The sequence below is a fragment of the Salvia hispanica genome, chromosome 6 (genome assembly GCF_023119035.1).
Source record: "Salvia hispanica cultivar TCC Black 2014 chromosome 6, UniMelb_Shisp_WGS_1.0, whole genome shotgun sequence".
In the NCBI taxonomy this organism is placed as follows: domain Eukaryota; kingdom Viridiplantae; phylum Streptophyta; class Magnoliopsida; order Lamiales; family Lamiaceae; genus Salvia; species Salvia hispanica.
In genome coordinates, this window is record NC_062970.1 from 25,770,025 (window position 1) to 25,914,203 (window position 144,179).

The 144,179-nt window shown below is 37.9% G+C and overlaps 14 protein-coding genes and 1 non-coding gene across 16 annotated transcripts in view; 5 read left to right on the top strand and 10 right to left on the bottom strand.

Annotated features, from left to right (window-relative positions):
* The window catches only part of LOC125192780, a 2,517-nt gene extending 942 nt beyond the window's left edge, over positions 1 to 1,575 (bottom strand). For both annotated transcript variants that reach the window (XR_007171471.1, XM_048090429.1), the window contains exon 1: positions 1 to 1,575. This exon is cut by the window's left edge and continues 108 nt beyond it. Coding sequence is in view for 1 of the 2 variants with exons in the window: in XM_048090429.1 (XP_047946386.1) it covers positions 1 to 1,539 (1,539 nt within the window). In the remaining variant the exon portion in view is untranslated.
* Positions 1,576 to 3,045: 1,470 nt separating this feature from the next.
* Positions 3,046 to 4,401, bottom strand: LOC125195022. The gene has a single exon (XM_048093229.1). The coding sequence runs from the start codon at positions 4,399 to 4,401 to the stop codon at positions 3,046 to 3,048; it is 1,356 nt and encodes a 451-aa protein (XP_047949186.1).
* A 1,037-nt stretch (positions 4,402 to 5,438) lies between these two features.
* Positions 5,439 to 6,458, bottom strand: LOC125195024 (glutathione S-transferase T2-like). Its single transcript, XM_048093230.1, has one exon. The coding sequence runs from the start codon at positions 6,456 to 6,458 to the stop codon at positions 5,439 to 5,441; it is 1,020 nt and encodes a 339-aa protein (XP_047949187.1).
* A 1,472-nt stretch (positions 6,459 to 7,930) lies between these two features.
* LOC125192026 (bidirectional sugar transporter NEC1-like) lies at positions 7,931 to 9,731 on the top strand. Its single transcript, XM_048089478.1, has 6 exons — positions 7,931 to 8,031; positions 8,128 to 8,164; positions 8,252 to 8,462; positions 8,986 to 9,147; positions 9,252 to 9,371; positions 9,445 to 9,731. The coding sequence occupies exons 1-6, from the start codon at positions 7,983 to 7,985 to the stop codon at positions 9,676 to 9,678; spliced, it is 813 nt and encodes a 270-aa protein (XP_047945435.1). The 5' UTR covers positions 7,931 to 7,982; the 3' UTR covers positions 9,679 to 9,731.
* Positions 9,732 to 14,455: 4,724 nt separating this feature from the next.
* On the bottom strand, positions 14,456 to 16,239 carry LOC125197320 (bidirectional sugar transporter NEC1-like). Its single transcript, XM_048096054.1, has 6 exons — positions 16,116 to 16,239; positions 15,750 to 15,786; positions 15,445 to 15,655; positions 15,143 to 15,304; positions 14,940 to 15,059; positions 14,456 to 14,862 (listed from the first exon to the last, which is right to left on the bottom strand). Exons 1-6 carry the CDS (start codon positions 16,162 to 16,164, stop codon positions 14,701 to 14,703), a joined length of 741 nt encoding a protein of 246 aa, XP_047952011.1. The 5' UTR covers positions 16,165 to 16,239; the 3' UTR covers positions 14,456 to 14,700.
* A 25,677-nt stretch (positions 16,240 to 41,916) lies between these two features.
* On the bottom strand, positions 41,917 to 42,774 carry LOC125195025. The gene has a single exon (XM_048093231.1). It carries the CDS (start codon positions 42,772 to 42,774, stop codon positions 41,917 to 41,919), a length of 858 nt encoding a protein of 285 aa, XP_047949188.1.
* Positions 42,775 to 43,837: 1,063 nt separating this feature from the next.
* Positions 43,838 to 44,320, bottom strand: LOC125195026. The gene has a single exon (XM_048093232.1). It carries the CDS (start codon positions 44,318 to 44,320, stop codon positions 43,838 to 43,840), a length of 483 nt encoding a protein of 160 aa, XP_047949189.1.
* A 19,885-nt stretch (positions 44,321 to 64,205) lies between these two features.
* LOC125197389 (apoptosis inhibitor 5-like protein API5) lies at positions 64,206 to 71,094 on the top strand. Its single transcript, XM_048096128.1, has 16 exons — positions 64,206 to 64,415; positions 64,530 to 64,691; positions 65,243 to 65,342; positions 65,441 to 65,506; positions 66,827 to 66,939; positions 67,034 to 67,108; positions 67,283 to 67,432; positions 68,452 to 68,517; positions 68,593 to 68,658; positions 69,145 to 69,255; positions 69,651 to 69,737; positions 69,817 to 69,923; positions 70,032 to 70,146; positions 70,267 to 70,332; positions 70,495 to 70,592; positions 70,669 to 71,094. Exons 1-16 carry the CDS (start codon positions 64,329 to 64,331, stop codon positions 70,850 to 70,852), a joined length of 1,653 nt encoding a protein of 550 aa, XP_047952085.1. The 5' UTR covers positions 64,206 to 64,328; the 3' UTR covers positions 70,853 to 71,094.
* Positions 71,095 to 71,720: 626 nt separating this feature from the next.
* On the bottom strand, positions 71,721 to 73,159 carry LOC125197390. Its single transcript, XM_048096129.1, has one exon. It carries the CDS (start codon positions 73,050 to 73,052, stop codon positions 71,874 to 71,876), a length of 1,179 nt encoding a protein of 392 aa, XP_047952086.1. The 5' UTR covers positions 73,053 to 73,159; the 3' UTR covers positions 71,721 to 71,873.
* A 4,503-nt stretch (positions 73,160 to 77,662) lies between these two features.
* LOC125197388 (sodium/calcium exchanger NCL-like) lies at positions 77,663 to 82,479 on the top strand. The gene is made up of 7 exons (XM_048096127.1): positions 77,663 to 78,121; positions 79,165 to 79,350; positions 79,815 to 79,996; positions 80,566 to 80,711; positions 80,815 to 81,049; positions 81,122 to 81,424; positions 82,067 to 82,479. Exons 1-7 carry the CDS (start codon positions 77,743 to 77,745, stop codon positions 82,313 to 82,315), a joined length of 1,680 nt encoding a protein of 559 aa, XP_047952084.1. The 5' UTR covers positions 77,663 to 77,742; the 3' UTR covers positions 82,316 to 82,479.
* Positions 82,480 to 82,756: 277 nt separating this feature from the next.
* On the bottom strand, positions 82,757 to 84,846 carry LOC125197394 (30S ribosomal protein S6 alpha, chloroplastic-like). The gene is made up of 2 exons (XM_048096133.1): positions 84,412 to 84,846; positions 82,757 to 83,214 (listed from the first exon to the last, which is right to left on the bottom strand). The coding sequence occupies exons 1-2, from the start codon at positions 84,748 to 84,750 to the stop codon at positions 82,975 to 82,977; spliced, it is 579 nt and encodes a 192-aa protein (XP_047952090.1). The 5' UTR covers positions 84,751 to 84,846; the 3' UTR covers positions 82,757 to 82,974.
* An 855-nt stretch (positions 84,847 to 85,701) lies between these two features.
* On the bottom strand, positions 85,702 to 87,389 carry LOC125197391 (protein SPEAR2). The gene is made up of 5 exons (XM_048096130.1): positions 86,683 to 87,389; positions 86,490 to 86,597; positions 86,278 to 86,408; positions 86,096 to 86,198; positions 85,702 to 85,996 (listed from the first exon to the last, which is right to left on the bottom strand). The coding sequence occupies exons 1-5, from the start codon at positions 87,196 to 87,198 to the stop codon at positions 85,877 to 85,879; spliced, it is 978 nt and encodes a 325-aa protein (XP_047952087.1). The 5' UTR covers positions 87,199 to 87,389; the 3' UTR covers positions 85,702 to 85,876.
* A 3,160-nt stretch (positions 87,390 to 90,549) lies between these two features.
* On the top strand, positions 90,550 to 90,623 carry TRNAI-UAU. Its single transcript has one exon. It is a non-coding gene; the product is annotated as a tRNA-Ile (tRNA).
* Positions 90,624 to 90,814: 191 nt separating this feature from the next.
* On the top strand, positions 90,815 to 92,492 carry LOC125197392 (protein IQ-DOMAIN 10-like). The gene is made up of 6 exons (XM_048096131.1): positions 90,815 to 90,921; positions 91,241 to 91,287; positions 91,357 to 91,500; positions 91,565 to 91,795; positions 91,891 to 92,004; positions 92,073 to 92,492. The coding sequence occupies exons 2-6, from the start codon at positions 91,246 to 91,248 to the stop codon at positions 92,301 to 92,303; spliced, it is 762 nt and encodes a 253-aa protein (XP_047952088.1). The 5' UTR covers positions 90,815 to 90,921; positions 91,241 to 91,245; the 3' UTR covers positions 92,304 to 92,492.
* Positions 92,493 to 93,025: 533 nt separating this feature from the next.
* Positions 93,026 to 94,635, bottom strand: LOC125197393 (transcription factor TCP4-like; the record flags this gene model as incomplete). The annotated part of the gene is made up of 2 exons (XM_048096132.1): positions 93,026 to 93,316; positions 93,408 to 94,635. A coding segment is annotated over one exon (1,188 nt), but the record flags the coding sequence as incomplete, so codon positions are not given.
* Between the last annotated feature and the right edge of the window lie 49,544 nt (positions 94,636 to 144,179).

Below are 144,179 nucleotides of genomic sequence, written 5' to 3' on the forward strand. Positions count from 1 at the left end.
TCTATCTCCGGTTGCTTTTCCTCTAGTTGCTGCAGAAATGCAAGGTTCATACTCAAGAAGAACGGGTGGCACATCATTAGCCATCCACGGATCTTCCTCTTTGCGTTTATTTTTCTCTTCCCTTCCTGAGCGAGACAGTCGGTATGGCTTCAGCTGCTGATCATAAGCATCAATCTCCTCATCTCTCCATGATATCCTCATCTGGGAGAGTGTTAAGTTGTCTAATGTCGAGCTCGACTCCCATGAACACACATTTTTCTCGGGAACAGCAGAGCGAGAAGATGAATCCATCCCTGCATACGCGAATCTCTCACATCTAGATAAACTCACTGCATCTAGAGTTTCTGTTATTGAATCAAGCTCCACATTCCACCTTCTAAAAGACTCATACGAGCTACACTCAAAGTCCGGTGTCTGAATCAAATTTCCACTACCCAAAGAACCTAAAGAGACTGCTGAACTATTCCCCTCTCCTAAACCGAAATCATTATTGTTCGAAACTGAATTGGGAGTAGCAGCTAACAAAGGATCACACATGTTATTTCCTGAACTTTTTCGACGAGAAAGCTTAAAAATCTCACTGCTTCTGAAGTCACTGTCATCACATTCTAACTCACACAATGTGGAAGGCGAAGACGATAAATCAAGAGCAAGAGAATCATCACCACAATCTTCTAACTTATTCTCCGAATCACGCCCCTGATCCTCGCCCCCCTCTTTGCAGGGAGACAACAACCAGCGCACCGAAGCCTCGCTAGGCAAAGGAATCAAAGAATCCAGCAATTCATCAGCCACATTCTCATCATCAAAGAGATTGACCTTCTCACAGCCTCCTCGCAAGCTCCCTCTTCGCCTGCACTTCCTTTTATCAGTGACTCCAGAGAGAAGGTGGCCTGCACCGTAGCAAACCGGAGTTACTGAAGATTTCGAAACGAACATCTTGGATTGGATTTGAGGAGACACAGAGACTTCCACCGGAGGCGTAGTAGCGCTGCAATTGCCACATTCAGCTGTTCCCGAATCCAATTTTTCCAATGCGGCATTTCGTCGAACACGTGGGGGAGTTGAACTAAAAAATTGTGGTTCACTCCTCAACTTCTTCCCCTCCAATTCTTCAGAGCCCTTCACTTGATTACCCCTACCGCAATAAAGCTTTGACATTTGAGCTGTTTTAGAAATGGGATTTGTCTTAATTTTGGCAATTCCCCTCCCGTCAACACACAACTGTTGCTTCTTCTTCTTCGGCGCCTTGGAAAAGGGCTTTCTGGGAAGCTCATTCTCTTTAGATCTGAACGATTTAGCAGAGAAATTGCTTTCGAATTTGGGCAAAGATGAGGGCTTTCTCTCCACACGAGCCCTCGAAGAAGAGGAAGGCAATGAAGCATCAGAAGAAGTGTTTGAAGAAAGTAAAAATCTCAAACGGCCATCTCGAGATCCAGCTGAAGCAGCAGAAGAAGATGAGTTTGAGGTGATTTTAGTGTTGGATTGCTCGCACTTCTTCCGCTTCAAGCTCACCAATGCATTTTTCTGGGCCTCCATTTTCAGTTGTCACTCATCAGACAGAGGCACATAGCTCATATTTTGGTGTCTGCAATTTTTTATTTAAACTAAAATTCACATTATTTTGTTAGTGACCGTTGGAAATGAGAACAGTACAAATTAAAAAGGTTGTTTGACATCTCCAATCATTTATAACCTAACTAATTATAGAGTCAAATAATTAATTGCACTAATTAATTGCAGCTGGAATAGTAAATAAGAAAAGTTGGATTCAAAAGTGCTACTTTGTTTTTGAAAATTGGAGTTTGGTTTACTCCATTATTTATATGGATAAAAACACAATTTGTGATGCATTTTCTTAGTTTTGAGCAACCTTGAATGATTACACGTTTTCGTGCAGTGATTTTGGGTGATTTTTGTTTGGTACTTACAATCGAATAGTAGGTTTAAATCATTCATTTAATAAAATGCATAAAGCCAACGATATGTGAAAATTTATGCACTGGATAATATGAATATGATTAGAATTCGTTTGTTTTAGCAAAAAAAGTGAATTTTGAAAAAAAACTGAGCTTTTAAAGAAGTAATGACATTGAGAGTTATATATTTATTTTAGTCATTTAAACCTTAAAATGATTGTCAAATTTATTGTAGCGCTGAAACCCCTTGCCGACTAATGGGGGTCGAGTCGTGAAGTATTCTTCCCACGCCAACCAAGGTGTATGCTACTACACACAAGGATGAAATATTGCATATTCAAAATCAACATTGAGGTACATTTTAATTCGGACTTTAGGAAATCGGTGGAGACTACATATAGTATTCATTGACTGATTGAATCGATGAAAATAAGGTGATTAACACCCTCGTCGTTTGAACATATTGTTGGGGTCATACTTGAGATTCATAATTGTTTCAAAAATTGGAGCAAAATCAATAGAAAATTATGAGATGGAGATAAAGGGTGTGAAATTATAATGCCTTGAAAGAGATATTTATAGGAGGGATAGAATAAAAAAGTTTTAAAATTGAAATTTGTCTGTTACCAAACGGCACAAAGAAACAATTTAGAATTAAAATATATTCCAATAAAATCAGAAATATTTAATCAACATCGACACTCACAACGACCATTAATATTTTACAAGCCCCATGGGCCTTGCAGTATAATGATCATAAGACTATGTTTATCAGCAACCACCCAACCCAACCCAATCAACCACTTTTTCAATATTTAATTCATTTCTATCTCCTCCATATCATCTTCCACATCATCAATATTCATCCAACCCAACCACCCACATTTTCATGGTTTATCAATGACCACCCCAGCCACCCAACCACACTAGTATTTATTTTTATATTATTTTTTAATAATATTATTAATACATGAAATACTTATTATTGTAAATTTATAGAAAAACATAATAAATGACAAACTAAAAATTATAAAAACAAAACAAAAAAAAATATACATTACAATAATTGAAATATGAAATTTAAAATACATAATTGGTGCTCATACATAAGATGAAAACTAGACATTCAATTGCAATTGCCGAATTTTGCCCATATATGCTCAACCAAATCGTCTCGCAGAGCTTTGTGAGCTTCTCTGTTTTGAAGTTGGGCTTTGTTTTTCATGTAAGAAGCTAGACTCGCAATCCTATTCGTAGAATATATGAAATCATTATTCGCATCTCCATCTTCATTCTCACGACTACTTTGTCCAAGTCGATCTTGAATAAATTCTGCTGGATCACAATAGTTCGAATATGTGCTTCTTTCGTCTTTCACTATCATATTGTGCAAGATTATGCAAGCAATCATTATTTTCCCCATAATATCACGATCCCAAATAAGACATGGACATTTGATAAAAGCAAAACGAGCTTGCAAAACACTAAAAGCTCGCTCAACATCTTTTCGCGCAGACTCTTGATGTCGAGCAAACAACTTGTGCCTCATAGTTTGTGGACCTGGTATAGATTTGACAAATGCCGCCCATTGAGGATATATGCCGTCAGTGAGATAATATCCCATATTTTTTTCATGGCCATTTACTATGTAATTGACCTTCGGTGCTCGACCTTCCAAAATATCATCAAAAACAGGAGATTGATCAAGCACATTAATATCATTTCTCGAACCTGGAGTTCCAAAAAAAGCATGCCATATCCACAAATCTTGAGATGCTACTGCTTCCAAGATGATTGTCGGATTCCCGCTTCTTCCGGCATATTGCCCAGCCCATGCAGTGGGACAATTCTTCCATTCCCAATGCATGCAGTCAATACTACCCACCATGCCTGGAAATCCACGTTGTTCTCCAATATGCAGAAGTCTTGTCAAGTCTTCTTCGTTGGGCTTTCGCAAGTACTCATTACCGAAGTTAGAGATTACACCTTCAACGAACTTGATGAGAGATTTGCGAATGAGTTGTGCGCTCATTCTCAAATATTCGTCGTGCAAGTCGGCCGCCGCCCCGTAGGCCAACATCCTCATCGCTGTTGTACATTTCTGAATTGCAGACATACCAAGTCGACCGGTAGCATCACGCTTCTGCACAAAAAAGTTGTCGGTGTCGATGAGCTTGTTCATTATTTTTTCGAACAAAGGTTTTCGCATGCGATACCTTGTTCGAAAAAAATCTGGAGGATAGATTGGATCTTCAGCAAAGTACTGCTCGAAAATAGTATCATGACCCTCTTCGCGTTTCCTTTCAATGTATCTCCTTTTAGCTCTAGCCGTCTGGGTTGTAGGTTGTGAAGGCAAGGTTGTTGGCCAAATAGCTATATCCTCGATTAGTTGATCGAGTTGCTGATTTTGTTCAACAATTTTTTCTTCCCATTCATTGTCTTCAAGAAGATTGAAAGCTTCAAAATTAGAACTTGATGACATTTTTTGGGGAGAGTTGGCTCAATAATCGTAAGAGGATTTGTGTATAATTTTCTTGAAGCATATAAGTAAATATATATAAGTAATTTGTTGAGCATAAGATTCCACTACTATCATTTGTGATCACATGGGATATCCTTGGATTCCACCACCACTTGTGATAGCTTGTTCATTATTTTTTCGAACAAAGGTTTTCGCATGCGATACCTTGTTCGAAAAATATCTGGAGGATAGATTGGATCTTCAGCAAAGTACTGCTCGAAAATAGTATCATGACCCTCTTCGCGTTTCCTTTCAATGTATCTCCTTTTAGCTCTAGCCGTCTGGGTTGTAGGTTGTGAAGGCAAGGTTGTTGGCCAAATAGCTATATCCTCGATTAGTTGATCGAGTTGCTGATTTTGTTCAACAATTTTTTCTTCCCATTCATTGTCTTCAAGAAGATTGAAAGCTTCAAAATTAGAACTTGATGACATTTTTTGGGGAGAGTTGGCTCAATAATCGTAAGAGGATTTGTGTATAATTTTCTTGAAGCATATAAGTAAATATATATAAGTAATTTGTTGAGCATAAGATTCCACTACTATCATTTGTGATCACATGGGATATCCTTGGATTCCACCACCACTTGTGATAGAAAATGACTTGTCATGTAGTCATACTTTGATTTTCGTGATCACATGGGTTGTCATTGGATTCCACCACCACTTGATAGAAAATGACTTGTCATATAGTCATACTTTGATTTTCGTGATCACATGGGTTATCATTGGATTCCACCACCACTTGTGATAGAAATGACTTGTCATGTAATCATACTTTGATTTTCTTGATCACATGGGATGTCATTGGATTCCACTCCCACTTGTGATGTCATGTAGTCATACTTTGATTGAAGGGCTTATCACATAAACTGGAAGTTACATAAGCAACAGAAATTAAAGATTACATACTAAGCAACAGAAATTGAAGATTACACACTAAGCAACAGAAGTTGAAATTTGCATAATAAGAAACATACATTGAAAACAGATAAACTATGATCAATTCCCAAACAATTCTGCTATTAGATTGCGTTTCAACGTTTCTTCTTCTGGAGTTAAGTCCCTCCTAGCCATCAGCGGAGTAAGGATAGCTGCCTTGATGTTCCGTTCCTGAATATCACTAGCTGCTTTGATCTTCCGTTCTTGAATATCACATTCTCTTTCATGTGTGACTCTCATTTCACGCAGTGCTGCAATGAAATCATTAGGGATTGTATATGATGACGTTGTAACTTCTTTGCCTCTTCTTTTAGCCTTACTCTTAGCTTGATCTCTTCCGGTAGGACGTTGCAATGTTGAAGAACAACTCTCAGGAATGGAGTCAATTTGAGGTCCTCCTTCCTCACTAGTCCTCGACCTTTTTGAGCTCCCACGACTTTCTTCAAGACTATCTTCATCTGGCTGGAAACGCGTTGAACCAGTACTATTCAATTTCAGTTCCCACTTAGGATTGTATCTCATCACCTCCTCAAACACCTTATGGTGAGTAAATTTTCTCTTACCATACAGTTGTTGAGCGGTTTTCTCAATGTCCTCTTTAGACTGGCCACTCGTAGCTCGATCATGCGCTTTTTTGTATGCACCAATCCACTTTGTGACATTTGTGTTGAGTCGTTTGTAGCGTTGTCTCAATGACTCTAAACTTCTTTGTTGGCCCATTCCTGGATTTTCTTTTCTTGCTTCCTCATATTGATCAAGAACCTTTTGCCATCGATGGACATTAGTTTGGTTGGTGCCAACAACTGCATCCCTGCTCACGAAACAATAAGCAGACATTAATGACATGTCTTCTTGCTCACTCCAATCATGTGGAGTGTTTGAAGCACTCAAGTTGGTTGGTGATATGACTTGGCTTGAATGTTGGTTTTGAAATGAATTTTGGAATTGATCAGAATTTGGAAAATCATCAAAACTAGGGAAATAATCTTGAGAAGGATTAAAATTTTGGGAAGGGTTGTAGTTTTGGGAAGGATAGAAATTTGGGGAATTGGAGAATATGTTATTCTCATCATCCTCCATAGTTAGCAACAAAGTAAATTAAAAAATATGAAATTTTATCAAACAAGAAGGATTATAGGAGGAGGAAAGAGATATTTTTTTTTGTATGCAAACTATAGCAAATGTGGTCTCTATTTATAGAGGAAGAAAATTATGAATTTTGATATAGTTTTATAATATTTTATATTAAAGATATATTAATTTAAAAGTATATATATATATATATATATCAACCAATGAGATTGTGCCATTTGGCACAATCTCATTGGATGATGGAATGGAGACCGCCTGGTTGGTGTTTGTACGGAGAGAGACCGCGGTCTACTTGAGATTGAGGCAATTTAATTCATTTATTTTTTTTTAAAATGTGGGGTGAGGTGGCGGTCGACCCACCCCACCGATAAACATAGTTTAGGGTCACGTATGATAATTAAATATAGTAATTTTTATAGGGATGCTTAACCAGTTCTTCGGTTCTTGGTTAATCGGAAATCAGATGGGAACTGACTAGTTAATTAAGGAACTGAGAATCGGAAAATCGATTTTTGGGCTGGTACTGAATTTGAGATTTTTGGTAATCGATTTTTGGTTTTAACCAGAACCAACTAGTTCTTAATTACGAACCTGATTAAATTTCAATTTTATACTAATACATTACTAATATTATAATATTTGTTAATATATTAGTACTAGTATAATTAATTTATTAATATACCAAAATATTTATGCCATTAAACGAGCCATAGGCTTTAATGACTATGATTTTTCAATAACTTAAGTGACCAACGATAATTTACTTGACCATAAAATTAATAATCTTTGTTTTGGAAAATTTACAGATTAAATAAAATTTGACAATTGTAACACGATCTTGTTGCAAACATTGAATTAATAAGATTTAGGATGTGGCGTGGAAAAATATTGTAGTAACACGCTTATCTAAAACAATTGCAATCAATCTTACAAACAATGTTGTTTCAAAATTACAATCATCACAAAAATGAAAAAGCTACGTACTTTTGATCCAACTTTCATAAATGCAAATTCAGGTAAATTTGGACCTTTTAGCCTTACTAATTAATCTTTGAGGGCAAAACAATTCTAAAACAACTCATTATAAATTAGTAGTATATCAGTGGTGAAGGAAAAAATTGATTAGATTTTTGTTTGGAGTTAATAAATATGACAGCAGGTGAGATGGATTATTGGTAAGTTTGTATATCACAAAAAAGTATGCCAAATTTTTTGATATTAGGTATGGAATTATTAAAGTTTAGGTTACTGTCAATAAAAAGTACGTGGCAAACCATATGTCTGAATTAATGAATTAATTAGTCGTATATTTCTTCCTTGTTTGGTATATTAACAACGTACAATTATACCGTGATTATAGGCCAAGCATTTAGCATAAATTGCCTATACGCAAATACAATAGTCTCAAGTATAAATAAGTTGTGATAATAATAATAATACTACTCATGTGCCGATTTGTTTTTAGAAAAAAGTGTTCCAATATTGCATCATTTGACAAAATAAAAGAATAAAATGGCATTTTTGAGTGCTGAGAAATTAGCTATCATTTTTGGCCTATTGGGTAAGTTTTACGTTTCACTTTCCTAGTACTATAAAAATGATGTGCATATTTTTTATTTTCTAATTCTAATAAAATATATTTTGTCTCGTTTTGCAGGAAATATAATATCTTTTCTAGTATTCTTGGCGCCACTGTAAGAGCCAAACAACAAAAAGTTTATATATGCATTAATTTGGATTTGTATAGTAATAATTGTGTAATAATGTTTAATTATATGCAGGCCAACATTTTACAGAATTTGTAGGAAGAAATCGTCGGAAGGGTTTCAATCAATACCATATTCAATTTCATTTTTCAGTGCCTCATTGTTGCTTTACTATGCTTACCTTAAAACCAATGCCTATATGATCGTTAGCATTAATGGTATTGGTTGCGTCATTGAAGCACTATACATCTTCCTCTACATACTATACGCTCCAAACAAGATTAAGGTACCACAATTTACTCCATTGCAATTTTCAACTTCATACGAAAACGCACGAAGTGAACCTACTGATTTCGGGCTGGGTTCGAATATTCCATTAAGAAATAATATTATTATCTTAGTTATTTTACAAAAATATATACTTTAGTTTTATTTTTTAAATTTAAATCGTGAAAAAATATTAATCGAGTTATGTTATGTTTTAATTGTGTAGTTTCACACTTAATCGTTTAATATCAAGTTTTAATTGTATAATATCATGTTTGGGTCGTGTCTACTCGAATTGTATCATACTTATCATCGATGGTAGGGTTGAAAAAATTTCGGTATGACACAAACACAAACTAAGTTAATGGGTTTGGGTCATTATTGGGTCAGCCCAACCCAATAAGGACCCGATGATTTTGGTTGGGCTAGGCCTTATTGGGTTTGGTTTAAAGGTTGAGCTGATAACAATCTAACCCGCGCCCTACATGTATATTTATACAGAATACAAGCTTTTATGATTGATAATGTGATTTTTGTTTAAGATTTTCACAATGAGATGGATTCTACTATTCAATGGAGGAGGTTTAGGGGTGATCATGCTAGTTTCTCTACTAGCTGTAAATGGCTCAAAGAGGGTTGCTTTAGTAGGATGGGTTTGTGCCATCATCAATATAGCTGTGTTTGCCGCTCCTCTAAGCGTCATGGTAAATATATTTTTTTCCGTCTTTGTAAGATACTTATAACAACTGCTTGTTGGTGTGAGCATGAAATAAACATAAGTACGTATTTTTACTTAATTTTTTTATAGAGACAAGTCATTAGAACGAGAAGTGTAGAGTTCATGCCATTTGCACTATCATTTTTCCTTTCCCTTTGTGCTGCAAGTTGGTTTTGCCATGGATTCTTCATCAGGGACTACTACATTGCAGTAAGTGTGACAAATGAATTAATTTCTCAATTTATTCATATTTTTGTGATTTGATTTTAATTTTTTTTGACAGTTGCCAAATATTTTGGGACTTCTATTAGGAGTTACCCAAATGATTTTGTACTTCATCTACAAGGACAAAAAGAAACTTGTGCAAACAAATTTTGAGCTCAAGGAGAGTGTCTCAAACTCCGGAAAAGATATTGAAATGAATATGAATTTTGTTGGAAATGAAAAAATAGGCGTGGATACAAATTGTGACCTTGAGGTGGTCACCAAGAATATTCCAACAACAAATGGGAAATGAGGAGATTTTATGGTGGATTTAGATGCAATAAGAGATATACTCGTTTTGGTATATGTATGCATTGTGCTTGTTATCTTGGAATTTCATGTAGATATAAGTTTAGAAAATAGTTAATCCATGTAATCAATTATGTCTCTCTATTATATTGTTTTCTTTGACACACACTTTTGGATATATTGGACTCATCTTATATTTACAATGGTAAAAATTAATGCATACTCACATATGTCCAAATTCAAATGACGAATAATACGGACTTAACTTTTTATTTATTTATTTTTCATATTTAATATTTTAAGATCTACTAATCAATTTAATTTTATAGCTAGCTTTAATTAATTAACTTTTTTTTTTTAATTTAATAGCGGTCGAGTTCAGAGCTATTAATATTTAACCGGATAAGTTATAAACGAGCATGACTTCTTATTATAAAAACTTTTATGGGAACACCTATTAAGTTTAGGTATGCACACAGTTCAAAAATAGCCGATTCCGAACGCCTCTAGAATATATTCAGTTAGGTATGCACACGGTTCACAGTTCATAAAATCGTTGAACCTGAACCGGCCCAACAAGGTTTAGGCGGCTCTGGTTCTGGCGGCGGTTCAAGGCCGGTTCGGCGGTTTGAATTTTATTTTTGGCATTTTAGTGTTTATTCATCTATTAAATGTGCGTAACTAAAATTTAAACAATAATGATGAAAATTGCAATTTTATCGATATAAATTTAAACGAGACTACAAGTTACAACAATCACAATTTACAAAAGACTTGAAGTCGTAAATAATAAATTTAAATGTACCTGCAAATTTCCACAAGACTACAATGAAGCTATTTACAAATTACAAAAAAGACTTGAAGTTTTGAACAATAAATTTATAAGTATATACTCTTGGTCGGCGAAGAAGATGTTTCTATATAACTAAATTGAGGAAACATGTTTTTTCATAATAGGAGTAACATGCTTTTTCATAATTGAAGCGCATCTTGTACACATAGGGTATGTTTGGGAACATGGAATTGGAGCTATGGAATTGGAATTGGAGGCTCCAATTCCAATTCCATTGTTTGGTATCACAAAAATGTATAGAATTAGAATTGAATTATAATTCCAAAATTTTCAATTCCATGATTTGAATTTCATATCAAAAGTAGAAAATTGGAATTCCACATAGTCACTACCCTCTATACACATTTCACACACACTATACAAATTTCACACACTACACACATTTCACACACTACACACTTTACATATTTCAGATATTTCACACATTTCACACATCTCACACACTACACACATTTCACACATTTCACACACTACACATATTTCACACACTACACACACTGCACACATTTTACACACTACACACACTACACACATTTCACATATTTCACACACTACACACACTTCACACTTTTCACATATTTCACTCACTTCACACACTTCACACACTACACACATTACACAAATTTCACACACCCACACACATTTCACATATTTCACACACTACACACACATATTTCACACACTACACACACTTCTAACATTTCACACACTACACACATTTCACATATTTCACTCACTTCACATACTTCACATATTTCACTCACTTTACACACTTCATATATTTCACGCATTTAACATATTTCACACATTACACACTACACAAATTTCACACATTTCACACTATACACACACTACACAAAATACACACGTTACATACATTATGCACTAAATACATATATTACACACATTACACACAAAATACACACACGACATAAATTTTACACAAAATACACACACTACGCACACTATAACCAAAATACACACACTATTCACAAACTAAAATTTCAAATTTGGCTCAATATAAACTTTTGAAAAATTTTAGTTTTTTTTATTCGGATCGAAAAAAAATCTAGAACTGAAAAAAAATTGGATGCTTGAAATGTGTAAAATGTGTGTAAAGTGTGAAGTGTGTGAAATATGTCTAGTGTGTGAAGTGTGTATAGTGTGCGAACTATGTGAAATATGTGAAATGTGTGTAGTGTGTGAAGTGTGTGAAATGTGTGAAGTGTGTGTAGTGTGTGAAATGTGTGAAGTGAGTGAAATATGTTAAATGTGTGAAGTGTGTGTAGTGTGTGAAGTGAGTGAAATATGTGAAATGTGTGAAGTGTGTGTAGTGTGTGAAATATGTGAAATGTGTGTAGTGTGTGAAATATGTGAAGTGTGTGTAGTGTGTGAAATATGTGAAGTGTGTGGAGTGTGTGTAGTGTGTGTAGTGTGTGTAGTGTGTGAAATATTTGAAATGTGTGTAGTGTGTGTAATGTGTGAAATATGTGAAATATGTGAAGTGTGTGTAGTGTGTGCATTGTGTGTATGTTTACCAAACATGTCAATTCAATTCCATATCAATTCTTCATTTTACCGAACATTTGGGATTTGGAATTGAATTGGAATTGGAATTCCAATTCCAATTCAATTCCAATTTCATGTTCCAAATGGAGCCATAAATTCAAAATATGACATGCATATTTGATGAAAATACTTGTCATCGATAACTCGCGGAGAACAAGCCGCAATCAACTCACTAATACTTGTATAATAGAAATTCATTCAACACTTTAACAATTAATGAAGCAATTTCGGGTACAGTGTGGTGTAGGAAATTCTCTAAAACCAATTAAATGCTTGTTCAAAGTCCAACTAGCGTCCAAAAAATGAACAGTTAATGCCCATGTATGAATGTTTATTAAAACAACTCTGAGCAAATGTTCACTTGTTTCCCAAGTTGTGTAAATGCTTCATTGTAGCCCATCTAGTCATAGCTTCAGTCACATGTGAAATATGTGAAGTGTGTGGAGTGTGTGTAGTGTGTGTAGTGTGTGTAGTGTGTGAAATATTTGAAATGTGTGTAGTGTGTGTAATGTGTGAAATATGTGAAATATGTGAAGTGTGTGTAGTGTGTGCATTGTGTGTATGTTTACCAAACATGTCAATTCAATTCCATATCAATTCTTCATTTTACCGAACATTTGGGATTTGGAATTGAATTGGAATTGGAATTCCAATTCCAATTCAATTCCAATTTCATGTTCCAAATGGAGCCATAAATTCAAAATATGACATGCATATTTGATGAAAATACTTGTCATCGATAACTCGCGGAGAACAAGCCGCAATCAACTCACTAATACTTGTATAATAGAAATTCATTCAACACTTTAACAATTAATGAAGCAATTTCGGGTACAGTGTGGTGTAGGAAATTCTCTAAAACCAATTAAATGCTTGTTCAAAGTCCAACTAGCGTCCAAAAAATGAACAGTTAATGCCCATGTATGAATGTTTATTAAAACAACTCTGAGCAAATGTTCACTTGTTTCCCAAGTTGTGTAAATGCTTCATTGTAGCCCATCTAGTCATAGCTTCAGTCACATTTGTAGGATCATATTTAAAAAGAGGCGCACCTGATTGAGACGAACCTGAGCCATCAGGAGGGAAGTTTAGTTGGGTTTGGTTAGCGGTAGTGCCACATTCTACCGAATGCTTTGTCGTTAAATAACGACGGAGAGTGCCATATCTCCCACCACTCTCAAATTTGTAGACTTTGTCACAATAGTTACAATATGCATGAAACGTTGTTGTCTCTTCTTTAGAGAGCGGATCATTAGGACTTGGAACTACCACCGGGTTCTTCTTGTAATGTTTAACAAAAATATCAGATTTTAATGCTTTTTTACCAGGTGGAGGGGGAGTAGGCATGTCCTCATTTCCGCCGGTGCTTGACGGAATACGAGAACGAGATCCAGCACCGATCAGACTGGCAATTGCGCACGAGCGCGAAAGCCCCTGCAGCGTTCGCCGATCGGCGTCTTATTACGAGTGCCCTGACGTTCGCCAACCCAGTGTGCCATCCGTATGCCTTTTGTGGTTTGTGACCTGAAAAGATCCTAACGTTCTTTTACATCCGAAGAGAAAGAAAATTAGTTTAAGCTCAGTCAAGAAGTACACGCCTCTCCCTTAAATCATCTATTTCTCTACAATATGTACCAGAAGAGGTGATTCATCATTCATTGATGTACTCTTCCCTATCAAATTTTATAGAGAGTGTTACAAAGATATTCATTGATGAAGTCAATTGCTAATTCAGCGTACGTATTTTTTTTGGTTTTAACCACATGTATATTGAACGAAACCGAACGAATCCGACTAATCCTGCTTGACCTGGCTTGCGGATTAAGGCCGAAAGTCTCCCAGCGAGTGATGGGGTTTGAACCCGTAACCTCATGGTCACCACAGCTTCACGCTACCAACTGCGCTGCGACCCGTTGGTCAGCGTACGTATTTTAATACCACTAAAAGTACGTATAAAACAAAATATCAAACATAATAATCACGAATATGCACCACTGCCCTGAGGACCCATGATAACTTTAGGATTTGGTTTGATTTATTTCCTTAGGATTTGTAGGATTTGATTTGATTTATTTTGTGTATCACAAATTTTATAATTTATAAATACGTGAATAATATTTGATCAGAAATAAGAACGAAGATTTAAAACATTTATCATTCTCACAATTCTCTGTAAGAGAAACCGATTTTCTTCTTTTTTCTTGCTCTCTTCAAATAATTTCTCTAATATCATTACCTATCATTGGACAATCTAATTTGTGTACTTTCCGGGAAGCTTCCGTATGATACCAACCTAATTAATCAAAATATGCTCCTTCTGATTAATGAATTGATTGAGTATATATATGATCACCAAAACTAGGAAAATGAATAATTATATTCCCAATGCCTTTCTATAGTGAAATATCCAAATATGTAATCAAAATTTACATAGTATAAATATTTCACTAAAGTATGAAGGAGCTAGGAGAAATTCTGAAAAGGATAATTGGCAATGGAATTTATTTAGTACTACGTAGAAACAATATCATGCTGGATTGTTTCTAAATGCTTAGTATAGAATAGATTGCTATTATTGTAATGTCTTTCCTCTTCATCTTCAAATCATTTAGAGACGATTTCAACCTCCTTGGCTTCCTCGAGGTTCATGTTCTTCTCGATATTCTTGGTCGGCTTGAGCTCCCCATCGTCCTTCTTGGCATTTTTGTAGACGAAGTACAAGATCATTTGAACAATCCCGAACAAAAATCCCAAAATATTTGGACCCTAGATTGAAGATCAAAATTAGTTCGAATTAAATGATGGAATACTTTCTTGAATATAATCCAAACATAGCCACTTACTGCAATGTAATAGTCATTGATGAAGAATCCATAGAAAAACCACATTGTAGCACAAAGGGTAAGACAAAATGACAAAGTGAATGGCATGTACTCTACACTTTTCGTCTTGATCACACGCTTCTGCGCAAAGTAACACGTACAAAGATTTAAAATAAAATTATCGTATCGAGTAAATTAAAATAACTAAAATTGAAATAACCTACCATGATGCTAAAAGGGGCAGCAAATACAGCTAGGTTTAAAATACAACATATCCATCCCACCAAAGTAACTCTGCTTGCACCATGGAAAGCTAGTAGAGAGACTAGCATGACCAACCCTAACCCTCCAACGTTGAATATGAGAACGAGAGCCACTGTGAATAACTGAGAGGGGTAAAACGAGTAATTGTGATGAACATGAATGATCTTACTATTATAAATAAAAGAATCGATTTTCCAAAAACACGTGCGAAAAATAAATGTGTCACATGAAATGGGACATAGGGAGTGCAAGGTTTGCGTACCTTGGACTTCTTGGGTGCATATATTATGTAGATCAAGAGGTAAACCGTCTCGATGAAACATCCAATGCCGTTTATAGTAATGATCATAAACTCTCCGGTTTTAAGGAAAGCGTAGTATAACAACAAGGAAGCACTGAAAAATGCTACTGAATATGGCAATGCTTGAAACCCTTCGGATGACTTCCTCTTCCAAATTGTGTAGAAAGTTGGCCTGTTCATATATGTATGTATGTATTCTTAAAATATAACTAACATTTGTGTGTATACATTTAAAAATGAATCAAGATGGGTAGTTAGGTTCTTACATAGGTGCCAAGAATACCAAGAACGATATAACATTCCCTGAAAATTTTGGCAAGAAAAGAATGAAAAATCGAAGATGAAATTTTGTAGTTACATAAATCATTTCATTGCTACAAAGCTAGAAAGCTCACCAATTCTGTCCCATATTACTCACACTTTTCATTTTAGGTCATTAATTTGAGATTGACTTTTTAGTATAATTAAATTAGTATTTAAGTGTAATAAGATATTGTACTTAATAATGGAATACTTAATTAACTCTAATATATTAATTAAATACCATAATTCTTACTTAAAGTATAAATAATGTAAGTAGTTGGAAGCCGAAATAGAAAAATACAAGAAACATGGGTCAAAAGGAGTGTTACCTAGAAGGCCAAATAAGAAAGCCAAGTGTTCAGCAGTGAACAGAGCCATTATTCTCTATTCCTTGTTTTAATTATTTTTGGTGAAGCTCTTTGAATACTTGAAACAAATATTGCAATGAAGCTTGAAATTTAATGTGGGAATTGATGTCTTATTTATTGTAGACAACTAGGTACTAGTTGGGTATAGTGGGAAATGAGTGTGAGTGGTCATAGACTCATACATATCAAATGTATCATGAAGAAGAAATGATGGTACTTGCTAACCCTAGTTTATGATATCAATTTTTTTATTACCATAATTTATCTAACTGATTTTCACTTTCCTTTCGTAGGTCAACAGGCCAAACCACATTTGTCAAAACCTTCTTTCTCTATGTATATATTTGAATTTATGTATGTACATTGCATTTTGTCTTATTATACAAATTGGTTGATTATTTTGTCGTACGATGTTATGAGTATAATATTTTATAGCTTATGTTAATGACTCATTAGTTGTGTGTGAGTAGGTCAAAACAATAAGTACTTGACTTGCAAGATAGTGTGGATTGGCAATATATAGGTCCGGTGCAATGTTTATTACGTAAATCAAATTAACATCGAAACATTCGATACATATTGAGAGAGTTGTGATTAATTTAGAATTACATTAAAGTGAGAATTTGAAAATCAATTAATTTACTTATTTATTAATATTCGTTGTCATCATAATTAAATATATCGGTTGTTGATCTTTAATGTGTAAATAGTAATGCATACATGATAATAATGAAAACTTTTCTTAGGTAAATTTCTGTTAATTGATTTTTACAGTAGTATTATATTCATACTGTTTATGTATTAATACGTTTTGTAAGTCTGACATGATCCATAATATTCTTCTGACTAACACATGAGAAAATGTATTTCTCTTATATCATTAAAAGCAAATCTACTATACTTGCTGTCACATGTAAACATTAAATTGTAGAATATAGAAAGAAGCATCCTCATAATAAATATATATATAAAAAATAATTCATGTAAAAAATTATTCATGATAATCTCAAAGATGGTAACTAACTAGTGAGGTATCACCTCAATCGACTTAAGACAAACCTGCCGGTCCTTACTCAAACATTGGCATATTTAGGGCCAATATAAAACACCCAATTAAGTGAAATCGTGTTAAAACCAATTCCCTAATTAACCTACAACCACTGATTTACCATAAACTTTTGTTTAGCTGAATTAATCTAATCATGTTTAGGTTGGGATTTACACTAATTAACTCTAAACTACTTTTCACCCTTTTTATACAAATGAAATTTCATTGATCTCAATCATGCAAAGTTTCTTCGATGTGATGCATGCACAATTCGAACAGCTAGCATAGAGTTTAGTCAAGTCCTTGACCTAAATAGTTCGAATTGAGAGGTTTGGTAATGGCCATAAGAAATTGATTTCCTATGCATATTAAATTATAAAATGACGAGAAGTTAACATCCCAATTTAAAATGAATGATTTACCATCGAGTTATACCATACAATAAAATATGCTTAGTTAGAGCATCCACAGTGGGGACGAAGGATGCGACGGACGATGCATCCTCTGTCCCTTCCTCCGCCACTGCAGCACCACGGACGATGCACATTTTATCCTCCGCGCCCTAAGCATCGTCCGCGGACTATGACACGGAGGATGCATCCTCCGGGCTATCCTCCGTCCCTTAGTCCGCCATTGCAGGGGGTGCGGATTATAGGGCGGAGGATGCACACATTTTTATTTTTATTTTTTTTTGTATTTTCTTCTAATATATATCACCAATTTTTTTACTTCATTTCACACCTTTCACTCCATTCTCTTTCTCATCTCAATTTCTCTCTAAATTCAATAATGAATTCCGACAATTTTTCATTTTTGCAAGCAAAAAATAAATAAAAAATAAATATTGACAATATGATTTGCCTTTAATTTATAGTGTTTTTATATTTATTCTTGCTAATTGATATGCTTGCAAACATAAAAAATAAATATTGTAGTGTTTAAATATTCAAATAATAAATAAAATACTTAGGACGGGGCTTAGGGCGAGCTATTGTCCGCCCCATTACTGGTGGAAGAAGTAGAGGATAAAATGCTGATATGACAGTGCATATTGTAAGGTTTAGGGCATCGCATCCTCCGCCCCATCATGGATGTCCTTATGTAACAATTATAAACAAAGAATTCAATACATTTGTTCGGCATTATAGTGAGATTCTTGCTGTATAGTACTTCACACCAATGTTTTCTTCTCTAAAATAATAATAAAAAAAAATTATCACCAAATGACCAAAATCAATAGATTTTCGAAGTAAGCATAAATCAAAGTCTACTTCATAAGTTTTACAGAGCCTTAATTTTTATATAATTTGTTAATCCGATGAAAATAAAAAAAAGAGCGAACTCTAAAACTAGTATCAAGAAAACCTTTTTAGTACCTAACATTTATAAAATCACATTTTTAACTAAAAAGTTTCATAAATTCTAAATTCAATTTTGACTTTTACCATTCTACCCTTCAACTCTGGATGGGTGTATTTTTCCATTTAGCTTAATTTGAGGAGTGAGTTAGAGCACCAAACTTGTGGTTTTTTAATGTTTCTGTACTTCTGTTTTATACTCCCTCTATTCCATAGTAATGGAGGCAAAACTTTTTGACACGTAGATTAAGAAAAATTATGTTAGGTGAGTTAAGTAAATGGAGAAAAAAGAGAAAAATGAAAAAAGGTAGAGAGATGAAGAGAGAAAAAAGGAAGAGAGAGTAAGTAGGTGTGAAAAAATATGTTGACTTTTACTAAAAAGGAAAATGACTCTATTATTATGGAACATACCAAAATGGCAAAATGACTCTATTATTATGGAATGGAGGGAGTAATATTTAAAGACTAAAAATCTTTGTGGTATTATTAAATCTTTGTATATTATTTCAAAACAAATTATTTAAATCTTTGTAGTATTAACTAAAAATGAATGATTTAAATCTTTGTAATGTTATTTAGATTATTGCATTACAATCGGAAAATTAATATGTATTTGTAGTATTATTTAGAAAATATTGAATAATTTATTTTTAAAGGATTCATTTTTTAGTTTAGAAAATATTGAATCGGCGAGCTCGTCACGTGCCATGCCGACAATTTGAGCCTAGTTCTTCCGCAAGGCACCGTTGTGCGTGCCATGCCGACGGCATGAGCCTAGTTCTTTCGCAAGGCACCGTTGTGCGTGCTCTTACGTTCGCCTTTCAAAGAAAAGAAAATAAGTTACTGATAAAGCTATTTTTAGTAAAAGAATGCAATGCATCTATCTTACATTCTTACTAGGGTTACGCATTCTACTCTTGAATCTTAACTTACTGCTCTAATAATTTTCCCAAAGATTTACTATGGATCATCAAATAGTCGGGAGTTACTTAATTATTTAAACTGTTTCCAAAGATTTACTTAATTGGAATAATTAAAAATAGAAATTATCTTAATTATTTGTAGAGCTCTAATTATGCTAAAATTCAATTACTTATAACAGATGAGGCCCACCTTAGTAAGTCACTTCCAAGGCCCACTAATAAAGTAAAAACGGTCCACTTAATTAAATTAACACCCATGTATGACATCAAAATTCAAGCCCATGCCACCATTAAATTGAGCCCGACACGTTTTATTTTTCACTTTAGGAGACCAAACCCCTTTTTCAAAACAAGCACCGAACACACCTCTCTCTCTTCTTTTTTTTTTGTTTTTCTCACATCTCAAGTACTCAAATATGGAGGGATGAAATTAAATATAAAAAATTAATACTTCATTTTTAATAGTAAAATTAAATAATATTATTAAGAGTGAACTATACAAATGGTCTCTAATTATGCGTTTTACACGTCAATGGTACTTAAACTTTAAAAATATCGTGAAAAGTCCCTAAACTAAATTATAATCACATTTTGTTATGCTTTTTCACTTTTCAGTCTAATTTTACACCAAAAATACCTCCAAAGCTTGAAGGGCATTTTTATCCATACAAAAAAAATCAGTCAATGTCACACTTTTGCTTTCTAGAATATGCCTGGATGTGATTTGGAGACACACTTATATATTTTTTTTGTCTGATTGTGTGTGGGAATGAACCAAATATGTAATACTCCACATACCAAATTATATAATACTCCCTATGTCCCATTAAATATGAGACATTTATTTTTTCACACATGTTTTAGAAAAATGATACTTCCTACATCCCATCGAATAGGCCCTTTAGGGTTGACACGAGTTTTAATGTGCAATTGGTAAAATAAGAGAGAAGAAGAAAAAAATAGTTGAAATTGTGTAGTGGGTGGTGAGACCATAAATGATAAAGTAAAAGAGAAGAAGAAAAAAGGTTACCATAAATGGATATGGATTATTTGTATGGAACAAACTAAAAAGGAAATATGAAATATTTCTATGAGACAAAGGGAGTAATAAATAATTAAAGTGGAGAAAAAATAAAGTAAAAAAGAAAATAATGTAAAGGGGACTCTCCTCTACATTATTCTCTCTCTTACTTTATTTTTTCACAACTTTAGTTATTTATTACTCCCTTCGTCCACCATTTAAAGAGTCATTTTGACTCGACACGAGTTTTAAGAAATTGTTTGACTTTGTGAAGAAAAGTAAAGATAGAAAGTGAGTGGAATGTGGTACCCATTTAAAGTATTAGTTTTGTATTGGATTGTGAGTGTAAAAAGTTGGTGGAATGTGGAATTCACATACTAAAAGTGGAATAAAGTAAATGGTTTTATACATCGTGGACAAACCAAAATAGCAAAAAGGTTCTTTAAATCATGGACGGAGAGAGTATAATTTTTCCAAAACAAGTGCGCAAAAACAAAAGTTGCATATTTAATGGGACAGAGGGAGTAATATTTAGTTGTGAAATACTCCCTCCGTCGCACATTAGGAGTGCCATTTAGTTATGGCACAAGTTTTAAGAAATTGGTGGAGTGTGTAATAAATGAAGTGAGTTGGTGGAGTGTGTAATAAATGAAGTGAGTTGGTGGAAAGTGAGATGATTTGACTTTTGGGTTTTCTTTTTCTTTTTTTAGTTTATTTTTATGTAGATAATGACATTTAGGTGTATTTTGGGTGGATAATGAGGTAAAATTTTATGTCCAAATATGTAAGATTTTAAATGAGACTCTTAAATTGGGACGGACTTTTATGGCATTACGTGACTCTTAAACTAAGACGGAGAGAGTATTTTCTAACTCCCAAAACCCAAACCCCTTTTGACATCTACATCCCAACTCAATTTCTAATATGGACTTCTCTCTCATCTCACCTACCCTCTCGTCTCTCCCTGAAATTCATCTCTCGTCCCTCCATTCCCACTCCCCTTCTTCCTCCTGAAATGAAGTATAACATTCCGTTTGATTCCTTTCTTGCATCGACAACGATTTTCAGAATCGTTCTTTCGCGACACGAACAATTATCGTATTGAAATTGAGGCCACCTACAACCATTTCCCCCTTCACCCGAGTAATTTACTGACACTGACGACATTGAGGAAAAAAACACGAGAAGAAGAAGAAGAAGAAGAAGAAGAAGAAGTAACACAAACACAAGCTCTATACTTAAAATGAGAGATAGAGGGAAGAGAGAGGGGTACCTAGAATGAAAAAGTGAACATATCAAAAGTATGACATTGACCGATTTTTTTATGGACAAAAATGCCCTCCAAGCTTTTGGAGGTATTTTTGGTGTAAAATTAGACTGAAAAGTGAAAAAGTATAAAAAAAAAATGTGATTATACCTTAATTCAGGGACTGCCTATGATATTTTTTAAATTTAGGTACCATTGGTGTGCAAAACGCATAGTTCAAGGACCATTTGCATAGTTCACTCATATATTAATTACGTATAAAATAAAATACAAAAGTAATACTATTGGTTATAGAGTAAACTACAAAAATAGTCTCTGGACTATGTGTTTATCTCGCAATTGAACCCTGGACTTTAAAAATATCCCCAGACAACCCTGGACTAAGCGTTTATTTCAAAATTGGTCCTTTTTTCACTGTTTCGTGACGAAAATACCCTTTTAGGGGGTTTTGGGGGGCTTTGGGCAATTTGGTCTTTTTACACTTTAAATCTGATATTATTTAAGTGACGTACTAAATCTGATATTATTTCAAAATTATCATTCTTCTTCCCTTTTTCCATCCTTCACTTTGTTTCTTTATTTCAATATTAGATTTAATTTTATAAAATCAAATTTTAAATTTCAATTTTATAAAATTAAATTTTAAATTTCAATTTTTAAATATCAATAAATTTTTATTAACTTTGATATTATTTTGGGGGGTTTGGGCAATTTGGTCTTTTTACACTTTTACATTTTAAATCTGATATTATCTTAGTTATGTACTAACTTTGATATTATTTCAAAATGATCATTCTTCTTCCATTTTGTTATCCTTCACTGAATTTGTTTTTTTTTTTTTTCAATATTAGATTTAATTTTATAAAATTAAATTTAATATTTAGATTTTAAATATCAATAAATTTTTTAATGAAAACTATTAATTCATGGACACTATAAATATTGATTAAAACTATTAATATTTGTTATTTAATATAATATTCAATTGAATTGAAGAAGTACAGAAAAATAATATTATTCATGATGGAAAAATAAGAGTTATTCTATTTAGCCTCCGTTCGGTTGTTATAATTGCTTGTGATTAAATATTATGAAGTTGACTAAAAATTTGATCTTACTAAAAATTTTATATAGGAGTATTTTTGTTGAAATTTTCCAGTAAATTTTGATTGTTTTCAAATTAATAAACGAAAATTATATTAGTCTTACATTAGATGCATATTTATTTCAGAATAAATTGTGTTATATAATCTATTTATAATTAAAGCTATTGTATTAAATATTGATTAAAACTAACGCGTTGTCATACCTTATTGATTACATAGTACTATACACTATCAAATATTGATTATAACTATTAATTTTTGCTATTTAATATTTTTTATAATTAAAAAAATTTATTGATATTTAAAAATTAAAATTTAAAATTTTATAAAATTAAATCTAATATTGAAATAAAGAAACAAAATGAATGAGGACAAAAGGAAAAACGGGTGATAAATTTGAAATAATATCAAAGTTAGTACATAGCTGAAATAATATCAGATTTAAAATGTTAAAAGTGTAAAAACACCAAATTGCCCAAACCCCCCAAAATTATATCAAAGGGTATTTTCGTACCAAAAAAAGCCAAAAGGACCAATTTTGAGATAAACTCTTAGTCCAGGGACTACTGGCGATATTTTTAAAGTCCAGGGACTATGGGCGAGATAAACCCATAGTCCAGGGACCATTTTTGTAGTTCACTCTATATATATAGGGGTGCGCTATGGTCCATAAGTGAAATCCTGTCAAAAATCAAAGTGAATCTCAGCCCTTGGATCCTTAGATTGGATGGTTGTGATCATAATATCCGAGCTACATTATTACGGTATAAGCGTTACATTATTAGCCGAGCTACATTATTAGACTACACAATCTACATTATTAGACTTATGCGCGTTACATTATTAGTCGAGCTACATTATTAGACTACACAATCTACATTATTAGATGACACGTGTCATTAATTTAACGGTTACATCACAAGATCCAATGACTAAGATTTGCTTTGATTTTTGACAGAATTTCAGTTATGGACCTGATCACATCCATATATATATATATATATATATATATATATATATATAGAGGAGTGATCAAGGTCTAACTAATTTTAAGTGTATAACTAGAGAATAAATCTCAGCCACATGTTATCTTAATCCAATGACTAAAATAAGTAAATAACTTTAGTTAATAAAAATTGCATAGGGGTATTTTAGGAAATCAACTTTGTTCTCATATTTTCACATACACACACCATTCACGCTTACACACACAAACACACACTCTCTCCTTCTCTCACGACGGAGGTGGCGGAGCACACTTGCACCTCCTCTCCGGCGACACCCTCCTCCGGCCTGCCTGCCTCTCACGGCTGCCTCCCTATCTGTGGCCCCCTCTTCCGGTCTGCCTCTCGCGGAGTACGACTCACCTCCTCTCGCGGGCACCGGCAATATCTCTACACCTGTGCCCTCGTCGCCTCCTGCTCCCCGACTAATTTGTTGTAATCTCCATTGCACATACTCATGCTCAACAATCACCATCGCCAATTGAAGAATCTTCATCGCAAGAACTGATTTACTCCATCGTCAATTATCGATTTCAGAATCTGCAAATTCGTTATACTCACGCAGATTCTATAGATTTTTATCGCTAATGCTGAGATTTTCCCTATCTCCATCACTCACGTTGATTTGTTGTGATCTCCCTAACCAATTATACAATCTACATAGCTCCGCTCATGTTCAACAATCTCCATCATCAATTGCAGATTCTTCATCGCAAGAACTGATTTCTCTATCGTCAACTGTCAATTTCACGATCTGCAAATTTGTTATTTCACACAAGCCACATGTCTTCAATTGATCAAATGGACTCGGTATCAATTCTATAAGAAGCCTAATTCGAATCTGATTCATCTTCGTATGAAGTGAATATTTCTTATAGTGAAGTAAATCTGACTTACAGTGAAGTATAACGGTTCCTAGGTGTATGGCATATATCAATAACTAAGACATTATGAAGTGAATATTTCTTATAGTGAAGTATAATAGTTAGCTCGTATACTGAGACATTATGAAGTAAATATTTCTTATAGTGAAATAAATAAGACTTATAGTGAAGTACAATGGTGCATAAGTATATGGCTTAAACTGAGACCATTTGAAGTGAATATTTGTTATAGTGAAATAAACATTTCTTATGGTGAAGTGAATATTTCTTATAGTGAAGTGAATATTGTGATGTATATTGTGCATATAGTGAACTAGTATATGCTCACAGTGAAGTATATTGTGCATATAGTGAACTAGTATATGCTTACAGTGAAGTAATTAAGCATATAGTGAACTAGTATATGCTTATAGTGAAGTATATGCTTTCAGTGATGTATATTGAGCATATAGTGATGTATATTGTGAATATAATGAGTTCCATCTGTTGAGGTCCTTGGATATCTGAGATGAGTTCCACGTTAGGTTCGTCCACCTTCTCTTCGCTATGATGGTGCAGCTCTGGCTTGTCGTCGTCTTCATCATCGTCGATAGTTATGATTAATTTTGGTGTCAAGGTGAAAGAGTGGCCTGGAGTCTTCATTGTAGGTTTTATTACTAAAATGAAGTAATAAAATATTATAATGAATTAAATAACTCTAATAATGAAGTAATAATACATTGGGTTTTTGGCTTTTTAAACCAAAACCTTTCCCCGAATTCCGGTTTTTCCCATGAACTATAAGATTTGTTTTTAAAACCACGAACTTTCATTTCGTTAGGATTTTCCCATGGCGGGTCAACGACGAAACCCGAGTTGTCTACATGCCAATTTTAATCCTATTTGTCACTAAATTGATTACTTGGATACTATTTGGCACAATAATACATACAATCACAATTATTACATAACAAATGACAACTTTTGAATAAACAAAACACAACTTTAACATTTTGAATTATGCTATTCGGGTCGGAAATGTGCTATTCGGGTCGGGTTGGGAAAATCCTAACGAAATGAAAGTTCGTGGTTTTAAAAACAAATCTCATAGTTCATGGGAAAACCAGAATTCGGGAAAAGGTTTTGGTTTAAAAAGCCAAAAACCCTAATACATTATAATGATGTAACATCTTTAACTGATGTGTTGTTTGCACATTAAAATGAACTTCATATTCTTTTAATGAAGTAGTAAATTGATAAGATGAAGTAATAAATTATGATATTGAAGTAATATAAATGATCTGTTTATGCAGTAAGGTTTATTATTAAAATGAAGTAATAAAAATGATAATGAAGTAATAGTCTATAAATATGAACTATATGTTTACTGTTTTGTATGAGTTTAGGATTTTCGAATTAAAATTAACTGCGGCATTGTTTGCATATTCAAATGAACTACATATTTTATGTGATGAGGTAATGCCACTGATCTGTTTTCCTATTAACTATAATCTAGTTGTTGTGAAGTATTGAATTCATATAATGAAGTAATAAGTTATGATAATGAAGTAATATAAATGATATGTTTATACAGTAGGTTTTATTACTAAAATAAAGTAATAAAATATTATAATGAAGTAAATGACTCAAAAAATGAAGTAATAATATATTATAATGAAGTAACATCTTTAACTGATGTGTTGTTTGCACATTAAAATGAACTACATATTCTTTTTAATGAAGTAGTAAATTGATAAGATGAAGTAACATCTTTAACTGATGTGTTGTATTGAATTCATATAATGAAGTAATAAGTTATGATAATGAAGTAATAAAAATGATATGTTTATACAGTAGGTTTTATTACTAAAATGAAGTAAAAAACCATTATAATGAAGTAAATGACTCTAAAAATGAAGTAACATCTTTAACTGATGTGTTGTTTGCCCATTAAAATAAACTACATATTCTTTTTTATGAAGTAGTAAATTGATATAATGAAGCTAGTTGTGTCTTTAATGAAGCAACAACGGCAAGGCGCATTTGTCTAAGGGTGACTCGGCAGCAGAAACAAACACGGTGAGCAGAGGTAGCGCGAAGGAGATGAAGATGATGTAGCTTCGAGCGGACATAGGCAGCGGTGGAGTTAGAAAACTCCAAGCGCAAACCGACGGTGGCCACGGCGGCAAATCTGCAACAATGGCACACCGATAGCGGCTCTGGTGAGGTAACGACGCTGAAGGGGTGCGACAGCCGTGAGAGTCTGGCGGCAGCACATGCCGCCTCACGCCGGCCTGTACCACGAAGATGAAGATGCTGAATCGGCGGATTTAGATGATGTATCGATTGATGGAGATGCTGAATCGGCGGATTTAGATGATGAATCGATCGATGGAGATGGTTATCTTCGATTTCAGTTTAATCGATAGGAGATGATGGATGAAGATGAAGAATCATTGCTTTTTCAGAGAGGTTTTGAGAGAAGGAGAGGCGGGGAGGCGGAATGTGAATGAGTTGATTTTTTGTAATCTGTGAACTCTAATTTTTTACCCCAATTATGAAATGACGTAAATACCCCCGTGTTGAAGTAAATTGTGTATGCAATGAACTGCGAAAAATAACCCTTGATTATGTAATCTAGCCCTTGATTTTCTTGATCTTGTGGTATATATACATACTACCTCCGTCCGCGATTAGGAGTCCCGGTCACTTTTGCGTACCCGTTTTATAAAAATAATACTCCCTCCGTCCACCAAAAATAGATCACTTTTGCCATTTTGGGACGTCCACAAAAAAATAGATCACTTTCTAAAAATGGAAAGTTTATCTCTCATACTTTTCCCACTTTTTCTTCCCTCTCTCATACTTTACTCACTTTTTCTCACTATCTCTCTTACTTTACCTACTTTTTCTCCCCATCTCTCTTACTTTACCAATTCTACATTAAAACTCGTGCCGAACAACAGTAGATCTATTGTTTGTGGACGGAGGGAGTAAAAAATAGTTAAAGTGAAGAAATGGTAAAGTAAGAGAGAGAATAATGTTGATGATACGCTCGGATTTTGCACTATTTTAAGGCCATTATTTGGTCCGTTTTTAATGTCAAAGTCACTCTACACGTCCATTATTTGCATATTTTGTCTATTTTGTTATTTTGACGTGTTTTGTGAGAAATGTGCATAATTGAGCCGAAAAAGGGAGCCAAAATGCCAAGTTTGGAAATCTGGAGTCAGACGGCGACCGGCAACCGCCCGCGGATGTGTGCGGCGACCACCGCGCCCGGCAGGCAGATCAATCGCAGCGGCCCGCCTCGAGAAAGGTGGTGAATTCGAGAAGCCCTAGATTTGCGCCCAAATTTACCATATTTTGGAGATCTTTTCCTTCTACAACAAGGAATGGCTTTCCCCTATAAATAAGACCTCAAGCTTCATCAAAAAGAGAGAACTTCTACTTGCAAAATACTTCATAGAGATCAAGACCTAGAGTACTTCATTGGTGCAAGGAGTTGGCGAAGGATTTCAAGAACATCAAGAATGACAAGGATTCAACCTACGGGTTTTATTTGCTTTAGTTTTATGTTCAAATTGTCTTCCCTTTAATCTATGTTTTTAGCTTATTCATTTATGTGTAACTAAACTCATAGGTTCTAGGGATGTGTTAGTAACGACTCTGGTTATACACATTCCTTTTTCTATTTAATATCCGTTTTATTTTTACTTTGTTTCTTCCCTAAGTAATTTTGATGCTTCAGTTAGATCCACTTGCTTCCCTAAGGGGTGTGACAGAGTTCTAGCGAGTTAGATCCACTTACGCTACAGTTAGCTTCCCTTAAAACGGCACTGTTAATTGAGAGTGAGGAGCTTTTTGGAGTTACGTGTTAGGATTGACAACCCTAATCTTGTAATCAACGTTTGTATCGCATGAGCATAAGCTAGGTGACTCGTTCTATCAAAGTAATAACTGTGCTAGGGTATTGTAGTTGGAATTTTGTAAAACCATAACTGTGAACACACATCCCTGGGATTCCCTTATCTCTATTGTCTTTCTCCGTATTTTATTCGCTTTTAGTTGGTCTATGCTTTCTATTGTTTTTAGTTTTCCAAAAGTTTTCAAAACCCACTTGATTTTCCATATAGTATTTGAGTCTTAGTAGAGGGATAAACACTTTGTGTTCGTCTTCCCCGTGTTCGATATCCGGTACTAACCTTTAGTTATGCTATATATACTCTGTATACTTGCAGGTTTATTTAGTGCTAATAAAAAGTGCATCAAGTTTTTGGCGCCGTTGTCGGGGAAGACAATTCACTTTGGAGTGATATCTTCAAACGGACAATTTTACTACTTTGGATTTTAATCGCTTTTATTTTATTCCTCTTATTTCTTTTTTTATTTTTATTTTTATTTTTTTAATTCTGTTATGGATTTTCCTGTAGGGATGGAGGATCCGTATGGATACGAACAACAGTGGGAATTTAGCGATGAATACTATAACTCCGATCATGGGGGATCATACTACGACCCAAACTGCTCTCATTTCTCCTACGATGCACAAGATTACTGCTCTGATAACTCTTCTGAAATATGTGCAGGTATGGAGGATCAACCCCGCTCCACTTGGGAGAATCTGCTGGAAATCTGCATCGCAGAAGTTTTCGAACATAGAAATGTGACGAACCAGCGATTGGAAAATCTAGAAAGAAACACAAGCACCTTGGAAAGAGGGTTGGCAACCCTAGTTGCTCAAGTTGAGATGCTGGAATTTAATCTTGGGATCATAGCCACGACCATAGGAAGCAGGCACACCCCAGGTACACTTCCTAGCCTGCCAGAGGTTAACCCGAAAGGAAAATGCCATGCCGTGCAGCTGCGTAGCGGAACTACATATCAACCTCCGGAGGCAGGAGACTTAGGCAGGGGAAGAAGGGAGGCAGAGAAGCCGCCTGGGAATGCATCTGCCGAAGCAGTGCGGCGGTCCGCCGCACCTCAACACGGCGACCCGCCGCCTATACCTCAACAGATCGAGGAAGGCTTAGGACTGGCCACTGGCGGAAGTCCGGCGAGCGCCACACCTCATCGCGGCGGTCCGCCGGCTGGGCAGCAGACAGACCCACACAGAGCAGTGTTGTCGTCCCATATCCTCAACGGTTGAAGAGCAAGAAGCTTGACGCTCAGTTTGCCAAATTCTTGGAGGTAATGATTAAAGTCCACATCAACATTCCACTAGTAGAAGCCCTGCAACAAATGCCCAATTACGCCAAACAGAGAATTGTAGTGCTATCATCCAGAAGGGATTACCTACTAAACACAAAGATCCAGGGAGTTTTAGTTTATCTTGTGTTTTGGGGAATGATGTAAAGGGTGGGGCGTTATGTGATCTAGGATCTAGTATTAACTTGATGCCTTTATCTTTTTTACAGGAAACTTGATGTTGATAGCATCCATCCCACTTCAATCACGCTGCAAATGGCAGATCGGAGCACGACAACACCAATGGGGATAGTAGAAGATGTCTTGGTAAGAGATGGAGAATTTATTTTTCCAGCTGATTTTGTTGTTCTTGACATGCAGGAGGACAAGAAGGTTCCCTTGACACTTGAAAGACCATTTTTAGCTACTGGGGGAGCCATGATAGATGAACAGAAAGAAGAGCTTACATTAAAGCTACACGACGAGAGCATTACATTCAACATCTACGACGCCCTGAAATTTCATGGAAAAGAAGGGGCAGAAGGCTACCAAGAATGCAGTGTCATCCAAGTTGTCACGATTGTGTTGGAGAAGTGGAAGTCACTTATCACCAAACCCAGGACCCTCTTGAAACTTGTCTTCAAAATTCTTTCACTCCTAATGCTGATTTATCTTCTTGTGATGCTAACGTATGTGCCATCATTGCAAAATTGGAAGTGCTACCAGAGAGAATCCCTCAAATGGGGAATACATTCTTACCATTACGCACTCCCGAAGAATAGGCAGAAAGGAGGAAAACAATGGGAAAGCCACGGGGACCGCCCAAAGTAGAGCTTAAACCTCTGCCCGACCATCTCAGGTACGCTTTCCAAGGCCCAAAAAATAGTTACCCTGTTGTTGTGTCCGCTACATTGAGTGAGAAAGAGTGTGAGAAGCTTTTGTGTGTTTTGAACAAGTATAGGTCTGCCATAGGATGGTCTATTAGTGATCTAAAAGGAATTAGCCCGACCACATGCATGCATAGAATTTTACTTGAGGAAGGGCATAAACCTCGTGTTCAAAACCAACGTCGACTTAACCCTATCATGCAAGATGTAGTTTGAAAAGAGGTGATAAAGTTACTAGATGCAGGGATTATCTATGCAATATCTGATAGTGAATGGGTAAGTCCTACGCAAGTAGTAGCTAAAAAAGGGGGGATGACGGTAGTGCCCGGCCAGGATGGAGAGATGATAGCCACTAGGGTAGCCACAGGTTGGAGAGTATGCATTGATTATAGGATGTTAAATGCAGCCACTAGGAAAGATCATTTCCCTCTACCTTTTATTGATCAAATGCTTGATAGACTAGGTGGATATGATTATTACTGCTTTCTTGATGGCTATTCTGGGTGTAATCAAATTGCAATTGCTCCCGAAGACCAACATAAGTCTACTTTTACATGTCCTTATGGTATTTATGCTTATGGGAAAATGTCTTTTGGTTTGTGTAATGCTCCTGCTACTTTTCAGAGATGTATGATGGCTATATTTCATGATTTGATTGAAAAAGTGATGGAAGTTTTTATGGATGATTTTTTTGTGTTTGGTAAATCTTATGATCATTGTCTTGATAACCTAGCTAAGGTTTTGCAGGGATGCGTAGAAACTAACCTTGTTCTCAATTGGGAAAAATGCCACTTTATGGTGAAAGAAGGTATAGTTCTAGGGCATAAAGTGTCTTCTGCAGTGATAGAGGTCGACAGGGCAAAGATTGCAGTCATTGAGAAACTTCCACCGCCATCCAATGAAAAGGGAGTAAGATGTTTTCTAGGACATGCAGGCTTCTACCGAAGATTCATCAAGGATTTTTCTAAGATCTCTAAACCTTTTTGTAAATTGCTTGAGAAGGATGTGAAATTTAATTTTACTTCCGATTGTTTGCAGGCTTTTGAGACTTTGAAGAAAGCTCTAGTAAGCGCCCCTATCCTCATTACACCTGATTGGAGTCAACCATTTGAGATCATGTGCGACGCAAATGATATTGCAGTTGGCTCAGCTTTGGGGAAGAAGAGGGGCAAGATTTTTAGAGTCATCTACTATGCTAGTAGAACCTTAGATTCTGCCCAATCTAATTACACGACTACTGAAAGGGAGATGCTTGCTATTGTTTATTCTTTTGATAAATTTAGGGCTTATCTTGTTGGAACTAAGACTATTGTTTATACTGACCATGCAGCTATTAGGCATTTGTTTGCCAAGAAGGATGCAAAACCCAGACTTATCCGATGGATCTTGTTACTCCAAAAGTTTGATGTGGAAATCAAGGACAGAAAAGGATGCGAGAATGTGGTAGCGGACCACTTGTCAAGGTTGGAGCATCCGGTGGAAGGAGAAGATTTGTCTCAAGAAATCAACCAGGACTTCCCAGATGAGCATCTGTTTTTCACTCAAGCCACTTTTCCATGGTACGCTGATATTGTCAATTATTTGGCAGCAAAGGTGCATCCTCCAGATCTTACTCCTTACTAGAAAAAGAAATTTTATAGAGATGTACGATCTTACTTTTGGGATGAGCCCTACTTGCTCAAAAGATGTGCAGATATACTTAGGAGATGTGTGCCTCAAGAAGATTGGGTGGCTATAGTTGTAAAGTGCCATTCGTCCCCCACTGGAGGCCACTTTGGTGTGCAAAGAACCGCGATAAAAGTCTTGCAAAGTGGATTCTATTGGCCGACCATTTTCCACGACTCCGCTAGCTTTGTTCTCCAATGCAATGAATGTCAACGGACGGGTGGAATTTCTAAGAAGAAGGAGATGCCTATGAACACCATCATTGAGGTAGAATTGTTTGATGTATGGGGGATAGATTTTATGGGGCCATTCCCAAAATCAGGAGAGTATCAATATATCTTACTTGCAGTAGAATATGTTTCGAGATGGGTGGAAGCAATTCCAACCAAAACTAACGATTCTAAAGTTGTCATTCTTTTTGTTAGAAAGAACATATTTTGCAGATTTGGTACGCCCCGCGCTCTTATTAGTGATGGAGGATCTCACTTCAACAATAGATGGTTGGACAGCGTGTTGGACAAATATGGAGTCAAGCATAGAGTCACTTCGCCCTACCATCCTCAAGCGAATGGGCAAACTGAATTAGCAAACAGAGAAATCAAGTCGGTCCTTCAAATGACGGTGAGCGTGAGCCGCAAGGATTGGGCACTTCGGTTAGATGACGCATTGTGGGCGTATCGTACTGCTTACAAAATCCCCATAGGTATGTCTCCTTATCAACTTGTGTTTGGTAAGTCTTGCCATTTGCCTCTTGAGATGGAATACAGGTCATATTGGGCAATCAAGAAGTTGAACCATGACTTTCGCAAGGCCGGTGAAGAAAGATGTCTTTTTCTTAATGAGATGGACAAATTTAGGATGGAGGCTTACGACAGTTCATCCACTTATAAGGAACGAATGAAGGCTTACCATGACCTCACGCTGGGGGATGTAGTTTTGTTGCACAATTCGAGACTTTTCTATTCCCCGGCAAGTTGAAGTCTAAATGGACCGGTCCTTACATGATCAAGAAGATATATGATAGTGGAACAGTGGAATTGCTAGCTCCGGATGGACAGTTGTTTCAAGCCAATGGTCATCGTGTAAAGAATTATTACAGCTCGGACAAGATAGAGGAGGAGGAGGTTGATCTAGAGGAACCATCCAAGGAGTAAACAATAAAGGGGAGTAACATCGAGCTCATGACTTTAAAAGAGCGCTTGTTGGGAGGCAACCCAACCTTGTTTTTGACAATTTTTGCTTTAAGTTAAGTATTTTTGGTTTTAGTTTAATTTTGTGCATTGAAAATTTTTTCGCAGGCTCTGACCTCTCCGCGGCGACTGCCGCCTGGGCATATTTTTCCAGCGCGATTTTTCCAAAGTTTCTCAACTTTGCCCGGTCAAGCCTCGACGCAAGAATTTTCAAGGTATGGTTTTTTTTTTCAGTAGTTCACTCACGTCCCTACCGACTCTGCAAACTTATTTTACACTTTGTTGTAAATAAGTTTGGGGGGATGAAGTGGTGGACCGTGAGTTTAGGATTTTTCTTTTTGTTTTAAGTTTTTTGTTTTTGTTTTTCAAAACCCCGTAGGTGAATTTTGTGTTCTAAAAATGTTTTCTTGAATCCATGTCGTGAACTTAACATGAAGAACTTAGAAACACGCATGCTTAGGGACACACTTTAGATCGAGTTGCCAATGATATTACATTCCATCTATGTTAAAGTGTGGCTTAACGTTTTGATTTGATGGTTTGGTGAAAAGGTGCATAATTAGTGAATTGCTTGTTCACTTTGAATCATGATTTATACCTTGTGAGGATTTGAGCCTATATTTCATTCTTGTGTGATTTATCTGCATTCATGTTTATGTTTCTAGAACTTGCTCCTAGTCTTGCCTAAGTTTACATAGTGTTTAAGTTGATTTAGGAGGATGATTGGCCATCTTTTCTTAGCCTACTTTTGTCCAAAATATTGACCTTCTCAAAATTTCAAAATTTTTCCCTTTGTAGCCAATTTTGAGCCTTTAAGCCTATTCTTTGGAAGCCAAAATAATGGGGACAATTCCTTGGGTTAGTTAGTTTTTGCTATCTTATTTTGTAAAGGAATTGGAGAGATAAGGAGAAAGTATAAAAAGTGGTGTGCTTAATGTAAAGAAAAGTACAAGTTGTGAAATTGAGAAAAATTCCAAATATGTGCTTGATCTTAGAAAAAAAAAAGAAAGGATGTGTAAGAAAGAAAAAGAAAAAGAAGAAAAAAAAGAAATGTATGAAAGGTTGTGAAAAGAAAAGAAAACAAAGGATTGGAAAGTGAGTTGAAGGAGAAATAAATAAAGTGTAAATAGTGCCTTGGGTTTAGAAAAGTGGAGTTATCTTTACTCTACTTGGGATATTTTTATTTTTAAGTCACTTTTTAGCCAAATATTCCTCACCTACCAAAGAGCCTACATTACAACGAAAGACGGACTTTTGAAGCTTAATCACATTTATAAGTGGAGGGATTAGACTTTGAGCAAGCCTATGGTAAACTTTGCATGATGCATGATTTGAGTGCTTATATACACATTATCCTGATACGCTTTGAGAGTGAGAGAACACTTCCCATCTTTGGAAGTTTGTCACATGCGAGGGCTTGAATTTAAGGTGTTCCATGAGTTAGTAATGAAAGTTCACTAATAAGCCTTGCTTGATTTGATTGCGTTAATGCATGTTTAAACTGTTCTTCCATCTCTTGAGGCAATTATAAAATCTAGTCCTTGTGCATTCCGTGCGTCTATTCTTGTGTCTTTATTGTTTTGTTCGAGGACAAACAAAAATGTAAGTTTGGGGGAGTTGATACGCTCGGATTTTGCACTGTTTTAAGGCCATTATTTGGTCCGTTTTTAATGTCAAAGTCACTCTACACGCCCATTATTTGCATATTTTGTCTATTTTGGTATTTTGACGTGTTTTGTGAGAAATGTGTATAATTGAGCCGAAAAAGGGAGCCAAAACGCCAAGTTTGGAAATCTGGAGTCGACGGCGACCGGCAACCGCCGCGGATGTGTGTTATATTCGCCGGCGCCCGGCGGGAAGATCAATGCAGTGGTCCGCCTCAGAAAAATGTGCTTGGAAGAGAAGTCTCGTCCGGCGACCGCCGGCCAAGGTGCGGCAGCCCGCCGGAGAAAGGCGGAGAATTCGACAAGCCCTTGATTTGCGCCCAGATTTACCATATTTTAGAGATCTTTTCCTTCTACAACAAGGAATGACTTTCCCCTATAAATAAGACCTCAAGCTTCATCAAAAAGAGAGAACTTCTACTTGCAAAATACTTCATAGAGATCAAGACCTAGAGTACTTCATTGGTGCAAGGAGTTGGAGAAGGATTTCAAGAACATCAAGAACGACAAGGATTTAACCTACGGGTTTGATTTGCTTTAGTTTTATGTTCAAATTGTCTTCCCTTCAATCTATGTTTTTAGCTTATTCATTTATGTGTAACTAAACTCATAGGATTCTAGGGATGTGTTAGGTGAGCATGAGCATAAGCATAAGCTAGGTGACTCGTTCTATCAAAGTAAGAACTGTGCTAGGGTATTGTAGTTGGAATTTTGTATAACCATAAGTGTGAACACACATCCCTGGGATTCCCTTATCTCTATTGTTTTTAGTTTTCCGAAAGTTTTCAAAACCCACTTGTTTTTCCAGATATTATTTGAGTCTTAGTAGAGGATAAACACTTTGTGTTCGTCTTCCCCGTGTTCGATATCCGGTACTAACCTTTAGCTATACTATATATACTCTGTATACTTGCAGGTTTATTTAGTGCTAATAAAAAGTGCATCAGTTGACAAGAGTCTTCTCAACATTATTCTATTTTTTACTTTACAATTATTCAACTTTAACTATTTTTTATCATTTTTATAAAATAGGTGCGCAAAAGTAACCGGGACTCCTAATCGCGGACGGAGGGAGTATTTTTTGTGGGGGGGTTTCCTACTGCCTTCAGGGTTTTCTACACACGATCACCCTGCCCTAAACATCATGTGGCAGCCACTCTTCTTTTTTATGATTTTAGTGGAAAGTAGTTCCACTTTAGGCTTCTAACTCACCATTTAAGAGGGCTTTCGTGTCTAACCTAAAGGATGGGTTTTTTCCTTCATACTTGCATCATCTATACTGACTAGGAGCTACTGGGGGGGTGGTTTCTGTTTGCCAGCATGTCTTATCTCCCTCAATTCCCCTCACCGTCAGTTTGAGGCAGTTGAGTTTTAAGCTCATTCATAAAAAAACAACAAAAAACATATATCCTAGACCTAAACAAACCCTAAAAACACTAACATGCAAATGACTCAAATAACACATATATACATGTCATACTGGCCATTTGCTCCCCCTATCTCTTCACAAGTGTCTGCCCCAGATATGGGCTGTGAAGTGAAAAATGGGAATGGCTAGTATGACAGACACACATTTATAACAAACACATACTATATCTAAAACTTCTCACACTTAGACTATGCGATAGGCTAAGTGGGAGAGTTTTAGATACATACATAGACTTAACAAACAAAACAAAATATGACAAAACATGACACATAAACATATAAACTCCTCACACTTAGACTACACAGTAGGCTAAGTGTGAGGTTGCATGCAGATGACAAAAATATATAAACCTAAATACATGCGCCAAATTAGCAAACCCTTTACTTCTCACACTTAGACTATTGGATAGGCTAAGTGTTGTGAATGGGATTTGCACACAAAAACTACACATATAAATCTACCTACACAATAAAAGTAATAATAAAAAAAACAAAAATAAACGAAAAGCTAAAAATTTAAAAAGAAAACTAACTGGTCGGCGGGGTGCCTTGTCGAACATTCCTCCTGCTCCTTCTCGGGGCAGGGCTCTGTGCAGGTGATTCCTTGGGTTCCTCCTCAGCAGGTTCTGTCTGGTTCCCTTCTGACTCCTCCGGTCCATCACTTTCTTCCTCCTCGGGTTCAGTTGGTTTATCATCCTGGCCTCCATGGCCACTCGGTCCAACTCTGATACTGTTTTTTCCTCTTGCTAACTCCTTGAGTACACTTTCCATCAGGCTTGTCAGTCTCACCATCTCTGCCCGCGATTGCCTGTTCTCCTCTGCTACTGCCCTCTCCAGATTTGCTTGCCTCTGTCCTTGCACTTGTTCGTTCTGCTCAACTCGCCCCTCTTGGTCTTGTTGTGCCCTCCCACCAGGGGCTTCTCCCATTGGGTAGAACTAAGGGACTCCTTCCCGGTAGTACACGATGTTGGTGCGGACGAAGAAGGCAATATCGAACAGGTCAGGAGAGTCGACCATATACATCGGAGATAGGTCATCTGCCTCGGTTATGATTATGTTGTTGCACACGAAGGCTCCTGGTATGTTACAGAGGGACAAGTTCCTGGCTGGGTGGGTAGCTATCAGGTGGCATTGGTAGGCTGTCCAGAATCTCAAGTGCAGCTGAAGTCACTTGTTTAGACTGTGTGCACAGTAAGGAATATCAAGCTTACTGAGTCCAACGAATCCACTAGATCACAGGGTCTAGGAACTCACGGATCATTGAAAGATCTCGGTCGTCGGACACACATAATACCTCTTCAAAACCCTCAACCACGTATACTAAAATTAGCACAGGGAAGTAGGGATCGATCCCATAGAGATGAATGAGCAAATAAACATGTTCAAAGACTCGGGAACTATTTTTGTTGGCTGCTGCCACACATTTTTAGGGTTGAGCTTTACTTCCTAGACTTGGTAATAGAAATATGTTACCCTAACAGCTAGATCTAGGCAGAAACAGGAAACATGCATGTAAACTGGAACAAGCGAGACAATTACTAGATCTTAAGAAAACTATTCCCTAAATTACCCAGACCTAAGAAAACAACTGAATGTGGGGACCATTTTCTGAAAATGTAGAGTACGATTGAAAAGCTGCAAAATAACTAACTAAAGGACCAACTAACAGCGACATCATCTTCTTCAACATTTACCAGGAAATAACCAGTTAAGAAACAGAGCAAAAACGTAAATCGACACGAAGCAGACGAAATTAAAAGCAGTAAAACGAAGAACAATTAAAACTAAGGCAGATCTACGGCTACTAGACGAGGTAAAACGAGAATGCAGAATTTAATAAACTAAATGAAACTTCAAACAAACAGATCCAGTCACGGGATGCTTAATCCACTCCGGATCCAAGCCATCCACAACAACCAAACATCATTTCCATCTCAGATTCTCACTGATCTACGTAGATTTTTCCGATCAACAACAAATTTCTCACAAACCAGCTTCAAACTCAGATCAACCAACAAAGATCAGCACATCGATCCCAAAACAACACAACAAGATAAACGAAACATAAACAAAAATATCCATTGCACAATACGAAATATCCAACGATAGAAACAACACAAAAGCCGAGCCTCGAACAGCGAAGACTCGGCGAGTACCAAAAATAGATAGAAAATAAAGGATAATTGTTTCTTCGCCTCCGTAGAGACGGTGATGCACCCAAACTTCCTATGAAACAAGAACCCCCCAGAAAATCTTCCCCAAATGAGTGTGTAGAAAAGTAGAAAACTAAGCTAGGAGCTGGAAAAGGTGACGATCGTGTGTTTTCTCATGTTGGTTGCGTGCTCCTTTTATAGTGGATAGAGCTTCTAGACTGTTCTTGTGATTCCTATTTTGCCCTTCAATCGATGCTCCTCAGTCTAGTGGCTCTTCATCCTTCTGCTTAATTTTCCTTGCCAGCTTCCTTCACCAGGTGATCTCTATCTTCTTCCTGGGGCTGGCATTTTCTCTACACACCTGGCTCAAAAAGGTTTGTTAGACCCAGGAAATCACAGAATTTATCCCTATAACCAATGCATGAAATTAGCCTTATCAAACTACTCACACTTAAACCATACTTGTCCTCAAGTATAAAGACAAGAAAAAGAGAAATATGGCGAATTTTGATGCATGGTTATCCCTGGCCCAAGTAAACTCCTAGACCTAGACACTAATATGAAAGAAAAAGAAACAAAGACACTAACAAATAAAACACATAGGCATGAATTAGTTCAGATTTTTGGGCAGTTGTCCCCACAAGTTTAAGGTCAATCCAATAGTCTACACTCTCCAAATCCTCCCCTTCCCTTCTTCCACCTAGTCGGTTTGTCAGCTCGTCCAGATAGCCATTAGCTTGCTAATTGTTGGATTCGCTCGATCACTCATTCCTCACCAGGGATGTTAGGATCTATCGCTCATAGTTAGTTCCTGCTACTGATGCTTCGGGTTATGAGAATTTCTCCTTCTATCCTCCTTCCTAATGATTTTGCCTGGACTTTGTCCAGCTTATACCTCCTTTTTCCTGGACTTTGTCCAGCTTATACCTCCTCTTTTCTGGACTTCGTCTAGCTTATTCCTCCAAATATATCATTTTTTTTTAATTCTCCTCCTCTGGACTTTGTCCAGCTTATACCTCCGGGTTTGGAATTTTTTTTTTCTTTTTTTTTTCTTCCTAAATACCTCCTTTCTAAATTCTTCTCCCTAAGCATCAGGTAGCAGCCCCTTTTATTATGTCAGCACTCAATGTTTAACGCTTATAACTCACATAAATAGTGGGGCTTCACAATTAGGTCAGCTAAGGCACCTTCTATCGTTCTTGCTTCCTCCAAACCAATTTTAGCTTATTAAGGAAAGAGGCCTCAAAGTTGTAGTGCATTCTATCTTCAATTACTCTCCCTAAGGGAATCTTGCCTTATATCTTTGTTAATTCATGCTTAAACACATAACCTAAAAAGAAAACTAGAGACTCCTAGACCTAAGAACTCCATCACATGCTGAGCACATACTGTACTAACTCTCTCACCCCCTCCCACTTCACTCCAGCTTGTTCTCAAGCTATCCCAGTGAAGGGGGAAAAAGAGGGAGTTGGTGCACACAATCAAAATAAAACACATAAACTTCTCACACTTAGACCAAACAACGGGCTAAGTGGGAGAGAAAAGACAAAGACATAAAACAGAAAACAAACATGCTGCATATATACAAAACTTCTCCCACTTAGACCAAGAATTGGGCTAAGTGGGAGATGAACACCTAATCACAAGAAAGCATGCTTACAAAACATATAAACTTCTCACACTTAGACCAAAGATTGGGCTAAGTGGGAGAACACACTAAAAACAATTAAACATGCTCGGCACAAATAACATGGACAAACAAAAAACAAAAACTAAAATGAAATGACTGTAATGTAAAGTTTACTTGGTCAATGGGGGGGGGATTCAATTCTGAGTCCGGCTCCCTTTGGAGCCAGACTTTGGTGGAACGTTGGGGTGGTTCACTTTCACTTTCTTCTTTGCCGGAGATGTCGGCGCTTCTTCTTCAGTAATCACAGGGGGTCTAGATAGGGGTTTCTTCACAGGGACAGACGTCAAGGCCGGGGACACATGCGGGGCTACCGAAGGCTTGGGGGTGGTGGAAGCTACTGCTGGGAGGAACTGCCGGGGCCGGGTTGCCGCTTCTCTTTCAGTTGGGGAAAAACCTCTCCCAACCATACTGCCATTTTCTGCATTAGCTTGACCGCCTCGGTCATTCGCTCATTCTGGGCAGTTGAGCGTCCAGCTAGGGTGTTCAAACTCCCCTTGATCTCTTGCAGCACCTCCTTGACCTCACCAATACTTCCTCTCACCACAGCCATCTCCTTCCGCAGCTCTACCACGTCCGCATTCACCACATCTTCCACCGGCTCTGGCTCACGCTTCACCTTGTCCACGTTGGCCCCTATGTTGTAGAAACACAATTCCTTCCCTTCCATGTGTAGGAGACCTTTGTTGAAAAAGTACTCCATGCTAAATAACTCCGGGGGCTCACACATTGGAACAATCGGCTCTGCCTTCCCAATCTTCATGACGAAGTTGCACTCGATGTAGGCGCCTAGAAGGTGGCAGGTGTACATGTGGCGAGAGAGGTTAGCAGTCATTTGATGGCAGGCCTGGGCCAACCAATATCCAAGGTGAACCTTGATGCGTTTAGCCATGCACCAAGTGAAGTATAGCTCGGTGGTGGTGATGCTGGAGCTGGCCGTGCCCATCAGATTGTACCCTATGAATACCTGGGCGAAACGGAGAAGATGGTCGGTGAGGTGGATTCCTTTTGATACGCTGGTCTTAAAATTTCTTCTCCTGGCGTGTGTCAAGTACTCCCAAGCAGTCTGTGGTGAGAATCCGGGTGTGTCCTTTGGTGGGCCATATACTCTGTCGTCCCAAATGCCCTCACCATCCTTGGTGTTTCTAAACAACCCCATCCTCAAAGACCACTCCCTCACACTCATGGTATGCTCGATGGTGAAGAGGCGGAAAGAGATGGAGTTCGCATCTGGATCGGTAGTAGCCTTGAACCTGAAGGTAGAGAAGAATTCACGGGCCGCTTCAACTGGCACCTCCTGCTCACTGTGGTTCAGGGGCCACTCAAAGCCATTCCCTTAATGTGGCCAAGGAATTCTTCGTCATACTCTATCTCCTTCAACGCGTTCGCATCGTACCTTTTCCCTGATTTGGCCAATTTCCCAACTGCGCTCCGATCCTTGTACGTCTGAGTCCTCTTCGAGTCATTGAACTTAGACATAGCTCCTAAGAGCTTCTTCGTGATCCATACTTCTTCTCGCTCGAAGTTTGGGACCTCCTCTTCCTCCTCGGTCTCTTCCTCGGTCTCGCTACTCTCATTAACAGGTCCAGGGGCCTTGGGGAGTGGGCGGGGAGCTTTCCCGACGGAGATGAGTCTCTGAGATTTCCTAGGCCGAGGGACGACAGTTGTCTTACCCTTGCTTTTGCGTTCTTTGGCCACTCGACGCTCTTCCTCGGCGTCTACCTCTTCTTCAGAGTCAGGAGTCTCTCCCTCCTGCATGCTTGTCGCCCCCGGGGCCAGGAATCCTGATCCCTTCGTCTGGTCATCCTCATCCACTTCGTCCAGCAAGTTTCGCCGGACCATCCTCCTTGACGCCCGCGGATCAGCGGGTGCGTCCTCTGGTTCCTCCTCTAGATCCACTACCTCCATCGGCCCTTCCTCTTCGGGCCTCTGTCCTTCAACATAAACGGGGACCTCGTCCCCTCCAGAATTTTTAGGGATTTCTCCCTCAACACACATAACTGGGGTTCCCCCCGTAGATTCAAACGGAGTCTCCTCCTCAGAATTTTTAGGGATTTCTCCCTCGGACACAACTGGGGTTTCCCCCTCAACAAGCAAATTCGGGATCGCCCCCTCAAGATTATATGGGGTCCCCCCCTCCACATACACATTCGGGGTTTCCCCCTCCATATTCTCAGAAACTGGGGTTTCCCCCCTCACAAATTCAACCACCGGGGGTTTCCCCCTTCACTAATTGTATGGCAGAAACATTACATTCCCTCGCGAGTACATCCACCGAGTAATCCACCACCATTCTGTCGATTTCGTCTGCAAATCCACTGACACCTTCCTCCTCGAGTTCGCTGTTTGGGTTTGGCTTAATTGCATGCGACTGATCTAGGGTTTTTGGAAACCCCTGGGCTTGAACTCGGTGGTTGCGCCTTTGGTTCCTCAGGAATTGTTGGCGGTTGCTGATGAAACATCGAGAAACGGGAGAACAGTTTCTTGGCCTCTTCTTTACTTCCAAACTTCTCTTCTAGTTCCTTCAGAAATGCTTCCTCATCGAGAGTTTTGACGGTAGAGGAACCTTGCACAGAAGTTGGGTTCCATTCTGAAAGGATATCGAGCGCCGAAAGAGTCGGTTGGAACGGCGGTTGTCCGGACGACTCGCCGAACGGAGGTCTGGTGGTTGGGTCTCCCTTCTTTACGGTGGTTCCATGTACTTTCTTCATTGTCACCAGCAACTCACAATTTCTGGGTAGATAGGGTTAGGGTTTCAAACGATTTTGGGGAAAATTATTTAGAGAGAGAGAGTGGACGATTGATTTTGATTGAGAATCAAATATCTCTAGCCTTTTCAGAGTGGCAGGCGAACGGTTGCCATATGATGCAAGCAACCGTACGTTCCTCGAAAAGCGGAATTCAAATTTCAAAAGGCAATCGCCTTCTCTCTTGTCTGCAAGGCTCTTCCTCCCCCTAGTAATGTAGAACAAAAGAAATGAAACACCAAATTCCTAGGTCGGAGACTATGAGTGACAAAGCAATTTCCCAAAGGAGTTCGGTGCTTCGAGAATATTTTTGGAAGATTGAATTTTTAATTTGTTTGGATTTTCTTGGGTTTTAGAAAGCAACTGAACTATTTACATAGCGAATGAATATCCTCAAGATCCCCTAGGTCAGTGCAAAAATAAATTTTGTTTCCCACTTTACCTGACCTAGGAGTTCATTAAGGATATTCACTTGCCTGACCATCTTAAGAAATAATAGCCGATGCATGTAGTGGCGTCTCTTCCACCACATGCACATCTGTATTATCTCTGTATACCTTCACTCTGTGCCCATTTACCAGGAAAGAAACTGAGTTTGGGGCGCTTCCTTGTATCTCTATAGCTCCATTTGCTCGAAGGCCAACGACCGTGTATGGCCCAATCCACTTGGATTTCAACTTACCATGCATTAGCTTCAGCCGGGATTGAAAAAGGAGTACTTTCTGCCCTACGCGAAGTTCCTTGACTCGGAGATTCTTATCATGCCAGAGCTTTGTTCTTTCTTTATACCACATGGCCGAGTCGAATGCCTCCAGTCTTAGTTCCTCTAATTCTTGTAGTTGCAGTTTCCGTTCCTCTTCACAATCCTGGGCCTTCATATTCATCTCTTTCACAGCCCAGTAGGCCCTATGCTCCACTTCCACGGGCAAATGGCACATCTTCCCGAACACCAATCTGTACGGTGACATCCCGATGGGCGTTTTGTAAGCAGTCTTATATGCCCAGAGAGCATCGTCGAGGTGCTTACTTCAATCTTTCCTTGTGGTGTTCACCGTCTTTTCCATGATGTTTTTGATTTCTCTGTTCGAAATCTCTGCTTGACCATTCGACTGGGGATGATAGGGTGTGGATAATCGATGATGTACACCATACTTTCTCATCAAAGCTTCTATTGTACGATTACAAAAATGCATACCTTGATCTGAGATGATGGCTCGGGGCACTCCATACCTGTTGAAAATATTGGCCCGTAGAAATTTAGCTACCTCCTTTGACTCGCAGGTGGGTGTAGCCTTTGCTTCTATCCATTTGGAGACGTAATCCACAACAACCAAAATGTATGTGTTCCCATATGAAGGTGGAAAAGGGCCCATGAAGTCCATGCCCCAAACATCGAAAATCTCACAAACTATTATCGGATTCTGCGGCATTTCATCTCTCCTGGAAATTCCCCCGGTCAGTTGACATCTTTCACAGACTTGACAAAACTCAAAAGAGTCCTTGTTCAGGGTCGGCCAATAAAATCCACTGTCCAAGACTTTCCTGGCGGTTTTCCTAGGCCCAAAATGTCCTCCACAGGCTAGAGCATGGCAATGGTTCAAGACATCTTTCTGTTCCCACTCCGGAATGCATCGTTGGATAACCTGGTCTGAGCACATTTTCCAGAGGTAGGGATCATCCCAGAAGTAGTATTTGGCGTCACTCTTTAGCTTCATTCTCTGGGCCCGGGAAATTTCATGGGACCCTGGTAGTTCTCCAGTGACTAAGTAATTCGCCAGGTCAGCGAACCATGGCTCTGCATTCATCAGGCGCTTCCCTTTGTCCGATGTTCCTAGACCTGTTGTTGTGAACACTGCTTCCCAGTCAATAGACCCAGCAGACTTCCGTACATAATAAAGATGTTCCTCGGGGAAAGCATCCGGTATGGCTTCATCCGTATTCCCTTGGAAAATTCGGCTCAGATGATCTGCAACCTTGTTCTCCGTTCCTTTTTTGTCTTTTACTTCCCAATCAAATTCTTGCAGCAACAACACCCATCTAATCAACCTTGGCTTAGATTCCCTCTTGGCCAGGAGGTACTTAATCGCAGCGTGATCAGTGTAGACTATCACTTTCGACCCTAGCAGATATGGTCGAAATTTCTCGAATGAGTACACCACTGCCAGCATCTCTTTCTCTGTGGTATCATAGTTCTTCTGAGCCTGGTTAAGGGTCTTCGAGGCATAAAAAATGACATAGCTTTTCCCGTCAATTCTTTGACCCAGGACTGCTCCCACCGCAAAATCACTGGCATCGCACATTACTTCGAAGGGGTAGTTCCAGTCTGGTGCGCGGATTATCGGGGCAGAGACAAGTCTATCCTTCAGCATCTGGAATGCCTTCTTGCATCCTTCATCAAAATCAAATTCCACATCATTGTGCAAGAGATGCGTTAGCGGTTGGGCGATTTTTGCAAAATCCTTGATGAACCGCCTATAGAAACCTGCGTGACCCAGGAACCCTCTAACCTCCTTCTGATTTGTGGGGTAGGGTAGTTTCGAGATGACATCCACCTTAGCCTTGTCCACTTGAATCCCTCTCTCGGAGACTACATGACCAAGGACTATTCCTTCTGGTACCATGAAATGGCATTTTTCAAAGTTCAGGACTAAATTCTTCTCTTGACACCTTCTCAATACCAGATCCAAATTTGCCAAACATGCATCGAAGGAATTCCCATACACCGTGAAATCATCCATAAAAATTTCAATGCATACCTCCAACAGGTCTAAGAAGATGCTCATCATACAACGCTGGAACGTTCCTGGTGCATTGCATAGTCCAAACGGCATTCTTCTGTATGCATAAGTACCAAATGGGTAGGTAAAAGTTGTCTTCTCCAGATCCTCTGGATCCACATATATTTGGAAGTATCCATTGTATCCATCTAGGAAGCAAAAATATTGCTTTCCAGCCAACCTCTCCAACATCTGATCAATGAATGGCAAGGGAAAATGATCCTTCTTAGTGGCTTCATTAAGTTTCCTGTAATCAATGCACATCCTCCATCCAGTTACCAATCTTAGGCACCAATTCATTCTTATCATTCTCCACAACTTGTATTCCTGATTTCTTTGGTACCATATGAACTGGGCTGACCCATTCGCTGTCTGGAATGGAGTAAATGATCCCTAAGGATAGCAACTTCAATACTTCCTTCAGAACTTCTTCCCTCATGTTTGGGTTCAGCTTGCGTTGTGGGTCTCTACGCGCCTTCGCACCTTCTTCCAGTCGGATGTGGTGCATGCAGAGATCAGGGCTGATTCCCACCAGGTCGGAGAGCGTCCACCCTATGGCCTTCTTGTTCCTCCGGATTACTTCCAATAGATCATTCTCATGTTCCGCTGTCAAGTGGCTGTTGATTATCACTGGGAATGTTTCATCTTCTCCAAGGTAGGCATACTTCAGTGTCTCGGGTAGTTTCTTCAACTCCTTCTTTGGTGTGATGGCTTCCTGGGGCAGGGGGTTTTTCTCCAGACTCTTTGTTGTTATCTCTTCCAAATTGGTTCCTTCGTCTGGACCCTTCATTTGAACAGACCCCGTAGACTCGAATGACAGTGGTTGGTGGCAGAATTCCATGATCGCTTCATTTATCTGCTCATCTGTCAGGTTCCGAGTCAAAAGGGTTTCACACCATCCTGCCACCTCCTTATCAACAGACTGGCTCAGCTCCGAATTATCAAACTGTTCCTGCATTAATTCAGTCTCAAGATATTCCTGGACCAGGGGGTTAAGGATATCAACATAATGCAAATTCTCAACATCCAAAGGTTTCTTCATGGCTTCATCGATGTGGAATGTATATTTTTCCCCATGATAATCCAGGCATATTGTTCCATCAAACACATCTATTATAGTCTTAGCGGTGCGTAAGAATGGTCTCCCTAATAGCACTCCGCTAGACTCAGCAGATTCATTATCACTCATTTTTATCACATGAAAATCAGCTGGGTACAGGAAATCATGCACCTTTACTATCACGTTCTCCAGCACCCCTTCGGGTGAAATGCATGTTCTATCGGCTAACTGAATTACCACTTTAGTATCCACCAGACTTACTCCTATCAACTTCTTATATATCAAAAGTGGTAACACATTTATCGAAGCCCCTAGATCACACATAGCATGCTCAATTTTTATGTCACCAAGAGAAATAGGCAAAGTGAACATACTTGGGTCTGTGCACTTTGATGGCATCCTCCTTTTCTGTATCACCGCTGACACATTTTCTCCAATTACTATCTTCCCGTCGGGTTTGGTTTTTCCTACTATGAACTCCTTGATGAACTTACTGAATGTAGGCAGCTTCAAAGCTTGTAGGAAGGGCAGGTTGATCTCCAGCTTGCCGAAAATCTCCATGAAGTCTTCGGTGTCGTCCTTCTTCTTTTTGGCTTCCCCTCGATGAGGGAATGGCTTTGTACGCTTCAACGTCCCTGCCAGACCTGAGACGGATGGCTCACCGACTTCTTTCCTTCCTTCCTCAATCTCCACTTCAGGCTCCGGGTCTAAGAAAAATGGATCGGCCATTCGAGGTAGTGGTTTCTCCAAATCCCCTTTTTGAAGACCGTCCTCCATCCTGACATTGCTCACCTCAGGCCCCTCTAGATCGAGGGTCTTGCCTTCCTTGCCCATTGATGGAGGTGTATTTTCATCCTTTCTCATCGCCGGACCCTCATAGCCCCGTCCTAACCTCAAATTTATCTGACTATATTTTCCCGGTCGGGTGGCTTTACTGAAGCTGGTATCCTTCCTTCATGTCCCCTCATTTCATTCAGCGAAGTGGCCAATTGCGACATTTGCTTGGCTAACATATCCATGGCAGACTTATGCTCCTGTTGAGCATCTTGGATTTTATACACCACATCGTTGTTTGCTTGCATATTATTCTGCATGTGTTGTTGTGAGTTGACTAGGTCATGTACCATCTCATCCAAGTTCCTCGGTGGTTTGTAGTTCGACTGGTTTGGACTTGTCCCCTGATTATGGCTCGGTCCGCTTCCCTGATTTGAGCGATAATTACCCTGACCTCCTTGACTGTTGTTGAACTTGTTCCCTGACCCTTGATTCCCTTGGTGTGCATGCTGAAAATTCTGATTGTTTTCGGTGGCGTTCCTCTGATGTGGCGGCACATAAGAGTTCCCTTGATTACTCTGGTTCCTGTTGTTCCAGCTGGACCGGTCCCCTTGGTTGCGATAACTCCAGTTGTTTGGTCCTTCCTGGTTTTTCCCTGACCAGTTCGAATTATGCTGGGGTCCATCCTGACCTCGGCTAGGCCAGTTCTACAGGGTCTCTGCTGGACCTGGGTACTGTAGCTGGGGCTGTTGATTTCTGTCTGCCCATCTAAAACAAGGGTTGTCTCTCCAGGGTGCCTCCTTGATCTTCCACTGATTCCAGTTTGTATTCTGATTGCCTTGATTCCAATTCCTCCACTGCATTTGCCTGGGCTTGGAACTCTCCATCGGGCGGTGGACCGTAATAGAGTTGGAGTTGATTTTCCTCTGGGCCTGGCGGTTTCTCTTTCTCCTGCGAGGTCTGGGAACTCTTCTTCTCAATCGCACTAAGAAGTGCCTTCTCCAACCGATCTATCCTGTCCCCCACTCCTTCTCCCTCTTGTTCCTTGATCGCGTTTGCCGAACCTCTCCTCATGATACGCGGGTGATCATAGGCCTTCTTTGCGTCGATCAACCTTCCCAAAATTTCTCGTGCTTCACTTGCCTTGTTCTTTGTGAAATTCCCCCCGCTCGAGGAATTCATTAGGTCCTTTGACTCAGGATTAGCTCCTTCATAGAACAAGTAAAAAGTTTCAGCCTCCATCATCCTATGGTTGGGAAAGGCGTCGAGTAGCCCCTTAAATCGAGACCAGTATTGACTCAAGGACTCATCGTAATCCTGTTTGCATTCCTGAATCTCCTTCTTCAGGGCATTTGTTTTGTTGGACGGGAAAAAATAATCCAAGAATTCCAGCTTGAAATCCTTCCATGTGTTGATCGAGTCTGGTGGGAGCCTCAGCAGCCAAGTGTTAGCCTCCCCTTTAGGGCAAACGGGATCGCACGCAAACGGTAGTCCTCCTCGCAGCCTCGTTGGGTCGCTTTTGGATACTGCACAGCTTACTAAACTCGTTTAGAAATTCGTAGGGACATTCATTCCTTCGTCCAGAGAATGTAGGTAAAACACCCAAGCACATTTGTCTTGATATCAATAGACCTCTGGCGCTGGTTCGAAACTATGGCATGGGCGGGCTCACCATCCAAATGCGCGGTTAGTGAACCTATCTCCGGATCGGGATCCTCCAAGTGTGCCATATGTACGTCTTCCTCTGTTTCGGAGTGCTCTGTTTCTGTAGACGACTTCGGGTCCTCTCCTCCCGACGAGTACCACTCCTTCTCACTTTCTGATTCGAATGGGAATGGATCTACTGTCGTAAACCCTGATCTGGTGGTGATGGTGGATGCCGATTCCTTAACCTGCCACCTGACCTGAGCGTCCTTTGATCCAGACGGGTTGCTCCAGTTCCCAAATCGTGAGCCCTTGCTTATAAACTGTCAAGAAAAACAAATAACAGAAATTAAACTGTATGCACCAAATCCTCAAACACGTAAACAATTACGTCATCCATCCCCGGCAGCGGCGCCATTTGAAGTCACTTGTTTAGACTGTGTGCACAGTAAGGAATATCAAGCTTCCTAAGTCCAGCGAATCCACTAGATCACAGGGTCTAGGAACTCACGGATCGTTGAAAGATCTCGGTCGTCGGACACACAGAATACCTCTTCAAAACCCTCAACCAAGTATACTAAAATTAGCACAGGGAAGTAGGGATCGATCCCACAGAGATGAATGCGCAAATAAACATGTTCAAAGACTCGGGAACTATTTTTGTTGGCTGCTGCCACGCATTTTTAGGGTTGAGCTTTACTTCCTAGACTTGGTAATAGAAATATGTTACCCTAACAGCTAGATCTAGGCAGAAACAGGAAACATGCATGTAAACTGGAACAAGCGAGACAATTACTAGATCTAAGAAAACTATTCCCTAAATTACCCAGATCTAAGAAAACAACTGAATGTGGGGACCATTTTCTGAAGAGGTAGAGTACGATTGAAAAGCTGCAAAATAACTAACTAAAGGACCAACTAACATCGACATCATCTTCTTCAACATTTACCAGGAAATAACCAGTTAAGAAACAGAGCAAAAACGTAAATCGACACGAAGCAGACGGAATTAAAAGCAGTAAAAACGAAGAACAATTAAAACTAAGGCAGATCTACGGCTACTAGACGAGGTAAAACGAGAATGCAGAATTTAACCAACTAAATGAAACTTCAAACAAACAGATCCAGTCACGGGACGCTTAATCCACTCTGGATCCAAGCCATCCACAACAACCAAACATCATTTCCACCTTAGATTCTCACTGATCTACGTAGATTTTTCCGATCAACAACAGATTTCTCACAAACTAGCTTCAAACTCAGATCAACCAACAAAGATCAACACATCGATCCCAAAACAACACAACAAGATAAACGAAACATAAACAGAAATATCCATTGCAAAATACGAAATATCCAATGATAGAAACAACACAAAAGCCAAGCCTCGAACAACGAAGACTCAGCGAGTACCAAAAATAGACAGAAAATAAAGGATAATTGTTTCTTCGCCTCCGTAGAGACGGTGTTGCACCCAAACTTCCTATGAAACGAGAACCCCCAGAAAATTTCCCCCAAATGAGTGTGTAGAAAAGTAGAAAACTAAGCTAGGAGCTGGAAAAGGTGACGATCGTGTGTGTTCTCATGTTGGTTGCGTGCTCCTTTTATAGTGGATAGAGCTTCTAGACTGTTCTTGTGATTCCTATTTTGCCCCTTCAATCTATGCTCCTCAGTCTAGTGGCTCTTCATCCTTCTGCTTAATTTTCCTTGCCAGCTTCCTTCACCAGGTGATCTCTATCTTCTTCCTGGGGCTGGCATTTTCTCTACACACCTGGCTCAAAAAGGTTTGTTAGACCCAGGAAATCACAGAATTTATCCCTATAACCAATGCATGAAATTAGCCTTATCAGCAGCCTCCTTCTGCGGTTAGCACACCACACCAGGTACAACTCGGTCATAGATGTCTTGGCGGCTGAATTAGTCTGGCCCAGTAGGTTGTAGCCCAAGTAAAGTTGCACCAGTCGGAGCATGGGGTTGCTGAAATGGGTTGATCTGGATATGGTGAAGGCGAACTGGCCAACAGCCAGGTGGGTCATATCTTCCCTTCCTCAGGGTCAAAGTCTACGTGCCTTCTTGGTATTCCCCTCTCTCGGCTTCTCCTTTCTGGTCCTATAGCCTCCTCCAGGCTACACATCCCCAATCGCACAGTCCACTCGATCAGACTCATGGACAACTCCCCACTGAAAGAAATTGACACCTCGTCTGGGTCCGTTGTGACTTGGAACCTAAATGTAGTGAAAAATTCCTTGGGTAGCCTCACTGATATCTGTGGGTCTCTATTTTCTAATAGTCATTCAAAACCTAATGCTTCCATACTGGCCAGGAAAGAGTCACGCACAGACAACTCAATCAGAGATGGTATGTGGAGTACCTTGTCGCATTTAACTTGCTTGCTACTATCCTCCTTGTCGTCAAAGACGTCTTGAAGCTTCTTGGTGTTGTAGTGCTCCATATCCTCCATTAGCTCATCAGTGAGCTCCACCCGCCACCGTCGGTACACAACCCTCTCCACCGGAGGGTGGACTAGCTCTTGGTGGTTGTCGGGGAGCTGCTGCTCATGGTACTCCTCACCGTCTAGAGAGATGTCACTCTCTGACTCCGACTCTTCGCTGGAAGTGTAGTCACTGTCACTTAACCCCTTTCTCTCTTCTGGCTCTCGGATCACTATGCTGGTGTTGGCTGTGCGTTGTTTCTTTACGGCCTGCTTTTTCTTCACAGGGGCCTTTCTTTTTCGCTTCCTCTCCTAGAGGTACTTGTCTTCATCTTCGTCTGCCTTAGCTTCCTAGTCCGCTAGTGTTGAAGGTTCCACTTGGGCAGTAGGCTCGGCCACCATGCAGGCACTGGTATCGTCATTTATTGCCTCCTCCTGACCTACTGACTTCGATGCAAGGTCCAGACCCTCAGCCACCTTGTCAGCCTCTTCCTCCTGTTCAGTTGGCGTCGGTGAAACCATCCCTGTTGCCGTTGGGGCGTCCTCCTGGATAGTTGTCGAGGGCTCCTCCCCAAGTTTTGTAGGAGTAGTCCCCTCATCTTCACTAGAGATTTTCACTGCGTCTGCTGCCGTGTTTGCTCCTGCTTTGCTGGACGTCCACTTTCCTAAGCATCTCTGTGACACTCTCTTGAGTTCTGCCTTTCTGCCTTGGGGTCGCTTTTCAACACTAGTTTCCTCTTGACTGGCTTTGGTTTTAAAGTTGGCTAGTAGAATCCGCTGTCCAGTACCTTCCTTGCGGTCTTCCTTGGTCCAAAATGTCCTCCACATGCCAAGGAGTGGCAGTGTATTAGTACATCTCATTGCTCCCAGTCAGGAACACACCTCCTTATAACTTGGTTGGCTCCTGCCTTCCACAAGTATGGATCGTCCCAGAAATAATACTTTGCTTCACTCTTGATCTTCATCCTCTGAGCCTTTGTAACGTTTAGCAACCCTGGAAGTTCTCCCGTTACTTGGTAGTTGGCTAGGTCTGCAAACCAGGGTTCCTGCCCTATATTCTCTTTGCCTTTGGTTGTTATATCCTGACCAGTAAGCCTCATTACTTCTTCCCAATCGATCTTCCTTGCGGAGAAAATCACCTCACACAAATGCTCTTCTGGGAATCGATCTTGCACATCCTCACTATTCCCTTCTTGTACTATTTTGCTCAAATGGTCTGCTACCTTGTTTTCGACCCCCTTCTTGTCTTCTACTTCCCAATCAAACTCTTGCAATAGAAGTACCCATCTAAGATACTTAATGGCCGCATGGTCAGTATAGACGATGACCTTGGATCCTAACAAGTACTGCCTGAACTTTTCGTTTGAATAAACAACATCCAACATCTCTTTCTCGGTGGTGTCATAGTTCCGTTGGGCTTGATTCAAGGTCTTAGATGCATAGAATATCACGTACCTCTTCCCATCGATCTTCTGACCCAGTACGGCTCCCACGGCATAGTCACTAGCATCGCACATCACCTCAAAGGGGTGATCCCAGTTAGGAGCTTGGATGATTGGTGCAGATATCAACTTTTCCTTGAGAAGGTAAAAGGCAGCCTTGCAATGCTCGTCGAAAACGAACTCCACCTTATTCTGGAGGAGTCTAGTAAGAGGTTGGGCGATCTTGGCGAAATTCTTGATAAATCTCCGATAAAACCCAACATGCCCCAGAAAACCTCTTATCCCCTTCTGCTCAGTAAGGAAAGGTAGCTTGGATATAACGTCCACCTTGGCTTGATCCACTTGGATCCCTCTTTCTGATACCACGTGCCCCAAGACAATCCCTTCTGTAACCATGAAATGGCATTTTTCGAAGTTCAAAACCAGACTCTTTGCTTGGCATCTTCCTAGCACGACTTCCAAATGTTGTAAGCACGAGTCAAAAGAGTCTCCGTAGACCGTGAAATCATCCATGAAGATCTCTATGCAATCTTCAATCAAATCCGAGAATATGCTCATCATACATCGTTGGTGTTAAGAATATTAGTAGTGTTAAGTATATTATGTATTCTGTCCCACATCGGAGATGTGACATAGCCTAGCTTAGTCTCTTGTACTATATATATGTGGCCTATGTTGACTAATGATATACACCTACACCTACGACTATTCTCTACTATGTCTATATACTTCTCCGCATATATCTATAATTTACTGTTCTATATGGTATCAGAGCGGATTCGAATCCGTCTCTAGAAAATTAGGGTTTAAAGAAATTAGGGTTTCTGCTGCTGCCCGCTCTACTATCCCCACTCTGCTCTTCCGTCATTCTACCCGAATTATTTTTTGTTCTGTTCTACCGCGCTACTCTGCCCAATCTGGGGTTTAGGGTGTTGCTGCTCTACTCTGCCCAAATTTGGGTTTCTACTACTACTCTGCCTTAATGCACAGCTGTTCTACTCTGCCCAATTTGGGTTTCTACTACTACTCTGCCTTATTGCACAGCTGCTCTTCTCTGCCAAAATTAGGGTTTCCGCTACTGCTGCTTTACTTTGTCCAACCGACGCTCTGCCCAAATTAGGGTTACGGCAACTCTGACCGATTAGTTTAGAGTTTGCTCCATGATATTTATCATGTCTACTACTACTGCCCTGCAGCTGCTACCCTGCTACAGCTGTAACTACTACCCTGCATCTGCCACTTCTGCTACAGTTGCTATATATATGTGGCCTATGTTGACTAATGATATACACCTACACCTACAACTATTCTCTACTATGTCTATATATTTCTCCGCATATATCTATAATTTACTGTTCTACAGTTGGAACGTCCCCGGGGCGTTGCATAAATACCGAAGGGCATACGTCTGTACGCATAGGTTCCAAACGGGCAGGTGAACGTGGTCTTATCCTGGTCCTCGGGGTTCACGTAAATTTAGAAGTAGCCACTGTACCCGTCCAAAAGCAGAAGTACTTCCTCCCAGCCAGTCGCTCCAGCATTTGATCGATGAATGGCAGGGGGAAATGGTCCTTCCTGGTTGCTGTGTTCAGCTTTCGGTAGTCTATACACATTCGCCAAACAGTGACTAGTCCGGTGGGCACTAGCTCATTCCTCTCATTCTTAACCACTTGGATCCCTGATTTCTTGGGGACCATATGGATCAGACTGACCCATTCACTATCGGGCACCGAGTATATGATGCCTAGCGAGAGCAACTTCAAGATCTTCTTCAGTATCTCCTCGCGCATATTGGGGTTCACCTTCCTCTGCGAATCTCTATTTGCCTTGGCTCCTTCCTCCAACCTAATATGGTGCATGCAGACATCTGGACTTATCCCCACCAAGTCCGTAAGGCTCCATCCAATAGCCTTCTTGTTTTTACTCAGCACGGTCAGTAGCCTTGCCTCTTGCTCTTCAGTTAGCCCGCTATTGATGATCATAGGGAACGAGTCTTCCTCCCCGAGGTAGGCATACTTAAGGTTTGCTGGCAACTGCTTCAACTCCACTTGTCGGGGTAGTGTGTCTATAGGTAGAGGGTTTTTCGTAGAATTCCCCTCTTGCTCTACTTCACCATCTGAGATTTCTTCCATACTGGCTGGTAATAAAACCCCTGTGGCTCCCGCGACTTCCGATTTCTGACAGAATTCCCTGATTGCTCCTTCTATCTCCTCATCAGTTAACCCCTGGTTACTGATCAGATCACACCATGCAGCTGCTTCCACATCAGCATGTGCATACACATCCAAGGCTTGGAGTTTCTCCTACAATAACTCGGTCTCAAGAAATTCTTGGACTAGGGGGTCAATAACATCAACATAGCATAGGTTATCAGAATCTATCGGTTTTTTCATGGCCTCATTGATGACAAAAACAAATTTTTCACCATTAAAGTTAATGCATATTGTCCCCTCAGCCATATCTACAATTGTCTTAGCTGTTCTTAAAAACGGTCTCCCTAACAATATCTCGCTAGACTTTCTAGCTTCTGGTTCACTCATCTTAATCACATAAAAATTAGCAGGATAAGTAAAATCTTGTATTCTGACCAACACGTTTTCTAACACACCCTCAGGATTTATACATGACCTATCAGCCAGTTGGATCAACACCCTAGTGTTTGACAACTTTACCCCCTTCAACCGATTATAAATGGATAAAGGCATAACATTGATAGATGCTCCCAGATCACACATTGCATGTTCGGTTTTTACATCTCCAATTGTTATGAGCAAAGTAAACATACCTGGGTCGGCTCTCTTGGGTGGTAGCTTCTCCTGCACAATAACCGATGCTATCCCTTCCACCATGATTTTTCCATCCTCCTGGGCTTTCCCTGCTATGAACTCCTTGATAAATTTCCCCAACGGGGATAGTCTCACAATTGGAGGAATGGTATGGTAACATCCAGCTTCCCAAAGATTGACATGAAATCCATAGGGTTTTCTTCTTCTTCGTAACAAACCGATAGGGAAAGGGTTTCTCTCCCTTAGCTTCTTCCACAAGTTTCTTCGGATTTTCCTTGGGTGCCTCCTGGGTTCGAGGCCCCGACGTAGGTATTGTCTCTTCAGGATGCTTATTCCCAGGCGGTGCTTCTTCCGCCTTCCGGTAGGCTCTTCGTCTAGAAAAAACGGATCCTCCATCCGAGGCAGAGGCCTCTTTAGGTCTTCCACTGAGACTTGGTATCTGTTCGACTGTGTGCACAGAAAAGAATAAAAAGATTCCTAGGTCCAGCAAATCCACTAGATCACAAGGTCTAGGAGCTCACTGGTCGTTGGAAAATCTCGGTCGTCGGACACACCGAATACTTCTTCAAAAACCCTCAACCACTTATACTAAAACTTAGCACATAAAAGTAGGGATCGATCCCACATAGAATGCGTAATGAACATGCTCAAGGATTTGGAAATTATTTTTGGGTTGGCTACTGCCACGCATTTTATTGGGTTGAGGAAATTAGACTAAACTTGGAATTGAAATCTGCTACGCTAACAGCTAGATCTAGGCAAAACAGAAATCATGTATGTAAACTGGAATCGAGACAATCACTAGATCTAAGAAACTATTCTAAATTACCTAGACCTGGGAAATAAACTGACGGGGGGACCATGACTGGAAAAGCAGAGTACGGACGAAAAGCTAGAAAGACAACTAACTAAAGTACTAACTAACAGCGACATCATCTTCTCCAATTCAAATTGCACAAAAACTCAGAAGAAACAGGCGTGAAGCGTAATCGGAAAACGAGTAGACTGGAATTAAACAATTTAGCGAAGAACAATTATGAACTAAACAGATCTACGGCTACTAGACGAAGTAAAACAGAAAGGAAATAGAAAACGCAAAATCCATGCACAACTCGACTTCCCCTGTTCAGATCCAACCTCGAATGCTAAATCCACTCCGGATCCAAGCATCCGACACAAACTCCGGCCAAAAACATTCCATAACTACAAAATCACCAAACAACCTCCGATCAATAACAACACCACAGATCTACCGCCAAATTCCCCAGATCAAGCACCAATAGTGACAAAAACAGAGATTAACATGTAACTTGCCGAAATAAAACTTCAAACAACAGGATCAACGTAGATCAACACGAGATAACACAAATATAACAAAAACTAAAGGAATGCATAGATAATCAGTAACAGCAACAACCAAATCGACTTCCAAAAGTGAAGTTCGAACGAAATAAAGTGCAAAAGAACCGAAAGTAAATAGATTGTATCTTCGCCCTCACGCGGACGGTGTTACGACAGACTTCCTCTGAAGATGAGACCCTTAAAACCCTAAACTACCACTGAACTCCTATTTCCCAAGTGTGTGTGTTATGTGTGAGCTAAGAGCGTAAAATCGTATATCGTCTGTGTTGCATGCTCCTTTATTTATAGGCGTTGAAGTGGGGCCCAGCGAGGTATAGATAGTCTTTGTTGCCCTCAGCTATTGACTCCCTTCTTCTAGCCTCCTTTTCCTTCAATTCCGCTCACTTTTCCTTCATTCCTTCGCTAGTCCGTTTCCTCCAGCCTCTCCTGGATCTAGCGATTCTGTCACACACCTGGCTTAAAAACTGTGTTAGACCCAGTAAAATATAGTGCTTTTCACCATATAACCGATGCATGAAATTAGCCTTATCATTCATCCCCTCATAAAAGGTGTGGTGCACCTCTATCTCTTTCATGCGGTGGTTAGGGCATGACTCCAGAAGACTCATGTATTTCTCTCAATACTCGTCAAGGTCTCATCGTACTCTTGCTTTATACATGATATCTTCCTCTTCAATGCGCTTGTCTTTAGAGAAGGGAAAAACTCAGCTAGGAAAGTTGACTTGAAATCGGCCCATGTGTTGATGGAGTCGGCTGGTAGGCGCATGAACCAGGTGTTGGCCTCTCCCTTTAGGACAAACAGCAGGGCTTTCAATATGTAGTCAACCTCGCTTGCTCCTGCTGGTCTCCTCTGTGCCTTACAGATGTTGCAGAACTCATTGAGGAACTCGTAGGGTTCCTCGTAACTCTTCCCACAATACGTTGGCAGAATTGCAATAACGTGGGGTTTTACATCACAGGCTGTTTGGCCTGGGGTGACCACTATGGCTTGTGGGGGATCTCTGTCGGCATGCGCAGTAAGCGTTGCGAGCTCTGGGTCGTCCTCAACTTGGTCGGTCATTCTCACTGGTGCTCTTACTGGTTGGAGTGGAAGCTCCGGGAGTTGGTACTCTACGTCTTCTTTCTCCTCGTCGCTACTCGTGCCTAGGTCAGACAGTGTTGTCGACAGGCCAGAACGAGTGGTTACGAGTATCGTTCCTCGGGGAAGTATCCTTGGTCTCCACTGGCCAGGAACCGAGCTACTTCTCATAAACTAAAATAAAAAGAAAAGGAAAAATTATAAACAATATATACACCAAAATATCACACACAATAACAGATATGAACACCATCCATCCCCGGCAACGGCGCCATTTTGATGCTCAGGTTTCCACGGGTTAGGATTCCGTGTTAATTAAAGAGAGTGCGTCCAACTGATCAGGATGAAAACCCCAACCTATCTGAGTCGTTGGCACGACAACCGGAACCTCACATATCAAACAAATTCCTCAACCCACTTCTACTGGCTAGTATAGTGGAGGTAAAGGTCGAATCCCACAAGGATGGACACGTTCGGATAACTATGGTGATACTCCTGGGTGGTTTTGGTTAGCTACCATGCTTTGGGTTGAGATTCTACCTAGACGGAATTTAAAGATGGTACTCTACTGACTAGTGGGCGTGAAAGTGACCGACATGTGGTTGTGTTTGTGGAAATAAGGGACAAGGTATCTCAGAGACATGTGGAAAGTAGACAGTTACTAAATGAGAAAACTAGAAAGCAGGGTATATTGAGTGGCTGAGTGGCTACTCTGACAGGTCTGGAAAGTACAACTGAAAAGTACAAGACAAAAGCAAAAAGTAACCAAAAAGCAAAAGTGGTCCAAAGCAAAAGTAGATTGTGATGTTTTCTTCTTCAACAAGTATCAACAGAAATTACATGAACTCAAACTCCATGGATGAACTCAGATCAACAAATTTAAACACAAGATCCATCGATTAAAAAGCTTAAACTTAAGATTAACGGCTAAACTGCACATTACTCCTACTAGCTAACATGCAAGGTGGTGACGACAACGTAAAATAGGAAACTCATGCACGAAAACTTAACTGAAACATAACTTCAAACTTCAATCAACAACTCCAGATCTAGAATACTCAACGAGAATATATGCAAACACTTAGAAATTAAAAGCGACAACTAGATCTAACTTTCCTAGGCAGAACGAAGCAACTTCAAACCAAAGAGACATGCGAAATAGAAACTTCATAATTAAAATGTTTGGATCGTAACTAAATACTTCAAAAGGCAACAAGATTTAATGTTTGCAACAGATCCAACGAAGAAAGCAAGTAAACTTTAAACTAGGAAAGCGATTAAAGATTATTTATGCCACTCCGGGCGATGAAACTGCTATACTACGACGACAAACTGGCTGGAACGGTGGGATAATGACTCTCCGGTGAACGGCTGGAACTTCAGGTGATCATGATTGTGGCGAGGAACGAGAAGAACTGGACAATGCTGAAGGAACTGATCTTCTAGAGAGGATTCTAACTAAGTGTAGTGGTTGGACTTTTTGAACTCCGAACTCTTTCTCTCTCTCCAAGTGGCTTCTTTTATAGGGAGGCTCGCCCTTGCTTTTAGGGTAGACTTCCTTTGCGAATTGACCTTTCTGCCCTTGTTTATGATCATCCCAGCTATCCTTCTTCTCCATCTCGAGCCTTTTCTCTGGCATGCATCCTGGTCAGTATTGCACCCTTCTTGCGCTCTTTTCACCTGCGTCGTCCGAACCGTCTCCTACTGACTTGGACCCCTTTATCCTGCACACTTAAGCAACTGTTTTGCAGATAATACATGCAAATCATGACATACTGACCAGTAACCAAGACTTAGAATACGACTTATCACCCACATTCCACTAACTTATTCAACTCAACTTTCATTATATTTCTTAAAATTCGTGTCAAACCAAATAGGATTCCTATTATGCAAGAAAAGACGAGAATAATGATGTGATGGTTTGAAGTGATGGCTTGGGGGATGCTAGAGGGGAACCCATTATGGATGCTCTAAAAGCTTGCCCAAATAATTCTGTCATCAACATTGAACCTAATCGACTATTAAACCCTTCAATTCCTAGTCATTAGATCTAAATGATTTAGTGGTGCCACGTGGAAATTTATTTTATATTAATTAATTCGAATATGGTCTTTTCTGTTAGGATTGGTATACTTAAAAAGCATATTTCGAGCATGTTGCACGGATGGAATTGCTTGTATACAATAAACTCTACAATCCACTTTTAAAGGCGAGAAGAAATAATTTTATCGCATTGGTGTTTACTTATGCATTTATAAGATGTTTCTCAAACATTTAAATGTATAAGAAGCAAACAAGTCTAATTCTTCTGCAATAGTAGACTGGTCGTGAACGACGTTCACAGAAGGTGACGCAGTCGGTTCTTTGTAGAAGAGAAATAGAATTTCACAACCTAGATAGGCTTTGGCTACCAATCGTGAAAGGTTGCAGTGTCAGACTGTATGTTTCCTTACCTTAGGATATAAACGACAATGGTGTGGTAGTTGATACAAGTCTTTCTTGCTATTTACTGAAAGACGAGGTCTCGGTGATTGTTATTTCTTAATCATTGTTGACATAATATTGTGCATACGATATTGATTATGCCCTACTTTGATTTATCAAATGGTGCGGATTTTTTGTAATCCAAGAATCCTGATATCTTGGGTAGTGGTGATCAATGTCTAGAGGTGCTAGTATTGTTATTGCAATGAATCGTGTGCTGGGTGAGTCCAATTTGATAATATCCTCAAGAGGTGTTCGAAAAAGATTTTATTATTCAGAAACCCGGTCGGTTGGAATTTATTCCGGAATAATAAATAAAGATTTTGAACTAGACAACTCTTAGAAAAAGTTATTAATTATTTAAAGTCAAATAGCATACTTAAATTAATTAATGGATATTTATATTTTAAACACGGGAAATAATAAATTAAAGAGGTAAAGCTCGGATTACTCGTCATTTGAGATTAGACGTGTAGTCAATATTATTATACTATAGTGGATGATATAATATTCCTTTTGGATTTAAATTAAATTGGGGCTCAATTTAATTAGTACAAGTCCAATAGGTTTGACCCAAGTCCAACCTCCATGAATCACTAATTTGGTCATCATAACTCTATATAAAGGAGACTAAATAGAATACAAAATAATTTAATTTTATCATAAAATTACCTCAAAATTTCGTGCTCCCCTCTAGGAGTGAACGATATTTTCATTTCTTCCCAGAACTGAAATTCTGTCTTCTTTTCTAGTCCAGTCCTTTCAATTCTGACAACTTTTGCCCACCCAAAGGTCATTATCTGAGTTTGGGATACAGATTAGAAGGTTCGTGGTTGAGTATGAAGAACATCCGTTGGGAAGGCGCAAGCAATCGTCGATTCTTCGGAGAATCAGATTGTTAATTCTAAACCGTTGGAATTCATGAATTAGGGTTTTGATTCCTTATTCGTGAATTATATGTGTTCTAGCATGCAATTGACTGTATAACGTGTGATTAATTGATCCCATAATCGGTCAAATAGATATGTATATCTGATTTATTTGTGTATACATGACTTCCGCTGTGAAGGGGCACCAAACCCCAACATTTCTGTCATTCCTTGCACATGAAACAATGTCAACTAAATGCCTTGAATACGTGAACTATGTGTTGACATGAATTTAGATTTTGAAAATATTAAAAATTCAAATAAAATTATTAAATTTTATCATCAAAACATATATAATTAGGATCTTGCTAATATCATTATAAAATTACCTTAATACCTTTATTTTTATATATATTTCATGACAAAATAGTTAAATTGAAATAGTTATTTGAGGTTTTAAGCTTTGAGATATTTTTAAAAAGTTAGTTATAACTAACAAATTTAGTTTCCATTAATACTCGTGATTGACATTGTCAAACAGTTAGTTGACATCGTGTATACTCTGGTTGACATTATTGTAATAACTAGTTGACATCGCGTGAAAATTGATTTTGACCTTTCACTTTCAGATCAGAGATTTGGTAGTAGTTATCAATTTAAGGTATATTATCAACCTAACATGACCTTAAACCCTAACATATAATTCTTCCGAAACTATCATTTTATGGACGAAACATATTATTTTTGCTAAATGAATTTACATCATCTTGAAACTAATATTTCATGGACAAAATATATCATTTTATACAAATAGAATATCAATTTTATTGATTACTAGCATCATTTTATACATGTAGAAAGAATATCATTTTATTGAGTACAAACATAATTTCATATATGCTAAAAGAGGGGTGTGGTTAATTGTTAACTCACCCCTTAATTGTTAACTACAACTAATTTAAGACCATAAGAATTTTGAGATCCAATAGTTAATAAATTGTCATGTGTAGTTTCATTTTTATTTTTTCATATTAAAAATATAGGAATAACTACCAAATTTAGGGTTTAGGAACATTATGTCAATATTGTATATGCATGAATACATGAAAATGGCAATATAGTTTCATATTTACAGTATCCATGTATTTTATTGGCATATTTTTCAAGTTGGATTTATATAAACTGTTTCACGAATTATATGCAAATTCACGAAAATATTATCAAATTTTGACATCGAAGCATATGCATGTAAGATTTCGTTGGAATCCTTATAAAATTGTCTTTAATATGATATATGTTGTGAAAAATAATATAAATTGTGATAGTTATATGCATTTAAAGTTTTTGGATATTTTTTAAAAATTAGTTATAACTAATTTATTGTTAATTGACATTAATACCCCTATTGACATTTTTTGTACAGTGTATTAATACTCGTAGTTGAATGATTTTGTGCCTTGATTTAATAATCCAATGTCACTCATTTAGTTGTAGTTAGCAATTTAAAGGTAAGTTAACAATATAACACACCCCTGGTAAAAGAAATACTAAGTATGATTTTTATACGGTGATAACCACCCAAACCCCTCTCCATCTCTCAAAATAACGCCATTTTCTCTTTTTTAAAATTTTTCACCATAAATTACACTATTAAATACTATTTCAATTTTTTTTTTCTCACACTTTACCGATTTCACATTAAAAACTTGTAACATTTCAAAAGTTTTTTTTGTTAGGAGACGAAGACAAGACAGAACTTAATAGATAATGATGCTCACATAATTACTATTGGAAATTTATTACTAGTAAAAACAAAAAAATGAAACAATTTTTATAAACACTACTAGAAAAATACGTATGACTATTGGTTGCGAACGAAACTACTGTATTTTAACAAAACAATGTATACTTCTTCGATCTAAAAAAAAATATCGCAATTTACCATTTTATACATCCACAATGTAAAATCTCATTTTTTTTCATTTTAAATAATAAATCTTACAATTCACTAAATCAAACAATCACATTTTATTATAACATTAATATAAATTGAGTTCCACGATATGATAAAAGAGATTTTAAATTGTGAATGATAAACTATTTATTAATGTTATTTTAAATGGGATCGAGTATAGTTTGAAAACCCAGACGGAATTTCTAATCCTCATCAAATCTAAAATCAAATTGAGACGTTCCCTTCCCTCCTTCAACGTCAAAACCCTAATCCGATTTCCTCAACACCACACCCACAAATTCAATCAAAATCATGGCGGAAGCGACCGTAGATGTCGGCGACATCGAGAAGCTCTACGAGTACGGCGAGAGACTGAATGAAGCCAAAGATAAATCCCAGGTTAGTCGGTGCATTTCAAGTTTTCCGTGGTTTCGAGCTTTTGGTCAGTCGTTTTGGAGGTAGGATTGGGGACATTCTCAACTCTTTTTCTGTATGTTTGGATTACGTGAGCAGAATAGGAAGGATTACGAGGGGATACTTGCTGCTGCGAATGGCAGTGTGAAAGCGAAGCAGCTGTCGGCGCAAATGATACCTAAGTTCTTCAAGTATTTCCCTGAGCTTGCCGAGCAAGCTCTGGACCAGCATCTGTATTTGTGCGAGGACGAGGAGCTTGGTGTAAGTTACTTTTACGGTTTTTCTGAAGGAGCTCGCATTTGCATTTGTGGCACATATTGGAATTTGAAGGCCTTGAATTGTATTTTTATGTCGATGTTCGGGCAAACAGTATCACAATGTTGGTGCTTTATGAGTTGTATATATCAAATCCTTTTGCTTTCTCTAGAGGGTTTCATGGGGGAATATCAACATGTAGTAGTTCTTCAAGAGAATCATAAGTAGCCTTTCTGTGCTAAATTTCACCATAAAAGAGGATTCTCGGTGTGGAAATTGATATTAAAAATACTTGAGATTAGAATGGCACCATGCATTTGATTTCTGTCTCTCCTTTTTATTTTCATGGGTGTCTTGCCACTGTCACGTTGAAACATCAATTTTTCATATGAGTAATTGTATTGTGCAGCACAATTTGTGCTTTACACATATTGCGCATGCTGAGTTTGATTAGGCGGATGTTATACATCCTCAAGACATTAGACACACATTTCAGAGATTTTGAGTTACACACATTTAGGTGACTCTGAGGTATTTTCTTTGTTTAATTGCTGAAGGTGCGTGTACAAGCTATTCGTGGGCTTCCTCTATTCTGCAAGGATACTCCTGAACATCTGACAAAAATTGTTGACATCCTCGCCCAACTTCTTATTGCTGGTAATTTAGGTCTTTGATGCATAATTGGGGTTCTTTTGCAGATGTTTTCACCTCTTTAATTTTTAATTTTAATAAAGTGTTTTGTTGGTTATGATTAGGAGATAATGTGGAGCGTGATGCAGTACACAAAGCCATTATGTCCCTGTTGCGACAGGATGTTAAGAGTAAGCCTGATAAGTCACTATTTAGAAATAAATTGTACTTTCAGTTCTTTCATACTTTTTTGGCTGAATCATTGATGACACTGACTTTTATAGGAGGTATTCCCTGGAAAACCTAAATTGTACTTCTAACCATTAGATTGAGTGAACATATTTTGGTTTGGTAGAATTTGAGATTTTGAGTCATAGCAGGAGGTAATTGTCTCTAGGTTGTTAAATGTGACGTTTGGAAGTTAGGTAAAAACGATGAAGTGAAATTGGAGCTTTATACTTGGATGACTAACTGCACTCTGATGCTTAGACGGTGATGTGAAATTGTTTCCATTTTTGTGAAGGAAAGCTACATGCATACCTTGGTGGATATGTTAGTTCTTAGAGCTGCATCTTTTCCTTTTCAGATAATCTCCCTACAGGATTTTAATATAATAGAAAAGACTTAAGTTGTATCTGGATAAATGGATTGGTGGTTTACCCTTGCCATTACAGTTATATAAATTGCTTCTTTCACCTGTTACTCTCATTTCTTGAGTTTAGAAAAACTAGGATGACGTGGAGCTTCTTGGGACATGGACCATTAATAGAATCTGATGAAAATGATATGTTTGTCAGTGGCTGAGTGTCATTTCCAGAAAATTTATAGCTGCTGTGTTACAGTCTCTTATGAAATTTGGTTTTTAAGTCAAATGGGGTTTGCCAGTGGAAAAAGCACCGGAGGAAGTTGAGCACAACTTTGCGAGCCAAGCCTAGTTATTTGGTGGCCAGTGGTAGGAAAATCTTATCAAATTTCTGTAGGTGGCTCGAGACTCCTATGCTTTGCTGAAACTATGTGATCTCAGTTGCTAAATGCTTGTAGTCACTTATTATTCTTATATGGACCTTAAAATGGAGTTTCAGTGAAGAGGAATTTCAAATAGTAAAACGGGTTCATGGGCAAAAGAGATGATGCCGAGATGTGTTCTATGAACATACGTTTCAGATAAGAATCATAATTATAGCTGTCTGTTTGAAACTTCCATCATGCCTTGTGCATCACATTTCAGAATTTTTTTGGTAATGAATTGGAAAGGATTAGGAAAATAGTTTTTAATCTGTCAGAAGGGATATATTGTGTCATCTGTCTTGTGAGGATTCCACTAATCTGCATTGACCTCATGGCTCATATTTACCTTCATCAGCATAAGTCATTTTAAAAATTCCCCTGGTATGCTTCATTGCTTATCTCTTTGTGTGTATTAATAAACTGGACACCTAAATCATGGCTACATGTACACTGTGCATTCAGACTGCAAATTCTGAAACTGTTGTTGATTATGTTTGTTTCAGCATCTTTAACAGCTTTGTTTAAGCACATTGGTAGCACTGATGATCGAAGTGCAGAGGACCTCACTGCTTGTGAGAGCATACGTGAGAAGGTTCTTTGCTTTATTAGGGATAAGGTAAGACATTTCTAAATTTATTAATGAAATAACTTTTCAGCCTAAACATATTATGGATAAGGTGTCCTACATTATAGGAGTGTACATTTTTCAGGTGTTCTCCCTTAAAGAAGAGTTGTTGAAGCCTAAAGATGAAATGGAGAGGCATATAACTAATTTGGTAAAGCAGGTATTACATTCATATCATCAGGCATCTGATCAAAATTATGTTTTTCGAATGTCAAATTTGTCAATAGTGTTGAGACCTTTTTCTTCTTCATGGCGGGTACCTCTATATCTAAAATTCCGTTTATAATACCCGATGCTTCCAGTTGAATATAATTCTGATGTCTTCCTGTTTCAGAATATGCAAGATGTAACAGCTGCTGAATTTAAATTGTTCCTTGACTTCTTGAAAAGCTTGACCTTGTTTGGAAAGGACGCTCCCGTGGAGCATGTTCAAGAACTTGTTGAGATTATTGAAGGCCAGGCTGATCTTGATGCTCAGTTTAATGTATGTTAAAACTTAAAATCTGTTTTTTGTTATTTCTTTTTGCCAATGATATTGGTCTATTTGGTTGAAGAGAATTGGGCCTGGAAATTTTCGGATACAACACACACAATAAAAATAAAAATTAATAGGTTAATGTCAAGCCTTGTCGTGTCAACGTGATAAAGACATGGTAATTCTGTGTAACTCATCGTTAGTATTATTATTTTATTCTTAGTTTACTATTATGGTTTATTTTCGTATTAGTTTTTAAACATAGAGAATTTAGAATTTGTATGGCTATCATGTCGTGTTGTTCGGTCATTATCAGCTTGCTTGTGTGAGAATGAATTAAATTGTGTTGCTATTGTGTTGTGTCCATGTCTGTGTGAGTCACCCTATGCTAGTGCTGATGGTTTCCTTATCGTGTTAGGGTTTGTCCTTATCGTGTCGTGTTGTGTTGCGTTAGCATGTTGTCACGATAACGACCCGACATACACAGTTTGGCTGGCCTAAAGAGTATTCTTTGATGATATTGAGGAGCACGGCTTTGAATGTTGAGTATAATCATAATAAATATAGATTTATGGGTCCAAAAGCATAATGGTTTTAAGCATTTGTTTGTATCTGTCTATCCGATATTGATAGAGCCTAGTCTAGCTTTTGAGCTCCTTTGTTTTGTTTTGATATGAATGTTTAAGGCATGTTTGTAGGTTTTAGTCGACCATGCCATAAAAGGTTATTTTAATTACAAAAATAAAAATAATAGAATTAAATGATAGTGTGACCCGCGCCATGGCCACCACCACCACTCCCTTAAAAGTTCTGACGTTTACTGTTCCACAAGTTCATATAGTATCTCAACTTTTGTATCTAGAATGCCAATCTGGTTACTTGTCAAATTTGTTGCCACTTCCCATACATATACCTTCCTACTTTCTAGTAATTATTGTCTTCATGTAAATGGTGATCCATATTATTGTAGAATTATTACTGGGAAAGTATTCGAATATTTTATTTTGCTTTTCCATGGTTGTCCGCAGGTTTCAGACAGTGATCACATTAATCGATTCATATCCTGCATACAAATGGCCCTTCCGTTTTTTATGGTACTCACAAATCTGATATTTGAAGAACTGTAGATCTATTAGCATATGTTGACATAAGCATATATGTGATTTCAGAGGGGTGCTTCAAGTAGCAAGTTCTTCAATTACTTAACTAAGCAAATCATCCCTGTTTTTGACAAGGTAATACGCTCAAACTAAATTACTATCTACCATTCTTAAAAATGAGTCTCTTAAAACATTTAGCTAGCTGTGCTGATTTTGTCATCTTTTATGTTTCACGATGCATGTCCATGTCCAATCCAAATTTACCTTGGCTTGGGAATCCCTGGTTTTTGTTTTAGATGGAATGCTCTTATTTCCATTTTTTTGCAATTTTTTTTCCACATTCTTGTTTGTGTACTACAAATATCATGATTGCTAAGAAGACTTCTTATTATATGAATGTCTAGATCTTTTGTGCCATCCAATGTCATTCAAACTTTTCTGATGTTTGTTTCAGCTCTGTTTCAACATAGAAATGAAATGTAGTTACTTTACTAACAAGAGGGCGTTGTGACCTGTAGTTACATTTCTTAGTATATTGTTTTTATAATTTCGAATTCCCGACCTTTTGTGTTTGGAATTTGATTGAGGATTTTCTTGTATCTTTATATACATCTCTTTCAGCTTCCTGACGAAAGAAAATTGGACTTGCTAAAGAATCTTGCTGAATGTTCATTATATGCAAGACCACAAGAGGCAAGGCAGCTTCTTCCATCAGTAGTGCAACTTTTAAAGGTATGCTTTCTGTTTGAAGTAGGTAAGAAGATGCGTGCTGCTGTTAAGTTAACTATTTAGCTACTGAGATGGATGCCTTTATCTTTTTCTTTCTGACATGATTCTTGTATTGATTTTCATCCTATTATCTTCACTTTTCATCCCATGGATTGGTGTCTGTTTCATATAGACACCATCTTCTAATAACATTGCATATTAGCAGTCAATCCTGCTTTATAATTGACTATCAGTTTTCCGTATTGATTGTTAAATAAAGTTGGATGGGTGTGAATTAATATTTTCATAAAATGAATGTACTTGTATATCCACTGACAGATTTTGAACCATGGATTTGGCAACTTGATCTATGATCTTCTATTCAGTGATCTTATGGATGCTCTCTATACATGTCACAGAAATACATGGTCCGGAGAAAGATTGAAGAGATTGATTTTACAAGTATTGAGTGCTTGTTGTATGCATTTCACCATTTAGCTCACAAGGTAATAATCATGTGCTTGTTGTTCTGTCTACATATTTGATATCTTAGAACCAGGTACCTTACATATTTCGATTCTGTAGACTCCCAATACCACGAATAGTCTTTGTGGCTACAAGATTGTTACCGGACAACCTTCAGATAGGCTTGGGGAAGATTTCACAGAACAATATAAAGATTTTACTGAGAGGTAATTTATGACTAAAGAATATTGCAATTCAGTACATTGTTCATGTTTATTCAAACCTGGTTTCACTGTGGAATTTCATAAAGTTGACTTGTTCTTTTGGTGAAATAGATTAAGCACTACTGAGGAATTAGCCAAGGCAATGAATAAGAAGCTGACACAGGGCATGGCGGAGCATAATAAAGCAATGGCAGCTGCAAAAACAGAAGAAGAAAAAGAAACAATTGTGCGTTTTTCTAATCCACTTAAATTGTTGTAGTATTTAGCTGCGAGGATGTTATTATCTTTGACGCGTTGGGTTTAGTTGGATTAACTTTGCTCCTTTTTTTATCTGGATATCCTACAGAAGAAACAAAAGCAGAATGCTACAGCTGGGCTCCGTACGTGCAACAATATACTAGCAATGACACAGGTGAGTAATTTTCTCCAACTTGACTTGATTATAGAACTCTCTGAAATCACACGAGTGGATATAATTTCATAGGTAAATAACTAATCTGGGTTTAGTAGACTTGTTTTCTTCTTTCCTATACACTGAGCTATACTAAAACAACATGATTGTGGTTGGATATAGCCTTTGCATTCGAAAGCACCTTCATTTATTGGGGGCCAGAAGATCAGCTTTTCATGGAAAGAAGCTACTAAAGTTGCAACGACTGCTGGTGCTGCAGGGTATAGCGAAATACGTTCATCTTTACTTGTGCTATACTTGATTTTGATGGTTTAAGCTAACCATTTGTCATTGCAGTCAAAAGAGATCTGTTAATGCTGGTAACGGATCTGGCATGAATGCAATGAAGAAGGCCCGAGGAGCTGGAGGTGTGCAAAACCAACTCGTTAACCGAGCTTTCAAGGGTTTAAACGAGGGGAGAGGCGGTGGAAGAGGTAGAGGAGGTTGGAGGGGACGCGGTCGAGGGAGAGGCTATTATTAACAAGCACCACACTGTTGCATACCGTGGAAGTTTACCTAGGACATGTAGTGCTTAATTACTAGCTAGTCTTCTAGTTGTATGGCATTTGTCAGAGCTTTAATATTGTTATGATTAAGATTATGTTGACTTAATTCTTTCAAAAATATCAGTGCCATTAGTGTGATGTAACAGAATGGCTACGACTTCTTGTATTGGAGCCACTGATATGATGATGCTGTTATAAAGTTGAATCCTTTGGAAAAGTCCACCAGGAATCATGTGCTAAGTGCTAACCTAATCTCCCTCATTCTTGTTGCTTGGGAAAGTTTTTTTTGGGTTAAGATTTATGTAAGTTATGTTTAGTAAATTAAATGAAGATAAAATTAAATTATATACTAACAGAGAATAAAGTGAGAAAAATGAGTGAGTGAAATAGGAGAATAGTACTTCCTCTGTCTGCCATTTAAAGAGTCTCTTTACCGTTTTGATTGTCTATGATTTATAAAACCATTTACTTTCCATTTTTAGGATGCAAACATTATATTTCACTAACTTTTAACACTTACGATCATTCTAACACTAATACTCCATCCATATCCATTCTAAGTGAAGTATTTCTTTTCTGCCACGAGATTTTGTGTATTGTTATTTTGTAGCTAAGTAGTTAAAATAAAGTAAGAGAAAAGGAAAAAGTAAAGAATGATGTTTTTATTATTAAAAATGTGTTATTTATAGTAGGATGGATGAAGTATTAAAAGTGGATCCGCATTTCACTCCCTTTCTCCCTTTACTTTTCTTTAGAAAATCAAACAATTTTTTAAAATCCGTGCATAAAATTGTCCTTAACTGGTGGACTAGGGAGTAAGATGTTTATTTTTTTGCCAAGAAATGACTACTAAGCAAGCTTGGATAACCCAATATGAAATAGTACAAGAATGGTGTATGAGTTTGGATGAAATTGCAAAAACATATTGATCTTTTACAACATTGTCTAAAATAAACAAGCCAAAATATGATCAAATCTTGAGTTTCTTCAACACAACTAATAAAGAAAAGGAATCAACTTGTAAGTAACCTTAGACACATACTCAGTATACCTCTCCCCAAACGCCTCCACCATCACCGCCTCCTCGGCCTCCGCCTTCCGCCCATAATACAACAAGCACACCACCACGACCAACAGAGCACTCACCGGAGCCCTCAACGCCGCAAAATAAGTGACAAACAGCAGCATCGTGGACGCGTAAATGGGGTGCCGGACGAGCCTATAAGGCCCAAACTGCACCACCGCAGTCGGCACCACCACCTTCTCCGAATAATTCGCCAAATACAAGGTGGAATGGTATTGCATAAACACAGCCAAACCAATCATCCCCCAAATCGCCACATTGCTCCAACCCCCCGGGACCAAATGCAGCTCCACCCCTTCAAACGCCGCCGCCCAATGCGCCGCCGTCACGCCGCCGCAGAACAGAAGGCGCTGCCACCTCGGCAGCACGATGTCCCATTTCGCATCGTGATCGCGGGCGTAGTAGTCGCCGTAGAGACGCTTGCGCACGCTGACGTGGAGGAAGAAGAAGTAGTGGTAGATGAAGAAGAAGACGAACGGCCAGCCCTCGAGGAATCCGTTGAAATGTGCCGGCGGCACCAGCGTCAGCCACGTGAATGCCGATGTCACGATGCTGAGCTGCTCCACCACCGTGGCTTCGCCCTTCAGGTGTCTTCCCAGGCTGTAGAGGCCGTACGCGCCGATCGCAATTGCCGCCGCCCACGGCCAGAACACCCAGGTCCAACTGAAGTACATCCAGAAAAACGGACTGAGGAGCAGATTCGCCGCCGATTTCGACGCCGCGATCGCGGCGGAGAGCGCCAAGCACCATTTGCACACGTCGAGGGGGGTCAATTGGGCGAGGGATGATTTTAGCGATTCGAAGGATAAATTTTTGAGTGGCTTCAGCCAATCCGAATCTAACGGCGGCGGCGAGGTCGAATAAGAGCATTTGAGCGAGCGGATTTTGTAATTAGAAGTGGATTTGGAGGGCGATAGAGTGGAGGAATTGGGGGGAAATGGAAGAGAGCATCTCAGTGAGGTTTTCAGAGAGAAAATATTGCGCGGAACCTGCTTGCTGAAAGGTCTGAGAGAAATCAAATGAGAATTTTGCGAGAAAGTGGAGGCGAAAGGGGTGACCTTATAACAGAGCACTGAAGCGGCTGACTCCATAGTAGATTTCTGTAATTTCGAGCGGGAATGCTAAAGCCCTAATTCCGTCATTGAAGCAAAACCTTGATAAACGGTATTGGTGATGGTGAGGATGCGGTCTGTAAACACGAGGCTTTACCCCAAATAAATTCATTTTCAAATTTGTTTTTACTATAAATTATTTATATTTTATACTCCATATTATTCTACTTAAAAATATATTTTTAATTAAAATTTCGAAAATCTAACCCCTGCTAGTAATTAATTTTGCATCCGCCCCTCTATAACTTACTGGTATTAATATAAATCTAAATTAATATGAATAATAGTATTGAATTAGTATGCTCCATTATTCATAGATTCATATAATCACTTTATCCAATTTCTTAATTGAGAATAACTGAACTCTAAATATTATCCTAAAATATTGTCGTTTTACAAATTTGGTCAAAATATTACTGTATGTTTAATATCTTTGTGTCATTAACTTATCAACTTACTTTATTTTTTTACCCGATTTTAACAAAACCATTAAAAAAAATGAATGATCATTCCATTTTTACTCAGTTAATATTACCAATTCACCAAATTAGGCACTAAAACAACAATAATTAATTATTTTATTTACAAATTTCAAAATCACATTTTTTTGATAGTCCAATTAATATATAAATTCATGCCTAATATTTAAATATAATTAATAAATTATTTCTATTCTTTTCTCAATCATTTCATACTCTTTTCTTCCAAACCAAGTTTTTATTTATCGAATTAAATTTTTAATAGGAAACTAAGTTTTATTTATAAATCTCAACTGTCCAGAGTTGACCGATTGAAAAATCCAGTGCTTAGCAGCAACAAACAGTGAGTTGTATGAACTGATCATGCTTAATCAAAACATGAATTTGAGAAGGTAAATGAGTGTTGAAGAGAATTTGTGAAGATAAAGAGAATGATCAAAGAACGCTTCACTCTTCGCAAATTTCGACTACAATCCCTCTTGTACCGAATCTCTCGACGATGAGACGGGCGTCGCTTCAACAATGGGAGCATTTTTCTGTTTCTTGGACTTACGCGAAGCTCATATTCACTTGAGGGTTCGAAAAAATGGAAATGTTTTATTGAAAAGATTATTTTGTGAGGCAATCAATTAATCCGTGTGTTCAATTTTTTTCTTTTTGCCCTTTCTATTATGCTTAATTTTAACTTTATTGTGGTATTGGGGTTGGAGATTTTGCCTTTATATTCCAATGTTTTATATTCACTTTGGATTCGGTACGAGTTTTAATATAAAATTGATAAAGTAAGAGCATCCGCAATGGTAAATAGGCCAGCTATAGGCCAGCCATAGGCCAGCCATTCTCTCCTCTGCCACGTCAGCAACACTCAAAAAACCCCCTGCCACATCAGATTTAGGCCAGCCGCAATAAAAATAATTCAAAATACACTACATTTACGGAATTAAAATACGGAATTAAATTTACGACACATATACGGGAAAAATAATCCATTCCATTAAAAAAAAGTACAAATTTTTTTTAAAAAAAAATACATGATTCTTTTAAAAAAAAAAGGTTTGAGGAGTTTTGAAGGGTTTGGGCAATTTGGTCTTTTTACACTTTTAACATTTTAAATATGATATTATTTCAGTTATGTACTAAATCGATATTATTTCAAAATTATTATTCATCTTCCCTTTTGTCATCCTTCACTTTGTTTCTTTATTTCAATATTAGATTTAATTTATAAAATTAAATTTTAAATTTTGGTTTTTAAATATCAATAATTTTTTTTAATTAAAACTATTAATTCATAGACACTATAAATATTGATTAAAACTATTAATTTTTGTTATTTAATATAATATTCAGCTGAATTGAAGAAGTACAGAAAAATAATATTAATTACGATGGAAAAATAAAAGCTATTCTATATAGCCTTCGTTCAGTTGTTATAATTGCTTGTGATTGAATATTATAAAGTTGACTAAAAATTTTATATAGGATTATTTTTGTTGAAATTTTCTAGTCATTTGATTGTTTTCAAATTAATAAACGAAAATTATATTAATCTTGCATTAGATGCATATTTATTTCAGAATAAATCGTGTTATATGATCTATTTATGATTAAAGCTATTAAATATTGATTAAAACTAAGGGGTTGTCATATCTTATTGATTAAATATTAGACACTATCAAATATTGATTATAACTGTTAATTTTTGTTATTTATTAATTTTTATAATTAAAAAATTTATTGATAATTAAAAATTAAAATTTAAAATTTAATTTTATAAAATTAAATCTAATATTGAAATGAAGAAACAAAGTGAAGGATGACAAAAGTGTTAAATCTATAAACTCATAGGGATTACTGGTGATATTTTTAAAGTCCAAAGACCATTTTCGAGATAAACTCATAGTCCATGGACCATTTTTTAAGTTCACTCTATAAAATATACTACTAGTATTCTCTTGAGGTTTAAGATTATTAGTAAAATTTTGCAATTTTTATTATGTAGAAGATTGAATATTTCAAAATAATACATGTAAGAGTGGACGTTCATCTTCTCCCAGTAAACTCAGTCCCTAAGTATAAACAAGCACAATTATAATGTAAACTATATTTTTATTTTGTTTATTTAAGTGTTGAACTAGTTTTATGTATTTTTGTGGAGTAATTGTGATTGTGACGTTTTGTGATATACTCTCCGCTAATGTTTCAAAAAAATATCATTTCTCATTCTTAAAAATATCATTTTATATTCAAATAGGAACTAAATACATTAGTTAATTGTAAAAATTATATGGAACCAAGTGTTAATGAATGAACGCATTGGATTCCGATTCATTTTTATTTACAATACAAAAATTTGGATTCTAAGATTGTAAAAAAAAAAGTTCCATATTTGAGTTCGGAATGAAATTCTGTTTGAAGTGAAAAAAAACAATTCTATTTATTTTTGGTTCAAGTATTCGACTCAATTCTTTAAAATTGTTTCTCATTATAAAAAAGGATAACAGAGATAAAATACGACTTCTTATTTAAATAAAAAATAAAAACAAGAAGAATAAAAATGAGAGTGATAAAGCAAAATCATGAAACTAATGTAGGCCTAATCAATTAATATGAATACGGAAAAATACAAAAAAATATCACGGGGAGAAAACTTCTAATACGACTTAGCTGGCTCTTCCAGAATTGAAAAGCTATAACTTAAACAAAGCAATTTAAAATTATGAATTCCTTCTCTCCAAAATTGAATTTATAATTGGCAAAATTTATTTGTAATATAATATTTATATTTACGGAGATTATGAACTTTCCAGTTTTTCTAAGGTTATTTGGAAGAATTTATAAAGCTCGCTGACAAAAGGAATCATAGCATGTAAAAAGCAAAAATGAAATTATCCACATCAGCATTTCTTTTCTTTATTGAGGATTTAAGTTACTTAGAAAAAAAATTACAACTATACTACTATCAATTTCAGTCGAAACACAATTTGTATTTGAATAAACTAGGCGTAAGTCAAACTTACCTTTTTTGGTAAGTTAAAATATATTCATAGTAATGAATATTTACAAACCAATGGTAACTTTTGTGTATTACAATAGACAAACGACTTATTTATTATTCTTTAATCGATGATCTAAATTTATTTAATCATTATAAGTATACATAATTAATTCAACCACTGTCTTATCAAAATTGAACCGATTCCTCAGCACGTTTAGTTTTATTTTAGTACTCCATTTGAAAAGAAAAGCAGGCAAAGCCTGCCAGCACGTTTAATTTAATTTTCTATTTTTAGATTCTATCTATACCTTTAATTTTCATTACTTTTTAGTAAAATTATACGTTCTCTTTTGTTTTCAAAAAAGGAGTCGGCAGTTGGAAATTTTGCTGCTAACCTCTTGATACATTATGATTATAATTTCAATAGGATAATTCTCTACATATTCAAATAAAATTTAGCAATTACGATAATATATATTGATATAAATTTGATCATTCAAATTTCAATGCCGAGAGAAATGCCAGATTCAAGGATCATAGATTGACAGAAGCCCTAAAAGAAGGACAAGAGGAGAGATCAAGTGGAAGAGGGCGACATTGTAAGTCAGAGGATATCACCCAACTGAGTGACACCACACCAGACAAACCACCCAATCTAGTGGAAGGTTATGGAAGACAGCACACATTACCCAATTGGGTGACCCTATGGTCACCTGTTTTGATAACACGCCAATGGAGACAGGGGGTTTCACTTGACCGGGTAGCTTGGGAACTAAACCTCTACTCTATTGACTGATAAAGACATCCGAAGGCAATGAAATGGTTTGGATGGTGGCACATCATTTTTAGGAAAAAATAGCAGTGTATATTTTGAAATAAAATCAACAATGAAATCGACATTCGTCTTCAAAATGATATTTTAGGTGGGAAGATATTTTATTTTAGTTGCTCAATATTGAAATTTGAGATTTAGTAGATGTATCAAGTAGAGGTATCCCATGCCATGTGGCAGCTGAATTAACTAATTGTGGAATTTTGTTAGATGATTTACGCGCGTCCAAATCTTGAAATTTTTTTAAGTAAACGCCTTTTTATACTAAATTCAACAACACGGCAAAAACGCTTTATCCATCATTCTAATCAGCTCTACCAACACACACACAACACACTCACACACTCCGATCGAACCGCCATGGCTGCTGCTCTCAAGCTCAGGCCTAAACCGAATATCCTCACCACCTCCCTCGCCTTCCTACTCCTCTGCGGCTGCGCCTATGCTCGCCTCATCTCCGATCCATCGGATCTCATCTCCGACGGCGTCTCCTCCACCCCGTTCCTGCGCCTCTACGCCGCCGATGAGGCCTGCGAGCAGACCTACGGCTTCATGCCCTGCACCACCTCCGGGATCGGAAGCTTATTCCTCATTCTCGTCTACGGATACCTCATGTTCCTCGCTGCGACCTATCTCTCCGCCGGCAGTGAGCTCTTGCTCGAGCTGCTCGGACCTGGAATCGTCGGCGGCCTCTTCCTCCCGATTCTCGGAGCGCTTCCAGATGCACTGCTTATTCTCGGTAACTTCAATTTTTTTACTCGAGCTTCAATTTTACAAAGCCGATTCATGAAATTTTGTTTGGTGAGTGTGATTTTTACTGAACTAATCGTAATCGTAATCAACATGCGTTGTGATCGTTATAGATTTAAAATTTAAATTATTTTCTCGAATTTAATGACTCGCCGGCCCACAAATTATGGACCTGTCCTCTTCTGCAAGGTGCGGGGCCGGTTTTCTCTGATGCGAAAACCGCAGCCACTTGTCGCAAAGAAAATCGGAGCAGATCTACTTCGAAATATCACATCTCTATGCTGAATCGACGATGATACATAAATACAAAAACATTATGCACTGTCTGCGTGTCTACTTTTTCTCCGGATGTTTACATCATACCACTAGGGCTCGTGTTCTTATTATCCTATCCTTTTTAACCTTTTTACTTTAATTTAGTACTCTATTATATGTAGCTGTGATAGATATTTTTTGCAAGCGAAGTAGACGAATAATCTTCAGTAGCACAACAAGAATAATAACTCTGAATTCAATTATCAAGACAACAACGAAGACTAATACAATAATTCAAAGGTTCACCACCTGCAGATATGACATTATTTTAGCATTTTGGAGAAGCTTGGATGTGTGGGTAATTTTTCGCTCAAAATTGATGGATATGAAATCATTTGGATGACAGCTGTTCAAGAAAACACAAGGGAAAGTTATTATATGGAGTACTATAAGACTGACTTCGAAAAAACTGAACATGTGAGGGGTGAACTGGTACCAACTTCTAGTATTACCTATTTGAGGAAAAATAACTGAAGAGATAGCACGTGTGTGCAAGTACTGAGTGATTCTATGTGTTTGTTTCCCCTTTGTTTGAGGAACAGGAACTCAGATTTAGCCAGGCTGAAATTGGTATTAAATGATCATCAAATCCTAATTAAGATTGATAAACTTTGTTTGCATACCAGCTTTATGCAGACTTTGCACTTTTACAGATCAGTCATATATGAGTAGTGTGGTTGTATTTTCTGACTACTCATAATACTGTTGCTTATCCAGTCTCTGGGCTTTCTGGAACCCCTGAAGTCGCTCAAAGCCAGGTATCGGTTGGAATGGGATTGCTAGCTGGCTCAACTGTCATGCTTCTTACTCTAGCTTGGGGTACCTGTATAATTGTTGGAAAGTGCGATTTAGAGAATTCTATGGCCATTGACTCCACAGACACGAAAGGCTTCAGCTTAACTGGTTTGTTTCTTTGTCTTTCTTTTGTGGCTCCCATATTTTATAGTAGTGTGCATGCCCTGCCCTGAAATGAAAAACCATAAACTTCAACCGGAAATCAACAATTATGTTCATGCACACACACACACACACACACACTCAAGTGTCTCTTTTCTTCTAATAAGAAAAAACAATCAGGGGATTTTATCTTTTGCGAACCATTCAGGCACTTTGGGATCCACTATCATCGTCAGGACATTCCACCCACCTTCTCAACCAAGAAATACACATGTTTTTTAAACTGAACTGTGAAATATAAGTCAAAGGATAAGAAGAATGTACTTTAACTAGAAAGAGAAAGAACTATACTTTCAATCCAATAAATAAAATATGCTGATCAACACAAAAGTTGTGATATAAGCATTTGTGTCATTTGTGGGCAATTTCGTGAACACATGCATCATACGATGATGTATTGGTCCATACAGGATCTGGTGTTTGCACGGATATATGGACAAGCTACGCAGGGATTATCATGGCTATATCCGTTATCCCCTTTGTAGTTGTCCAACTGCCGCAAGTTTTGAACATTAACTCCGGAAGGCATTTGGTTGTTTTGATTGCCCTTATTGTTTCTGTTGGGCTACTACTTTCCTATTGCCTTTACCAGGTATTTTTCTCATTGCATCTTCATAGCATATCATACTAGTTTCCAATTTGGCAGTCATTGTCGCAAGGGCTTAGTCTGGATTCACGACCATGCTTCAAAATCCTAGGGAAAACTTTTAAAATTGTTGTTCTTTATTTTCATTGAGTTGATTAACCGAATTCTGATTGATGAAACTTCCAAGAACTTATTAAATTTCAGAACCATCATGTTCTATATTTTACTTCAACCCAAATGTGGGATGAATAGGCTTCCTGTGACATCTCACAGTTATTGAAACCATAGCAAAAGATCAGTTGGTGTATTTTCAATTAATAACAGTATTTTGAAGAATGTTTGCCAGAGTTCAATCTAAAAGTTCATTGTGAATTTCTAATCTCTGGATCCCAAAACAACACTATTTTAAGTTCTCTGGGAGCCACTGTATTGTACACATGCTGTGGAGCCTTTAGAGGCTAATGGTGAGCTGAAAACTGCATAACATGGCAACTAACTGTTGAAACTTATAAGGGTTACTGTTGCTAAATGATTAGACTGAATGCTTGTTGAAAATCAGCTAACCTGTTTTGCAGGTATTCCAGCCCTGGATTCAGAAGCGAAAGCTTTCTTATGTAAAGCATAAGCATGTCATGGCAGGAATCCTAAAGCATTTGGATTCGGGTCCTTTGGGAAAGCTATGCAATGCAGATGGAACAGCTAATAAAGTTGTACTGAAGAAGTAAGTTTGGGATCGTCACATGTTGTGCTGGCTATCTCTTTCAGCACTTGTGGTTTAGCATTTTGCTTCTTCCCCTTGATTGATATATGATCTGGTATTGTAGGATCTTCACAAGGATTGACGATGACAATGATGGAATCCTATCACGTGTAGAGCTAAAGGCTCTAATTATTGGAATCCATTTTAATGAGATAACTTTTGATGAGAATGAAGTAGTGGACAGAGTGCTCAAAGATTTTGATACTTCTCTCGACTCAAAAATTGATTTCAACGAGTTCGTCGCTGGAGTTGAGAAATGGCTGCAAGAAGCCAGAAATTCAATAGACGATTTTCACGAAGTATGGTGTCATTTAATCTAGATTCCCGATTTAGTCTGTTGTTATCTCATGGTATGCTTTCATCTTTGGCAGGAAACAAGGAGAGAACATGCTCTTTTGGGAAACCAAGATGACGAGAGTGGTGAGGCCATTGAGAATGCTCGATGGATATCGATCAAAGCTGCACTTCTGTTGCTTCTGGGAACTCTTATTGCAGCTTCATTTGCCGACCCTCTGGTGGACGCTGTAAACAGTTTTTCTGCAGCCACAAGCATCCCAACCTTTTTCATCTCATTTATTGCGCTGCCGTTGGCTACCAACTCAAGTGAGGCAGTGTCTGCAATTATATTTGCTAGCAGAAAGAAGCTAAGATCTGCCTCTTTGACATTCTCAGAGGTATGTTGAGTTCTCATTCTCTGCAGCATTATGTGTTATGTGAGGCGGGTCTTGTTTGATAAATGCGCGATAGATACTTACAATAAGCTAATACTCCCTCAGTCCCAAGATATTAGACCCTTATTCCTCTTTGGGGTGTCCCAACATATTTGAGCCATTTCTATTTATGGTAAAAATTTACTTTACTGCCAACTCCATTTACACCACTTAACAACATCTCCTAAATTCCTGTGCCCAAAAGAAAAGGGCTCTAATATCCTGGGACGGAGGGAGTACCAACTTGTTTGCTTCGAGAATCAATGTCCTTGATAAAGATATCCAGCACCCGTTATGTAAAACTAGTACTCCATGCGTCCCTTAAAAGTAGAACCATTTGAAATGACACAAGTTTTAATGCAAAATTGGTAAAGTAAGGGAGAGATAGAAAGAAAAGTGTGAGTTAGTAGAAAATGGGTCCCACCTCGTTAGAGAGAGAGAGAGATTTCCTAAAAAGGAAAGTTACTATTTTTAGGGGTGGACCAAAAAGGAAAGAATGTTCATTTTTAAGGGACGGAGGGAGTATATGGTAAAAGACACCCTGATCAATGTATCTGCGTACTGTGATTTGTTCCTGACACGGATAGATTGTTGGTTTTGTTCCAGTTGTATGGAGCAGTGACAATGAATAACGTACTGTGCCTGTCGGTGTTCTTGGCCCTGGTTTACGTGAGAGGGTTGGAGTGGAACTTCTCGTCAGAGGTTCTGGTGATCCTGTTGGTGTGCATTGTGATGGGGGTGTTTGCGAGCACCCGCACCACTTTCCCACTGTGGACATCTCTGGTAGCGTTCATGCTCTATCCAATCTCCCTCGCACTTGTATATGTTCTCGACTTCGTCTTCGGGTGGTCGTAGATTATGATGATGCTTCCACCACCATTTTTCCCATATAATTTGCATCCATGTGCAAGGGGACATGTTACACATTTATTTAAAATTCATCTATGGTGGATGTGTAGTAATTGTTGTTTATTAATAAGTTTAGTGCCTGTGGTTTCTCAGGCGCTTGCTGTTGTTAATCTCTGGTCTCTCTCTAGTTATTTTCACCTGAAACCATTCATATTTACTTTCTTTGAGAATCAACTAACTTAAATGTGAAAGTACTAAATCAATATAAGCCATGATAAAATGGTCTTGTATTGGAAGTAACAAAATGAGATTGATGTGCATATTTTGTAAAAAAGATGTATAAATATACAAATTTTATCACTACAACGTCGAGCAATTTATTTTATAAAATTCTACTTTTTTTAATCTTACAATAATCAATTATAGACTGAGTTTATAAAAGTTGCATAGACAATTGAGTTTATCACTATAAAACGAATATTGAGTTTACTTGCACCTTCTAAACATTCTAACATTCAATTCTATATCCAGCCAAACTCAAACTGGTGTGGAGATTCGAGAACAAAATGAATAAACCTTTCACACGACAAACACCAACTATGCTAAATCTAAACGAGTAAAAACGAAGCCTTTCACATGAAAACCTAGCATACTTGACTTGATCCCTAATACTTCCTCTTCCTTATCTTGAAAGTGGATGACCGGATAACATCATCGTCTCTTTGTAGGGTTTCCCCGATAATTGAGACTGAGTCAGGCTTGGTGAAGAAAGTGACAAGAATCTGAATACTGTCCAAGTAAATGTTGGTCTCTCCAGCTTTGTTTTTCTTCTTGATGCTGTAAGCAAGTGGGCGCACCCCTTTGTTCAAAAACTCCACATGCATAGCGCCACCGGCAGAGAGCAACTGCGCGAAAACAGAGTGAGAATCCAATACACAAAATAATTTGATCTAATATCCTTGAGAAATCACAGAGCAATTCAGTCCCCTTCTACCAGATTCTCCGCTTTGATCTGCACATTCAACAAGACCAACTCGCGGGAGTGGAACCACTATTTCATCCCATTTTAAGATAAATTCACTCAGCTGCCTCAACTTGATTGCTGATCACTGGCACACAATTTTCTCTATTTCGTTTACTTTTGGGAGCTGCACCTCGATTTTCTATCCTGTACATTGAGTCATATTGCCCATCGATAGTTCGGATAGATAAAAATAGTATGGGCTAATCTATGGCTGAGTATGGAGGATTAAAGTTTGGAAGAATGTTGGATATGTTGAAACTTACACGGCTTGATTACTGCCTACCACAATCCATCTTTCTTTTATCGGTAAATGAATAGAAACCCGAGACCTTTGGCATCGGACATTACCAATTTACCACTAGCCAACTCACGGACACTGCCTACACCACAATCCCTACACCACAATCCATCTTCTTCCTCACAATACATACAAAGTAGTAGTATTTCATCAATATACAATCTACGGTGTGATTGATAGAGGAATGATATGCTACATACCTTATGTGAGATTTTTATGTGAGCATCACTCTCGTTTGACGCACGTTTAACATTTTTCGTTTCGATTTATATATTTAGTTTAATTCTAATACATTAAAAAATATTATTGAAAATTTTAATTTCACAAAATTCAAAGATTGATTTGCTCATTTCTCTATAATTTCAAATAAATTACTAATAAAATAACAAATCAAGCTTTGATTTTATGAATTTTAAGAAATTAAAAATTTCAATAACATTTTTTAATGTATTAGAATCAAACTAAATATATAAAATCGAACAAAGCTAAATGTACGTCAAACGAGAACGATGCTCACGTAAGGTATGTAGTGCAACATATTATTCCTCGTAATTGATAAACCCTAATTAGGTTGATGAATTTTTTCCATCCACATCTACTTCTACTTCAAAACTAGCTTGTGATCATCAATTCTAAACGATAATAAACAAACAAATAATGCTCAATTTCTCTCCAAAATCCCAACAAGCACGCAATATTCTCAATAATTTAAAAAATATCCAAGCAGCAGCAGCAGCAGAAATACACACATTTTGAGGTGAAGGAAGAAGAAATTGTTACCTGTTGGTACTTGTTAATGAAGGCGAGGCGCTCGTCCTCGGAAATGTTAGGGCGTAAGATAGCCATGGTCTCGTACTGGCGGAGGCCCGGCGGGCACTCTGGCTCCTCCTTGTTGTCCAGATCGGCGAACCCCTCGATTGGCGGCGGTGCGCCTAAATCGGTTGCGAAAAAGGACATGTCGAATTCTGCTCTCACTGCTCGCAGGGGTTTTATCAGAAACGGCATTTTAATAGGGTTTTTGGATTTGAAGGGAAGGAAGGAAGACGAGGAGTGGAGGTGAAAGGTTCGCGATTTGAAGAGAGTGGATGAAGAGGAAGAGATTGAAGCTGATGATGCCATTGTTGGTTTCTCCGACGCGAGCGAGATCGATCGACAAAGAGAGAGAGAGAGAGAGGGAAGATGGGTTTTTGATGGGTTTGTGAATCTCTTGTTTTGTTAAAACGTGGTCAATTTGAAGCGACTTATAAAACTAGAAACTAAAACGCGATACTGACACTTTTTGGATTTACATATCAAATTCTCTTGCGAAATTTAGATTACATTTTATTTATTTATTTATTTATACATTTATGTATGTATAGTCACAAAATTCAACTTTGCACTGACCAATAATTTAGCTCACATAAATTATTCTACAATTAACATAATGAATGAAAAAAAATAAAAATCCCGAAATCCCCACTTTATGATCATTGAATTCTTGGCTGTCTACCTATATGATGACATTTGCAACACCTTTAATTTCAAGGTATTTGTTGTTAATTTTTCTTCCGTTAATGAAAAATAGTAGTATTATTTTGTCATTTTGAGATGTCCACAAAAAATAATTTAATTTTTAAAATTAGAAAGTTTTCCTCTGATACTTTATCCACTTTTTTTTCATATCTCTTATTTTACATACTGATTTTCCTTTTCCCTTATTTTATCAAATTTTTATTAAAATTCGTGACCGTCGTAAATGGGACTAACTAATTTTTTTGGACGGGAAGAGTATATGCTTTCGTAAAATTGCTTATAATAGTTTTTATACATGTTTTTGAAAAGATAATAGTATCAATAAACATTGAAATTTAGAAAATTGGTGGTGCACCAAGCTGGCTAGTCCCAATAAAGTACAATTACTCCTATGATTTTTCTTTTCCCTAGTCTCCAAAGATTTTTCTTTAAATTAGAAATGAAACACTACAGGTGAAGCAAAAGCCTGAAAATATAGCATGAAAAGAGTAGGCAGGCAAATAGTAGGTGGTTGCAACCAAAACAAATAGGCCAAGCAAAGCATCTTGCCTTTTTCCTCATTTCATTTTGGTTTTACAATTAAAGCAGAGACAAATTCAAAACCAGAGACAAATTTCGTGTTTGATAAAACCACAATACAGAGAATTAACAACGAAAAAAAATATGTTCCATAGTAAAGTAAAGTAAAATATATTACACACAATATCAAGAATTGCTGTCCAACCTTCTTCTATAGCTTAAGATTGAGATCAACTGTATGATGATCACCACCCTCTTCTTCTCCATTGCTCTCAAACAGCTTAACCGGGAAGAAGTTAAACGACTCTTTCACCGATCCACTCGACTCAGGCTGCGAAAAACACGAAAACCATGAGTTAAAAAGACTCTACCAAAAGGCAAGAACAACTAGTAAATGAGACGATGAGTTGAGATTGATCGTTGATCGCACCTGGCTGGGATGGGAGGAGGACGGAGGAGCCAACGTTAGGAAATCCCCGTTTAGGGCCTCACCATCTCCGACCACTTCAATTGGCCTACTCCAGTCGCTTCCTCTGAGACGATAAATCAAGAATTAGGACGAGTTTTGACAACATAAAAAAGGACTAATTAATATTAGTATGATTTATGAACCTTATGATGCATTTCTTTCTTGGTTGTGTGTAACCGCTACTATGTAAGACTAAGTCGTGCTGTGGCGCAGGCAAACAAGGAGGCGGGGGGCTTTGTAGAGACAAGGGGTAAGACCTCTTCATTCCAACCATCTACAAACATTATGAATTGGAAACAATGTAACTCAAAATCCAAACATCATTTTCTTGAACCAAAATTAATAGTACTAATACCTTGCCATCCTCTTCCCATTGAGGTGCATAGTTGCTAGGAAGTGAACTTTGGCTTGAAGGGGGCTCCAAATGACAAGTTAGAACTGATGATGGTGAAATGGAATTCACCTGCAATAATTCATAACCACAAAAAAAAAACCATAAACACACACACATTCAACAACAATACATCATGTATGGTAACTTTACTAACCATTGAAGAAGATGGTGGCTGAAAATGGTGTGATCTCTGATGCAAAACCGCGGAAGCGGGGGCCTCATAGGCCACAAAAGGATGATGATGATGGTTGTAGTCACCAGGCCACAACATAGGCCTTAAACCAATCTCCCCATTTGAGACAGAGCAACTATCTTGAAGAATCTCAATGTTGGGGGCAGATTGGGTGTGCCTAAACATTGAATTTGGTGATGGAGGTGGTGGTGAGTTGTGAAAAGGTGCAAGATTTGGCCTTGTAAATTTCTCAACCCCAAAAAAAGCTCCATCACTAAGTGAAGAAGAATTAGCAATCACTTTCTTTTGCTCTTCCTCAATTCTAATCTTTTCAAGCTGAGCCACACCTAATCCTCTCTGAGGCACTTTTTTGGGCTTACTCTTTTTAAACCTACAATTACTCTCACCACCACCACTACCACTACCGCCACCCCGGCCGCCTCCTCCTCCACTGCTGCCACTATAGGTGCACCCAAAAGCATTTTCCTCTTGAGCCATCCTCCCTTGTATCCATGAAAATCAAGAATAAATCTTGGGATTTAAAGGAGTAGTGATGATCATAATTGGCAAGTCATCCTCCATATCCCCTATCAAATTCTTGAGATACCCGAAATCTGTAAAACATAAAATCTGAGGCCTAATTGGAAAGAATTTAAACAACCAAGATTTCCATCCTTTAGATTACACAAAATCTCCGCACTCATGAGGTCAAGATTGCACAACTTTTTCTCATATAGAAACACACCCCTCGCATAATTTCAACAAAGATTGCAACTTTATTATTTCTTCATTTATATATCTCCACACACAACTCAGAAATAAGTAAGTGAGATTTTTGCTCAAAGCTGTCAGATCAGATCACTTATTTCACATAACCGAAACATAAGGAAAACTAAAATTACCTTTAAAACTTTTTTTTTTTTATAATTATTTTTCTTGCTCAAAATTCAAACTTTAAAATGCAAATCTAAGACAATGTTGTGTCTCTCTATCTCAATCAAATTTATCGCCCAAATCCTCGCTCCACTCCTCTTTCCCTTCCTGACCGGATCTCTCTCTTTTTATTTATTTAAATATTTTTTAACTTTTCAACACTTTATTTATAGGAGTTTTGAATTGTGTGACAGTAAAAATGGGATTTTCCCAAACGAGAAAAATGTGTGTGGAGTAAGACAAAGGGCTTGTTTGTAGCTTTTAAGGATATAATTTCTGTCCTTGTCCATGTATTTATGTCAAATGCTTTTTTTTATAAATAAATGAATGAACATATATTTAAAGAAAACTCAAACCCGATACATATGGCTTCAGGCATTTTTCAAAAAATTGGAATCCTACATTTACATTTTTTTTTTTTAAATGCATAATGAAATAAGATCAAATATAAAACAGATAAGACAGAATTTTGATTAAAACTGGGCTACTACTATATTAGCAATTCGAAAAGAAAATTGTTCAACAATAAAACCAAAAAATATTCACCTAATATAGGTATACCGTGGTCCACTAAATTGGGATTATAGCTCAATTTGGCACTGCAACACTACAATTATTTTTATATGTATAAGTCATTTACTCATTTTAATAGATTCTACTACATTTTAAAATCTACTACTGTAAAATCCCAAGTTTTTTTTAAAAAAAATTATAAGTAGTATAGTAAACATTACGCACAGCTGTTGCTAGTTTGAAATTTTGTGTGAAGTATATTACCATTATTGTTCCAAAGTGATATATATGTCTATAAATAATTTAAAAGATCATATGAAGTGAAGAAGATTTAGTACCATAATTAAAAAATTGGGAGGCAGCCGAATTTGATATGTAATGAATTGAAGGTGTGAACCGAATAAAAATAGCAAATAGAATTTGTGTATTAAATTCTGAAATCTTTGGAAATATTGTATGGACCACAGGAAATCGAATTTGTTCGAAAAAAACATTTAAAAGCCAGAAATGGAAAGGTTTGATCCAACTAACACAGACAAAACCGAAAGGCAAAACGAAAAATTAAAAGAGGGGGTGAGAAAAGATTAATTCCTATGAAAATAAAATCTTTCAAATGTTATGGTAATGGATTTGGCTTTCAAGATTGGGTCCACTTTTGCCCTAACTCTCTAACAAACCCCTATCAACACTGCAAGGACGGTGGGCCCACCATGACGCCATCCATATTTTTCACATTTACTATATAGACTATAGTTCATGATGGAGATAAAAAAAATATTACTATTACTACTAAATTATACTCATAAACCCACCTAACTATATCAATTTGTTCAATTCACCACCATTATTCATGTGTAAATTACATATATGTATAGTTAGAGTTAGTATTTTTTCTTGACTATGGAGTCATTTTATTATATATTTTTTTAAAAACAACTAATCTTTTTACCGTATTATTTTCTTTACATTATTGTCTCTTAATTTAATTCATTCAACACAAATACACAATTTTCTTATATATCATGCCAAAAGACATGTCTCTATTACATAATGATGGAGGGAGTAAAATGTTACACTAATCCCATATAGGATTAACAATTTTCGACACGACACGAAAATCCAACACGAATACGCACAAAATTAATGAGTTTGGTTCACTCTAGTCGCATTGGGAGTATTATACTTTAATTTTATTCTCTATGTTCATGTAGATTGAGTTTTTATCATGTGAATTAGGTTAAAAAATTACATTTAATCGTGTACTATTAGATTTTTAATAGGTAAATTATGTATGATCTTGTAATATATATGGTTTTAATTATGTAGAATCAGCTTAGCGTTGCTATCGTGGCGTGTCAACACGTATTATACCGTGTCGTTAACGGGTTCATGTCGAGTATTGGGTCTTATTCAAGTTTGAAGGTATCCAGTCGGGTTTAGAGCATACACAATGGATGCCCCAGTGGTTGCCACATCAGCATGCCCCTTCTTTCTGCAATGGTAGAGCCCTAGTGGTGCCCTATCAATTAAACTCTATTTGCTTTTAATTTTTAATATTATTATTTTTTAATTTTGGTTTTAATTACTAAAATACCAAAATATATTATATTAAACACCACAAACGCTAAAAAAAACTACATTACTTAATTAAAAAAAACTACATTACTAAAATACAAATATATTACTATATTAAACAACACAAATGTCACCGCCTCCGCCGCCAAACATCAGCATATCGTCTCGACACTATAGGGGTTTAGGAATTGACTCGGATCCATTCTTGAAAGTGTGAAAATGAGAAAAGAGAAGAGAAAGTGAGTAGAGTAGAGAGAGTATTGGTGTGTGAAAAATGAATGAGGATTGGACATTTATAGTGGTTTAAATAGGGTTTAAAGAACTTAAAAAATAAAAAATAAATTAAAAACGCAAAAACCGAAGATATCGGGCTCGGGCGCTGGGCTGCAATGGATGCCCGATCAAGCACCCGATGGATCGGGCGCGAGATCGGGATGACCGATCTTTCGGTCATTCCGATCTCGGGTGCCTGCAGTGGATGCCCGAGGACGCCCGAGCCCGATCTCGGGTGATCGGGCGTGAGATCGGGCATTCATTGTGGATGCTCTTATGTTCGAGTTGATAATTTCCTTAACAGATCACATTCGAATTAAACTTTATTGGATTGGATTATAATCAGGTTAACTCGATAATAATGACCCTATCCTCACCGATTTGTCCCTTCATCCCTAATCTCATAGAATATGTGTTTCTATATCCATAAAGATATTGGGAGTGTTATAATTGCATAAGGCTAATGTTGGACTAATATAAAATTTCTAAAGTCATATCTTAATAAACTATTTCTTAAATATAGTCTTTACTATGTGAATTATGATGGGTGGAAAAGGTCCCGTAGCTCAGTTGGTTAGAGCGTTGGTCTTATGAGCCGAAGGTCGCGGCTTCGAGCCCCGCTGGGACCATTATTAAATTCCTATTAGTTTTATTTTTTATTTATCATTTTTTATTTAGCCAAATTGATTTCATTTATAGTTACACGATCACTATTCTTGGGGAATTTAAACCGAAAGAAAGAATTAGCTTAATTATAAAGTTATGATGAGTTGGAGATTGATAGTTGAATCCCATCTTGTGTTTGATGGTTTGATCAAATATCACACTCCCACCACCTCACCTTCTCTTCTGTTGCTTTGTCAATTGCTTATTCACAAATCTCAGATTTGAAGGTTCATGCATTATTCTCTTCCCTAGCTTTATCAGGTAATCAATTTTTTTTCCCATTTTCCTCTGAATTAATTGTGACTATATATTGCAGCCTATGTATATTGGTACTATCAATTGTGATAATGGGCCCTTTTCTCACTGCATATTTATGTTGCTGATTTCATTTACCAAAATAAAAGCTCTTCCAATTTGGTCTCTCTCAAATCTTTTGTTTCTCTACTTGCATTTATTGGGCACTGAAAAAATGAGTCTTGATTGGTTTCTGGGGCTTAATTATTTAGATACTACTAATATTTTCTAGTAATTACACTTTCCACTATATAACATTCATTTTGATTGAATCCTTAAACTGCAGCAGAGATGGGTTGCTTCAAGAACATATTTAGCCTAAACAGGCCAAAGGTAGACTAAATTAACCAAATCTTTGAACATAAATCTTTGGTAATAATCATGCAAAATCTGGTTTTGAAGTTAAATGGGAGGAGAAGCAAGCACTCCATCAGGGAAGGCAGCATTCTCACTAGTGGCGATTCGTGGAAGAAGAAAGGCAACTTCCGGGAGCTAACACGAGACTCTGCAGCTACACGAATTCAGACTGCTTTTCGAGCGTACAAGGTTAGAGTTAGAATCTTGTTCACCGAGATGGAAATTTTCATGGTTGAATCTGGTTTTTGTGTAGGCGAGGAAGGCACTGCGTGGCCTAAAAGGCGTTGATAGATTCAAGGGAGTTGTACGAGGCACTTTTTGTATTGGGAATCAAACAATTTCTGCTCTGAATCACATCCATTTCTGGAGCAGGATTCAGGGGGAGATCCGAGCTCGATGGCTTGGCATGGTGGTTGAGAGCCGGGCGCGTCAGAAAAAGCTCGATAACCAGCTCAAACTAGATGCTAAGCTCCATGAACTAGAGGTATCTGACTAAACAAAGATCCCTATGTTTCTAAAGATATTGAATGTGAAACTGTGAGAGATGTTTAGTTCGGTTTCGTTTGGTTGATTACGCAGGTGGAATGGAGCAGCGGCCCAGAAACCATGGACGATATCCTCAACAGAATACAGCAGAGAGAGGCAGCATCAGCTAAACGAGAACGAACGATGGCTTATGCTTTCTCCCACCAGGCATGTGGATAGATATTTTCAGCTCTTTAAGTCCTTTCTGTTTATTCATTGGGTTTGATTTTTGGCAGTGGAGGGCGAATACGAATCAGTATTTCGGGCAGTCTTACTATGATCTGAGCAAAGAGAGCTGGGGTTGGAGCTGGAAGGAGAGATGGGTGGCTGTCCGGCCATGGGAGAAGCCGTGCCAGACGAGCCCTTCCCCTATCAAGAAAGCCGAGACAAAACAGAAGACAGGTGACGTTAAGGTGGCCCTGCCTCATGCGAGAAAGTCGTCCAAAGTCTCCCAAGAGGAGGCATGAGGGAAGCTAATAATATGATGAAATATTGCTTTTTTGTATAATATTTGAATCTACTGTTGCTTGGATTTATGCAGTTTGTTGGTATACTTTGTATCTATTCTACAGAAAGATCACAATCTCTACTTAATCTGAAAACGAAAGTTTAAATATATAATGAACTCATTTTCTCACTATCTTAACAATAAACAAAACCTACTACTATGAATCAATGTATCTTTTGTCTTTTAGTTGTTGGCTTGGAAGTATTTCAAATGGAATTACCCTAGATTGTAGTTTTGAAATTGATTCAGGGAGAAGTGTTTGAAAAATATGGTGGTAAAAAGGTAGAAATGGTTGAGGTTGAGCCATAAATAAGCAACAACAACCGTGAAGCAGTTGTCAACATCTTGGATTAAATGTTTTGGTGGTGTATTTCCTTTTATTGCATCTGTGGGTTATGTAGAAGAATATTTTCCAGCTAGACTGGGAATTGTTAAGAAGCAGAGGCATTTTGTAGGAGAGGAGAGGGGACCAACATCAAAATTGATGATGCCCAATTTTTGGTAGATCCAAAGGCTATTTCTCCTCCTCCTCCTTCCCTTTCGAATATCGGCTTGGGTTTCGCTTCATCAGTACACGTCATGTGCATAGTGCTCGATGCACTCCACACACCAAAACCGATCCCTACTACTCTACCCGAGCTCTCTAATACACACTATCTAACTAACAATGTGCAAACATCATTAAACAAACATCTTGAATCACATAACAACAGAGAAAGGGATTAAACTAAACAAGGTAGAGTCAGTCAATCCATCAACACAAAGCAAAGGGAGAACAAAACAAAACAAAGCAAAACAATCTGGTGAGGAGCTCAGGTGGCTCATTCAGGCATGGTACATAAAAACAACACACACAATAGTAATAATTCAAGTAGTAGCGAACCGGAAACAACGAGAAACCTGGCTCGTTCTTCGTCTCACGGCCGCGGTTGCCTCGCCATCGAGCCCTCCTCAAACTCCCTCCACCATCACCTACACATATCAATTATCAAATGCCATTTAATTTTACATTGAAATTGAGTTTTTTTTTAATCAACAGAAATGAGAGAGTGAGAGAAGTCACTTGGGGGTTTTGGTGTGGTGAAGGTGAGTAGTGAGAGAGGTCAATGGCGGGAATCGGAGGAGGCAGAGGACGGCTTGTCGGAGTAGCCGTCGTGCTCCTCTTCTTCACCTTGAATCCGTGCAGGGATGTGGAATCCGCCGTAGCCGGAGAAGAAAGGCGGGTGGTGGTCGACGGTTGGGTCGATCCAAGCACGGATTGAAGGCGTGTTACTGGACTGAAGGGGTCCCCTCTGTGAAACTGAAACCATTTGGTGGTTGTGGCCGAGCAGCTGCTGAGGCAGCGGCGGCGGCGGGTTGAAGAAGTATCCAGCGTCGGCGAATCGCTGGAGCCGGCTGAGATCCGCCGCCTGGTCGACCCAATTGCCGCCGTCGAATCCCAATGGGGTGCCGCTAAGCAGGATCTGGCGCGGCGGCGGCGCCTGGGTGTGGTGCAAGATTGGATCTTGGAGTGATTGCAGCGAGAGACGGAGGTCTTGGGTGTGGCTGGGCTCGACGGCGACCGGGAAAAAGGACTTGATGGTGTCGGCGATGGCGTCGGAGTCTAGGGACGGAGGGAGGAAGCTGGAGACTTGATTTTGGGAGGTGGGCGGTTTGGTGGAGGAGCTGGGAGCGGTGGAATTGGGGTGGTTTTGCTTAAAGTCGGAGTCTTGGGAGGGGGCGGCGGCGGCGGTGGGGTGCCAGGAGGGGAGGTGGTCGAGCTCGTCGATGGAGGATTTAGCCTTCTTGATGAGCCAATCCACCGCTTTGCTGGGGCGGTCGTAGCCGAGGCGGTCTTGGACGTCGTAGAATTGGATGGCCGTGTGGGCGGCGAGGCGGACTCGCCGGTCTCTGGGTCCCTTCGCCGTGCAGACTTTGCTGTGGCGGTCTTTCCGGCCGGTGGCGCGGACAATGTGGCCGCCCTGCACCTCCACCACCTCCCCTAACACCCTCTGCTGCTGGCGGCTGCTGCTCTCCCCCACCTTCCCCCGCAATCTCGCATGCTCCTCCTCCTCCGGCGGCGGCGCCCTCTTCCTGGGCTGCTGCGGCGGCGGGGGATTGGAGTCTAGTCGGGCGGCGCCGCCGTAGAGGAGCTGGTTCTGGTGGAAAAGCTGGTGAAATTGCACATTGGAGGAGTGCTCCGCTACATAATTGTGATGTTGTTGCTGTTCTTGATTTGGATTTGGATTTGGAGAAAGATGAAGGTGATGATTCCTCTGAGGATCCAGACTCAGACCCTTGTGTTTTTCCTCTCAGCTTTTGCAATCTTGAGCAATTCCATCACCACCAAAGCCTCTAACCCATCTTCAAACCTTTTGATACAATTCAAGAAATCTGAGAAAAATCAAAACTTTCTTTTCTTTCTTTCTCTCTCTCTATGCTATAAGAGGGCTGGATGGCAGGGAAGAGGGTGGCAGTGTTTGGGTCTGAAAGGAGATTAAAGATCTCTGTGATATTAACACTGCTGTTTTTGTACAGTCTACACAAAACACATATACCAACTTAACCAACATAAAATAAAATGAAAAGATCATATTTTTATTATTATTACAATTCATTCATGGCTACTTGTTTCAAAATTTCCCACTCAATTCCACTCTGTCCCATACCATTGGGTGGTTTCCAAGATTTTCCCCCTTTTCCTTTTTCATTTTCTTTTACTGAATTAGGTTAGAACCCTAATTTTTTAATTTGTGTGCGTGTTTGTGTGTGAAGGGTTAGATTAGAATATAGATCCCTCCAAAATGGCACCACAACCCCTCCCTTTTTGAAAGCGACCTCTTACTACAGCTTTACTTGTTTTCTTTATAATTTTTCCTTTCTCTCTCCCTTGCTTCGCATAAAAGAAACAACACTATTTTCCCCTCAAATATCTTCCTCCCAAACTGCCTTTTTCTTGAGCTATATTGGCATCATCCGTCTTTAATTTTCGTCTCACTTTTTCCTTTTTTCATGATCCCTTCTTCCGTGGTGCATAATCTCATTTTGACTTAGCACAATTTTAATTTTATAATAAAATATGAATATAAATTAAGTAAATGGTGGATCCCTTAATTAAAATGAAAAAAATAAAAATAAATGAGACTTTAAATTACACATCTCAAAATAGCCAAAATAAAACATTATTTTAGGGAGTAGATTGGGAAAAAAAAAAAAATTTCAATTTATAAGTTGCACTAATTTTAAAAAGTGGGGTACGTTGATATTTCATGATTTTGAATTTTTGTAGTGTGGGGAGTCGAGAAAATTAATTTGATATGGAAATTGTGGAGCTATGTTGTGTTAGCATCTTGACTTTATTGTTGGCATCTTGGACAGGCATGTCCGCTTTTTTCAGTCACAGTACAATCATTTTCAGTAAAACCAGTGTACTTATGATCGATAAATTTCTTTCAACATTTCCTACTAAATGATTTTTATTATTGTAAACGAATTTTCAAATTTTTAGACCTTTCCTATTGTCTTTTTAAAAACACCTCACTTTTATATTTAAACTATGGTCAGGTGCAAAAGTCTTTGTGTCCTTGTAGAACATCGTGTGAGCCATGCTACAAATATCGTCCCTAACTTGAACCACTCGACCAATTCTTTTGTAGATTATCGACTATTCTTCATAATTTTGGCAACGTTGTCTGGACATGAGCCCAATGTTTCTGAAGATGGTCTCCTTTTTTTTTTTTGCATTGTAAATGGAAGCAATTTTCTCTCAAAATACTCAGATCATATATGTTGATTCTCTATCATCAGATCATCAGAAACATGAGTACATCGTAAGCACATTCATCTCCTTTTGATTGTACATTTTTCGTTCTTTGAATCGAACTTTGTCCTTGCCCATCCTAGCCGCTTTCGAAGCAGATCCAACTTTTGGAGTAGATGGTTGCATCGGATGTGATAGAACCACATTTAAGGTTTGTAGCCATCTACATGTATTCCGCACCCGTGAGTATCTGGTGTGCCTATTTGTGTGCCATTTGCATTTGCGCCATGTTCCAAGTACTGTAATCTTGGATCCTAGCCCAGAGTACGAGCATATGTGACAATATTCGTCTCCGTATTCGGATTGAGTGGCCTCTGACACCCGAATTCATTTTAAATGAATAAAGGAAAACCGAGAAAGAATATTTGAGAGGTGTGAAAATGATTACTTCCTTCATCCGTAAGTACTTGTCACTAGTTTCATTTTCTATTCGTCCGACTATAATTGTCAAACCTATTTTTTACTACTTTTGGTAATTGATTAATCATATTTAGTGTATTGGTTACTGGTCAGTTTGACCGGCTTTCACGGGTATTATGCACCAAAAAGTTGCTAAGTTTGCAGGAAAAGAGAGGAAATGATGACGAAGAGGTGTCGAGAGGAAAACATGGGAAAATGGAGATCTATATTCTAAGAGGTGTCGAGAGGAAAACATGCAAAAATGGAGAAAAGTGGCCCAAACTGACTAGAAGGAGACACAAGTAAGAGGTCAGCCAAGAGGAAGGACGGGCTTCGAATAGAAAGCTTTTTTGGATGCCACATATGTCAAACCAGAGAAGATCAACCCTAGGGATTGAAGTGGAGCCGCACTATAAATAGAAGAAATGAAAATGAAGAAAGGGTTCTCTCCATGCTTTAGGAGACTCTATATTAAGGCTTTCAATATTAAGTTCGGAGTTCTCTTAGATAGCTTAGTATGTGCTCAACTCGCCACCACTTTACCTCTGATTTTTTGTCGTTGTTCAACCCGCATCAAGTCAGTTTGCCTCAAGCCAGTATGACGATATCTCGTCGTAAATGAGTTAATCAATGAACCCCACTTTTAAATTTCCTATTTATCGCCAAATGGCGTAATATATTATACTCTCCCTCCATCCCACACGGATATGCACTTTTGGTTTGACACAAATTTTAATGCATATTGGCAACGTAAGAGAGAGGTAGAATTTTTTTTTAATTAAAGTATTGTTAGTGGAGAATGAGTCTCACCTCATTAGAGAGAAAATAATTTCCAAAATTAGAAAGTGAACATTCTTATGGAATTGACAAAAAAAAAAAAAAGAGTGCCTATTCTTGTAAGACGCAGGGATTAGTATTTATTTGCTTTTGCAGGGTTTCTTTCTTGCAATATACGCTTTTAAATTCTCAAAAATTGCTTCATACACTAACCATCATCTTCAACTTTCATTACTGAGTCAGTTGGTTTGACATATACAAACTTGTTACGATTTTGATTTTTACATGATTTTTAAATAAGATGTTTAATGTATAACTACTCTTAAATGTATAATTAAAGATCACACAAATTTAATTTACTATAACAACGATTTTAGTTCATTATAAAAGCAATTTAATTCACTATAATTTACAGTTAAGTATTTACTCCATGAAATATTTAATTCACTCTATATTCTAAAATTATATAGTGAACTAAAAAACTTTTATAATAAATTAAATCATTCTTATAATTAATTAAATTCACATTCTCTAACTATACATTTAAACGGTTGTTAAACTATATCAATACTTTTGTTTTAAATATACTGATTTTAAGATTGGAATTGTCGTATACACGCCATCCTGGCTTCGGGCATACTTTTATTGCATAGTTTTGTGTTTCAACTAATTCATTTATTTTCAAGTTGTTTTGATTTTATAAAAAAATGAAATTATGAAAAAAATTAACAAAATATAAGTATAACAAATGTTTGAAAACAAGATTTGTAGGGATTTCAATCGGGCCAACTTTCTCAGATTCAGGCCAATTTGTTCGGATTGTCAAGTTATTGACGTGGACTTTTCCGGTTATAATTTTTCAATCCTAACCCTAATCCTTTTGATTTCGAGACTACCCGCCGGGCTAATCGGGCCAAAGAAAATTTGACATTAATTTGTTTCTAATTTTTGTTTCATTAAAACTTAGAATTCATTTCCACTACTTCATATAATAAAGTAATTGATCTACTTAATCTTCTTTATCTTGTAAACAATACAATTATTGTACTCCCTCCGTCCCATGCTACTTGCACATTTTTCTTTTTGGGTCGTAAATTAAGAATTGAGTAATTAGTGTAAATAAATTAATAATTTAAATGAAATAAGGGAACACTTTATAAGAGACACTTAATTAACTCTAATACTCCCTCCGTCCCAAGGAAGATGACACTTTCCTTGGGCAGCATGAGAATTTAGAGCATCTCCACCGGCGGACGTCCCGGTAGGACGTCGCGGAAGTCCGACCGGACGTCCACCATTGAGAAGGAAAACGTCAGACACGGACGTCCCGTGAGGACGTCGGATATCCGCGCGACGGGCGGGCGGACGTCCGCCATTGTGGCGAGGGTCAGACGTCCGACTTAAAATTTAATTTTTTTTAAACTCTATAAATACGGCTCGTTGAACTTCATTTCATTCACACCACTTGTGTTGACAAGTTTCTCTCTCTAAACTCTATTTTCAAGTATATCTAGAATGGCTAGTAGTCGTGCGGGTGATAAACTCGTAGTTTAGCAAGTGTTTAGGATAGTTAACAGTGCAGATTTCAGTGTTTTATAGCACATTACTTGAGTTTTCATCTATGATCCCTTATTTTAGTGTTCTGATAAGTTTGTCGAGTTTTTGTAGTCACAGCAGGTGGAAACGGACGAAAACGGCACCAAAAACCGTAGGTCGGGCGTTTCAGTGCACAAGACCGGGCGTTCTGTTGAAGGAAGCCGGGCGTTTGGCCCCTCAGGCCGGGCGTATCCACTGTGGCCGTGCGTTTTGTGTAATGTCGCGATTCAAGAAAAACGCCCCGTCGGGCGTTTTGTTACTTAAAATCGCCCGGCCGGGCGATTTACTCGTATGCTAATTTTCTTCTATTTTTCGCCCCGGGTATAAATAGGACCTAGGGTTCGACTCCAGTATACTTTCCACACGCCCCAGAAGTAGTTTCCACGTTTAAGAGCAGATTGAAGTGATGAAGAGTCCGATTCATCAACAAGTTTGAAGACGAAGACGATTTGTCCATTCAATTCACCTTTGGGAGTATCTTTATTAGTTTTCCTATGTTCAATTCACTTCCTATGGATTTCTCTTGTGGATTTGTGTTGAATACGAGTAGCTAAATCTATTGTAGAGTTTTGGTGAAGACTACAATGAATGCTTTTGAGTAATTCAAGGACTTTTGATTACCTTTGCTCTTGTGATTTCTTTGTTTCATTCTTGTGGTTTTTCAATCCAATTGCTTAGCTAGTTTTGAGTAATCGAGAGATACTTAATTATGATTGATAAAAGAATGAACAACACCTAGATAATTTGCATTCGAGAGAAGGAATTCTAGAGTGAGGGCTTGAGCCTTTCGTTTTAAGGAGTTAATTGTGACGTATTAGAAGGAGACTTCAATATTAATGATTAATCAACAGGTTAAGTGCACTCGAGAGAGGGTTTAGTCTAGACTAGCGGCTTTCCTAGTGATCCTAGAGACTTCAATTGGGTAATCGAAGTTGTTGAATATTCACATTTATGTTTAATTGTTTTTCAAAACCAAAACCAACATTTCCGGATTCTCTAGATAGTAGTCAAAATCGGTTCGTGGTACTTAAGTTGCACAATTTGTCTCCGTGGATACGATACTCGTACTTGTTTATTGCTACACTAGCTCCGTACACTTGTGGGTAATTCTCGTGTTTAAAATAAATCAAGTCAGCGGGTGGTAGTGGCGGGGGCGCTAGTGATAGTGATAGTGAGAATGAATTGGATGTCGTTGTGGAAGGGGCGATTGATCGATTGCTACGGCAGAGGCAGCAGCGGCGGCAGCAGGCGGCGGTACCTCGGCCGATCCATCAGCGACATCATGTACCCCGGGACCACATTGCTGCACATATTCGGTTGTATCAGGACTACTTCGCTCCGCAGCCGCGTTTTGGGGATGCCTTATTCCGGCGACGTTTTAGGATACATCGTCCGCTGTTTATGCATATCGTGGGTGCTTTAGAGAGAAGATACGAGTATTTCAGGATCGGGGAGGATGCGTCTGGCAAACCCGGACGCACGCCCTTACAGTAGTGCACTGCCGCAATCAGGCAACTGGCGTACGGAGGCCCGACCGACATGTTCGACGAGTACCTCCACATTGGCGAGTCGTCAGCCGCCGAGTGTCTGCAGAATTTTTGCGCGGGCGTTAGAGAGATATTCGGGGATCACTATCTTCGGAGTCCGAGCCCCGAAGACTGCCAGCAGCTGATAAATATGCACGGGTCGGTGCACGGGTTGTCCGGGATGTTGGGCAGCATAGATTGTGTGCATTGGGAATGGAATAACTGCCCCGCCGCCTGGAAGGGGATACACACTTCCGGCTTCAAAGCCAAGCATCCCACGATGATCCTTGAAGCTGTAGCTGACTACGGCTATGGATATGGCATGCTTATTTTGGATTCGCCGGGTCGAACAACGACATCAACGTCCTCCAGTCGTCGCCCCTTGTTCAACGATCAGTGCAATGGCGTTGGTCCCGCCATCAGTTTCGTCGCCAACGGAAACCAACACAATATGGGATACTATTTGGCGGATGGGATATACCCAAACTGGCCCGTCTTTGTGAAGACGATCAAGCATGCGGTCGGACAAAAGAAGTCCTACTTTGCAAGCCGTCAGGAGGCAGCGCGCAAGGATGTTGAGCGGGCATTTGGTGTGCTCCAGAGTCGATGGGAGATGGTGAAGGGTCCTTTACGGATGTGGTATATTCCCCACATCGGCGACATCATGTACGCATGTATCATTTTGCACAACATGATTGTCGAAAGTGAAGGTGACGAAATGACTCAGTGGACCAACAAAGATGATACGGGTGTCGGTCCAAGCCACGACGTGGCCAGCGCGAATGTGAACATGGGGGTACCTCATGGAGAGGTTGAGCGGTTGCGCGCATTTGCCAACATGCGGCAAAGAGATGCCCATATTCGACTTCAGGAGGATATCATCGAAGAAGTTTGGACGCGGAGGGATGGACGTTGATGTGGTTAATTTTTTTTATTGACTATATAATTTTTTTTTTGAATAATATATATTTTTTTTAATGAAATATTCGCATTTCCCTGTTCGTATTCGTGTCGAAATTTTAATTCCGTAAATTTTAATTCCATAAATTGAATAATTGTGAATTTAATTTTATTGCGGGATGTCCTAGTGGAAGTCCAAGTGGGAAGTCCTAGTGCAGGGGAAGTCCTAGTGATGTGGCAGTGGGATGAGAAGTCCTGGTGATGACGTGGCAGGAAGTTTTTGTGGGAAGTCCGCCACCGGAGATGCTCTTAGGCAATTTTATTTTATGTGTGAAGTGGAGAGAGGAAAGTAAGAGATAGAGAATAAAGTAGAGAGAAAAACGTTTCCATTTTTAGCAATAAGTCATCTTGGTTAAGACAAAAAAAAAATGGATCATCTTCAGTGGGACAAAGAGAGTATTATAAGTAATTAAAATATAAATAGTGCAAGTAGTTTCGAAAAGAGCCGAAAATGTAAAGAGCAAATAACATATGAGGAAGAATAATTTTAAATATAATCTCATGACCTTTGGAAAAGAATAATTTCAAAGCTAATGTATTCTAAAAAGTATAATCATATATTTAAGTCAACAAACTCTTGTGTCTTCATTAAGATTTCTAAAAAAAATTTTATATTGAAATGTTATATACATAAAATTTATGAAAGGAAGAACTAATGAAATTATGAAAGTAGGATCTATATTGAAAACACATTTTAAATTTGTTACTATATTAATTGGAAAGTGTAACCCCATCTGGCCGACCCGCAATCCTATCGGGTTAGCCCGCCTAACAGGTCAACCCATTCGGACTAGCTCATATAGCCCGTTTTATATCCGGGTTGCAAAAATATAGCTCTAAGCCTCTAACCATAATATTTTATTGAATTATTTGGATCGACTTGCAGATTTCGAGTTACATTGATATCCCTATTTGTAAGTATGTGCAAAATCAACCACATTCGTGTTATCGTGTTTTTTGAACTAATTAACTAAATATTGTGAGTACTAATAAAGATTTCTTTGATTATAAAAATAATTGAGGTTTGTCTCATCATTTAACTCACACGTGAATTGAAAACACAACCACCAACTTCAGCCACAATGAATTTGAGACTCTGGGGTCAGTCTCATACCAAAGAATCATTGAAATTGTCAAATGTTGAAAACTTTGGCCTCAAAAATTGATCATAAAAGATGAAATCATATAGGAGCATTACTATTTCAGTTTTTCATCCGTCCGCATAAAGTGAAACCTATTTTTTTTGACATAAAATTTTATGTATTTTATAAATTTAGTGAAAGAAAATAAAGTAAAGATAATAATTTTTTATTTTAAAAGATATACTATTTCACCATAACCATATGTGTCTACCATTTGAAAAATATACTATTTCACCATAATCATTTTAAAATGGATATCCAAAAAGAAATAAATCATTCTAAATGTTACGAAGGTACTGAAAAGGGTATTTCACCATAACCATATGTGTCTACCATTATAGCAGCCAGTTTTATTCTCATTTTGAGTTTTAGGAGACAATCAACCTACATATTTGCATGCTTTACCTTATCATTTTTATATAATATATTATCCGTACAATATTTCAACCATCGAACTTCAAAAATTGAGGATTTCCATGATTTTGAGCGTTGCACTATAGTTGGATCTATAATCATTCTGTGAATTTTAATTATTTTATTTCTCTTTTTGGAACATGCTTAACACCGTACAAATCATTATAGAAGTACTTCAAATTAAATAAGTGGACTACTAGAAGAACTATTGGATGTGCTCTCTCCAGTCCAGTTAAGAAGACACTTTTCTTTTACACGTATTTTAGAAAAATGATACTAATAAATAGTTAAAGTGGAGAGAAATAAAATAATAGAGTGAATAATATGGAGGAGAATCTCTTCTACATTATTCTCTCTCCTACTTTAATTTCTCTTCACTTTAACTATTTATTAGCATGATTTTTTCAAAACAAGTGCGAAAAAGAAATATGTCATCTTAGCTAGGACAGATGGAGTATTACATACTCCCTCCGTCCCACAAAAGATGTCATACTTGTGGGACGACACGAGATTTTAGGAGGTTTTGTTTTGTGTGTTAAATGGAGAGAGAAAATATAATTTTTATATTCATGTGAGAGAGAACTTTTTCCAAAAAGGAAATGTGACATCTTTTGTGGGACAAACTAAAAAGGAAAGTGTGACATCTTTTGTGGGACAGAGAGAGTAGTATTTCTACGAATCATTATCGAAGAACTTTATATTATGGACTCGTTTTAATTGCAATATATGTGAATTATGATCATATAATATACTGTATATATTTTACATTTTCGTATTTTTAACATACTAGTGTTAACCCACGTGCGATGCACGACGAAATATGTTTTCGTCATACAGTTTTAAATCGTTAATTGGTTAAATAAAATAAGAAATAATATAACTATATAATATTTAAAAATAAAAAATTATACTATATAATAATAATTCAATAAATATATGCTCCCCAATTCATTTTACACCTAAAGACATAAAATTAAACATATTTGAAATGGAATCAAGACAAACACAATTATTTGGACAACAATAAAGAGACTATATCAAGTATTGACACTTTTGGAAAATATGTTTAAACAATCCTTCATATTTCTCTACTAAATATAATGTAAATCACACTATTAATAAAATAAAAATCGGAAACTCATAATATTCAAAACGTCAAAATTATGACCATAAAAAAAATTCTAATGATAAACTACACAAAAAACATGACATTAATTGGTTGAATTAACACCATTATATTAATGAATTGATCAACTCGATTTTGATAGGTTTAATTATCTCACTGCAAATATACATATATATTATGCACCACTTATTAATTCATCATAAGTGATAAAAATATTATTTTTTGTGTAACACCACTTAATATAATTATAGCGCCAGTGATAATATAAATATACAAAAATAATAAATTGTGTAAATATGAAGATAAATATTATGCATATTTCAAGTTAAGGATGTTACAATTCTTCTATCTATAAGAATTGTAAGAAATATTAAGTTAAAATTCTTGAACCATATACACGCGGTACTCTAACTATTGTAATCAAAGAAAATAAAAACAACAACAAATGAAATGGAAACTACATTCAAAATTATAAAATAAACCGAACCATAAATCTAGTCGAGAAAAACCCTCTTTCCGCAAGACAAATTACATCACGGTTAGTGCTCCTCGAATTGACGTATTATCCCCAAAGACAAAATGACTTCCTCCTAACGTATATAACATCTCAAACCCGCTAGGCACCGATGAACTTGATGGAGCTCCAAAAATTGAGCAATAAAATGTTCCTAAAATATACAATAAAATGTTGAGAGCATGAGAGAGAATGGAGAATGCTTTTGTTGGTGTGTAATTCATCAACAACTCTATGCCTTTTATTAAATGGTTATTATCTTATATAAAAATTTATAACTGCTTACTCATTATATTGCTTTAAAAATTAGTCAAAGAATTTAATAGTAGTTTTTATTTATTGGATTTACATCCTTTGCAAAAAATAATTATTCAAATCCTCCCAAAATGCATTTTATATATGTATAGATATGTTAAGTTTTCTGAAGTAGCTTAAGAGTTTAATGGTCAGCGAAAGAGTGTTCAAGATTAATAAAGAAAATCCTCGATCCAGAAAATCCTCTAGACACTCAGTCTAGGAATTCAGAGAACCTTGAGCTACCTGTCATTGGGCACACAATCGCTTCCTTAACTCCCCCTTCAAAAACCCTCAACCCGCTTTAGCTAAGAAAATTAGTACAGGGAAGCAGAGATCGAATCTACAGAGATGAATGCGTAAGTAAACATGTTCAAAGACCCGGAAACTATTTTTGGCTGCCGCCACGCAATTTTTGGGGTTGAGATTTACTTCCTAGACTTGGGAATTTAAAGAACTTATCCTAACAGCTAGATCTAGACGGGATCCTTTAAGCATGTATAAACCAGAAATGAGCAGGTCAATTACTAGACCGAGCGAACAACTTCCTAAATTAACCTAGACTTGGGAAAAATTAAACGTGGGGACCATTCCCTAAAACGGCAGAGTACGACTGAAAAAGCTGCAAAATAACTAACCTAAGGACTAACTAACAGCGACACCATCTTCTCCAACTTTTATCATGAAACAACCAGTGAAAAACAGAGCAAAACGAAGTTCGAAGCAAAGTGAACGAAATTAAACCGATAGAAACGAAGAACGGGTAAAACTAAAGCAGATCTACGACTACTAGACGAGGAAAAACAAGAATGCAAAACTTAAACAACAAAATCAAGCGAAAACAAGCAGATCCATCCACGGGACGCTTAATCCACTCCGGATTCAAGCCATCCACAACAATCAAACATCATTTCCATCTCCGATCCTCACAAGTTTACGTAGATTCAACCGATCAACAACAAATTCAACCGATCAACAACAAATTCCTCAAAATCCAACTCCAAACTCAAATCAACCAACAATAATCAGCAAATCAAACCAACAACACCACAATAAGATAAGCGAAACAAAAGTAGTGATATCCATTGCAAAATACTAAGTATTCAACGATAGTAACTAAACAGAGCCGAGCCTCGAACAGCGAGGACTCGGAAAATACGAAAGTAAACAGGAAAGCAAAAGATAATTGTTTCTTCGCCTCCGTAGAGACGGTGTTGCCCCACAATCAAACTGAAACGTGAACCCCCGCACCAATTCCCCGTGATAGTGTGTGTAGAGAAGTGGATAGAGCCGAAAAGTCATGATCCTTTATGTTAAGCACATGCTCTTATTTATAGTGGATAGAGCTTCTAGACTGTTCCTGTGATCTCCATTTTACCCTCCAATTTGATGCTCTTCAGTCTAGTGGCTCTTCCTTTTTCCGCTCATTTTTCCTGCTAGCTTCTTCTCCTCGGCAATCTTCATCTTCTTCCTGGGGCTAGCGATTTCTCTACACACCTGGCTTACAAAACCTTGTTAGACCCATGAAATCACATAATTTTATTCCATAATCAATGCATGAAATTAGCCTTATCAAACTGTTCACACTTAAAACATACTTGTCCTCAAGTATAAAGACAAGAAAAAGAGAAATAAGGCGAATTTCAATGCATGGATATTCCCTGACCAAAGAAAACTCCTAGACCTAGACACTAACCTACGAAAGAAAAAGGAAAAGAAAAACAACACTTAAGAAAATAAAACACATAGGCATGAACTAGTTCAAATTTTCAAAGCATTCGTCCGCACAAGCTTAAGGTCGATCAAATAGTCTAAACACTCCAATTCCTCCCCTTCCCTTTATCTACCTAGTCGGTTTGTCAGCTTGTCAAGATGGCCTATAGCTTGCTAATTGTTGGATTCGCTCGATCACTCATTCCTCACCAGGGATGTTAGGATCGATTGCTCTTAGTTAGCTCCTGCTACTGATGCTTCGGGTTATGAGAATTTCTCCTTCTATCCTCCTTTCCTATTTTTTTTCTCTTTTTCCCCTGGACTTCGTCCTGCTTATACCTCATCTTTTCCCGGACTTCGTCTAGCTTATACCTCCAGATTATTTTTATTATTATTTATTTATTTTTAATTTTTTCCTCTGGACTTTGTCCAGCTTATACCTCCAGGTTTGCAACCCCCTTTTTTTTTTTTTTTTTTTATCTCCTTTCTAAATTCTTCTCCCTAAGCATCAGGTAGCAGCCCCTTTTATAATGTTAGCACTCAATGTTAAGGCTTTTAACTCACATCAGTAGTGGGGCTTCACAATTAGGTCAGCTAAGGCACCTTCTATCGTTCTTGCCTTCTCCAAACCGATTTCATTCTTTTAAAAGGAGAGACCTCAAAGTTGCGTGCATCCTATTCTCAATTACTTTTACTAAGGGAATCTTGCCTTATTATTATCACCAGTTCATGCTAACACATAGATCCTAAAAAAAACTAATTCCTAGACTTAAAGACTCTAACACATGCTGAGCACACACTGCACTGACTCTCCCACCCCCTCCCACTTCACTCCAACTTGTTCCCAAGCTATCCTAGTGAAGGGGAAAAATGAGGGAGTTGGTGCACACAATAAAAAAAAAAAACAATAAAACTTCTCACACTTAGACCGAACAACGGGCTAAGTGGGAGAAAACAAAGACATAAAACATGAAATAACATGCAGAATCTAAACAACAACTTCTCATACTTAGACCAAGAATTGGGCTAAGTGGGAGATAACCACCTTATCACAGAGACAAGAAAAACATGCCGAATGAAACACACAAACTTCTCACACTTAGACCAAAGATTGGGCTAAGTGGGAGAACACACAGGAAAACAATTACACATGCTCAGCACAAGCAACATGGATATATAAAAAAATAAAATGAAATGACTCAAATATAAAATTTACTTGGTCAACTGGGGGAATTCAATTTTGGGTCCGGCTCCCTTGGGAGACAGACTTAGGTGATACGTTGGGGCGGTTCACCTTCACTTTCTTCTTCGTCGGCGACACCGGCACTTCCTCTTTAGACATTACAGGGGGTTTTGACAGGGGTTTTCTCACAGAGACAGACGCCAGGGCTGGAGATACAAGCAGGGCTACCGAAGGCTTGGAGGAGGGTGGAAGCTGCTGCTGGGAGGAACTTCTTGGACCCGGCTGCCGGACCATTTTGCTGGGTCCAGAGGGCAGCTTTTGCTGGGTCTGGGGAAGTACCTCTCCCAACCTTTCTGTCATTCTCTTCATAAGCTTGACCGCATCGGTCATCCTCTCATTCTGGGCAGATGATCGTTCAGCCAGGGTATCCAGACTCCCCTTAATCTCTTGTAGCGCCTTCTTGACTCCCCCAATTTCTTCTCTCACCTCAGCCATCTCCTTCCGAAGCCCTGCCACGTCCACAGTCACCACATCTTCCACCAGCTCTGGTTCACGCTTTACTTTGTCCACATTGGCCCCTATGTTGTAGAAGCACAACTCCCGCCCTTCCATGTGTAGGAGCCCCTTGTTGAAAAAGTACTCCATGCTGAATAGCTCCGGGGGCTCACACATTGTAACACTCGGCTCTGCCTTCCCCATCTTCATTACGAAGTTGCGCTCTATATAGGCGCGTAGAAGGTGGTAGGTGTACATGTGGCGGGAAGGGTTGACAGTCATCTGATGGCAGGCCTGGGCTAACCAATACTCAAGGTGAACTTTGATGTGTTTAGACATGCACCATGTAAAGTAGAGCTCGGTGGTGGTGATGCTGGAGCTGGTCGTGCCCATCAGATTGTACCCGATGAATTCCTGGGCGAAACGGAGGAGATGGTCGGTGATGTGGATCCCTTTTGATACGCTGGTTTTGAAAATCCCGCTCCTAGCATGTGTCAAATATTCCCAGGCAGTTTGTGATGAGAATCCAGGGGTGTCTCTTGGTGGGCCGTATACTCTATCATCCCAAATTCCCTCGTCATCCTCAGCATTTGTAAATAGCCCCATCCTAAGAGACCACTCCCTTACATTCATTGTATGCTCGATGGTGAAAAGACGAAAGGAGACCGTGTTCGCATCCGGATCGGTAGTTGTCTTGAATCTGAAACTTAGAGAAAAATTCCCGGGCCGCTTCCACTGGCACCTCCTGTTCGCTATGGTTCAGGAGCCACTCAAAGCCTATTCCCTTGATGTGGCCAAGGAATTCTTCCTCGGATTCTATCTGCCTCAGCGAGTCCCTGTCATATCTCTTCCCCGATTTGGCCAGTTTCCCTACTGCACTTCGATCCTTATGCGTTTGTGTCCTCCTTGGGTCGTTGAACTTAGACATAGCTCCCAAGAGCTTCTTCGTGTTCCAGATCTCCTCTCGCTCATAGTTAGGGACCTCCTCTTCTTCAGACTCTTCCTCTGTCTCCCTGTCGGCTTTACCATGTCAAGGAGCTTTAGGCAACGCACGAGGGGATTCCCTGACTGAGAGGAGTTTCTGTGACTTCCTAGGCCGATGAGTAAGGGCAGTCTTTCCTTTCCTCTTGCGCTCCTTGGCCATTCGGCGCTCTTCTGCGGCGTCCACTTCCTCCTCAGACTCAGGAGTTTCTTCCTCCTGCACACTTGTTGCTATTGGGGCCAGGAACCCTGATCCCCTCGACTGGTTACCTTCGTCGATTTTTCATCTAGCATGCTTCTCCGTGCTATTCTTCTTGACTCCCGCAGATCAACCGGTGAGTCTTCGGGCACCTCCTCCAGATCTACTACCTCCAACGACCCGTCTTTCCTGGGCCTCTGTCCTATAACAACATCGGGGACCTCGTCCCCTCCAGAATTCTTACGGATTTCTCCCTCATCACACACAATTGGGGTTCCCCCCTCAACGAGCAAAGTCGGGGTTCCCCACTCCACATACAAACTCGGGGTTTCCCCCTCCACATTCTTAGAAATAGGGGTTTCCCCCTCCACATACAAACTTGGGGTTTCCCCCTCCACCGATTGTAAAGCAGTTGCGTTACCTTCCCCGGCGACTCCATCCAAAGAGTAATCCACCACCATCTTGTCAATTTCGTCTGCAAATCCGCTGACGCTTTCCTTCTCGAGTCCGCTGCCGCCTTTTCCCTGTTCTACAATGTCTGGGCTTGGACCAGTTTCTGCATGCGTCTGATCTAGGGTTTTGGAATCCTCTAGGTTTGAACTTGGTGGTTGCGCCTTTGATTCCTCAGGAATTGCCTGCGGTTGCTGGCGGAACATCGAAAATCGGGAGAAAAGTCTCTCGGCCTCCTCTTTACTTCCGAACTTCTCCTCCAGTTCCTTCAAGAATGCTTCCTCATCGGGACTATTGACGGCAGAGGAATCTGGAACAGAAGTCGGGTTCCATTCTGAGCGTATATCGAGCGCAGAGAAAATCGGCTGAGCCGGCGGTTGTCCAGACGAATCGCCGGACGGTAGTTTGGCGGCGTGGTCTCCCTTCTTCACGATGGTATCCTGTGCTTTCTTCATGGTTACCTGCAAAACTCACAATATCTGGGGTGGATTCGATTAGGGAAACAAATTTGGGAGAGTAATTATTGAGAGAGAGAGAATTGTGAGAGTGGGGAGAGAAGTGACCGGTTGAAAATATCTTTGGGCTTTTCAGAGTGGCAGGCGAACAGTTGCGATATGATGTAAGCAACCTTACGTTCCTCGAAAAACGGAATTCAAAATTCCAAAAGCAACCGTCTTTCCTCCAATTTGCAAGACTCTTCCTCCCCCTAGTAACAAAAGAAATGAAACACCAAATTCTCGGGTCGGAGATCATAAGTGACAAAACAATTTCCCCAGGGAGTTTGGTACTTCGAAAAATATTTTTGGTAAAAACTTTTTTTTTTATTTGTTTGGGTTTTTCTTATGTTCGAAAGCAACTGAACTATTTACATAGCAAATGAGTATCCACAAAATTTCCTAGGTCAGTGTAAAAATAATTTTTCGTTCCCCACTTTACCTGACCTAGGAATTCATTGAGGATATCCATTTGCCTGACCACCTTAAGAAATAATAGCAGATGCATGTAGTGGCGTCTCTTCCACCACATGCAGATCTGTATTATCTCTGTATACCTTCACTCTGTGCCCATTTACTAGGAAAGGAACTGAGTTTGGGGCGCTCCCTTGAATCTCTACTGCTCCATTTGCTCGAAGGCCAATGATCGTGTATGGCCCTATCCACTTGGATTTCAGCTTACCAGGCATTAGCTTCAGCCGAGATTGAAAAAGAAGTACTTTCTGCCCTACTCGAAGTTCCTTGACCTGGAGGTGCTTATCATGCCAGAGTTTGGTTCTTTCTTTATACCACATGGCCAAGTCGAATGCCTCCAGTCTTAGTTTCTCCAATTCCTGTAGCTGCAGTTTCCGTTTTTTTCACAGGTCGGCGCCTTCATATTCATCTATTTAATTGCTGAGTAAGATTTATGTTCCACCTCCATGGGCAAATGGCACATTTTCCCAAACACCAATCTATTCGGTGACATCCCGATTGGTGTTTTGTAAGCAGTCCTGTATGCCCAGAGAGCATCGTCGAGGTGCTTACTCCAATCTTTCCTTGTGGTGTTCACCGTCTTTTCCAAGATGTTTTTGATTTCTCTGTTCGAGACTTCAGCTTGACCATTCGACTGGGGATGATATGGTGTAGATAACCGATGATGTACACCATATTTTCTCATCAAAGCTTCTATTGTGCGGTTACAAAAGTGCGTTCCCTAGTCCGAGATGATGGCTCTGGGCACCCCATACCTATTGAAAATATTGGTCCGCAGAAATTTAGCTACCTCCTTTGACTCACAAGTGGACGTAGTCTTTGCTTCTATCCATTTGGATACATAATCCACTGCAACCAAGATGTACGTATTCCCATATGAAGATGGGAAAGGGCCCATAAAGTCCATGCCCCAAACATCGAAAATTTCACAAACTATTATCCGATTCTGCGGCATCTCATCTCTCCTAGAAATTCCCCCGGTCAGTTGACATCTTTCACAGACTTGACAAAACTCAAAAGAGTCCTTGTTCAGAGTTGGCCAATAAAATTCACTGTCCAAAACCTTCCTGGCAGTTTTCCTAGACCCAAAATGACCCCCACAGGCTAAGGCATGGCAGTGGTTTAAGACATCCTTCTGTTCCCACTCTGGGATGCATCGTCGGATAACCTGGTCTGAGCACATTCTCCAGAGGTAGGGATCATCCCAGAAGTAGTATTTGGCCTCACTCTTCAGCTTCATTTTCTAGGGCCCGGGAAATTTCGTGGGAACCTGGCAGTTCTCCAGTGACTAAGTAATTAGCCAGGTCAGCGAACCATGGCTCTGCATTCATCGGGCGCTTCCCCCTGTCTGATGTTCCTAGACCTGTTACTGTCAACACTGCTTCCCAGTCAATAGATTTAGCAGACTTCCATATATAATAAAGATGTTCCTCGGGGAAGGCATCAGGTATAGCTTCATCCGTATCCCCTTGGAATATTCGGCTTAAATGATCTGCAACTTTGTTCTCCGTCCCTTTCTTATGTTTTACCTCCCAATCAAATTCTTGCAGCAACAACACCCATCTAATCAACCTTGGCTTAGACTCCCTCTTGGCCAGGAGATACTTAATCGCAGCGTGATCAGTGTAGACTATTACTTTCGACCTAACAGATACGGTCGAAATTTCTCGAATGAGTATACCACTGCTAACATCTCTTTTTCTGTGGTATCATAGTTCTTCTGAGCCTGGTTGAGGGTCTTCGAGGCATAAAAGATGACATAGCTTTTCCCGTCAATCCTCTGACCTAGGACCGTTCCCACTGCATAATCACTTGCATCGCACATTACTTCAAAGGGGTAATTCCAGTCTGGCGCACGGATTATCGGGGCGGAGACAAGTCTACCCTTCAGCATTTGGAACGCCTTCTTGCACCTTCATCGAAATCAAACTCCACATCATTGTGCAAGAGATGCGTAAGCGGTTGGGCAATTTTTGCAAAATCCTTGATAAACTTCCTACAAAAGCCTGTGTGACCTAGGAACCCTCTAACCTCCTTTTGATTCGTGGGGTAGGGCAGTTTCGAGATTACATCCACCTTGGCTTTATCCACTTGAATCCCTCTCTCAGAGACTACATGACCGAGGACTATTCCTTCGGGTGCCATGAAATGGCATTTCTCGAAGTTTAGAACTAAATTCTTCTCCTGAAACCTTCTCAATACCAGATCCAAATTGGCCAAGCATGCATCGAAGGAATTCCCATACACCGTGAAATCATCCATAAAAATTTCAATGCATACCTCCAACAGATCTGAGAAGATGCTCATCATACAACGCTGGAATGTACCCGGTGCATTGCATAATCCAAACAACATTCTTCTATACGCATAAGTGCCAAACGGGCAGGTAAATGTTGTCTTCTCCTGATCTTCAGGATCCACATATATCTGGAAGTATCCACTGTACCCGTCTAGGAAGTATAAATATTGCTTTCCAACCAACCTTTCCAACATTTGGTCAATGAAAGACAAAGGAAAGTGATCCTTTTCGGTGGCTTCATTAAGCTTCCGGTAATCAATGCACATTCTCCATCCAGTCACCAATCTAGTAGGTACCAACTCATTCTTATCATTTTCAACAACTTGTATTCCCGACTTCTTTGGCACCATGTGAACTGGGCTAACCCATTCGCTGTCTGGAATGGAGTAAATAATCCCCAAGGATAACAACTTCAAAACTTCCTTCAGAACCTCTTCCCTCATGTTCGGGTTTAGCTTACGCTGCGGGTCTCTACGCGCCTTCACCCCCTCTTCCAGTCGGATGTGGTGCATGCAAAGATCAGGGTTGATTCCCACCAGGTCGGAGAGTGTCCACCCTATGGCCTTCTTGTTCCTCCGGATTACTTCCAGTAGATCATTCTCCTATTCCGTTGTCAAGTGGCTCTTGATTATTACTGGGAATGTTTCATCTTCCCCAAGGTAGGCATACTTTAGGGTCTCGGGTAGTTTCTTCAACTCCTTCTTTGGTGTGATGGCTTCCTGGGGCAGGGGGTTTTTCTCCAGACCTCCTATTGCCATTTCACCCAAGTTGGTTCACTTGTCTGGGCCCCTCACTTGAACAGACCCCGTAGACTCGAACAACAGTGGTTGGTGGCAAAATGCCATGATCGCTCCATTGATCTATTCGTCTGTTAGGTTCCGAGTTAATAGGGTTTCACACCATCCTGCTACCTCCTTGTCAACAGACTGGCTCAGCTCTGAATTGTTAAACTGTTCCTGCATTAATTCAGTCTCAAGATATTCCTGGACCAGGGGGTTAATGATATCGACGGAATGCAAATTCTCAACATCCAGTGGCTTTTTCATAGCTTCATCGATGTTAAATGTGTATTTTTCCCCATGATAATCCAGGCATATTGTTCCATCGAACACATCAATTATAGTCTTAGGGGTGCGTAGGAATGGCCTTCCTAAAAGCACTCCGCTAGACTCAGCAAATTCATTATCACTCATTTTTATTACATGGAAATCAGCTGGGTACAGGAAATCATGCACCTTTACTATCACATTCTCCAGCACACCCTCGGGTGAAATGCATGTTCTATCGGCTAACTGAATTACTACTTTCGTATCAACCAAACTTACCCCCATCAACTTCTTATATATTGAAAGTGGTAACACATATATCGAGGCTCCTAGATCACACATCGCATGCTCAATTTTTATGTCACCCAAAGAAATGGGCAAAGTGAACATACCTGGGTCTGTGCATTTTGATGGCATCCTCCTCTTCTGTATCACAGCCGACACATTTTCTCCAATTACTATCTTCCCGTCGGGCTTGGTTTTTCCCGCTATGAACTCCTTGATGAATTTACTGAATGTAGGCAGCTTCAAAGCTTGTAGGAAGGGCAGGTTGATCTCCAGTTTGCCGAAAATCTCCATGAAGTCTTCGGTGTCGTCCTTCTTCTTTTTGGCTTCCCCCCGATGAGGGAATGGCTTCATACGCTTCAACGTTCCTGTTGGACCTGGGATGGATGATTCTCCGACTTCTTTCCTTCCTTCCTCAATCTCCACTCCAGGCTCTGGGTCTAAGAAAAATGGATCAGCCATCCGAGGTAGTGGTTTCTCCAGATCCCCATTTTGAAGACCGTCTTCTACTCTGATATTCCTTACCTCGGTATCCTCTAGGTCAGGGTTCCTGCCTTCCTTGATCGTCAATAGAGGTGTAATCTCATCTTCTTTCATCACCGGACCTTCATAGCCCCGTCCTGACCTCAAAGTTATTTGACTAATATTTGCCCGGTTAGGGGGTTTCACTGAAGCTGGTATCCTTCCCTCGTGTCCCCTCATCTCATCCAACGAAGTGGCCAATTGTGACATTTGCTTGGCTAACATATCCATAGCAGACTTATGCTCTTGTTGTGCATCTTAAATTTTGTGTACCACATCATTGTTTGCCCGCATATTGTTCTGCATGTGTTGTTGAGAGCTGACTAGGTCGTGTACCATATCATCCAGATTCCTTGGAGGCTTATAGTTCGATTGATTTGAACTTGACCCCTGATTATGGCTCGGTCCACTCCCCTGATTTGGGTGATAATTACCTTGACCTCTTTGATTGTTGCCGAACTAGCTCCCTGACCCTTGATTTCCCTGGTATGTATGCTGGAAATTCTGATTGTTTCCAGTGGCGTTCCTCTGGTGTGGTGGCACATAAGAACTCCCTCGATTACTCTGGTTCCTGTTGTTCCAATTGGACTGGTTCCCTTGATTGCGATAACTCCAGTTATTTGGCCCTTCCTGGTGTTTCCCTGACCAGTTTGAATTATGCTGGGGCCCGTCCTGACTGCGGTTAGGCCAGTTCTGCTGGAATTCTGCTGGACCTAGGTACTGTAGCTGGAGCTGTTGGTTTCCATCTGCCCACCTAAAACAAAGGTTGTCTCTCCATGGTGCCTCCTTGATTTTCCACTGATTCCAGCTTGTATTCTGATTATTTTGATTCCAAATCCCCACTGCATTTACCTGGGCTTGGAACTCTCCATCGGGCGGTGGACCATAATAGAGCTGGAGTTGATTTTCCTCTGGACCTGGTGGTTTTTCTTTCTCCTGCGAGGTCGGGGAATTCTTTTTCTCAATCGCACTAAGAAGTGCCTTCTCCAACCGATCTATCATGTCCCCAACTCCTACTCTTTCTTGTTCCTTGATTGCGTTGGCCGAACCTCTCCTCATGATACGTGGGTGGTCGTATGCCTTCTTTGCGTCGATTAGCCTTCCCAAAATCTCACGTGCTTCACTTGCCTTGTTCTTTGTAAAATTCACCCCGCTCGAGGAATTCATTAAGTCCTTCGACACAGGATTAGCTCCTTCATAGAACAAGTAAAAAGTCTCAGCCTCCATCATCCTATGATTGGGACAGGCGTCGAGCAGCCCCTTAAAACGAGACCAGTACTGACTCAAGGACTCATCGTGATCCTGCTTGCATTCCTGAATCTCCTTCTTTAGGGCATTTGTTTTGTTGGACGGGAAGAAATAGTACAAGAATTCCAGTTTGAAATCCTTCCATGTGTTGATCGAGTCTGGTGGAAGCCTCATCAGCCAAGTATTAGCCTCCCCCTTAAGGGAAAATGGGATTGCACGCAGGCGGTAGTCCTCCTCAGTAGCCTCGTTGGGTCGCTTTTGGATACTCCACAGCTTACTAAACTCGTTTAGGAATTCGTAAGGACATTCATTCCTTCATCCAGAGAATGTAGGTAAAACACCCAGCACATTTCTCTTGATATCAATAGACCTCTGGCGCTGGTTCGAGACTATGGCATGGGCGGGTTCACTGTCCAGATGCGCGGTGAGTGAACCTATCTCCGGAAAATCCTCGATCCAGAAAATCCTCTAGACACTGGGTCTAGGAACTCAGAGAATCTTGAGCTACCTGTCGTTGGGCACACAATCGCTACCTTAACTCCCCCTTAAAAAACCCTCAACCCGCTTTAGCTAAGAAAATTAGTACAGGGAAGCAAGGATCGAATCCACAGAGATGAATGCGTAAGTAAACATGTTCAAAGACTCGGAAACTATTTTTGGCTGCTGCCACGCAATTTTTGGGGTTGAGATTTACTTCCTAGACTTGGGAATTTAAAGAACTTATCCTAACAGCTAGATCTAGACGGGATCCTTTAAGCATGCATAAACCAGAAATGAGCAGGACAATTACTAGACCGAGCGAACAGTTTCCTAAATTAACCTAGACTTGGGAAAAATTAAACGTGGGGACCATTCCCTAAAACGGCAGAGTACGACTGAAAAAGCTGCAAAATAACTAACCTAAGGACTAACTAACAGCGACACCATCTTCTCCAACTTTTATCATGAAACAACCAGTGAAAAACAGAGCAAAACGAAGTTCGAAGCAAAGTGAACGAAATTAAACCGATAGAAACGAAGAACAGGTAAAACTAAAGCAGATCTACGACTACTAGAACAAGAATGGAAACCTTAAACAACAAAATCAAGCGAAAACAAGCAGATCCATCCACGGGATACTTAATCCACTCTGGATCCAAGCCATCCACAACAATCAAACATCGTTTCCATCTCCGATCCTCACAAGTTTACGTAGATTCAACCGATCAACAACAAATTCCTTACAATCCATCTCCAAACTCAAATCAACCAACAATAATCAGCAAATCAAACCAACAACACCACAATAAGATAAGTGAAACAAAAGTAGCGATATCCATTGCAAAATACTAAGTATTCAACGATAGTAACTAAACAGAGCCGAGCCTCGAACAGCGAGGACTCGGAAAATACGAAAGTAAACAGGAAAGCAAAAGATAATTGTTTCTTCGCCTCCGTAGAGACGGTGTTGCTCCACAATCAAACTGAAACGTGAACCCCCGCACCAATTCCCCGTGATAGTGTGTGTAGAGAAGTGAAAAACTAAGCTAAGAGCCGAAAAGTCATGATCCTTCATGTTAAGCGCATGCTCTTATTTATAGTGGATAGAGCTTCTAGACTGTTCCTGTGATCTCCATTTTACCCTCTAATTTGATGCTCCTCAGTCTAGTGGCTCTTCCTTTTTCCGCTCATTTTTCCCGCTAGCTTCTTCTCCCAGACAATCTTCATCTTCTTCCTGGGGCTAGCGATTTCTCTACACACCTGGCTTATAAAACCTTGTTAGACCCATGAAACTACAGAATTTTACCCTATAACCAATGCATGAAATTAGTCTTATCATTTTCATAGAAAAAAGAACTTAAAAAAAGGCGTAAAATGATTGAATTCAGAGACAAACCTTCTGGATCATCTAAACAATCAACCACAAGGAGCCAGTGGCCCGCTTTGGAACATGCTTGGACAAGGACCTCTGATCAGTGGTCGTCGAGCTATGTGCCGATAGTCCAGAACGAAGTTAGCAGCCCGCTAACATCAACTTAGTGGTCCACTAAGATAGTGCGACGACCCAATTAACCCTAATTCAAGCCATTTTTTTTACCTTTTGAAGCTACAATTGTTATCAAATCAGAGAATAAACCTTCAAATCTTAATTACTCCTAAACATGCATATTAAAGATGTCCAACTTTAGATCCAAGTGTTCAGCTTTAGGTCCATCTATCCGGCTTAGTTTCATACATTTATAGTATTATTCATAATTCATATTTTCCATCGTCCATCTTTGAAGTTATGATCAAGATAAGAGAATGATTGAATATTTCAATATTTAATCCTAGGTTTTATCTGGTTGTTTTATTTTATCTAGTTCTTTAATTATGATTTGTGCTACTTTGTCTATGAGTAGCTAACTTGTACAAATTCTTGAGATTTGAGACTAACTCTTTATGTTTATATAAATTCAGTTTTTGATATCCAATACTTCATTTACTTTGTTCAATTTTATATAATGCTCTGGATTGCTTGAAAACTAATAGATTGCATGTTAAATAGTATGTGGGGAGAGATGATTCATATTAGGGCTGTCAAATTGTGCGAGTTAGGTCATTATCGTGTCAACCCATTATCGACCCAACCCAACCTGAAATCATCGGGTTCTTATCGTGTCCTAATCCAACGGGTTCGTGTTGGATTCGTGCGTGTTATCGTGTACCCAAAAAAGAGTCAACTCTCTGTTAATGATAGTCAGTTAACTTGACACGACACGATAACGACTAAAATATGATGTTGTTATACGATTTAAACATGATATTATACGATAAAATAAAAAATTACCAAATTAAAACAATTATTTTCTTAATCAAAGTAATAAAATTAAAGTATAGTAATATTAAATCTAAATAATAATTAAATAATTTAAAAAATTTATATTTAATAAAATCTAAGCATAATATTTTCTTAAAAATTCATTAAAAATTCATTAATATTTTTTAATTAATTAAAATTAAATTATAATATTTTTAATTAATTAAAATTAAAGTATAATATTTTTTAATCAACAAAGATAACTAAAATTAAAGTTTAATAATTTTTTAATTAATAAAAAGTAATTATTTTTTTCTTAACGTATAACACTAACCCGACCCGACCCAACCCGTTATCTTCGGGTTCTTATTGGGTGACCCTATAAGGACCCAAATCCTAAAAGTTCGTATTCTTGTCGTGTTAACTTCGTGCAGGTCCGTGTCGTATCGAAAATTGCCCGTCCTAATCTATATAGATATGATTGATAATATTGTAGTTAATATTCCCAAGAGGGAGTGAAATCATTTTAAGAGTCTAATGAACTAATCCCTCCGTCCCAAATTTATAGTCACATTTAGTTATGACACAGATTTTAAGGAATTGGTGGAGTGTGTAATTAATGAAGTGAGATGGTGGAGTGAGATGATAGAGTGTGTGATAAATGAGGTGAGATGATAGAGTGTGTAATAAATGAAGTGAGTTGGTTGAAGGTGGGTCCCTTTTTAACTTTTTGGTTTTTTATTTTTGTTTTGATTCATTTTAATGTAGATAATGACATTTGAGTGTAATTTTAGTGAATAATGTGGTAAAATTTTATGTTCAAATATGAAAAATTTTAAATGTGACTATAAATGTGGACAAATTTTATGGCAAAATGTAACTATAAATCTGGGACGGAGGGAGTATTTCGAATTGCTATGTTTTTTATTTTTTTGACAACCTTTTGCTTTGCAATCTACTTTCTTTAATAATTGAGTATAATTGTGTAATTCACCCTATTAATTATGCGGTCAAAGATTCCATATCTTAACTCTTATTTTACGAACTAAATGAGTGAAATCATATTTATACGATTCCCTTATTTGCCTGATTTTAATTAATTGTTTAATTTCATTATTTCTCTAATTCATATCTTATTCTCCATTAAGTCAGATGCTAATATTTGTATTTGGTAATACTATTGTTACACGGGATGCGTTATATTGTTAACTATTTAAGTTGCTAACTCTACTAAGAGCATCCGCAGCGCGGAGGCGTCCGTCCGTGCCAGCGGCGGGGATGCCGTTCGTCCGTCGATGGGAGGCGTCCGTCCGTGCCAGCGGCACGGCACGGCGCTGCTCTTAGCTAAGAGCACGTCCGTGCCGCTGAGCAGCATACGTGCCAGCTTCTGATTCGCCAACGGCATAGCCGTTGGCATATTCATTTTTTAAAAAAATTCAAAATTAATTAAAATTAAATAAAAAAAAATATTTTCCCACTTTTCAAAAAATTATATCCGTTTTCTACCCACTTTAAATTTATTTTTTAATTTTTGTTTCCCCAAAATTCACATTTTCATCCATAAATACCCCCACTTCAACACAAGAAAAATCACATTCTCATCTATTCTATCATCTACATTCTCTCATCTTTTTTTCTCATATTCTCTCATCTAAATTCCCACCACAGTACACAATGTTCGGCTCTGGCGATCACCCATCCGTCTCCCGCGGTTGGAATCACGAATGGTTCAGCTCCGAGCCATTCTCTAGTCCGGAAACACAATTTTCGGCACCTCCTCAAACCCAAGGTTCTCAAGTTGGGATGGCTACCGGCCTTACCCAGTGGACGACAAAGATACCCCTGGGTTTGGGTGGGCATCCGAATCCGGTTCGGGAAGGAGCGGCAGCTCTGCTCGTACTCCTACTTCTATTCTTACACCTACTCCTCCTACTCGGGGTACCCGCACCCCGTACATTCCGGATGAGATGATGCAGATGTTCAATGCCTACTTGGCAGTCTCCGAAGATCCGGTTCGAGAAGGAGCGGCAGCTCAGCTCGTACTCCTACTTCTATTCTTACACCTACTCCTCCTACTCGGGGTACCCGCACCCCGTACACTCCGGATGAGATGATGCAGATGTTCAACGCCTACTTGGCAGTCTCCGAAGACCCGGATGTTGGCACGAACCAAACCGAGGAAACGTATTGTGGCGCATCACTTGTCTTTACAATGAAACACGGCCAGAGGGAACCAACTATCGCAATGATAGTATGGTGCGCAATTGCATCTTCAGATGCAACGAGGCAATCGGTAAGTTCCAGGGGTATTACCAACAGGAAGAGTGCGCGGCGGGGAACGGCAAGAGCGAGCTCGACATCATCAATGCCGCCTTGGCGACCTACCAAAGCTTGGAGTTGAAACCGTTCAAGCACCTTAATTGTTGGTAGGAGGGGCGCCAACATCCGATGTATAGGGGTGGCGTAGTAGCGGGGTTCTCCTCTAGCTCCTCCAGCAAACGGTCGAGGTCGGTAACCCTATCTGACGGCGCCTCCGATGATGTGGCTACCCAGTTTGCCGAAACTAACTTGGGTAGCTCCGACGCTGGCCCGAGCAGTTCCCGCCGGCCGCAAGGAAGGAAGTAGGCAACGGCTCGCCTTCCGCCGTCGCGCCCCGACTCCATCCGCCCCCGCTCCCGCTCCTGCTCCCTTTGTGCCACCTCTAACCCCGAACAACTCGTTGTGGGCCCTCTTGGGTCAACTCAATACGACCGATATGTCTAACATGACTCCCGATCAACTTGCAACACATGAGGGAATGATCCGGGGTCTCAAGAGAACATTGGGGATAGAGGACTAGTCTTCCTCGAGGGTATTTTATAAGATTTTAATTATGTAATTTTTAATTTGTAGGATTTTAATTATGTATTTTTTTATTTTCTAGGATTTTAATTATGTATTTTTATTTTTTAGGATTTTAATTATCTAATTTTTATTTTTTAATGTATTTTTATAATGTAGAAATGTTTTTAGTAATTGAAGTATTTAAATTAAATAATAGAATGGTGGGACCCTTGAGCTTGTCCTTAGCTAAGAGCACGGATGTGGGTGTTGTGCTCTTTCCTAAGGACAAGGAGTAAAAGTGGGTCCGACCCACTTCCATGCTCTTAGCTAAGAGCACGGATGTGGATGCTCTAACTCATCAATACAGTGTATTAAAAATGTCAACACGGTGATATTAAAATGTCAACACATAATATCAACACATTATATTGAAGTTCAACAAAATTATGTGTTGACATTTTTAATACATTGCATTGATAAATTAATAAATTAGCAATTTAAGAAAGTTAGCAATTGATCACACCTCATTGCTACTTATACTTGTCATTGATTTTAGTGTTAATAAAAAATATATCAAAAAAATATATCATGTACAAAACAATAAAATAATATGAGTAATCCTTGAAAATCTACTATACCATGTTAATTGTAGCGTTAATAAAAAAAAAGGTGTCACGTATTAAATAATAAAACAAATGAGTAATCCTTGGAATCATACAATACCACGTTAACAAAACACGCCCTTAAGGAAGTAAATTAATTATCCGTATAATAAATAAATGAGCAAATTGACTGTAAAATCATAAACTTTTAAAATAGTTTTGTTTTTCCCGTTAACTTTAAATGTTGCATGAAAAGTAATGAACTTACCAGATTGTGTAAATTTTCTGACACAAACCTATCATATGTGGTGCGCCGGAGGCGTGACTTGGCAAATAACAAATTTAGGGTTCAATTTGAATTGTTGAATTAATGCTACTTTTATGCTGAATTCGATTCGATTTGTATGTTTTTATTTGTGCTACTTGTATGTTTATAATAAATCCGGGGTCAAGGATTGCAAAGATAGAAGATAATCAATTAGGAATAGTGGAGTTGTCAAGTCACGCTTCAGGCGCACCACGTAGGATAAATTTATGTCGGAAATCTATCGGGTTGGGTCGGATGGGAAATAGACACAGTTCGATAAAGTTCGTGACTTTTCATGCAACATTTAAAGTTAACGGGAAAAATCAAACTATTTTGAAAGTTCATGGTTTTACGAACAATTTGCCCTAAATAATTTGAGTAGTATATAAGTACTACTTTTGTCTGCCTCATTTAAAATTACTACGTTTTTTTTAAAAGATTTAATAATTATTTTCCATTTATTGTTACAGTAACTCAAACCTCCGATCTCGATTGAATGTGAAATGTATTACCAATTGAATTGTTATTCAACTTTGCTCTTCCTTTTAATTTGTCACTAATAAAATATCTTTCAGTCTTTTTTAAAAATAGAAAATATCTCTCATCTTTTTAAAATATTTAGCAATATTTTTTTTTTAATATACTCAATAATTATATTTAAAATTATATGCCATTTAAAAATATGATATTTTTTAAATGAGATCGACAACATACTTGAAAACCATAAAATCAAATAGCACACCAGAGTTGGCCTTCGAATATATGACTATTTATTGCAGCATTTTGGAATTACAATAATTATTTTTGCGCATTAACATATAAAATTAATGATATCATGTGGACAAAATTACACATATCAAATATTTCACCTTTCCTTCCATTCTTTTTCCATTTGTTTTAGTTAAAATTTCAATTAGTAGTTTATTTGTAATTCGTGTTTCCAAAAAAATTGATGTAACAATTTGTGATGTTGAACTTGATGTTCCCCGAAAATAAGTTTCGACTTGCATATATGTAGAAGACACAAATTATTTCAAAACAAATGAAAGAAAATATAAAATATGTAAAGCAGATAAACATAGACGTAGACATTTCATAAAACAAAAAGAAAAGGAATTTATTCGCCAATTAAAGTGACTCATTTTCTGATTTTTCACGTCGCATAACCGTGTGATTCCGAGCCCATTCAATTAGGTGATGGAGTATCATATATATTAATATAAAACTTTCCTAAAATACTAAATTAAACTTAATTGTTTAGAGTAATGTCCTATTAAATAAGCGACAATATATCTCAAATAAAAATGATCCGTTTGATAATGACAAGAGCCGCAAAATGATGGAAATAGTTTAGTATTCTTTGGTTACGACTTGAGAGAAAATAATATTCTATTAGCTTCATAAAGTACATTATTTAATAAATACTAATGGCTTTTGATGGTAATCTAATGATATGCAATAATTAATTAATCTACCAGATCTGGACGTTTATACATAATCTTCAATCAAATCTTTCTTTGTCATCCTTCAAAGAGTCTACTGTTTGCAAGTTAAGATTTCGTTGTCACACATAAATAATAGATTAGTTCAAAACAAGAATGTCATTTTCCTGACATGGCTTCAATTTATTTATTTACACGTATATGGATGTTGTTGCGAGTTCAAGATATAATCCTCCATCCAAAAAAAATAGTCACATTTTACTATTAGTATGTCCAAAAAAAAACAATTGTTCTGAAAATGGAAAATTTCTCTTTTATTTTATCTATTTTTTCTTCTCTCTATCTCCTATTTTATCCACATTTTTTCCTTATCTCTCTTACTTCATCTACTTTTTCTTATTCTCTTATTAAAACTTGTATCATTTATAGTCACAAACAATAATAATAAATACAATAAAGATATTCTTAAACTGTAAAAGAACAGCCTTAGAAATAGTATATAAGGGTTAAATCACAAGGACACCTTTTAAATGAAAAATTCATTGAAAGAAACTAAAAAGTGATAAAAACAAACGTAAGTTGAGGAAGCAAATTAAAATAAAAGTGCTCCCTCCGTCTCTTAAAATTTGGTACCATTTGACCCGAAACGGGTTTTAATAAAATGTAATAGAAAGTGAGTTGAAAAAGTTGGTGGCATGTGTGTCCTATTTTTATATATTAGTTTTAAAATAAAATGTGAGGGGAAATGAGTTGGTGGAATGTGTGGTCCACTATCAAAAATGATAAAAGTGAAAGGTGACAAATTTTTAGGGACGGACCAAAATGAAAATAGGTGACAAATTTTCAGGAACGGATGGAGTAATAAAAACAATAAAGACATATCACAATATGTGCCAGAGTTAATCTTAACTTGATTAAGAATTGCTAAGTTCATGCAATTTATTTTCTGAATGATTTTCTCATGTTTTAGGGATCCACGGGGTTTTACGGCTCCTCCAGCTGATCACTTGTGGGGGACTTATATACTAGAGGTGTCCATGGTTCAGGAACCGTCGGTTCCGGTTTTGGAAATTGTTGAACCGGAACCGAACCGCGAGGGTGTTTTGCGGTTACGACTCCGGATCTAAAACTGCCGGTTCCGGTTTCAGTTCTGAACCAGCGGTTTTTCGGCGCTTTTTTACAGTTTTTCACGGTTCCAAACCGCCGTTTTTTTGCTGTTCCAGCTTGATTTCACAGTTTTTCGGCAGTTTTTCGCGGTTCCGGCACTGTTTCGGTTTGAAAATTTTTAAACCTGAACCGAACCACGGTTCAAATATCGACGATTTCGATTTGAGTAAATTCTCATGGTTTTGGTTTTAACCGCCGATTCAATAAACCTTTGGCAGGTCTATTATATACTTATAATAAGTTCATCACTTCTCTTAGACAATAACCTAGAAGCCTTGCTAGGTAGAGCAGTAGGCTCCAGGTTAACTTACTAGCTCTTATAATTTCTATATTATGCTCCCTCAGCTGAATTACAGAGATATTAGAAATTACACAATAACATAGTAAATGGTCATTCCCACTGTAACAAATTAAAATAAGCAATAAAATGAAACTAATTAGCACAACAAAACCTAATCATTCAATAAATTAATGACAAAAGAATTCCTACTAAAATATAGGAGTAATATATTCCTTCCATCCAATAAAAAAAAAGTCACATTTATGAATGACAAGGTTTTAATGAAAAAATTGATAAAGTAAGAGAGAAAGAAGAAAAAATAGGTAAAGTAAGAGAGATAGAGAGAAAAAATAGGTAAAATATGTGAGAGAGGAGAAAAAGTGGATAAAGTATGATAGAGAACTTTCTATTTTTATAAATGAGGCTATTTTTTTTGTGGACATCCCAATTTTTCCGTGGACTTTCTGAAATCTGAAAATGGCAAAATTAGACTTTTCTGGGGACGGAGGGAGTATAAAATTAGCCACACGAGGCTTGATATATTCATAACACAAACACTAAGGTAGACGAATCTACAGTTGTATAGGAGAAAAAATGTCATTAATTCCTATATGAGAAAAATGATCAGATAAAAGATAAAAGGTCTTTTTATAGTGTAGAGAATGTTGAGATCTGATAGGTTTTATTTTATGTTAACCATATCTGAAGTGGGGAATGAAACAGACTTAAAAAGGGCTAAAAATCACGTTGGGATCGTTGGGGCGAGGTCGCCTGAATGCATTTTGGGCGCGCAACTTTGGGCCATAAGGGCATCTGCAACGCATCTCGTCGCCGTCTCGATCTCGTCTCTCCGAGACGAGACGGCATCGAGACAGCGTTGCAGCTCCCGTCTCGTCCCTATCTCGTCTCTATCTCGTCCCGTATCTCGTCCGGAAGAGAAACTTCGCGAGCTGTCTCGCCATGCGCCTTGGCGACGTGGCGCACTCCTATTCGTCTGTGACGCCCACTCGCTGGCCCGCGAGTGGGCGTCGTTTATATTCGTTAAAATTGTTTCTTTTTAAATTCAGAAAAATTCAAAAATTAAATAAAAAATATTAAAAAATCCCAAAAATTATACTAGCCGTTCATAGTCGTTTTTTTCAAATTTTTAATTTTTTTTCAATTTTTTTTAAACCTCCAATCACTTCAATACCAAATCAATCCCACAAATTATCCACCATAAAAAAACTCTCTATTCTCACTCAACCACTCTGCATTCTTTATCACAAAACATTATTCTTCCCCCAAATTTAATCCATTCGTGGATCCATTTGAGCAAATGCGTCGAATAATGGAACAATCGCTAGAAGAAGTTCGACGTAGGGAGGAGGAAGCCGCGGCGCCTCCTCAAAGGCGATCCTGGATATACATCCATCGTGATTGGGAGGAAGCCGCCGCAAGGTTGGTACGCGATTACTTTAGTCAGAACCCGGTATGGGGAGATACCTACTTCCGTCCCCGTTTCCGTATGCGGTAGGAGCTGTTTTTGCATATCGCAAATGCATTAGCGGCCCGGGAAGAGTAATTCGAAGAAGGATTCGACGCTATTGGCCATCCTAGTCACACGACACTCCAGAAATGGACTGCAGCGATCCGTCAACTTGCTACTGGACAAACGGCCGATTTGTTCGACGACTACTTGCACATCGGAGACAGCACTGGGAGACTTTGTTTGATGAACTTCTGCAAAGGCGTCCGAGCAACCTTCACCGACGAATTTTTGAAGAGGCCAAGCACCGCAGATTGTTAGTTTCTGCTCCGACTTCACGAAGACGTGCACGGATTCCCCGGGATGCTCGACTGCGTTGATTGCATGCATTGACAATGGAAGAATTGCCCTGTGGCGTGGAAGAATTTTAGAAGAATTGTGACATCCCTAACCCGAAACATACATCATTTTGCATATTGATATAATTTTATTTATTATTGCATATTGATATAATTATATGTTATATATATATATATATATATATAGAGAGAGAGAGAGAGAGAGAGAGAGAGTTTTGATCTATGTAAAATTCATTCTTAATACAAAAATACAGAACCAAGCATATATATGTCATTTTTAGGTCATCGTAAGCTTATTTTTATGTCATTATAATAAGCATGACATAAAATGATCTTAACATGACCTCAAACCCAAATTTTATAATATGACCTTAAACTGCTTTATAATGACCCACTGTGTTTTTTTTTAATTATTGACCATAAGATTGAAAAATCTCATGGTCAGGATTTGGTTTGGATTTTGTATTGAGATGCATTTTTGTATTGATCATCTCCATATATATATATATATATATATACTGTGTAGGTGTAGGTGTACTTTAAAATACTAAATAGTTAATTTAAGTGTGTGCTAATATGAAATTGTGCATGAAATTATGGAAACGTATTGTGCATTAACATATATATTTGTACGGTCTTAAATATGTATATAGTTATAAAAGTGAATATTGACAAGTATCTTAATTATTAAGTAAGCTATATTTTTATATAAATTTTTATTTAGAATATTAAATGATTATGTTGTAATTTATCTTTATCCCATAATATATGTGGGTGACACATATCACTGTAGCTTCACTATATACATGCCATTTGGATTAATCATATTTTAATTAATAGGCATAAGTCGGCAAGTTAGACGTGAACTTTGATAGAGACAATGAGTGTCAACCTAATTACCACGAACCAACCTCAACTACTATCTAGATGAATCGGAATTTTGGTTTTTCTAAATCTATTTAAAAGCAAGGTAAAAACAATTAAAAATAACTAGAGAACTAAAAGCAAATAAGAAAACGGATGTAGATTAAAGATGAGAAGGGTAGAATCCTACGGGATCGATAACAACTATCCTATGCTCAACTAACTTCCTAACTATGCCAACAAAGGGTCTCAAGGGTTATTAAGCTATCACTAAGGTAAAACTATATCTTTTCTCAAAGCATATAATTTGTAGATTGCTACCTAGAACCGAAGTCTCCTTCCTAGAACTAAGGTAACAACTCCTAATAGCTCCTAAGATACTTAGCTTCATTCAAAGGCTCAAATCTCTCGATTATATTGGCAAAGACGTCAATTTCTTCTCTTTCAAATTAAACTACTCACTTCTCAGTTCTTGTAGTAAAATCCACATGCATTTATAAGGTGATCAGTCAAATAAATGTATAAGCACAGAAGAAATCAAAATAACCACATGAGCTAAGGCATAGAAAAAGGAAATCAATTAAACATAAGAATCATTGTATCTCCCCCGTAGAACTCTATGAAGGATTTAGCTACTCATGTTCATCACAAGAGTCAAAGAAATATTCAAAGAAATATTCAAAAACATTGTTTAAACAAGAATAAAACTAAAAGTAGAAACTCCTAGAATTGGATTGGGCGGATTGGAGGTCTCGTCTTCAATCTTGCGATGAATACTCGTCCTCTGCTCGTTCTTCTCTTCTTCCTAGGTGAAAAAGTGGTATTTTTGGGGTAGGAGGCGTGTAAGTTGTGTTTGGAGGCGTTTCCTAGGCATATATATACCTAGGGTTGACTTTGGGCCCGAAATAAGCTGTCCGACGAAGCTGGCGGGTCGCCAGGTTGGGTGTGCGTCGAAGCTGGCGAGTCGCCAGCTGCTTACGGCGTTTTTTTCGTGGATTGCTGGCGGGTCGCCAGGTTCGTTTGCATGCGAACCTGGCGGGTCGCCAGCTATGTCACTGCACTGCGCAGTCTTGGTAAAATGGCCATAACTTCTTCTACCGAATTCCGATTGAGACGTTTAAGATATCCACGCGAAGCTCTTTCGAAGACGAAGAGAATGGTATGTATTACATGCGAATCGGACTTCAAAATCTCCAGATAAGCTGTCTCGAACATTGAGCAGCTGCACATCCACATATTTTGTACATTTTTCTACACATTCTTCACAAAATGGTCAAAATACCAACATAATAGAGAAGTAGCTATAACCATGTCTCAAAGTACACAATATATGATCAAAACCAAGTAAAACTACCCTCTAAAATCATGTAAAATCTAAGTGAATCAAAAGAGGGCCTTTGTGGAAAGGTCAATATGCAAAGAGGGGCATTTGTGGAAAGGTAAAAAAGCAAAGAGGGGCCTTCGTGGAAAGGTCAAATAATGAAAAGGGACCTTCGGGTCATATACAATGGAACCTCCCGGCGCATCTAATCTGTCACAAAATAATGAAAAGAACGGAGAGACATAATATGAATATTAAATTGTTTATGATATTTATTACTTCTGGTGATATATTTTTGGTTAAAGAATATGTTTGATTTTTGAGATGTGGAATTAAAGGTAATGTTTATATACACTGAGTTGTGGCTCTTATAAACCACTAATATTTTCCGGAATAAGATATGAGTGAAGTATTTGGTTGAGGTGAGTCGTAGGAATTGCACATGTTATCAGGGTCGGCGGCTGACGCGTTTTGGCAACCTTCTCCTCCTAATCATTTCTGCATGTAAATAAGTGTATAGTATACAAATTGGTGAGAGGGTCCCACTGCTGTTTAAAATGGTTTGAAATATGTACTTGATATATATTGGTTTTTTTGAAATTTTATAATATGTGTGTTTTATTTATTTGAAGTGTGGTTATTTATTTTAAATTTTGAATTTATTTATAGTAAGTGCATATGTCATAAGGGTTGAGGTGTGACAGATCTAGCATGCGTATTTCGGGGTCTCCGGATCGAACAACGACGTCAACGTGCTCAACGCATCCGGCCACTTTAGCGAAGTTCTGAATGGTAAAGCGCCGGCCATCAACTTCATCGCTAACAACCGCCAGTATAAAATGTGTTACTATCTTGCCGACGGCATCTATCCGAAGTGGCCAACCTTCGTGAAGACGTTCAACAGGCCGATGAACGAATAACAGTCTCTTTTTGCGCAGAAGCATGAGGCTGCTCACAAGGATGTGGAGAGGCGTTCGGGGTTCTCCAAGCTCGATTCAACATTATCAAAGTCTCGGCTCGTACGTGGTTTATGGAGAATATGGTCGACATCATGTATACGTGCATAATCTTGCACAACATGATTGTCGCCGACGAAGGACCTGGGGCGGGAAATTGGATCGACCCTGAAACCCCGGGAAGCTCTACCGTAAGTAGTCCGCCTCGAAGTGGAGTGCATCCTTCTTTGCAAGAACGGTTGTGTGTTCGGGCAAGGACACATGATTCTACCGCCCACGCCCAACTCCAGGAGGATCTAATGGAGCACATTTGGGAAAAATTTGGCAACCGTTAGATGATCGTCACTAGAGAACTCATTCTTCTGTTTCTTTGCCTCCATTTTTTTATGATTTGAGTTTTAGGATTTTAAATTTAAGTGTGCAATTTTTAATTCCTAGTATTTTAAATTATGTCTTTTTTTTATTTTTTTAGGATTTTAAATTGTAATTTTATTTTATTTAATAAAGTGTGTTTTTATTAATTTAATTTGTTGGAAATAAAAATAAAAAAAATGAAATTGAATGAATAGTTATGGGATGAGAAGGTTAAGAGATGGAGGGATGCAGGTGTCGTCTCTTAGTTAAGTGATGTGGTGAAAAGTACAGTGGGGGCAATGAATAGTGAAGATATGAGATGGTTAAGAGATGAATAAGAGATAAGGATGTGGATGGCCTAACTTTCTTTACTAAAATCCGAATGAGGTTTGCAAGGTATTCATGTGAGGCTCTTTTGAAGTTGAAGACAATGGTGGTCTTTAAAGATCGTTTGAAAATAACCTTTATAGTTTATAGGCTGATTACTATTTATACTCTGACATTTTTCCTCTGTCCACTTTATCTTAAGTTAATACCTATAGGATCAAATTTAGAACATAATTAGACTACAAGGCACTTATAATTGAATTAAACGAATGGAGAAAGAATCACCCAAATGTGTAGTTTGGGCACGCTACTCCGAGCCCTGCACAGTCATCGTAAGGCGATCATAACTTTCTGTAACGAACTCCAATTGAGGCATGCAGGATATCTATGAGAAGCTTATTCGAAGACGAAAACATTGGTGATGTTCAAAGAGCGTTTAGAAATAATCTTTGTAGTCTCATTATTGTTTACTTTCTGACTCTCGTTGTCTATTTTATCTTAAGTTACTACATATAGGATCAAACTTACAACATAATTAATCTAGAAAACACTTAAAAATGCATGAAATCGCTGCAAAAAACTCGTTATTTAATCACGGTTAATGATCCTGCAAATGTGATTCACATAACACCCAAACATAGGACTTGCTCACCAAGTTAAACAATCAAGCACAACCGTGTGCAATTCAAATGACCCTAGTGTCTCAAACAATCGTTGCTAAATCAACGAGGAAAATTCACTCGACTATTTTCGATTCTTATGCCTTGGATTTTCTTCTTTGAAAAAGATATCTTATTCTTTACATTTTTGTTCATAAAACAACTTTTCACTTTGTATCACAAGTGTATATAGGATATACCACCTAATAATCGCTCAAGCTTATGACCTTTTCTTGCCTTCTAAAACAGATTTAATCTTGATTTGCATAAAGGAACTTTGGATCTATAGAAGTATACTTGAGATTCTTTTATTTGATCCATTGTCTGTCTAGATTAGATTTAATTTTGTGAGTTAACTGATGCAAAATGACAACATAATATATGATCGAAAATGTGAATATATATCTATGTCAAATTCTAATAAATTTCATTAGGAACCGCAAAAACACAAATCCATTACCCAACTCTATCGCATCATCTGTTTAATTTCATAGGCACGATGCAATGATTGGATTCTATAATTAAAAGTTTATAAAGTCAAAAATAGATTATTTTTAATAATAATATGATTATATTTTGTTTTGAATTTTTAAAAATCAAGATAAATTTATTTCAATTAAGGTTTAGAAGTAGGTAAAGAGAAGGGAGGCATAGGAGAAGGGCTCATGTGAAAGCATGTAGGCATGCAATAATAGAAATAAGCTTTTTGGAGTTTGATGAGTGCTTGTATTAGAAGGGCATGCTTGTGAGTAGTCATCTTCATGCATGTGTGTATATGTGAATGTGATGGGATTGGCATTGGCTTTGGCCCCTCCTTTTCTGTCCTTGTCATTTGTGTGATAATGACATCATGCATCATGCCTTCCAACGCATACATGATACATCCCATTGCTTCTCTAGCCTTCTCCTTAATTAGTTAATCTCAATCATCAACAAAGAGAGTTTGGTCTACACTTAAAAAAAATGTCAGTTTACCGACGGAATTACCGACGGAAAATTTTCGCTACGAATTATCGACGGAATTACCAGCGGAACTTTCCGCCGGTGAAAATATTTCCTTTTTTAATTGATGTAATTTCCGTCGGTAATTACATCGGTAAAAACAAAATTACCGACGAGCTCTTTACCGACAGATTAGGGTGTTGGGTAAATTTTCCGTCGGTAAAGAGCTCGTCGGTAAAAAAAATTTTACCGACGAAAATACATTAATTAAAAAAGGAAAAATTTCACCTGCAGAAATTTCCGTCGGTAAATCCGTCGGTTATTTGTAGCGAAAATTTTCCGTCGGTAATACTGTCGGTAATTCGTAGCGAAAATTTTCCGTCGATAATACCGTCGGTAAATTGACATTTTTTTGTAGTGCTAATACTCTTGGTCGGCCGTTAGGAAGAAGATATGGAGAATACCATCTTGGTCCATTAGTTTTATTTCAGTTGTCACGTTATCATTCGATTCAAACTCTAATCATATCACAATACTTTCATCATTCAGTACCCCCAATTAAAGTATAACTCAAAGAAAAATTTAATTTATTATGCGATTTCATAATCATATTAATATTCATTATTTGGTCCGATTTGCGAGCAATACGTTATGTCGGACCGCACCTCGCGCCCAATTTTCCACCCCATCTAGAGTGTCATTTTCGGTCGTCCACTTCCGATCTTCTATATCGAAATTTCAGTCTTAGGTAGGTTCGGCCTTTTTTTCATCTCACGCCTACAGGTCATAATTGTAATGAATTATTTTTTTAATTGCCTTTTCTTCGATTTTTATTAATTTGAACTAATTTAAGAAACCATTTATTCCACATATTCTATAAAATAAAATTTGTTTGTGAATGTCATGATGATGATTAGTAAAGTTTCAGTTCTTGTAATTGTATGGATGCGTCTAACTAATCTTTTTCTTAAAGTATTAGTACGTAGAGATACCAAAGTGAATTTACATTTGTCAACATATATATATATATATATTGGAGTATAACCTTTTACGAGAAGTTGTTCGAGGAACGAATACAACACTTCGTGTGTATAAGTTGACCAAACGATAAAATTACCTGAGGCCAAAGGTTTTGGCATTAGATTCGAGTCATCCGTCCCGTGACCTTTACATTTAAATTCATTTCCTTATAATAAATGAAAAATAAATAAAGCACTTCTAAATTTTAGATGATGTCAAAAGAAGAAAATTAGATGCTCATGAAGTGTGACAAGAGAATATTAAACATGCAATACTTCAACAACAATACAAAGACTCGATTTTAAAATAGTTGTAGTACTAAATTATGCTTGAAAGAAATAGGTATATTATATATTTTACATGAATGAACCCATCTATGGATAAAGATAGATTACATGACTTTTCACGCATGATCAAGAGATTTCGATTCGACGATCTAGACAAGTTTGCTCCTTTGACTGTTTTTGGTCAGTAGTCTTATATCAATTATTTGATCAATAATGAATTAGATCAACCTATGTACCCCATATATATTTAAGTACATCAATTATTTAAGAAACATACCTTTCGATTATAACATGAAATAGACCCAACAATTTGTAAAATAAAAAAAAAAGTCGTTCAACTTGTTTGATAGTAGCGATTAAGGTCCAAATTGAACCTGCTCGTGCAACCTTTCTTAATGTGAAATATTATTTTAATTGTCCTTTTTTATATTTTATAATATATTTGTCACTAACATACAATTAATGGGTTGTCAATCGAATTCTAAACTAGTTTAATAGGCTTCAATCCAAAATAAGTGAGGCATAAACCCAACATAGATGGCCCAAAAATTGACCAAAATGTTCTGATTGATTTAATTATTTCCGAAATTGACTTCCTAATAATACTATCACTGTATAAATATGATAAATAAAATATCTTTATGGGGTAAAAAATAGATGAGGTCAGTGCTTACCCAAACAACCTTTATTTTAACATCAAACTCAATTCTTCCGGATTTGATAAAATGAAAATATTCGATGGTGACAGTTTAAAATGGCTATTTCCAGTCATGATTGGCTGTTTCCAGATCCTGTAAAATGTGCATTTGTGTTCCCACTCACTGATTGATAAGAATTTTCCAAATTATTCTCGACGCTTTAGATATTATGCCATCTAGGGATGTCAATCGGGCTAGCCCATCGAATTTTGGGCCAACCCTATTCGGGTTGCGGTCAATCGGGTGGGGGCTAATTGGGTTGTGATTTTTTTTCGGGTTATAAAAGTTCAACCCTTACCATAAAAGCTCGGGTTTCGGGCTAGCCCGACGGGCTAATCGGGTTGCTATCGATAAAATTAACATGCGATCAATCCAATAAATAATGGTGAAAATTAGTTATATTTATCAAATGTACTCCATCTGTCCCATAAAAGTTGAGTCGTATTCCTTTTTAGTCCGTCCCAACAAAGTTGAGTCATTTCCTTTTTTAACAAAAGACAAAACATCTTATCACTCTTTTTTTATTCCATCATTTATTTTACTCTCTCTAATATTTCCTATATTTTCCATCTCTCCTATTTATATAATATAAATTCTTAACCTCCGTGCCTAAAAGTTTTGTCTCAACTTTTATGAGACGGAGGGAGTAAAATATTTAATTATGATATATTTGAGATATATGCTTAAACTCAAACATAAACACGATTATATACTAATATCTGAGATTTATGCAAAATAAAACATAAACATCAAGAAATTTTAAAGCATGTTTCAGAAATCTAAATATATATTTTTAGTGAATTTGAAGTTTCTAATTTATATATCTATTATTATGTTAATAAAAATTTAATATATAATTTATGTATTTAATATATAAAATTGAAAGTAATTTTTTAGTAATCTATACCATAAAATAACCAATGAAGTGTCGAATTAGAGTCAAACAAATAGAACGATAGAAATTTTATAGGATTTCCTGGCCAGCCTATCGGGTTTTTGGGTCTGGCCCTAACGGGTTGCGGGCTAGTCGGGTGCGGGCTAGTCGGACTGTAATTTTATCGGGCTAGAATTTTTCAACCCTAACCCTGTAAATTTGGCGGGTTATTCGGACCGGCCCACAGATTGCGGGCTACATTGACATCCCTAATGCCATCCAATTGGATGCAAGCATATTGTAGGTTCAAAATTGAAACCCATTTGGTATAGGAATTATTGAATATATTCTTAATCCTTATCAATAAGATCTACTAGTATTAAAAAGTTCATTACACATAGACATTACCACATCGCTTGCTCCTTCATCAATCATTATTGCCTAGACTACTATGCAAAAAGAAATTAATGAGACAAAATAAACACTATGCTAGAAGTAATATTATATCAAAAATATGAGATAAATAAATTTGATCTAAAAAAAGAAAATAATTTCAAATGCGACGGGCCCTATCACTATTGGGCCTGTAAAGAAATGTTATATAGTGGATGGGCTCAATAACTTTGGGCTTGTCACTGCCACGAGCCCGAAATAAGAAATTAAGAACAAACAAAACAAGTAAGAAAACATAAAAAGGGTATGGAATAGCGTAATCTTATTTTTTTGGAGATATAAACCTTTCCAAAATGTTGGGTTATATATTGGCCCAACTACAGACATTTTTATTTTATTATAATTAATATTCATAATGACATTTATGTTAGTTTCTTCAAAACTTGTTTTTAATATATGTATATATTTTGTGCATTGAAATGTACTTCAATGCCTATTATTGTTATGTATTAACTATGTACGCCGCGTAGATTGACCGCCATCTTTCAAGTTGGTCGATCAAGTGACTTGGAATGTGGTCATATTTCCTGTCACGTATGTTCAGATATGGTATGATGATGGGTGATACGATGAAATATTTTAGTGTCTCGAGCCCTTTCAAAGTATTAACCTCGAGGCCAGTCGATGATGACATGATAAATAATTTATGAAAATGTATTTTTGGCATGAGTCTACTGAGTGCATCAAGTACTCAACATTGCATATGTTTAAAAATGTGCAGGTCGAGCGGCGACGATGATGAGTGGTGTTGAGCAAGGTCAATGAAGAAGTATGTCTCGTTTAGTATTCTGAATGTGTCTTGTCTTCATACATGACATTATTCGCTTTGAATGCCTCCGCTAAGTAGTACTGTTTCTTTTGATTTCAAGTAATGTTGTAAATTATTCATTTAGAGTTATTTATTGTTGAGATGATACTCTGATTTATTCAAGTTACTTCTATTATTTCGAGTCATGGTCAAGTTGTGTTTTTTTTCTATTTTTCCCTACTTCTTTAACCCTCCCCCAATTGCGATCAACCGTATTTTCTATCCTTAGAGCATCCCCATTCGTGCTCTTATTTAAGAGCACGGAGGTGGGCCCGGACCCATTTTTACTCTATGTCCTTATGTGGGTTCTTGTATCGCGCACTATATGCAGCGGCGGAACCAGCGTAGGCCAAGCCCCCGCGCCAGCGGGGGCTTGCCGGCGCCGGATCCTATAACTCCGCCGTGGCCGCCGGCGCCGGATCCTATAACCTTCGAGTCTGATTTCTGGAAAGAAATGTGTATTTTGGAAGAAGACAGGGGATGTGACTGGAATATTAAAAAAGAAGGTAGGGAAAATTGATAAAAGGCTATGAAATACATCCTAGCACGCTTTTCTATGTTCAGAGGCTAATTTATTTGTACTCCGTATTTCACTGGAAAAAATGATCCGAATAGATAATAATTATAAACAAGGTGATCAAACAATGAACATTAAGAGTACAACAAATTGAAAAATAGTCTAATTTGGGATAAAATTTTGATAGAATTTAACAACTTAATGCTTAGAATTTCATATAAGTAACACTGAAATCAGAAAATTAAATATGTCCTAATATGCACTTTTTAAAATTAATTAGATGATCAATCGTTTATGCTAAATACTATGCACTTATAAAAGTAATTAGATGATAAATCACTTAGAGACGGTAAAATTTAATTAAACATTTGCCAATATTTCCAGTTAAATTTAGTTTTTTATTATTTAGACGAGGCTCAATACTATATTTATATTATTAATTAAAATTGCACATTTAAAAATTATGATGGTGAATTCAAATTTATAGATTATAATTTAATATATTGATTTTGAAATGAGATAGTTAGAAACTTGGATTGTATTTTGTGATTTATGATTGTGTGAATTTGAGAATTGGGATAAAAAGTTGTAAAATTATTACATATTAAATTAAATATTATTCCTATGTTTCTTAAAAGTAGACCATATTTGTCATTCTTGAAATAAGTTGATTCTAGTTAAGGATTTTTTTAAAAAAATAGACCATATTTGTCATTTTTGAAATAGGCCGATTCTAGTTAAGGATTTTTTTTCTATAATAAGGTGAGTTTCATTCTCCACTGACAATATTTTAATCACTTTTTCGTTATATCTTTTTCTTACTTTAGTACCAATTGTGCATTAAAATGTGTGTGTTTCAATATTGTCAATTTAGGAACGAAGGGAGTATTATTTTTATAAAAAATTCAGCCCCGACTTACTTAAATTTCTGGTTCCGCCACTGATTGTATGTCTTGTTTCAATCCTCTCGCCCGCCGTCGTATGCACACCTCAGCGCGGGGGAGACCTTGCGGTTGAACTTCCGGCTTCATCCTCGCGGTCAGCCGTTTGCCCAGTAGCAGGATGACACAAGTACATTTTTCCAACGCCGAGAGACTTTGCCGACCGGTTGCGTCTCTACCTGATTGAAAGTATTCAACACGAGCGGACAATGTGTTGACAATACGCATAAACAACTGTTTTGACATATGAAAACGGCGCCAAAAGTAATCTTCTGGAAACTGCGGCTCGTCGGAAAAATAGTCGGCAACGAGCCTTTCGTTGGCTCCCTCCCGGTCACGATGGATGTAACAGCGAGTTGATCTACTTGGTCGAGGAGGAGGGGCGGGGGTATTGGCGGCGACATAGGCTTCATAGGCGACACGATATTGTTTATAGTATTCTTGTTCTTCGCACTCCGCTTCTGCAATGATATCGGTGAAATCCATTTTTGAATTTTTTAGAGAGGGTTTGAGTGAGATAAGAAGATGTAGATGAGTTGTATGAAAAAATATGAATGAGAGATAATTTGATGGGAAAAGTGGATGATGAATGTGTGTATTTATAGATGATTTTGGGATAAAAAAATTCAAAAAAATTCCAAAAAAGCGGTAATAAACGGCTCTATTTTTTGGGAATCCAATTTTTTTTTTTGGTATTATTTTCGAATTAGAAAAAAATAAAAGAAGAAAAGAAAATGCGAACGGCTAAGCCGTTGGCTAATCGCAGCCCGCCATGTCAGCCTACTCAATGGCACGGACGTGCTCTTATTTAAGAGCATTGCGCTGCTGCTGGCACGGACCAACAACGTGCAGCGGCGAGCAGCGGTCGCCTTGCCAGCGGCACGGATAGCGTGTGTCGGCAAGGACGATCGCTGCGGATGCTCTTAGAAAATGCGGCCATGAAAAAGAATAATGCTGCCACAATCAGGACATTACTGCATGGAAAATTTAAAATGTGGACTTTTATATTTTAAGGAATATTTTTGCTACTCTATATAGAAGCCTAAAATACCAGCTCTCGTTTTTACGAGACTATTATTTAGTTTACATGTGATTTTTTTAAACAATTAATTATATTATTGTGAATATTAATATTAATTAAACAATTACATTATTTGAATATTAAAACATGATATTTTGTACTTCTCAAATACTTATATGCTAGTATCTCACTCGTACAATACATGACACATTATATTTTAATTTCAAAATATATAGAGATTAAAAGTAGAAAATATTAAAATTTGAATCTGATTCGGAAAGAATAAAAAGTGTAATATGACCCTAAAAAGGGGGGAAATTTTGATAAACCTATTAAAATCTGAAATTATTTAAATAAAATAATTTTATTAATCCTCAAAAAGTTTAAAAAGACTAATAATACAGATTAATGTTTTCCAATTTCAAAAGCAACTTAACTAAACTTGGTAAAATATCAACTAGTGTCACCATTAGTGTTACCATCCGTACAATGACCAAATAATTGTTACGTACGTATCATTCTCAATAAACCGACATAAACGATGGAGTATGATTAAGTGGATTTTATATATAATAAGGGCGAGTATAATAACTTTGTATATTGCTCCAACATGCTAGCATGCCAATTATTGAAAGTATGTATTTTGTGGCAAGTGCTCCTTGAGTTCTCCACTTATCTATATGCATGTTGAGTTGTATAAGAAATGGTGTTGGCGTAGTTTAAATAAATACTCTATCCGTCCGATAAAAAATACTTTTAAGACGACATGAGTTTTAATACTAACTCCCTCCGTCCGTAAATAGGAGTCTCGTTTTTCCATTTTTGTCTGTCCACGAATAGAAGTCCCGATTCACTTTTACCATAAATAGTAATGGGGTCTCACCTTCCACTAACTCATCTCACTTACATTTCATTTAAAACTACTAATATATACATGTAGGGCCCATTTCCACTAACTTTTTTCCATCCACTTTTCTTAATATTTCTTAAAACTCGTGCCACTAAGAAATGAGATTCCTAATGACGGATAGACGGAGTAGTTTGTAAAGTAGGAAAGAGATGGAAGAAAAAAAATGATTATAGTATTGTTATTGAAGAATGGATTTTACCCTTTAAAGAATTTTTTTTAACATAAATAGAAACGCACTATTTTTTCGGAACGTGCCAATAGTAGGAATGACTATTTTTATAGGACGTAGAATATTTTTTTTTGTTTGAAGTAGCATACTCAAAGGTGCATGTCTCCAAATATGCTATTTAACCCTTATTCCTATGGGTATTGTTTTAATATTCTATTGTGACTTTCGACGATGAGTCTTAATATTTCAAAACTCTATTAGAGTCTTTGTGAGAGAGTGAAACTATCATGAGCTTTATTTATCCCTTTTTGTTTTTATTGAGGATATCTCTTTTGTCGACAGTTAGAGTTTTCCTAACCTGACTCTTAGCCGTCTTCATTTCATCTCGGTGTTTTCCAGGATATCAATCTTGTCGACAGTTAGAGCATCCTCAACCTGGCTCTTAGCCATCTCCATCTTGTCTCGCCAAGATGAGATGGTTAAGAGACCAGGTTTGGAAGTCTCCCTGCTCTATAACATCGTTGGGGCGAGAAATTTTGCCCCCCACCAACATATGAGGCGAGTGGGCGTCGATTATTATCATTTTTAAAAAAAAAAATATTTTTAAAAAAATTAGAATAATTCAAAAATTATCAAAATTAACAAACATTTTCTAATTTCCCAAAAGTTACATGTGGACTCAATTTGGCAACCGTTAGAATTAAAATTATGTAATTTAGGATTTAGCAACTATGTTCTTCGCTTTAAACATATTGTAACTTTAGGATTTTAGATTTTAGGTATGTAATTTTCAAATTTTTCAATTAAAAATATGAATATTATTTTAAAAAAATATTGCATCTCAATTTTAGTCATATTTGTTCGAAAAAAAATAAATTTGAATTGAAATATTGGGATCCATTAACGGTTAAGAGATTAGTTGGTTTGGAGATGGAGGAGTGCAAGTACAATCTCTTAATGAAGAGATAGAGTAAAAAGTTATGTAAGGTTTATAAATAATATAGAGATTGGATGAATTGGAGATAGAATGGAGCTAGGATTGGGAATCCTCTTATAAAATAATGTGACTCGAATATGGCATTGAAATATGAGGCATGGAAAACACAACTTGCTTCACTAACATTAATATATTTACAACTTATATCACTATGGCCACCATTACAACTCATTAGACACTAATAATAATATGGATCTCACTATCCACTAATACTACTTTAACTACCATTCTCCTTTGCTCTTACCTTATCAATTGTGCATTAACTTTCGTGTCATATCAATTACCGTATTTTTATGAGAAGAAGGGAGTATATACAGTAACAATTTTTTAATATTTTGTCTTGCTAATTATAAAATTATTAAGCTATGGTATTTCTTCGAGCTAGTCAATGATAGATGCTATCAAAAATTAAACCATAAAATTAATAAAAGGAGTTTTGTATATTTAAATTATACTCCCTCCGTTCCACAATAAGAGTCCTATTTTGCCATTTCGGTACGTCCCACAATAAAAGTCATATTTTACTTTTACCATAAATGGTAAGTAGGTCTCGCATTCCGTAATTTATTACACTCACATTTTCTTATAAAACTATGTATATGAGTGAGACCCAAATTTCACTAGCTTATTCAACCCACTTTTCTTTTACATTTCTTAAAACTCGTGTTATAATTAAATAGAACTCCTATTGCGAGACGGAGGGAGTAATAAATATGAGAATTTAATTTTTTATATATTTATTATGTGATATTATAAATATAGTAGTATAAATTACATTGGCATTCTCAAAACGTCTTTCTCAAAATTCGTCATTTATATATTGATAGATATATTCTTTTAAATTTAAATTTAAATAAAAATTCTGTCCATTTAATTTAGAATATATACTGCCTACTGGATAAACAAAAGAAAACACGAATAACACATCAAAATGTGAAACTCATTAATAATATACGTGAATGAATGATGAGTGTGGTCTTGTGAGTATTTTTTTAGGAATGGATGTGGTAAAGCTAGTGAGGCAAACTAAAGGACGATTAAGAGACAAATAAGAGGGGTGTGTTGTTGATGATCCAATATTAGGACGGTCAATTTTTGATACAATATGAAAACACATGAAATTAAGGATTAATGTCATGTTTTCACGTGTTCATAACTTTATAGGGCCGACGTGATTAATGTCATGTTTTCACGACAATGAGTTTAGGTCAGATTTGGGTAACCCATTAATACCTAGTATTAGTATTGATTCAATTTCTTATATTTTACTCCCTCCGTCACGGCTAAGATGACACATTGCTTAGCCAACACGAGATTTTAGGAATTATTGGTTAAAGTATTTAATTGGAAAGAGAAAAAGTGGGTGTAAGTGTTAAAGTAGAGAGATAAAGAAAGATGAATATTTTAATAGGAGTGAGAAAAAATAGTTGAGTATATTAATTGGAGAGAGAAAGTTTCAAAAAATGAAATGTATCATCTTAATTGGGACAAACTAAAAAGGAAAACGTGTCATCTTAAGCGGGACAAGGGTAGTAATTACTTTATTAAAGCTAAATTAGGTTATCATTTTCTCACTCATATTGCCACGACCTCCACTACCACGCCACGTTGGGTCATATCATGCCTGCAATATGCTTGAATCGTTTCATGTGGTTTTAGTAGACAATCCCTAATTTGTCCATAGTAGAATACTAGAATATAATCAAAGTTTTGAGCAAAGGACCTATTCGAAAATGATACATCCTCCAAATTAATTGTGTCATTGTCGCGTCAACATGAATATGATAGTGTTGCTACCATGTTTGTATCATTTTCAAATTTCAATATATTAGGTTGGACCTGTGCTCAGATTTAAAATTTTCTTGCATAATGTATTTAGGCTTGGATTAAGCTTGAACTTAATAGGATGGATAGTAGTAATTGAACAGATAACAATCCAAAGCTGCGCAATTTGCGGCCCATATCTAATAGTACAACTTTGCATCATTTGACAAATAAGCTAAAGTATTATTGTACTTATCTAAATAGCACTATCTACCCACCGTTATTATCAATATAGTTGAGTCAAAAGTGATGCAACTTTTATTTATTTACTCCTAAAATATATCTTTTGCTTATTCAAATGGGTTATACCTTTCCAACAGACAAATGCATTTTAATAATTCAGGGGGTAATGAATTATATGCATCTCTTAAAAAGTAAAAGTAATGCATTATGTTAGAATCATATCTCCAAGCAAACCTATTTTTTTAAACAATAATTTTTCACCGTTTCGAAAAGTTTGCTATAGCTTATAAATCTAATCCACCTATCTACCTATCTACCTATCTATCTATCATCATATAAAAGTCGAGTTTTAAACAATTATTTTACAAAATATGAATTTGGACTAAACAATGTGGTGTGGCAAAATAATTTATTATAAATTCATGGCTGTTAATTGATGAGTTTTCAAATATTTTTTAATACTTTTGTTTATAAATATGCGTCAATTGTATTATTATTACTCACTTTCTCATATGCCTCATTGCTTTCTTCCGTCGACAAATCATAT

Bases quoted from the DNA above. Each gene is read 5' to 3' on its own strand.
- LOC125195022 (XM_048093229.1), bottom strand. From the start codon at position 4,401: ATGTCATCAAGTTCTAATTTTGAAGCTTTCAATCTTCTTGAAGACAAT.
- LOC125195024 (XM_048093230.1), bottom strand. From the start codon at position 6,458: ATGGAGGATGATGAGAATAACATATTCTCCAATTCCCCAAATTTCTAT.
- LOC125192026 (XM_048089478.1), top strand. From the start codon at position 7,983: ATGGCATTTTTGAGTGCTGAGAAATTAGCTATCATTTTTGGCCTATTG. The intron at 8,165-8,251 runs GTAAGAGCCAAA...AATTATATGCAG, and splicing joins CTAGTATTCTTGGCGCCACT to GCCAACATTTTACAGAATTT. The intron at 8,463-8,985 runs GTACCACAATTT...TTTTTGTTTAAG, and splicing joins ACGCTCCAAACAAGATTAAG to ATTTTCACAATGAGATGGAT.
- LOC125197320 (XM_048096054.1), bottom strand. From the start codon at position 16,164: ATGGCTCTGTTCACTGCTGAACACTTGGCTTTCTTATTTGGCCTTCTA. The intron at 15,305-15,444 runs GTACGCAAACCT...TACCCCTCTCAG, and splicing joins ATGCACCCAAGAAGTCCAAG to TTATTCACAGTGGCTCTCGT. The intron at 14,863-14,939 runs GTAAGTGGCTAT...TCTTCAATCTAG, and splicing joins TCAATGACTATTACATTGCA to GGTCCAAATATTTTGGGATT.
- LOC125195025 (XM_048093231.1), bottom strand. From the start codon at position 42,774: ATGGAGGGGGAAACCCCGAATGTGTATGTGGAGGGGGGGACCCCATAT.
- LOC125195026 (XM_048093232.1), bottom strand. From the start codon at position 44,320: ATGTCACCGTACAGATTGGTGTTCGGGAAGATGTGCCATTTGCCCGTG.
- LOC125197389 (XM_048096128.1), top strand. From the start codon at position 64,329: ATGGCGGAAGCGACCGTAGATGTCGGCGACATCGAGAAGCTCTACGAG. The intron at 66,940-67,033 runs GTAAGACATTTC...TACATTTTTCAG, and splicing joins TTTGCTTTATTAGGGATAAG to GTGTTCTCCCTTAAAGAAGA. The intron at 69,738-69,816 runs GTAATAATCATG...TCGATTCTGTAG, and splicing joins TTCACCATTTAGCTCACAAG to ACTCCCAATACCACGAATAG.
- LOC125197390 (XM_048096129.1), bottom strand. From the start codon at position 73,052: ATGGAGTCAGCCGCTTCAGTGCTCTGTTATAAGGTCACCCCTTTCGCC.
- LOC125197388 (XM_048096127.1), top strand. From the start codon at position 77,743: ATGGCTGCTGCTCTCAAGCTCAGGCCTAAACCGAATATCCTCACCACC. The intron at 81,050-81,121 runs GTATGGTGTCAT...CATCTTTGGCAG, and splicing joins CAATAGACGATTTTCACGAA to GAAACAAGGAGAGAACATGC. The intron at 81,425-82,066 runs GTATGTTGAGTT...GTTTTGTTCCAG, and splicing joins CCTCTTTGACATTCTCAGAG to TTGTATGGAGCAGTGACAAT.
- LOC125197394 (XM_048096133.1), bottom strand. From the start codon at position 84,750: ATGGCATCATCAGCTTCAATCTCTTCCTCTTCATCCACTCTCTTCAAA. The intron at 83,215-84,411 runs GTAACAATTTCT...GTTTTCGCGCAG, and splicing joins TCATTAACAAGTACCAACAG to TTGCTCTCTGCCGGTGGCGC.
- LOC125197391 (XM_048096130.1), bottom strand. From the start codon at position 87,198: ATGGCTCAAGAGGAAAATGCTTTTGGGTGCACCTATAGTGGCAGCAGT. The intron at 86,598-86,682 runs GTTAGTAAAGTT...GAATTATTGCAG, and splicing joins AGCCACCATCTTCTTCAATG to GTGAATTCCATTTCACCATC. The intron at 86,409-86,489 runs GTATTAGTACTA...TAATGTTTGTAG, and splicing joins AATGGGAAGAGGATGGCAAG to ATGGTTGGAATGAAGAGGTC.
- LOC125197392 (XM_048096131.1), top strand. From the start codon at position 91,246: ATGGGTTGCTTCAAGAACATATTTAGCCTAAACAGGCCAAAG. The intron at 91,288-91,356 runs GTAGACTAAATT...CTGGTTTTGAAG, and splicing joins TTAGCCTAAACAGGCCAAAG to TTAAATGGGAGGAGAAGCAA. The intron at 92,005-92,072 runs GCATGTGGATAG...GATTTTTGGCAG, and splicing joins CTTATGCTTTCTCCCACCAG to TGGAGGGCGAATACGAATCA.